Source organism: Lacerta agilis, chromosome 14, assembly GCF_009819535.1.
Source record: "Lacerta agilis isolate rLacAgi1 chromosome 14, rLacAgi1.pri, whole genome shotgun sequence".
Taxonomy (NCBI): domain Eukaryota; kingdom Metazoa; phylum Chordata; class Lepidosauria; order Squamata; family Lacertidae; genus Lacerta; species Lacerta agilis.
The window spans coordinates 32,975,771-33,117,854 of record NC_046325.1 but is presented as its reverse complement, the minus strand read 5'-3'; the positions used below and the strand labels follow the sequence as shown (position 1 = coordinate 33,117,854).

The window sequence follows — 142,084 nt, the reverse complement described above, 5'->3', positions numbered from 1 at the left end:
TTTTTTAAAGAGCTTCCTTCCACACAATCAAAGTCAAAGGCCACGTGTTTAAGGCTATTGCTTGAATTAAAAGCTGTTGCATCCTGGGTTGTACACCACCCTTAAAAGTTACTCGAAGTCCATTGAGGTGTGGGGTGGAATTAAAGGGTGGACATGGTATTTCAAAGAGCCCACACCTCTTGACTTTGAACACCTGTCAGGTGGTTAACAGGTCATGGGGCAGCATCACCCCAAAACAGGGAGATAGCCTGCAGTCCTAGACTCACCTACTTGGGGGGCATAGCTGTCCACCCTCCCTGCTGTTCCCCACTGCTATATACATGCCTGTCAACCCTCCCTGCTGTTTCCCAATGCTGTAATAAGGGAATTTCCCGCAAAAAAGGGAAAGGTTGACAGCTATGTGGGGGCACATCTCATTAAACCCAGCGGGGTTTACGTCTGAGTAGACGTGTATAGGAATGCACACATCGTCTTGTGAATGTGGACTTGCAATTTCAAAAATATGCCTTTTTTAAAAAAAATCGGTTTCACAGTTATCATTTACATTCAAATACAAGTCATAATCTTAAGTGCATAGGATTTCCCTGAATCCTTGTACTTCCCTCCACCCCTCCATGGGTTCCATTATTAATCTGTTTTGCACTGCATCTCATATTATCCTCCATTTTTTTCTTACAATCCTCATTAGACCCTAGTTCTTACTACATTACAAGTGTTATTCCAATCCTGCCAATGTTTTCAATTGTTCGCAGTGTTCTCCTAAGTAACTTATAAATTTTCCCCACTCTATATTGAAAGCTTTTGTCTTCTTGGTTTCTAATTCTCCTGGTCATTTTCGCCATTTTGACATAGTCCATCATCATTTTTATCAGCCAGTCTTCTCTGGTAGGGACTTTGTCTTCCTTCCATCTCTGGCCTAGAAGTATCCGGGAAGCTGTCATCGCATACATAAATAATCTTTTCTGGTCCGTTGGTATTTCTGCACCCAAAATTCCTAGTTTAAAAAAAGCTTCACAATTTCAAAAATATGCTTGACTCCGATACACATTGTTCAGCATTCTTGAGTCATTCCAGATTCATGTCAGCTACACGAATCCACTGAATTGGGGGGGGGAGGGGGCTTTTTGCAAAAGGTAATCTAGGATCCCACAGCTGGAGCATTTCCTGACCAATGGCTGAGCCCCACCGCCTCCTTCACTCAAAAGCCCAAGTCTCCCCAAGTTTACATATTCCCAAACCACCATGGCCTCCTCGCATGCAAGCAGGGTGCTTATTAACTTCTGGAGGATATCACAGCGGCAGCACTAAATTGCAGCTTTCAAGGTGATGGCAGCCTGTCATTTACTTTCCTCGGGTAGAGCAGAGCCTGGGTCAGACGTGACTTCACGAACCTTCCCCAGTGTGGTGTAGTGGTTAAGAGCGGTAGACTCGTAATCTGGGGAACCGGGTTCGTGTCTACACTCCTCCACATGCAGCTGCTGGGTGACCTTGGGCTAGTCACACTTCTCTGAAGTCTCTCAGCCCCACTCACCTCACAGAGTGTTTGTTGTGGGGGAGGAAGGGAAAGGAGAATGTTAGCCGCTTTGAGACTCCTTCGGGTAGTGAAAAGCGGGATATCAAATCCAAACTCTTCTTCTTCTTCTTCCCCCCAGTCCGACAGCTCCTCCTAAGAATATCTGACCAAGCAGAGTTTTAGGTTGGCCCTGAAATGCCAGGCACCCTCTGCACTTCTTAAAAGGTCAATGAGGAGAATGAGCTGGGAATGCTTGCGATCAAGAATGGGGGTTAAAAGGGAAATGGCCGAAATATGGACAGAAAAGCCACCTTGATTTTCATGAAGAAACTGGAGTAAAGTATCTTGCATTGTTCCATCAAAGGTGACCTGCGACGTCGGAAACTGCATAAAGCTGTTTCAAAGAAGTAGAGGCAACTAGCACATCAGTTCCTCATGTTTCGTGGGGCTCCTCCAGACTGGTTGTTGTTGTTGTTGTTGTTTGCGGGTACGTTTTGAAACATGTCGCTGATGCAACAATAGCGCATTCATGGTGGAGCATCTACACATAGTTCTGTTTTATATGTCATTATGGGATGCTTCCCCAATGTTATTGCGCTGTTGCCTTCTGGAAGGACAGCCTTGCACTATAGCACAACGAAAGAAGAGGGGGAAATGTAAACCGGAGGTGGATCTACACATAGGGGAAAAACGCTATAAATAAGTCAGAATCAAATAGTTATAACAAAAGGGGGGGGAACGTTATGGGAAAGCGCTTAGAATTTTTTTTTGCTCTCTGGTGTCAACTGGTGTTGGATGTTTATAAAACATCCAAAACAGGTGTTTCTTGACTAATGTAGCTGAGTGCCAGGTCATTTCTGGTGTGAAAAGTTACAAAATTTCAGCTGGACATTGTGTGAGGCATGCCTTGATTGAGAAAATGAAGCAGGATGTCCACCCTTGAAACTTTTGCAGGCGCAAACAGAACTGAAATCCAGATTGTGTACAACCGCCCCAATACCATCAGGAGCATGAATTCACAATAAAAAGGACATCTGGAGGGACTGTGAATCTCATCTAATGGTGGAATTTGGAGTTGTGTAGTCTCCATTAGGAGATAGAGTTCTGCCTTCCCTGTTTTGGCCAAGCTCTTCAAATCCCTGAAGGGCTGTCACGTAGAAATGAGCAACGCTTTGTGCTCCAGTGCCCCCGGGGGGGCAGGGCTAGATCTAATGGAATTAAGTCATGGGAGGGTAGATTTGGTTGAGCATTTGGAGAAGCATGGTAAGAGCAGTTCAGCAATGGAACCTGTTATTTAGAAGAGCAGTGGAGTCATCCTTGCTAGAGATCATCTGGCAAAGGCTGGATGGGCACCTGTTGAGGATGCCCCAACTCTTTATTGATTGATTTAAGACATTTATTTATATACCACTTAATCTTGGGACATTGTTGGGTTTTCCACTTCAGGCACAGTGAGATGTTCTAGGCTAGTCCTGGACCTCAGATATTACTAAATGTCACCCATACAAATATACCACTTAATTGTTTGACGTTCTGTCAGGCTTCAGGGAATCGCCTTCCTCCTCCCGTGGCAGTAGATAAGCAGAACAAAGGGAAAGGAGTCTTCTTACCAGTTAGAAACTTTTAGTAATCACAGCGAGAAAACAAAGAACCCATCTCCTAGAAATGGCAGTGCTCCCAGTTAAGAATCCCACCCCCTTACGTCCCCATTAATCCACGTCACTTCTATGTCTTGTAATCTGAGCTTGTCCCCTCTGTGCTTTGTGTGCTTTCAGTTCTGCCACTTTCTGAGCTCTTCTTGGCCTTGGGGAGAGCAGAGGAATGCTTTCCAGCGACAGTGAATCTGTTAACCCTATCTCTCCCAGTGTTTCTTCTCCTAGCTGTTCCCCATTCAGTATTTCCCAGCTTCTGCCTTCTGAACGATGCCCCTCTGCAAACCACTGTTCCAAATCTATACTGTCCTCCTGCTCCTGGGAAGTTTCGGGATCTGGAGCAGGAGCAGGGGGAGGGGAAAGCTCCCACCATTCATTCTCAGTGCAGCTTTCCTCAGCACAGTCCCTGACACGTCCTAAGCTGTGTAAATAAAAACAATCTGTAGAAAGTGGGACAAGGCAGCAATAAACGTTTGTCATAAAATCAAACACTACATTAAAATGTCTGCTGGAACAAGAAAGCCATGCATCTCAAGATGATCGAGGAGAGTGCCTATCCAATATTAGTTGGGAGAAAGTTCCACAGGCTTTGGCCCACTACCACAGCTTCCAGTAGTTATGAGCCTGCATCTGAACCGTGCATCTGGTATTTTGATGTTGTGAAGCTTCACGTTTGAGTGCAAAATGCTATTAAATGAAGAATCAGCCAAGAAAATGCCACAAAGAGTTACATCATATACTTCTGAGTCAATACATCAAATCCTTAATAACGCTGTATCAACAACACAACAAAATCTACACTCTGTTTGCCAAGTCAACATGGCATCTCCCAAGTAGGATTGGGAAAAGATATATGTCAAGTTGCTGTCAGTCATTTATGCCCCAAAGGTCTGACTTGGTGGGATGTATATTTTCCCTATACATTGAAATAAGAATGTGGAACTTTGCAGAAATATCTCCAATATTCTTCAGGAACCCTGCAGTGTGATGATCTTACAACTGGCTTACAGCCGTATATTTGAATACATCAGGTTACAAATGCTTCGGGTTACATGTTTTCAGGTTGCAGACTACGGGAAACCCGGAAGTACCGGAAAGGGTTACTTCTGGGTTTCGCCACTCGCGCATGCGCAGAAGCGCTAGATCGATTTTTTGCGCATGCGCAGAAGCACCGAATCACCGTCACGCTCGTGCACAGACATGGCGCTGCAGGTTAAAAACGCTGTGGGTTGCGGGCATGCCTCCGTCACGGATTACGTCTGCAACCCGAGGTTCGACTGTGTTGCACTCTGTATGGGTTTTATTGATCATTTTGTTGCTGTAGAGTTCGACATATCTCTGGCCTTTCCAGCAGATCAGTTTATTGTGATTGCTCCTTATTAAGAGTCTCTATTTTGTCGCGTCGTACACCCTGCAAATGGTAAAATAATGAAAACAAGCACAATCCCACCTTAATTTTCAAGTAAACTGACAAAAGCTTTAAAAGCAACAATGCTATCTCGTAAAAAGTACCGCCAACAAGACAAGCTGGAGATGCTGGCGATTGAACCTGTGTGCAAGGCAGATGCTCCAGCACTGACCTACAACCCTTTCCAGATCTGGACGGCTGTCCATGTGAGCAATTTGCAACATTCCCTTTGCTGGGGACAGCGCCCTCTAAAGGCTAACCCTAGTGCTGGCCTCGTGGCAGCAAAGCCAGAGGCCAAGGCAAAGCTTCTGAGTCATCTTGTTCCACTTCCTGGAGTGCTTGGGTGTTCCTTAGCACTCCTCCCCCTCCCCTCCCCTCCCCACTCAAGTTCAGGCCAGCCCAAGCCTGTCGAGCTGGTTTCGTTGCAGGTCCCATGCATGATGCTGAGGCTTCGAGTCACTGCATTGGGAACACCGACAAAGAAAGGGGGCAGTATTTGCAAGAAGCTGGGAGAATCCACTGAGGGTAGCCATTCCTAACCGCTGCATAAGATTTCTCGGAGTGCTGCTTTTAAACTGTGAAATTCTAAGTAGTATGGCTTCCAAACAAACTTCTCATTTTCCTATTGATTGGTTCATTGCAGGAGTAAATTCTTCATCCTGGCCAGGGCAAAGGGCTTTTATATACCTGCTGGAATTGGCAAGGCATATGACCCTCACCTGAATCTCATAGCTCTCCTGACAGGTGATTTGTTGAAATAAAGAATGAGATTGCCCACCAGATACCAGGCACTCTACTATTCAAATTAGGCCCCAGTGTTTTTCTTACAATCCCCCACTCAATGAATCAATCAATTTTAATCTAGCATGTAAATTCTCAAAACTTTCTTATTTGTTAATTCAAGCAAGTAAACTCCTGCTCTTACTTCATTACAAACAGTATTTCTGCCTGCAACACAACTGAGCAAACCTCCTCTTTCTTTCACAAATATTTTGTTGCCATTTGCAACTGTAGCTGCCTCTGATGAGCTATCATTTAACTCTTTGGAGGGGGGACTAGCATCACACGTCATGTGCATGGAAGTTGCCGAATCAATTAACCAACTAGAAGGGTTACTGTTAAAAGCACCAATTTTCCTATACTGAAACTTGATATTGCTGGATAGTTTTGATGAACTGCAAAAGCATTTGTATTTGCTTTCTGTTGCCACCCTGGAACTTTTCTTTATTAGTGCCACTTTGTTTTGTACGATTCCTTGCAAATGAATTAAAACAACTTTTCTGCTTGTATATGTTGATAATATAATTTTGGTTACAGAGAACAAACAAATTGTACAAAAACAAGATTGGGCGCAGGCCTGGCCAGGACACAGGCGTCCTGACTGTGACAAAGGTGACGTGTGTGTGTATGTGTGTGTGTGTGTGTGTGTGTGTGTGTGTGTTTGCTTGCTTGCTTAACAGCTGTTGGAAACTTCAAGGTCCCTGCTCTCCCTTCTGATGGCCTGTATACTGGACCTGGAGACTCCAATAGAGAGCATTCCATGTCCAGAAGGAGGACAAATGAGCACCCTATCAAATGACAGGGCAGAAGCTAGACAGAGCAGGGCCTTTTCACTGGTGATGCCCATTGTATGGCTCGCTCTTCCCAGACCTGCTCTCTTTTGGCCTGTATTTTGAAGCTTTCTAATTTAGGAAGACTTTGGAAGAACTGGTTGACAAGTCTTATCAGTCGCTGACGTATGAGCGGATTTTATTTGCTGCTATTTCCGCCCCGACACTGCTTCCAAATGCAGTATTCTCAGCATGTCCGGGAAATTACTGGCATATGGCAACCCTAATATATCATGGTGGCCCAAGCATATTTGTCATGCATCTGGTGAGGCAACACACAATACTACTTTCACCTCAGTATTGCCTTCACTAGCAGGACCAGTGCTCAGGGATGATGGGGCTCACTTCTTAGCGGATTTGCATACCCTCCCACATGCATGCAGAAGGTCCTGAGTTCAAATCCTGAAATATCACGGTGGGGCTGGGAACGTCCCTTGCCTGAAAACCTGAACAGCTGCTGCCAGCCAGTGTGGGCAACACTGAGCCGGAGTCGGGCCCAGCAGCAGCTTCTGACGTTCTGAAGTGACTCAGAAGCTTCGTTTCCCTTCCCCTCCTTCTCCTTCTGCTTAGTTCTCTTCTTCATTTCTTCCTTCCATTCCTCCCTCCTCTCTCCCCCCCCCTCTCTCTCTCACACACACACAGAGTTGGACGGCAGCCATCTGGGCCCGTCTGAGGCCTAGCAGGAGACGAGAACAGGGCGAGACGCATCTTGAAGCCGCTTCTGCTCACAGACCTGCAGGCACCTTGTGGAAACCACAAAGCAGTAACCAAATAAACAAGCAGCCAACCAGGGTGCCTCCGGCTCACCCTTGCCCGACACACGTAACAGCCGCCCGCCCCCCCTCGCCTTCGCCAGGCCCTCAGCAACCCGCCGCTGAGAGAGCGCATCGGTGCCAGGATGTGGGATATCTGAGTCCCAGGAGGCCTGCGAGGAAGGGAAGAGGCAGGAGGGCTGTTTGGTCCTGCCCTCCTCGGAGCCGCGATGTTTGGCCCCAGGGCCATGTGCTTCAAAGCTGGAAAGATCAGACGAGACAGGGCTCCCCATCTTGCGCCCCAAAGCTCCTCCGCGAGGTAACCGCGAGGGCACCCGCGGCTTGTAGCACCTACGTGAGGACAGGCAGGAATCCAGGCGGTGCTGCTTCCCCGCTCTGCCTCCCTGTGCCGCGGAAAGCACCCGGCCTGCGGGGTTTCTGCCAGGCTGGTGTTGAGCTGCTGTGGGGTCAGTTACGGCACTGAGCGGCCTAAAAATGGACGGCGTCGACAAGTATAAATAAGGCTAGAAATAAGTCACAAAGCTTCTAAGGCTGCTTACATATATATGTTTAAAGCACACACAGTCAAACACCAAAAGAAACTTGGGAACTGTAGTGTGTGGTGCTGGGAACTGTAGTACTGCGAGAGGTAAATTATATTTCCGGTGTTTGTTTTTTGGCAGGGGTGTTCCTGTTTAAATGTTCTTTACCTGTTTAGGTGTGCTTTAGAGGTTTGGTGTGTTTGCAGCCCAGGTCAGAAGAAAAGAAGATGGCCCTGTTTTCGCCTCCCCAAAGCTCTTCGCACCTGGTGGACCACATCTCTTTCCGTGCCACTAGCCAGGATGCTGTGGGGCAGAAAGGGTAAGCCCCTTTCTCTCATGCGCACACCACATTTGGCAATCCCTGACAAAGCACCGAGAGGAACAATTGATAGAGAACAATGCCCTTGGGGTCTCAGACCATTAATGCTGTTTCTAAAAGGAGAGGCGCCAGGGCTCAAGTTTGCCCTCCTCCTTGGTGGGTCGGTGCCTTAGCTGCAGAAGTGTTCAGGCTAGTTGTAGTGAGGAAAGGCACTCTGCACATGCTCAAGGCCGCCTTCTCGTATGTCACTACTTTATGGGCTGAACCCTTGCCTTGTTTGGACAGAGCTCTGAGGGGCTAAAATACAACGCCTTGCTCCAGGCAAACAAGAGGCGCCATTGCAGTTCCATGACACATTCCTGCCAATCAAAAAACGCTTGAGGAGGCCATAGAACAGGGGTTACAGGCTACATTGGTAAAGGGAAAGTGTTTTATATGCGTCATAACACTGTGACACCAGATGGCGCTGTAGAATTCCGTCTTTCGGCAACGTGATTTCCCACTACAGTATGAGATTTACAACCTAAGGTTCCCTGAAATGTTTTGGGTTTTTTTTAATGTGTCTACATCCAACCCAGGGCTTGTAAGAGCAACACATCATACATACAGCCAGTTCCATGGTGCGGGGGGGGGGTGGGGGTGTACTTACTGTCTTACTGGTGGACTTTGCAATGACTAGGGCTGGATCTAGACGCATCCAGAAAAACGCGTTGAAACTTCACAATGGGAAATCGCGTTGCCAAAAGACGGAACTCTGCAGCGCCACCTGGTGTCGCCGTGTTATAACGCATTAAAAACCGTTTGTTTTGTTTTGTTTTGTTTTGTTTTGTTTTGTTTTGTTTTGTTTTGTTTTGTTTTGCTAATGTAGCATAGTCCTAGCTCAGTTGGGAGAGGGTGAGACTCTTAATCTCAGGGTCGTGGGTTCGAGTCTCATGTTGGGTGAAAGATTCCTGCATTGCAGGGGGCTGGCCTAGATGACCCTTGCGTCCCCTTCCTACCACAACTACAGTTCTATGATTTTATGTAGGTGTTGCTCCCCAATGATACACAGGCACAGAACTGGGCTGAAAGCTGTGTAAACAGGAGTAAGATTTTTTTTTGTGTGGGGGGGTTAATTATTTTTTAATGAAGATTATTTTCTGTGTTGAACAGAATGGGACATACATAAGTAATTTGTATCCCTGTGAAGGACAGGGATACTTTCTGGATGTGGTGTGGGCTTTAAACGTACTTGTTTCAGGTCACATTCATGCCATCATTTATACGAGAAAGGCTAACAAGATACCTGGGAAAATGCACTGATTAGGTTTTCCGGTCCATCTGCAGGGAAAGGATGAACCAGCTAGGATGCTTGCTCTCAATGAAGACTCTCTGGACCCAAATATGCAACATATTAAAAAAAATAAACACTCTTGCTTCAGGGACTCAATACATGGGAATGTGGCGGCTGATCAGCTTTGATGTCGATAGGGCCTAAGCCACATAGAGGTACCTGGAATATTCTCCAGATGGTCTATGGGCTGTGCGGAGGATGTTTAAAGGACCAGCTTGGTTCACCCTGCATCTTTACCTCCTTTCTCCACTCCCACCTTCCCATCATCCGCCCCTCAGGGCAGACTGAACTCTATGGTATGTGTGTGGCTGCTGGCGACAGCGCTGGGTGGTAAGAGAACATCAAAGGGGCTGGAGAGTACCAGGGAGCTGGAAAGGGTGTAATTAAAAAGCCTGGGCTGTGCTGGTTCGTGCAGATGTTTGAAGTTATCTCGGAGCACAGAGGCATCAAAGAGCTGGGGAGGGGGGGGAGGCTGGAGACAGAAATTCAGGAGCATCCTGGTGGAACAAATCGACTCAGGAGTTACACCTGCCGGGGAAAACATTCCACAGGGGACCACAGGTGGTGGGGCTAAAAGCACAGCTCAGCCGGCAGCGCACAGCCTCTTCCCACAGCAACGTGGTCCAGGTCTCGGGCGCCAGAGAAAGAGAGGTACTTGACGGTTAGAGATGGGGGCAAAATGCCCCATTCACAAGTCTGTTCACATTTTCATGCCAGCCTACCCTCATTTGCACTCCCAGGAATTCGCAAGCCAAAACAGAACTATACTTTAAAACTTGCACTTCTCCGAATTATCTTGGATGCAACGCACCATCCAAGAAAAGATGGACACGTTAGAGGAAAGTGTACACAAAAGCACATATATTAGCGAGAATGACTTAAAAAATGTGTCTCATTAGGGGAAATAACTTGCAAAGAATGTATATACTGGGGGGGGGGTTACTGGGGGGGGGGTTTAAACCACCAACTGATGAGGAAATGTGGCTAACTGAGGAATAGAAAATTGACGAACCAAGAGAAACCAAAACTGACTCAGAGAGTGAAATATAGTTTCACTCCAAGTGTACCAGACTTTGAAAGAAAGGCTGGTGACTGAGTACACGGAACGGGGCCTTTTTGGTTGTGGCACCCTCTCTCTGGAAGCTCTTACCTAGGACAGTTTGCCAGGCAATTTACTTGCTTTTTCTTTTTTACTTTTTTGAGAAAATGGCAAAGATCATTTGGTTTCAGATAGCTTTTTGGCAACCCAAACTGTAGTGGCTATGCCTGTTTTTAATTCTGATTCCTCTCTCTTGTTTATATGTTGGTGTGTTGGTAGTTTTTGGATGTTGGTATTTTGATTTGGTGGTTGTTGTTGTTGTACGTTTGTTGTTGTTGTTGCTGCTGCTGCTACTTCTCCTGCTGCTTTTAGCTTTCATGAGAGCCTAACTTGTTTGGAGTGAAGGTCAATGGAGACTGTGGTGTCTTTAGGAGATATGAACGCGCATACACTTATCTACGGGATGCGGGTGGCGCTGTGGGTTAAACCACAGAGCCTAGGGCTTGCCGATCAGAAGGTCGGCAGTTCGAATCCCCGCAACGGGGTGAGCTCCCGTTGCTCGGTCCCTGCTCCTGCCAACCTAGCAGTTCAAAAGCACGTCAAAGTGCAAGTAGATAAATACGTACTGCTCCAGCGGGAAGGTAAACAGCATTTCCATTTTCAGCAGGGGGCCGGTCCACTGTCCCTCAGACCTTGTGGGGGGCCGGACTATATTTTGAAGGGGGGGGAATGAACAAAATCCTATGCCCCACAAATAACCCAGAAATGCATTTTAAATAAAAGGACACATTCTACTCATGTAAAAACACGCTGATTCCTGGACTGCAGGCCAGATTTATAAGGTGATTGGGCCGGATCCGACCCCCCCCCCCCCATCTTAGTTTGCCTACCCATGTGCCTTTGCTTCTAATGCCACTGAGCAACCTTTTAGCATACATATGCTAAACTGTGCCACCTAACTAGGCATACAAAGGAATTACCTTGACAAAGGAACAGGTTTGGCAAGCTTCCTCTTCTACAATATATTCTAACCTCACAGATACAGAATCACAGGTATTGGAAGGGGCAAGGTTGTAGAGCTTTTTTTTTAGTTTTGCATTTTGGAGCTGCTTTTAATTAAATTCGCCAAATCAATGCTTCCAACAAGGGCTGCCGTACGTCCAGATTTTCCCAGACGTTTTGGCGATTATTGTTGCTTTTGTTGTTGTTGCTGCTGCTGCTGCTGCTGTTGTTATTGTTACTATTTATTCAACTTATACTCCTCCCTATACCCGGCGGTCTCAGGGTGGTTCACAACAAGACCACAACTTATAAAATTAAACCGAAAGCAATAACTCAATAACTCCCCCCCCCCAAAGAAAAACTGCATTTTGTCCACAGACAACTTTCCGGGTTATGTGGTCAGCATGACTAAACCATTTCTGGTGCAAAGGAACACAGTGATGGAAACCAGAGCACACGGAAACGCCGTTTACCTTCCCGCCGCAGCGGTACCTATTTATCTACTAGCTCTGGTGTGCTTTCAAACTGCTAGGTTGGCAGGAGCTAGGACAGAGCAGTGCTCACTGGAAGGACTGATCCTGAAGCTGAGGCTCCAATACTTTGGCCACCTCATGAGAAGAGAAGACTCCCTGGAAAAGACCCTGATGCTCGGAAAGATTGAGGGCACAAAGAGAAGAGGACGAGGTGGTTGGACGGTGTTCTCGAAGCTACCAACATGAGTCTGACCAAATTGCGGGAGGCAGTGGAAGACAGGAGTGCCTGGCGTGCTCTGGTCCATGGGGTCATGAAGATTCGGACACGACCGAACAACTGAACAACAACAAGGACAGAGCAATGGGAGCTCACCCTGTCGTGGGGATTTGAACCGCCAACCTTCTGATCAGCAAGCCCAAGAGTCTCAGTGGTTTAGACCACAGCGCCACCTTCATCCACAGACAGAACAAGTGTGCTGAATACCAACCCTGAACAAGGGTGTTAGAAAATTAGCATTCCTCTGGCCTTGTGTTGACAGGCTTTGGTCAAGATAACAGAGACTTGAGCAACTGATCTCCCGATAGATGGTGAAAGAGTACGTGAATCTGGGCAAGGGAGAACATCTTAGGAGCCAGATGGGAGTGGGCAAGAACTCTGCATCCACCTGGAACAAGGTGTGTCTGATGCTACAACCCCACTCCTTCTTCCTCTTTCCTCCTCCTCACTTTGAACTCTTAGACTGGCCAGCTAGCCATCATAGCACCTGTCGCTGGTAACTATTCCCCTGAAGTGTTCAGAAATCTCTTTTTCTTTAGGAAAACAGGTTCCTGTACTCACCATGAAGTTGTTACAGTGAGTGCCACACTTATAACTTTTTTTGGGGGGTGCTGGTATTGCAAACGCTTGAGTACACCCAGAAAAAAAGCACTGCATGTGTACTATTTATTTATTACAGTGGACGCTCAGGTTGCGAACGCGATCCATGCGGGAGGTGCATTCGCAACTCGCAGCATTCGCAACCCACACTGCTGCATTTGCGCACACGAGTGATGCAATTCGGGCTTGTGTGCATGCGCAAAGCGCGATTTAGCACTTCTGCACATGCGCAAGTGCTGAAACCCGGAAGTAAGCCATTCCGTTACTTCCGGGTTCGGCACGCTGCGCAACCCGAAATCATGCAACCTGAAGCAGCCATAACCCGAGGTATGACTGTATTGCATTTCTATCCCTGCCATTTCTCCTAAGAGCTCATGGTGGCATGCATCATTCTCCTCCTCCCCAATTTAATCCTCACAATAACCCTGTGGGGTAAGAGAAGCTGTGAATGGCCCCCAAGGTCACCCAGTGAGCTTTGTGGTCGAGTGAGGATTCGAACCCAGGACAGTGTCTGACACAGTGCATGTGAGAGAGGGAGGGCCTTTCATGTATTTTTGTATGGTATCAATAAGAGTGGCTCATAGACTCATAGAATTATAGAGTTGGGAGGGGTCTAGTCCAACCCCATGCAATGCAGGAATACGCAGCTGTCCCATATGGGGATCAAACCTGCAACCTTTGCGTTATCAGCACCACACTCTAACCAACTGAGCTATCCATTTTTCTCCCCACTAAGAATCTCACTACGGGTGGGCTTTATGTTAGACTACAGTTCCCAACAACCCTGACCAGCGGCCCTGGTGTCAGGAGCTGATGGGAGCTGGAGCCCAGCAGCAGCTGGAGAGCATAACATTGGCCATTCCTGCAGTAGAGTATGGGAAGTCATGGTCACGGATGATGGGAGTTGTAGTCCAGCAACTTCTGGAGGGCCACCAGATCCTCAGCCCAGCTGCATGGAAGAGGATTGGCCCCTTCCTCACAAGGGGAAGATAGAAACCTCCTGGGGTGTCCTGCAACTTTAATCCTGCTACTTCCTCTTAGCGTTCCCAGCAGAATCTAAACAACTTGAAACCGCAGGTGTGCTGGATCAAGGAATGTGGCAGCCGTCCCAGCAAGCTGCCCACAAGGAGGCGTCTGGCATCCACTTCCAGCCACAGCTCCTCCTGTGTTCCATCCCTTTCCATCTAGGTCTTTCCAAGCCTGGCTCTGGGCACACTGATGCCTCACCTCCTCCTTTGGAAAGCCACCTCATCTGGTCCTGACAACGGTGTTGGGAGACTCAGAAGGGCGGGGGATTTCCAAGGTTGCAAACTCTCCTGATTTCCATCTCAGGAACTGAGGAAGTGCCAAGCCATAAGGCCAAACAACAGGCCTCTTGCAATAGAAGGCTGCAACACCAGCACCAACACCCATCATCTGCATTGTGTCAGGCGTTATCCTGCAGCTCTCCATTGGACGACAACTTCTGTCACCCCCAGCCATTGGATGGGGCTGATGGGAGTTGGAGTCCAACAACATCTGAGAGAAGCTGCAGGTTCCCCTCCCTTGTTCTGTACTGATGCCCTTCGCCAACTGTGCCCATTCTCTACCCCGCCCACAGCCACCCAAAAAAGGTCCTGGCATCAGCTATGCCAGGTGTCGTGGACTGGTTGGGTGCAGAGAAATGGTGGGAGGAACCAGCTGGGGAACCACCAAGGGAAGAAGGCTCAGGGTCCAGGGATTGGTGGTGGGACAACGATGAGCCGTCAGAGGGAGAAGATTGGGAGCAGGAGGTGTCAGAAGCTGAAGAGGTAACAGGGCTTAGTGAGCAGGGAGAGTCTGTGACAGAGAGAAGTCCAGAGTCAGAAGGAGAGTGGGATGAGGGAGGCCAAGAGGCAGAGATGAGCCAGGCTGGTGAAGAGGCAAAGGTGTCTCCTCCTGCTGCTACAAACAAGCTCTGTTCCCCCCTTGTCTCCTAGGACCAGAAGAGGCATGAAAAAGGCGGAGGATAACTTAGCTTTGTGCAGGCGCAGTCTCAGATTGCTTGAGAAAAACCTTGGTGAGGAGGAGACTTTGGCAGCTCTGGGAAGACAGGGACTTTCTATCTCAGCAACTGCTTCATGAGGGCAGGACCTGCTGGAGATGAATTGCTGTTTTCATTAGGCCTGATGCTCCTGTGCTGGTCATGTTTTTGCTAATAAAGAGTTAACTCCAAACCTGCACGGTGTGATTTACTGCTGGCCCGCTGCTGACACCAGGCCAAAGGGCAGGAGTCACATTAAGATGGCCACTTATACGTTGCCAAAAAATGTGTGTGCGTGGAATGAGGATGCCGCTTTGCACAAAATTAGCATTGCACGTGCACAGGTGCAAATCTTGAAAGAATTCCCATAGTTTAAATGGCAATGCAATCCATTTCACGATTGTGGGGAAGGCTGAGGGGTTCTTGATCTTGAGACCAGGCTTTGATTGAGGAGGCCTTTAAACAGAGGTGTGTCCTATGCAAAGCAGGATACTTATTCACCCTAAGTCACACCTAGATGTTGTGTTTCGGGCTGACAAACCAAGCCAGCTCAGATTGCTCTGAGTGACGTGTATCAGTCATCTCCCAGAGATGTGTATCCCTCTCGCCTTGCTTCGTGGCTGCCTTCTGAACGGGTGAGTCAGGCTGGTTGCTAAAGTAGGGGGTGCAAATTTCACCCACAAACATGACTCAGTGAAACCCAAAGGTATCACCAATGGGAAGCACCCAGTAGGGCAGGCTGCCAGCGTGAGGAACATCTGCCTTTCAAGTCACTTTGCTCAGTGGTGCGTTCGGGTTTGATGGCATCCCAAGGCTGGACTCAAATGAAGGAGGAATAATGAGTTGATGGACAGGAAAAGAAAGTGAATAAATAGGTATAAAGGGAGAAAGAAGAAACAGATATGCAGAAAGACAGAGAGGTTTAAAAGCACAAATGGATGGGGGACCTGTTGCCCTTGCAGGGGGTTAGAGGACTCCAGGACTCCAACTCCCATCACCCCCTGCCAGCATGGCCAAAGGTCAGGGATGATGGGAATTGTAGTCCAACCTCCCCATTCTTGCAATGAACAAGTGAAAAAATTGAATGGATGGTACACAAGGGATCCTTAGGTGGAGAGATGGTCAGCTGTTGTTAAGGGCAGCTCAAGGCAAGGTTGCAGAACTTTGGGGAGTTGCGAAGGAATGGGATCTCAGTGCGCACACATGTGCAACCCACACATTCTCCATCTGCTGGCCAGCATATCCTGTGTTGTGCACAGCCTCACCTTACCAGATCCACATACTTAGCCTGTTTCCAGCTATCTTCAGAAGTTGCGGCAAAAGCAGATTCCCATTTACAAACAGGGCAGGGCAGGGTGTCTTATTAATGGGTATGCATATGCTTGCTCTAGTAACAATACTAAGAGCTAACTGGCTTATAAAAAGGTAAAGGGATCCCTGACCATTAGGTCCAGTTGTGTCCGACTCTGGGGTTGCGGTGCTCATCTCGTTTTACTGGCCGAGGGAGCTGGCATACAGCTTCCGGGTCATGTGGCCAGCATGACTAAGCCGCTTCTGGTGAACCAGAGCAGCGCATGGAAACGCCGTTTACCTTCCCGCCGGAGTAGTACCTATTTATCTACTTGCACTTTGATGTGCTTTCGAACTGCTAGGTGGGCAGGAGCTGGGACCGACAACAGGAGCTCACCCCGGCGCGGGGATTCGAACCGCCGACCTTCTGATCGGCAAGCCCCAGGCTCTGTGGTTTAACCCACAGCGCCACCCGCATCCTCCAAACTGGCTTATAACTTGACCCTATATTAGACTGTTGTAGGTTTGGGCATTGGGTAGGAGAGGGTTAAGTGGCCAGTACTACAATCAGGAAGAGCTTTCTGATGGTAAAAGTCTTTTTTTTCCCATGAAGGCATGAAGCCTTGCTTTTGTATTTTTTTAATTAAATATTTATTAAATTTTATAAAAACATTACATGATGGTAAAAGTCATGGGTAGGCAAACTAAGGTCCGGGGGCCAGATCCAGCCCAATCGCCTTCTAATTCCAGCCCGCAGACGGTCCGGGAATCAGTGTGTTTTCACATGAGTAGAATGTGTGCTTTTATTTAAAACGCATCTCTGGGTTATTTGTGGAGTATAGGAATTTGTTCATTATTATTTTTTTCAAAATATAGTCCAGCCCCACACAAGGTCTGAGGCACAGTGGACCGGCCCCCTGCTGAAAAGGTTTGCTGACCCCTGGTAAAAGCTGTCTGGCAGTGGAACGGTCTTCCTCGGACGGTGGCAGACTCTTTCCTTGGAGGTGTTTAAGCAGAGATTGGATGGCCACCTGTCATGGATGATTAGCTGAGATTCCTGCATTGCAGGGGGTTGGACTAGATGACCCTTGGGGTCCCTTCCAACTCTATGATTCTATGGAAGGCTGCCTAATGACCCCAGCAGAGTTGACAGGTACCTCTTTCTTGGGGAAACGACAGGTAAATGTCCCACGGTTACTGAGGAAACAGCTGGGGATCACCTTTGGAAGGGGGGGCCCACTTTAGTAAAAGGTTTGTTTTCCCACGCTCTCCCCCGAGGCAAGAGTGGCATCTGCGAAGGAAACATGGTAGTTAGAGACAGGAAAAAAAGTTCACACCCGCACCATATATTTAAAGCACTTTAAAACACATGACATACCCCGCCCCCCAGGAATCCTGGCAACTTGCCCCTCACAGAGCTACAGTTCCCAGCACCCTTAACAAACTACAATTCCCAAGATTCTCCATGACTGCTGAAGTGGTATAAGAGTGCTTTAAATGTGTGGTGTGGATGGGTGCCCAGTAGTGATGTATGGAAGTGAGAGCTGGACCATAAAGAAGGCTGATCGCCGAAGAATTGATGCTTTTGAATTATGGTGCTGGAGGAGACTCTTGAGAGTCCCATGGACTGCAAGAAGATCAAACCTATCCATTCTTAAAGAAATCAGCCCTGAGTGCTCACTAGAAGGACAGATCCTGAAGCTGAGGCTCCAGTACTTTGGCCACCTCATGAGAAGAGAAGACTCCCTAGAAAAGACCCTGATGTTGGGAAAGATGGAGAGCACAAGGAGAAGGGGACGACAGAGGATGAGATGGTTGGACAGTGTTCTCGAAGCTACTAACATGAGTTTGGCCAAACTGCGAGAGGCAGTGAAGGATAGGCGTGCCTGGCGTGCTCTGGTCCATGGGGTCACGAAGAGTCGGACACGACTGAACAACTGAACAACAACAAAAGTGGATGGGTGACCATAGTCTACGTCTAAAAATCTGTCCATGGGGGTGTGTGAAGCTGGCCTGGAGAAAATGTGTTTGTTCCTCGACTCCCTTTCCTTCGTGAGCATTCATCTTCCGACATCATCCGCATTGGTCCGAAGACCTCCCAGGGAAGTAGCCCTGAGGCTCTGGCGACAGACACTGGAGGAAGGGGGTGGAAGTATCTCTTCCCCCTTCCCTCAACCCTCAGTCTCTGAGTCTGCGTCCCCACAAATTGCAGGTTCGAGCCTGTCTTTTGTTGAGGGGAGAAATGATGTCGGGTGTATTACTAGAGAACATTTCCCCTGCGAGACACACACACACACACACATGTATCCTCAAATGTCCACCTCAGCCTCTTCTAAGCACATAACCCTCTGTTATCTCCCGCTGCGAGGTGGTTCGGGGGAGAAGGGGATTTAGCAAGCCCCAAAGAAAAGGCCAGAGTGGTGTCTGTGTGGAGCCAGCGGGTGGGCAGAACGCAACACAGCCGGCTCGCCGCAGTCTCCCTTTCGCCTCCTTCCAGGGTTCTCAGGCCCAGACGTGTCGTGGCGTCTCCAGTACCTGGCAACAGGAAAGTGTGAGGGGAGGCGTCTGAGGAAATGTGGCTGTGAAGCTACCTGAGCAATGTTTCCTTTGCCTTCTTCAACATATGTCATGGCTTTCCTCGTGCATCATGGAAGTCAACATGGGCCTCAAATCACGTTCAGCATTCTAGGCTTGGCCTGGTCTGTTATGGTTGGTCATTACCTTACCAAGAGATTGGTGGTGCACGTCTGAGCAAGGTACCTAGCCAGCTGGTCACCAGTCGTAAGAGCTCACTGCGTCCTCTACCATCTTTGGACCATTGGGCTTGCTGTATTCCCTCCCCTGTCCAGCCACCGAAGAAAGTACACCGATGTCGGGATAACCAGTTGTTGGGAGAACCTGCTCCGGCTGGTTATGAAAGTTGCTGAAGGTCGTGAGGAGTTTTAGGATTTGTAGAAGGGCTGAAGAGGATAGCGATAGGCAGCAAGAAAAGCAAAAGGTGGCTGAAGTAGCAGAAGGAGGCCAAAATAAAGCAGACTGCAGTCAGAGCTTGTAGTACACTCACTGAATGCGAGCGAGCTCTCCGTCACCTCAAACTGAGGCAGGGGCTATTTATTGAGAAATTGTACAGCGTCATCAACTCAGCATCAACCAATTACAACTTAGCATTAACGAGCCCTTCCAGGCGGGAAACCAGCCTTACAGCCGTTAGCAGGAGGCTTCCTGGCGCGCTTTTGGAGGCACGGAGGGATCCCAACTCCAGCTCCGGCCGGATCTTCTTATCCTTCTGCGCAGCGGCTATTGCAAGGGAGAAACGCTAAAACGTATTCCCACACCCCGAGGTTGAGAATGTTGGTTCAAAGTAATAACATCTAGATAGGAAAATTCCTGGATGCCAAGATCCAAGTTTGGGACAAGTATCCCTGAGTGAGAGAATCTCAGCAGAGATTTAAAGTCAAAAAATATGCAGCAAAGTAAAGGATGTTATAAGGTTTTCAGTGGCTGCTCATGAGTATCCAGGCTGACTCCGAGACTTCTAAAACTAGGTTTCTTTATTGTGCAAATATATACAGTGCAGCTACAAAAAAGACGTCCAGCTCATCCCTCGGCAGAGTCCGGGAATGACCCTTTCCGGTTCTTAGCCCAGCATAAAAGGCGCGGGATGCGGAACCCCCGCCTACCCCCTCTGAGTCTTTCCCCCCTGCGCAAGTGGGGAGACGGAAGCGGTGCTTCCCCTCCAGCCTCTGCTTGGCGTGAGGGATCTCTATCCCTGTCAGAGCCCTGACTCCTACTTCCCGCTCCCATCTCTCACTCCCCACTAGAGGGATCACTGCCATCCTCACAGGATGAAGATGAATTGCTCAGCAGTTGAGGTGGGGGCTTGCGATACCGATAAAGCCCTGGCAACTCCTTGCCTCCTGGCGAGGGCAGCCCCCTGACAGATGTAAATATAGGCCGTTAAACCTTTTAAATATGTCCAAGTTCCTTCCCACACATTTGGTAAGTTAAAATTGTGGTTTACTTACAAACACTCCAAAGGTCAGATTCATGTGCTTTTCCGTGCATCAACCAGAAAAGTTGCACAGGCAGTAGAACTTAGCTTAGTGGTGAACGTTCTGAGCTTACCGGGATAGGAACTCAAGAGGGGTTTGGTGAGAGTCATGCAGCTGAGCAGGAGCAAGCAGCTCAAACCTCTTCACACGCTGAGCATCTCAGGTAGACGAGGTACAACAATAGGCCTGAATGCACCCTGCCAGCACAGCACCCCTTGGTGCCGGTCAGTTTCCTAGGGTTGCCACCTATTATTATTATTTTTTTTACAGGCCTTCCTGCTGTGCTTTCAGCAGCAACCCGGCGCCCCAGAATGTTGCAAGTGAAACTTCAACCGTGGCTTATCGCCCTGCCAGGAAAAACGTCCTTGCCAGCCTGGTATTGGTCAGGCTGCTCTTTAAAAGCCAATAAGCTAGGCCCAAGTAAGCAAAAAATGAAACCCGGAAGAAGGTGGCAACCCTATAATTCTCTCTCGGTCGCGTTGTAAGATAACAGAAGTTGCGTCTCCATCATCAGTGCCCACTCGCTGGATGAAAAGAGCCCCGGGCAACTTCCTCCCACCCCCTCCATTTTGGCGGTGGCTCCCCAGCAAAGCCCTGTCGGCCAAACTGTGGCCTGGGGCTCCCTGCCAGCGGTTGCTGTTGCCGCCCACCCCACCGTTTCGGAGATTCGTTTGCTCTGCCTCCCCTGCCCACCGCGGGTTCGGCTCAGCGCTGCTCCCTTCCCTGCCTTGTGCCGAGGAGGCTGCTGGGCTTTAAATAGAATAAGGAAGGGGTGACTAAAAATAAAAAAGCTTTAATTACAGAGGAAGAGGGTGAGTGGAGTTCAAAGAGTGCAGAGATGCGGGGACGGAGGCTCCAGGCAGGTCCTCTTCCTCCCCTTCCCCTGTTGTGGATCCGACTGCCGGAGCCAGATGCGAACGGCCTACACAAGCGAGGGCCGACCAATTTGCCTGCCCTCTTCCTGGTCCAGCTGCTCATAGGCTGAGCTGAAGCGAATGTCGTGGGGGGGGGACGGGACACAGATCCCATAGAATCAGAGAACTGTAGAGATGGAAGTGGCCGCAAGGATCCAGCCCCCCCCCCCTGCAATGCAGGAATCTTTCGCCCAACGTGGGGCTCGAACTCACAGCCCTGGTGGGATAAAGAGTCTCGTGCTCTACTGACGGGGCTGTCCCGTTTCCTCGTTTGCATCTAGCGCGCAGGTGGCTCATTCGTGGATGGTGATGCAAATTTAGAGAGGGCTACTGCAATTTAAGCAGAAGTACACCTCATCTCTTGGTGGGGGAAGGCTGTGGCCAGGTCACCGGGGATGTGAGAAAGCTCTCAGTTTCTCCTTCTTCCAGTCTTAAGTTGGTTCTCATGTTTCCATATCCGTATGTTATTTATTTATTTATTTTAGTCCTCATGAAAATTAATCAGCATTATCTGTAAACCAATTATCTGTGAGTGGGGTGGGTGGGTGTTTTTGAATCAGGTTAGCCATGTGGATTCGTATGCTGTTGGCGGATTCTTGTCATTGTCTTGTTGGGCTGTATATGTGATAAAGGGGAGCCATAACGGGGTGAAGGCGTCTTCTTCTATTTGTTCCAGTGTTAGTTTCAGTTTTTGAGGGACGCAGGTAGCGCTGTGGTCTAAACCACAGAGCCTAGGGCTTGCTGATCAGAAGGTTGGCGGTTCGAATCCCCGCGATGGGGTGAGCTCCCATTGCTCGGTCCCTGCTCCTGCCAACCTAACAATTTGAAAGCACTGTGCAAGTAGATAAATAGGTACCACTCCGGAGGGAAGGTAAATGGCGTTTCTGTGTGCTGCTCTGGTTCGCCAGAAGCGGCTTCATCATGCTGGCCACATGACCCGGAAGCTGTACTCCGGTTCCCTCGGCCAGTAAAGCGAGATGAGCGCCGCAACCCCAGAGTCATCTGCGACTGGACCTAACTTTACCAGTTTCAGTTTATTGGTTAATTTTTCTAGTAAGGCTGTTTCCCATATTATTTGGCATCATTGGCCCGTGCTTACTCCTGACAGGTCTCTCCAGTGTTTGGCTATGATGTTTCTGGCTGCTGAGAGTAGGTGGGTTATGAGTTCTTTGTGATGTGAGTGGGCATGATTTTCTTGGAAGATGTTTAGGACTTCCAAGAGTCCTTGAGTTCTGATCATGCCGGGAGCCTTGCCAGCCTGGATGCAGGACAGAGTGGCGTTTGCAGAGAAACCAGCCTACTGTCCAAAGATTAAAATGTGCATTCGTTGCTCTGCTTCCTTTTCGCTGTCTATAAATGCAGAATCCTGAAACCGTTTTAAACGTACTTCCTCCTTGTTTCTGTACATTTATTACGCAGCCGTGAATAAATTTCCACAGAAATTAACAAACAAGGTGCCGCAAATGAGAGGAGGGTCTCTGCTGTTCCGGCAGCCGCTCTTTAGATCTCAATTCCTAGGAAAAGTTGCCTCGCCTGCTCGCTTTACCCCACAGTATTAAGGCCTCCCTATTTAGAAAGAGCATTGGCTGCTGGGTTGTTGTTTTTTATTGCTTGCCTACCCATAATTATACACAATCCTTCTGGTTTTTGGCTCTGGCGTTGTGTTCTGTTTTATTATGCTCCTTAGCGCAGTGGCTTTTAAGCCTTTTTACTGCTGGCTTTTACGGCTGCTTGTTGTGTTTTGCTATTTTGTGAACCCGCCTTGAACTATGTAAGAAAAGGTGGGGTGTACATATTTTTAAAAAAACAGGTGTGGGGAACCTTTGGCCTTTCTGATATGGCTGAACTACAACTCCCATCATCCCTGGCTATCGGCTGCACTTACTGGCAGTTTGCTTGGCTTGGGGAAAACAGCCTCGCTGGCTAAATGGGGTGGCCTGGTAACCAAAACTAGGCCTGTGAACTTGAGGTTTTCCCACCCACGGTGTAGATAACACTGAGCTACATGGAGCAATGGTTTGACTCTGTGTGAGACAACTCCCTATATTTCTATTAAGTTTTCTCTCCACTGGCAGGCAGGGGAGCAGAATCAGTGGTTATAGCACAGCTGGGGAAACCTGGATCTTCCCAGATGTTTCACTACACATGAACAAGTTGTGTACAAATGCAGACTTAACATAGACAAATTCAACAATACAGTCATACCTCGGAAGTCGAACGGAATCCGTTCCGGAAGTCCGTTCGACTTCCAAAATGTTTGGGAACCAAGGCACGGCTTCCGATTGGCTGCAAGAAGCTCCTGCAGCCAATCGGAACCCGCGGAACCCTCATCGGACACTCAGGTTCCAAAGAACATTTGCAATCCGGAACACTGATTTCTGGGTTTGCAGTGTTCGGGAGCCAAAACGTTCGAGTCACAAGGCTTTTGACTTCCGAGGTACGACAGTCGTACCTCGTGTTACGAACGCTGCGTGTTGCATTCATCACGGGTTACGAAGGCGCCGAATCCGGAAGTACCAGAACGGGTTACTTACGGGTTCGGGGGTTCGTGCATACATAGGCGCGCAAAATGATGTCATGCACAGAAGCGCCGAATCGTGTCGTGCACATGCGCAGACGCGGCGCTTCAGGATGCGGACCTTTCAGGTTACTAACGGGGCTCCGGAATAGATCCCATTTGTAAGAAGAGTTACCACTGTATTTGGAATTGATTTTTATAAATACCATATTAGATTAAGCTCTGGTTATCTACAACAGTGTTTTTCAACCTTTTTTGGGCAAAGGCACACTTGTTTCATGAAAAAAATCACGAGGCACACCACCATTAGAAAATGTTAACTCTGTGCCTATATTGACTATATATAAAGTAATTCTCTTGAATTTTTCAATTTTTCCCACGGCACACCAGGCAACATCTCGCGGCACACTAGTGTGCCACGGAACAGTGGTTGAAAAACACTGATCTACAATAACAAGTTCCCCCTCTTTCTTTTTGTAATGTACACAATATCTTTTTTGTTTTTATTGTCGTCTTATTTTCTAAATTGGTGCTATTTCTTCTTTCTTCATCTTTGTATCTTATCTTACTCTGTGCACTTGTAATTTTGTACTTTTTTATTTTTCAGTAGTTTGTGTGCATTGTTGTTGTTGTTCAGTCGTTCAGTCATGTCCAACTCTTCGTGACCCCATGGACCAGAGCACGCCAGACACGCCTATCTTCCACTGCCTCCCGCAGTTTGGCCAAACTCAAGCCAGTCGCTTCGAGAACACTGTTCAACCATCTCATCCTCTGTCGTCCCCTTCTCCTTGTGCCCTCCATCTTTCCCAACATCAGGGTCTTTTCCAGGGAGTCTTCTCTTCTCATGAGGTGGCCAAAGTATTGGAGCCTCAACTTCAGGATCTGTCCTTCCAGTGAGCACTCAGGGCTGATTTCTTTAAGGATGGATAAGTTTGGTCTTTTTGCAGTCCATGGGACTCTCAAGAGTCTCCTCCAGCACCATAATTCAAAAGCATCAATTCTTCGGCGATCAGCCTTCTTTATGGTCTAGCTCTCACTTCCATACATTACTACTGGGAAAACCATAGCTTTAACTATATGGACCTTTGTCGGCAAGGTGATGTCTCTTCTTTTTAAGATGCTGTCTAGGTTTGTCATTGCTTTCCTCCCAAGAAGCAGGCGTCTTTTAATTTCGTGACTGCTGTCACCATCTGCAGTGATCATGGAGCCCAAGAAAGTAAAATCTCTCACTGCCTCCATTTCTTCCCCTTCTATTTGCCAGGAGGTGATGGGACCAGTGGCCATGATCTTAGTTTTTTTGATGTTGAGCTTCAGACCATATTTTGCGCTCTCCTCTTTCACCCTCATTAAAATGTTCTTTAATTCCTCCTCACTTTCTGCCATCAAGGTTGTGTCATCAGCATATCTGAGGTTGTTGATATTTCTTCCGGCAATCTTAATTCCGGCTTGGGATTCATCCAGTCCAGCCTTTCGCATGATGAATTCTGCATATAAGTTTGTGTACATATGTATATATAAAACATGTGTGTATATAAGTTTTTGTGTGTGTGTGTGTGTGTGTGTGTGTGTGTGTGTGTGTTTCACTCATAGAATCAGTTGGAAGGGACCCTGAGGCCCATCTAGTCCAACCCCCTGCAATGCAGAAATCTTTTGCCCAACATGGGACTCAAACCCACAACCTTGAGCTTAAGAATGGTTAGATTCCAACCTCAGCCAGCACAGCTGACAAACAAGGATATGGGGGGGGGGGAGTTCAGCGACATCTATAGAGCCAAAGCTTCCCCATTCTTGGGTCATGGCTTCCTTGCCTGAGAGATGGGTCCTGACTCACTCACAAGTCTTCCGCCAAGTGTTCGAATCCAGCCTTTTAGACTCACCTCAAATTCACCCACCCGATTTCGGCAACTTCCATGTCCCTACGTGATGTTTGCAGCATTTTTGGATTCAAAGCAGCGGCAGCAGAAAAGGCCGCACTTGCCCCCCGGCAGCTGGTTTCAGTTAGGTCTCGAGACACATGAAAGCCAGCCGTGGTTTATTTTTAGCAGAGCCGATTTGGGAGGAAAGCCTTTTATCCTCCAGCCTGGTCATCCATCATGGCCTTTGAGGGTGGGGCCGCATCTCCAAATAGCTCCCACGGACACACACACACAGCAGCAACAAAAACCACACTTCCTCCCCGGGACGGTTCCTGCAAGACGGGCGCCTGTTGCGGTGAGACCCTCCAAAAGCAGGGTTTCAAATTGAGCCTGGGCTTACCAAAGCTCGGCCCCCCAGCACCCATTTCGAGCGGACAGCCCCAAGATTTGCGAAATGATAAGAAACACACAAGCCTTGGGCTGAATGCAGAGTCGGTGCACCCTTGTCATCTCCCGTCCCAACACACAAACGCAACACACACATTTGGGTTTTAGGATAGTTGTCTTTAAGTCAACCTGGAGCTCCAGCGCTTTTTGATTTGCAAAATAAAATCCTGCTTAGAGCCAGCCGGATCTGTTCATTTCAGCTTTGGTCCGTTTCTCATTTTTCCAACTGTAAATTCAGTTGCGTGGCTTGTTTAAGAAATCTGTACAGGTGTTCATGCGCAGCTCTGATATGCACATTTTGTATGCATCTTTGCCTCACATACTCAGTTTGGGAAATGATTCTCCCTAACATAATGAGCTTTTGTATCTTTTTATATTTTATTTTTACAAATATCTGCAGTTTGGGGTGCAGGAGTGAACTGTAACATTCGGAGGTGTGTCGATTTTGAAAAATTAATGTGATTCAGGACCTGTCGTGGTTCAGGAAGTGTGAATTAAGTAAGTCTGAACTAATTCATCTCTCCTGGAAGCAATCCTGAGAGAGTCACCTCTATCCTTCCTGATCACATTTATTCTTCACTTCATTCTGGGTTCTTTCAGTCAGTGTGTGTGTGTGTGTGAATCACATGCTGGGGACCTGTTCTCTCTCTCCCCCAAATTTTGCCCCCCTCCGAAGACCCCACTGATTTTGGTGGAGGTGGCTCTATTTGAACCAACCTTATAATCGTCAGTTTCATTTGTATATTTGTTTGGATATGCGGACTGCTCATATTAATAAAGGTAAAGGGGCCCCTGACCGTTAAGTCCAGTCGCGGACGACTCTGGGGTTGCGGCGCTCATCTCGTGTTACTGGCCGAGGGAGCCGGCATACAGCTTCTGGGCCATGTGGCCAGCATGACTAAGCCGCTTCTGGTGAACCAGAGCAGCGCACAGAAACGCCGTTTACCTTCCCGCTGGAGCGGTACCTATTTATCTACTTGCACTTTGACGTGCTTTCGAACTGCTAGGTTGGCAGGAACTGGGACGGAGCAACGGGAGCTCACCCCGTTGCAGGGATTTGAACCGCCAACCTTCTGATCGGCAAGCCCTAGGCTCTGTGGTTTAACCCACAGTGCCACCCATGTCCCATGCTCATATTAATATATAGGCTTAATTTAGGATTGTTGATGGATTATTCTGATTGTTAATGTCAGCTGGTGTTGGGTTTCTTTTCCCCTGCTACATTTGCAATAACGTACATAATCCCTTAGACGTTCCAACAATTAACAGAGGCAGGACCCATATAGCTGGCATTTTAAGTTCCCACAATGCCCCACAAAGCAGAAATATTTCTGGGGCAGTTGTGGGGAATTAAAATGGCTGCCAGGCACTTTTTGTGGTGCTGCTTGGAATACTAGGCCTGAAATAAATTAAATTAAATTAAATTAAATTAAAAATGAGGAGGGGGGTTTCAAGGCATGACTAAGGTTGTTTTATTTCTTCTTCTTTCTAGCTGTAGCCTTCAAAGTCACTGCCTTAATACAAGAATCCAGTCTCTCTTTTAAAAATAATAGCACTGTTCTTCCATACAAGCATTTATTTTAGGGAAGAAGAGCAACGTAGCAGAGTGAATCGATACAAATGGTTGGCGATTCAGTTGCCAGGGTGGCAGGTTCTTTGTTTGTTTTTACACTAAATGGTTAAAGGTGGTGGGGCTTCGTTTAAACAAATGGGGATCCAGTGATGGAAGTCTATTGCCACCTGCTGGGCACAACCTCTAAGAAACAATATCAAAGGTCGGGCTGTGAAATTCAACTTGGCTAACCCCAATTTAGTCCAACCACAAATCTCATAAAAAAATGATCTCTTTCGCTTACAGATGAGCAGGGAAGCTGGAACTCACCCCAGGTCAGAATCAGCACAGGGGCTTGGACTCACCCAGCAAACTCAGGCCACACTGCCTTGCAAGTGAAAATGCAATAAAGATTAAGATCATAGAATCACATAATCACAGAATTATAGAGGTGGAAGGGACCCCATGGAAAACGAGCGAGGTCCCAAACCAAAGAAGAATGGCAGCTTAAACCGATGGAATACGTGCAGCTTGCAAATTTAACATCTAGAATAAGAGAACAAAAAGAATGCACGTTTAAGGAAGACTGAAAAATGTTTACTGAATATATGGGTGAGAATTGTGTTTATTTAAAAACGCTGGTAGCATTAAGATAAATTCAATAGTGTAAATAAGTTTTGATGGATGGAACCATGGATTATTGAATGTTTTAGTTCATGTCAAATATGTCAAATATGCAGGGATGTGTAGTATGCAAAATGAGCCACAGAAGGAGAAGAAAGGAAGTTGTGGATTTAAGGTTGTTTAAATGACTATTTTGAAATATAAATTATAAATAAATTTATAATTTATTTATTTATTTATTTATTAAATTTATTTATTTATTTATTTATTATTTACTTTATTACATCTATACAAAAGAAAAAAGAACATTGAATAAAAAAACAAACAAACAATAACCAAAGAATAACAATGTTAAAAAATTACATGTTGAATTCTTCCTAAAAAAAACACAAAATGCATTCAATTAGTGCCTTCCTATATTTCCAAAAATTCAGTTGTAAATAATACAAAGCAAAACATAACATCCAATTCTATATTTCATATAAATCAATTCTATTAACCTTTAGTAATACTTCTTTCTTCCTTACTTCTGTCCATACTTGTCTATTTCTACTATCTGTTACTTCCCCTTCCCTTACAGCTTCCACTTGTCTTCATCCTAGGTTGTCAGTCTGTCTCTTCTAGTTTACTACTTTAGTACTCTTGTGTAATTCTTCTATTTTATTTTCTTGTATTTTCCTTGCTAACTTTAGCTCCCAATACAGAGTACTTATTCATTTATTTATTTATTAAGTAGTAATTTATTAAATAAATAAATTTGAAATATAGAATTATATAATTCTATATTTCAAATTTATTTATTTAATAAATTATGATTATATATATATATATATATATATATATATATATATATATATGGGATCCCTGAGGGTCATCTAGTCCAACCCCCCCTCGCAATGCAGGAATCTCTTGCCCCAATATGGTATTTGAACCCACAACTCTGAGCTTGAGAAGCTAAGGCTCTATTGACTGAGCTATCTGAGCTGCCCTGTATTTCTCATTCCGCTTCACTTTGCAGCCTTCACAGAAGGGGCGAGGAACCTGCGACTCTCCGGATGTGGCTGGACTACAACTCCCATCGTTCCTGACCATGGGCCGTCCTTGCCGGGGCTGATGGGCGTCAAAGAGTCCAACAATGAAACAGGCCTCCACCCCTGCATTTAACAGGGACAGATTGCTTTGGAGCCGAGAGTGCTGGAGATGAACAGACCCCCGAAGAATGCTATATGTGCACCAGCCAGTTCCCGTCTTTCACATGGGTCACCTGAAGGAGGAATGGAAGCAGACTAAATCACAACTAGCAACCTTGAAGCACACACAGGACGCTCCCCGGGGATCCTGGGCTCTCCGAGGTTTGTGCATTAGGTGCTGTCTACCGTGACGGCCGTGACGTGTGTGCAGCCATTTGTGTAATGGGAACAGCCGAAACAATCCGAGACGCTCCAGTGCGTAACTTGGAGCTATTTGTTCCCAGCTGCCTGGAAATCTAGGGTCAGAAAACACAAGGTTGGCACAGCACAAACAAGAAAACACTGGTCTCCTGGGCCTGCTCACTCCGAGGTCCGTGAAAGGAAGATGGAGCAGCCAAACTGCTGCTGGAAAGCAAGGCCGATACAGAGGAAACTGCCTTATCCTGTGTCAGATCCATGGTCCATATAGATCAGTACTGTCTACACTGACTGGCAGCAGCTCTCCAGACAGAGTCCTCCCCCCAGCCCTGCCTGGAGATGCTGGGGACTGAACCTGGGACCTTCTGCATGCAAAGGAGGTGCCCTTCCACTCAGGTGCGGCCCTTCTCCAAACTACTTGCTCTGGGTGTTGACGCCTGAAGCATTCTGGCCTACAAACCAGCCCTACCGTTGGGCAGAGGGAAGTGGCTACCTCAGGCAGCTGGTTTGGGGTGTCGTGTTGTTACGTCATTTCCTGTTTTATTATTTGTGCCACCAGGAAGCAGGGGAGGCCCTTGTGGGATTGTCTGCTTCAGGTGCCCAAACAGTGTGACCAGCATTAGATGCTAATAGTCCTGGTTAGTAATCTACCTGCTGTGGGGTTGTTGTTGTTTTTTACTGGATAGCTCCGTTGGTACAGCATGAGTCTCTTAATCTCAGGGTCGTGGGTTAGAGCCCCACATGGGCCAAAAGAGATTCCTGCATTGCAGGGGACTGGCCTAGATCATGGGTAGGCAACTAAGGCCCGGGGGGGGGGCAGATCCGGCCCAATCACCTTCTAAATCCGGCCCGCAGATGGTCCGGGAATCAGCATATTCTTACATGAATATAATGTGTGCTTTTATTTATGGGTTATTTGTGGTGCATAGGATTTCGTTCCTTTTTCCAAAAAAAATATAGTCTGGCCCCTCACAAGGTCTGAGGGACAGTGGACCAGCCCCCTGCCGAAAAAGTTTGCTGACCCCTGGCCTAGGTGCTAATTTGTCCTGACCACTAGCAGAAGCCAACAGGGCATGGGGTGCTGTGAGGTGGTGTGGCGATGGACTGACTCAGTCAAAGGTAGTCAGGCTAATTCTCAGGTCACACCCACCAAATACACTCATATACCACTTTAACAGTCATGAAGCATGCTGGGAACTGTAGTTTGCTAAGGGTGCAGGAATCTGTAGGTCGGTGAGGTCAGCTCCATATGCAAACTACAGTTCCCAGGATTCTTTGGGGTAAGCCCTGACTGTTATTAGTGATATCAGAGTGCCTTAAAGGCATGCGGTTGACTTGATCACTGTCAATCTGGCAGGCTGGGTCACTCAAAAATTAGCAGGACCTTGGACAGATCCGAACTAGCCATTGGAGTTATGCAGCCCAACTGAGTTTTTCCCTCTTCCAAGATCTGCTCCCTTGCTACGAAAAAGTATTAAAGGAACCATGAATGAATTGGAACCATGTTCTCTGTTGACACTCTTGCTGGGGGTGTGGCCTGTGTGGGCCATTTCCAGACCAAGTGGACTTAGTTGGGGTGCTGGTGGAGGGAGAGATCTGTTGGCATCTGTCCATCTCAGGAGGCAATGGGGGAGTGAGCTCAAGCTGTTGGAAGGTTGCAGCGCCTGATGTAGCTGTAGAGACCAATACGAGAGAGACATGTTTTGTTGCAGCTGGGGCAGGTGAAGGTGTACGGTTGTGCTTCTGCAGATGCACCATGGCGTTTCTTCTCTCTGTGCTCCTCCCAGCGGTCATCCCTCCTCTGGTCACTGCTATGAGCACATGACTTGACTGCCTGTCTCCAGGCACTGCAGTTGTCCATAAGGGATTCCCACACAGCTGGGTTGATGTTGCCAGCCTTCATGTCACATTTGTAGACATCTTTGTAGAGTAGGGTTGGTCTGCCAACAGGCCTGGTGCCTGATGCCAGCTGCCCGTGGAGCACGGCCTTGGAGATGCTGCCATCTTCCATTTCTCTGGACACGACCAAGCCAGTGTGGATGTCTCTGTGACAGGAGTGCGAACGTGCTGGGCGTGCTGGGCGTTGGGAGAGAACATCTTTCTTTGGAATTCCGTCCTGCTTTGTGATACCCAAAATCCTTCTAATGCAGCACATGTAGAAAGTGTTTTTTTAAAAAAAAAATAAAAAAATTATTAAGGATTTTCTTGTTTTACAAAGGTATATGCAATGTCTCTCTCGTATTTTTCCATGTAACGTTTTTACACATCAGTTTCATTTGTTGAGACATTAGGAAGAGAAAGGGGGAGAAAGGTGGGCGGAATGGAAAGGGTTTCCTATTTGTGGTCGTATAGGTGTTTGTTTGGGGTGTTTTGCACCCTTTGGCGATTAGCCAGTTGGTCCTGGGTCTCGGCTGGTGTGGAGGGCCATGTTCAGGGACAGGCCACCCCCCTTGTCGTTTGCGGTCAGGGGTGTCCAGCGAGACGGTGTGAAGCCTCTTTGTGACGTCAATATAAGGTTCAGAAGCAATGTTGCCAGTGTAAATAGCAACATCGCTGGTGTGTTAGGGTGGGGTTGTGTGACATGTAGAAAGTGTTGAGGCGTTACTCCCAACAGTGAGAATTCCCTATAAATCACTATGTAAGCCAGAGTTTATCAACCTTTTTGAGTCCACGGCTCCCTTGACCAACTACATTCTTTCTGCAGCACCCCTGCGGGTTTCAGGAGCCCAGTTATGTCACCCTTGCCTGCAAAGCTGGCAGCCACTCGCCCTTTTTTGAACACTTTCCCTTGTGGAGGGTTCGCTCAGCCTCCTCTCCCCTCTCCTTGGGAGTCCCCCGGGCAGCCGCTGCTGCCACCCCTGGTCTCTGAGCTGCCTTCCCCAAAGAGAGGTGCCTCCTCACACTGCCCCACAGGGACCTGGGACTTGTCTCTCCATTCCCAAGGGCAAGGGCTGGTGGACAGGCTGGCTGGGCTCCCTCGCCCGCTTGCTTGCTTACTCCGAAGCCGCTTCAGCTTGTGGCAAACCAGCACCCCCTGGCCAGCCCCAGAGGCACCATTCGCCTGCGGAGCTTGTAGCCAGGTCTGCAGCAACAAACAGCCATGCAAGCCTTTGGGAGGCAGAGATGGGAGAGGGCACCAGAGGAGGGAGGGAAGGAAAGAGAGACAGAGGTCAGTGTTGCCCATGGCACCCCTGACTATCATTCAAGGCACCTCAGGGTGCCCTGGCACGCTGCTTGAAAACCACTGATGTAAGCAACCAATCAGCCTGACTTCAATCACACAACCCAACAACCCTTTAGAAATCCAATACAGTGGTACCTCTGGTTACGAACGTAATTCGTTCCGGAGGTCCGTTCTTAACCTGAATTCTTTACTTGAGGTACCACTTTAGCTGATGGGGCCTCCCGCTGCCGCCGCGCAATTTCTGTTCTCATCCTGAGGTAAAGTTCTTAACTCGAGGTACTACTTCTGTAACCCGAAGTGTTTGTAATCCGAGGTGTTTGTAATGTGAGGTGTTGTTGTTTAGTCATTTTGTCGTGTCCGACGCTTCCTGACCCCATGGACCAGAGCACACCAGGCACTCCTGTCTTCCACTGCCTCCCGCAGTTTGGCCAAACTCATGCCAGTCGCTTCGAGAACACTGTCCAACCATCTCGTCCTCTGCCGTCCCCTTCTCCTTCTGCCCTCCATCTTTCCCAATGTCAGGGTCTTTTCCAGGGAGTCTTCTCTTCTCATGAGGTGGCCAAAGTACTGGAGCCTCAACTTCAGGATCTGCCCTTCCAGTGAGTACTCAGGGCTGATTTCCTTAAGAATGGATAGGTTTGAACTTCTGCCTTGTCATGGCGAAGGGGCTTGAATAACTCAGAGAAGCTATGAGCTATGCCATGCAGGGCCACCCAAGAAGGACAGGTCATAGTGGAGAGTTTTGACTAAACGTGATCCACCTGGAGCAGGAACTGGCAAGCCACTCCAGTATCCCTGCCAAGAAAACTCCATGGACAAAGACAACCCGAGGTAACACTGTTTATTTCTTAGTCCGGAGCCCAATACACTTCAATGGCCATTGTGTGTCCTTTGTTTAGGCTGTTCCCATCCTGGAGCCCAATACATTTTGCTGCCTGAGGCAAAGGACGAGATGGCACCCCCCTGTGTCTATTCCCAATAAGCCTGCCAGTTGGCTCTTACGTCAACCCTGGAGATGTGGCAGCATCCTGCACGGCACCAGAGGGCTCTCTCTAGTTTAGGGCAGATTGCAAACTAGGCACTCACCCCTCCACATTTGCCGCCCGAAGCAGCTGCATCACTCTGCCTAATGGTAGGGCCAGCCGTGTCTCCAATCCTCCCCCCCCCCCTTCAGAATCTATTCAGTGACTTGGAAGACTGGTGGCAGTGGGTGGGTGGGTGGGTGGGACTTGCTGTGAATTATTTGCGACTAATTACTTCTTGTCTCTATTTTTGTCCTCTCATTCTTCTCCACTCCCACCTCTTCCTCTTCCCCTGAGAAGATGCTGTCATCTCCGACTCTGATAAGGCGTTGTTGTTTTCCCCTCTCCCTGTGACACGTTGATAGGGAAGCAGACTAAAAGCGGATTTAATTATATATAGGGTTTTCCCCCCAAAAAAACAAAGTGGTGATGGCGGCTGTTGCGGCTGCCTCACCCTTCTCAGGTACTTTGCCATTCCTCGTGTTCCATGTTACTGGAAAACAGCACAGGGGAGGGGGAACGTCACACAAACCATCTCCCTTGCGTTCAAGAGAGATCACAACAGATCTCTCAGCAGCAGTGGTGCCTTGGCATTCCCCTGCCTGCTGGGTGATCCCACCCACCCCGTTCCCCAGAATAATCGCCTTCCTAGATCAGAGCAAAAGTCGTATCTCAGCAGCCTGAATGGCCAGCATTAAGAATCCCCTTTGCATTAATGGAAGGGTCATAGCTCAGGAGCTGTCAGAGAAGCGAGCCAGCAGTAAATCACACTGTCAAAGTCAAACTTAACTCTTTATTAGCAGAAACAGGATCTCCACAGACTTGGCTGAGTGTCAGGCCTAATGAGCGCAACAGCTCATCCCCAGTAGGTCGTATCCCATAAAAATCCGTTGCCAAGACTGCTCTGCCCATTTCAGCCCTCTTCTGGTTCTGGAAGGCAGGGGGGGGGGTGAGGAAGAAGGGAGCTTGTTGCAGCAGGAGGGGGAGACAGCTGTGACTCTTCACCAGCCTGACTCATCTCTGCCTCTTGGCCACCCTTTTCCACTCACCCGCTTCAGCTTCTGCCTCTGATTCTAGACTTCTCTCTGCCACAGACTCTCCCAGCTCACTAAACCCTGTTACCTCTTCATCTTCCAACACCTCCTCCGCCCAGTCTTTTCCCTCTGACCACTCATCGTCATCCCACCATCATTCCCCAAGTTCTGAACCTTCTTCCCTTGGGGGTTCCCCAGCTGGTTCCTCCCACCGTTCCTCTGCATCCAACCAGTCCATGACAGTGGCGGGACATCTGCGCTGCATGCAGAAGGTCACAGGTTCTCCAGATAGGACCGATAATGTTTCATTGCCAGAAACCCTGGAGAGCTGTTGCCAAACGGAGTGGACCATGCTGAGGTAGATGGACCAAGCATCCCATCAGAATCCCGGAATCCTGAATTGGCTGCTGTTATGTATTCAGTGGCCTGTGTTTGCCTGAGCTTGATTCTGGACTAAGGATTCTGAGCTCCTGTGTTCTGATTCAATACATGGTGTCCAATCACAGAACATTTCAGGATTTGGGCCTTTGCCATTGGCCCTTGAACTCTGAGTCGCGATTCGCAGCTTGGAAGTTTAGACAGCCAATCACGTTGGGAGTGGGAGCGGCCCAGGCTTTTCAGAAATGTATATGGATTACTGCAATGCGCTCTATGTGGGGCTACCTTTGAAGGTGACCCGGAAACTACAACTAATCCAGAGTGCGGCAGCTAGACTGGTGACTGGGAGTTGCCACCGGGACCACATAACACCGGTCCTGAGAGATCTACATTGGCTCCCAGTACGTTTCCGAACAGAATTAAAAGTGTTGGTGTTGACCTTTAAAGCCCTAAACAGCCTCGGTCCTGTATACCTGAAGGAGCGTCTCCATCCCCATCGTTCAGCCCGGACACTGAGATCCAGTGCTGAGGGCCTTCTGGCGGTTCCCTCATTGCAAGAGGTGAGGTTACAGGGAACCAGACAGAGGGCCTTTTTGGTAGTGGCACCCACCCTGTGGAACACCCTTCCATCAGGTGTCAAGGAAATAAGCAGCTATCCTATTTTAAGAGACATCTGAAGGCAGCCCTGTTTAGGGACTTTTTAATATCTAACGCTGTATTGTTTTAACATTCGTTTGGGAGCCGCCCAGAGTGGCTGGGGAAGCTCAGCCAGATGGGCGGGGTACAAATAATAAATTATTATTATTATTATTATTATTATTATTATTATTATTATTATAGCAGTTGTTTTGCCCCTATTTCCCAGTTATGTAGTTCAATAAAGGTTCTTGCTGTTATCACTGTGTCTTGCCTCGTGGGAACCCACCTACACTTCAGCTTCAGTAAGAATTCCCTTCCTAGTTCAGAGCACCCAGGATGGGGGACTGCGTGTTGAGGTTCCTGCATTGCAGGGGGTTGGACTAGATGACCCCTGGGGTCCCTTCCAATTCTATGACTCTTTGAGAATAGAGGATTGTGCTCCTAAAGCCTTTCAGATAAGAGGACTGTCTTCTGCGAAGTAGGACCCAGGTCACCCTAAAGAAGGCTCCAAAGCGTGAGACGTGCCGCCCTTTCTGACAAGTTAAACTTCAAATAGAGAGGTTCCGAGTCAGAATGGAAAAGCAGCAGGGCCATGCAAGCAATTGAAGGCGATCAAATGCCTGCTTTTCTGCTTGGCTGCAAAGCCTGAAAAGTGATCAGACCCGACATGGACAAAACCAGGCTCCGTCCGCACAGATCATTAGGAGAGACGGGATCTCAGAGACACAAACATCGAGGTAATTACACACAGAGCTGTTCTTCAGGCAAGGGGAGAGTTGGGTTTCCTAGCCCTCCATCCATTAGCGATCTCTATTTCCGACAGCCCCGAGGCATGAAGCCAGGTCCCCTGGGCAGAAGCGGAGTCCAGGGGAAATGCTCACTTGATGCGCAAGAGAGAGATCGGCCTTTGTCGGTCTGATTGTTTGGAAAAGCAGAGAAAGGAAATCGGCATGATTGTATCAGAAGTTCAGAAGGATGGGCGGTTTTGGGTGGAGCAATTTCTTCCATGCACCCTGTTGCCACCCCAGATTTTGCACAGCTGTGGGCCAAAGTAAGGTAAAGGGACCCCTGACCATTAGGTCCACTCGCTGACGACTCTGGGGTTGCGACGCTCATCTCGCTTTATTGGCCGAGGGAGCCGGCATACAGCTTCTGGGTCATGTGGCCAGCATGACTAATCCGCTTCTGGCGAACCAGAGCAGCGCACGGAAACGCCATTTACCTTCCCGCTGGAGCAGTACCTATTTATCTACTTGCACTTTGACGTGCTTTCAAACTGCTAGGTTGGCAGGAGCAGGGAGCTAGGTTGGCAGGAGCTAGGTTGGCAGGAGCAGGGAGCTCACCCCGTCGCGGGGATTCGAACTGCCAACCTTCTGATCGGCAAGTCCTAGGCTCTGTGGTTTAACCCACAGCGCCACCCGCATCCCTTTGTGGGCCAAAGTAGCCCCTTACAATTGGAAGGAGGGCAAACACTGTTTCCCTGTTGCTTTCTATCCCACATACAAACACACACACACACACACACACACACAGCCACAACAAGTTCACAGCTTTTGCTGGGAGGGTCTTTACATACTTTTTTTTAATAACATTTTATTGATTTTCCAAAAATAACCCCAAAAAAATCATAACCAAATTTTTAAACCACAGTTTTTGGGGGGTCAATTTCCCTTCACTCCCCCTCTTGGTTCCATCGTAATATGCTTGTTGATGCACATCCATAAAACCTTATATACTTAACAATCCAATTTTAAAACCTTCTTCATCTTATTACAAGTGACTTTTAAAAGTTATACTAATGTAAAAAATCTATACCCAAAGCTTTAAAAAAAATGCATTACAAATTTACCGTTTCTTGTAATAATTTGTCCAGGATAATTCAATAATTTATTTTGCCAGTCTTCTTCTTCATCTTCTTTGGCTGAGGCTTCTTCCTTCCGGGGGGGGGTGTGTCTTTACCTACAAAAAGTGGTCATATTGTTTCATTGCCCACCAAATTCACAGTAAAACAAAAACCTCTGTTAAGTTCAGCTCAACACCTTCACCAAATAAGTGAGTGAGCTTTTCAAGTCCTACAGAACTCTCCATCAGACAGGGTGTTAAAAATAACAGGATGTGGCCAGGGGGGGGAGAGAGAAAAAAGTTGGGCAATTGTGCAAACTCCCCAGATCTATCTATAGAACCATAGAATTGTATAGAGTCGGAAGGGACCCTGAGGGTCATCTAGCCCAACCCCCTGCAATGCAGGAATCTTTTGCCCATCAAAGAGTCTTATACTTTACCGAATTGGTTTGAGCCCAACCAGGGACAGCCGTGGGCAGGATTCCTGCATTGCAGCGGGTTGGCCTAGATGACCCTTGGGGTCCCTTCCAACTCTATCGATTCTATGATCTTTAATAATGCTTTCTAGCAGTTTTCCCAGAACAGGTATTAAGCTAATTTACCGTATTTTTCGCTCCATAGGGCGCACCGGACCATAGGGCACACCTTGTTTTTAGAGGAGGAAACAAGAAAAAAAATTCTGGTTTTCTTCCTCTAAAAGCCCTGTTTTTGAAGATCAGCTAAAAGTTTTGCAGCTTTTTTTGCAAAGGGAAAAGCCCTGGGTTTTTTGAGGATCAGCTAAAAGTTTTGTAGCTTTTTTTGCAAAGGGAAAAGCCCTGGTTTTTTGAGGATCAGCTAAAGGTTTTGCAGCTTTTTTTGCAAAGGGGGAAAAGCAAAGCTAATTTTGCAAAGAGGGGAAAGCAAAGAGGAAAAGCCCCGTTTTTATGGGGTTCAACTCACATTGAAGGCTGATTCTGTTGGACAAGTTACATATTTTTTTCAAAGAAGACCAGCTCATTTCACATTTGAGTTCTTTAAGAACTCTCAGGTGGGTGCTATCCAGACCTGGTGGTTTGTCCTTGTTTTTATGTTCCCTTCCCTTGGGTTCCCTTCTGGGGGGGGGGGGAGTTAGTCCGCGAACAAAGAATGGCAAGTACAGTATTTCCAAAATGTGCATAACACACTTGAATCCAGATAAATGGATGGATAGATGAAAGAGAGAGAGAGATACAGATAGATTCATAGTACTTGACAGGAGTGGAGCTGGGATTCAGGAGTCCCTAGCTTGCGCTGCCCAAGGCTATTTCACTTCATCCATCACAACAATACACACATTGGAAAAGAATCTTTGATGTTCAGGAGAAACGAAAAGCTTTTCTAACAGGTGGATATTGACATGCCGGTGCCACTAGGGGGCAGAGCACCACGGGGGACAAAGGTGTTGCGTCCTGTCTGCCGACAGAAACACGCAAGTGGGGCTTGCAACAAAATCGTTGCGAGGAGGAACGCTCCTGTTCAGGTTTCCAGACCGTTCATTCCCATCACCGGCCTTCCTCTCTTCCTCCAGCACCCCAACCATCAGGCTCCATCTGCACTCTGCATTTAAAGCAATATCGTACCACTGTACACAGTCGTGGCTTCCCCCCAAAATCTAGGGCAGGGGTATGCAACCTAAGGCCCGTGGGCCAGATGCGGCCCAATTGCCTTCTCAATCCAGCCCACGGACGGTCCAGGAATCAACGTGTTTTTACATAAGCAGAATGTGTCCTTTTATTTAAAATGCATCTCTGGGTTATTTGTTGGGCCTGCCTGGTGCTTTTACATGAGTAGAATGTGTGCTTTTATTTAAAATGCATCTCTGGGTTATTTGTGGGGCATAGGAATTTGTTCATCCCCCCCCCCAAACAAAACACATAGTCCAGCCCACCACATGGTCTGAGGGACAGTGGACCAGCCCACAGCTGGGAAAGGTTGCTAATCTAGGGCAACCCAATCAGATGGGGAGGATACAAATAATAAAATTAATTTTGTTGTTGTTGCTGCTGTTGCTGCTGGGGGTGGTGGTGATGGTGGTGGTGCTGAGAGTTGTGAAGAGACCCCTATATCATTCGCAGAGCTACGGTTCCCTGGGGACTCTGGGAATTGTATCTCTGTGAGGGCCTCCTCGCGGCTCTCAGCCCCCTTAGCAAACTACAGTTCCCAGGATTCTTTGGGAGGAAGCTTTGACTGTTTAAAGTGGTATGATTCTGCTCTGAATGTATAGTGCAGATGGGGCCTCAGTCATGCCTGCTGAGCATACTCTGACTGTCCTCACTGAGTTAGGATGGTTTTTCTTTAAAATATATTTTGTACTTCTGTAAACCTCGCAGTTGCCCCAAGCCGTGCTGTTACCCTTGAGTGTGAGAAAATGAGATCTGCCTCTCTCTCTCTCTCTCTCTCTCTCTCTCTCTCTCTCTCTCTCTCTCTCACACACACACACACACACACATTTCTTAGACAAGAATTCAAGGCCATTTAAAAACCCCGTACTGTAAACAGCAAAGCAGGCCATTTATAACGAAGTAGCAATCAATACATTGCACAAACGCACACACTTTGCCAAGCAGTGAGAAGCTCAAAGGCTACTGATCTGAGTTCCTTTCGGATGGGAGAGCACTGGAGACGGCGGGTGTGCCTTTGAAATATTTGCTTTATTTACCGATTTACAGGCAGAGGGAGAATTGGAGGCATTTCTACAACACAGGCAGAAGATTCCCCACTCCAGGAGCAAGCAAGGCGTTGTAGTCCGTTTTCCAGAGCCTTCTAAATTCCCAGACAAGATCAGAAGCAGAATTGACAGTTCAGATTTTAGGCATTCGTGCCTGTGCAGTAATCATTTTGTGGAGATTAAGGGCTCCTTCAAATGACCTGCTTATGAAGCATTCATCCTGATTTGCTTGCACACCGTTTACAAATAAATTGCACCATGCCTGTTCTTTATTGAGAAAACATGTTTGCAGGGAGGATATGAGATACTGAGCATTCATCCTGATTTGTTTGCGCAGAGGCAATATGTCTTTGCACCCCCCCTCAGTCATTACCCCACACTTTTCAGTGCATCTCCCCACTTTACTAACCGCAAATAGGCTGCTGTGTGTGTGTGTAACTGGATTTGTTGTGCCAGAGCAACAAACACTTACCCCTATATATGCCCACTCAACCACTTCGATCTGTGAAATGGGCACTGATTCAGATGCCACAAAATGCTCATTCCACACTTGTAAGAAATCCATCTTTTAGTGTTGCAGCAGCTAAACTTTGGAACTCCCTGCCTCTTGACACCAGGCAACCATCTTCACCGTAACCTTTTCAGCTCCTGCTTAAAACATTTTTCCTTAGACAAGCCTATGCAAATATGCAGAAGTTACATGTGCTGTGTTTCTTTTTTAGCCACAGTTGGTTTTATGATCTGAGCCTGGAACATTCTGCTTTTCCTTAAAGGTAAAGGTAAAGGGACCCCTGACCATTAGGTCCACTCGCGGACGACTCTGGGGTTGCAGCGCTCATCTCGCTTTATTGGCCGAGGGAGCTGGCGTACAGCTTCTGGGTCATGTGGGCACCATGACTAAGCTGCTTCTGGCGAACCAGAGCAGCGCACGTAAACGCCATTTACCTTCCCGCTGGAGCGGTACCTATTTATCTACTTGCACTTTGACGTGCTTTCAAACTGCTAGGTTGGCAGGAGCAGGGACCAAGCAACGGGAGCTCACCCTGTTGCGGGGATTTGAACCGCCAACCTTCTGATCGGCAAGCCCTAGGTTGTGTGGTTTAACCCACAGCGCCACCCGCATCCCTCTTTTCCTTGTTCAGTCGTTCAGTCATGTCCGACTCTTCGTGACCCCATGGACCAGAGCACGCCAGGCACACCTATCTTTCACTGCCTCCCGCAGTTTGGCCAAACTCATGCTAGTCGCTTCGAGAACACTGTCCAACCATCTCATCCTCTGTCGTCCCCTTCTCCTTGTGCCCTCCATCTTTCCCAACATCAGGGACTTTTCCTTAGGATGTCCCTATTTAACTGTTCTTATCTTACAGTTTTATTTTATATATTTTATACATTTTTTCTAAAGCCTTTTGAGGTTTTTCTTGCAATCAAGCGGTATATGCATTTCACTAAATAGATAAAAGAAATCGCACAGACCTAAATATCTGGTATGCGATTGGAACCCCTCCTGCAAAACAAAGTTTTTGAGGCTATACAACCTGAAAGCACTAGATGGCGCCATTGGCAAATGCTTTCGTTGAACAGTCAGCTTCCTATTTCAGACAGAATGTTACTTTAAAAAAAAAAAAACCAGGTGCATCCTAACAACTGCTTTGAATGTGCCTAATTTAGCTGCCGCAGTGCAAACAGATCGATGCTCTGCTGATTTTGAGCAATGCCATGTCTGGGCTGTGAGCAAGCGACGCCTTTTGAAAATGCACTGATATACGAAAGGTAGCAAAAGAAACATGACCATCCCTTGGGACAGCTGTTTCTATTTCCCCAAAGACTCCCCCCACCACCACCAGTAAGCATAACCTTCAGTAAACATAACCCTCAAAGCAAGGGCTGCTGAGGCCCAGCATACCTGAAGGAGGGTCTCTACCCCCATCATTCAGCCCAGACACTGAGGTCCAGCGCCAAGGGCCTTCTGCCGGTTCCCTCCCTGCGAGAAGTGAGTTTTCAGGCAACCAGGCAGATGGCCTTCTCGGTAGTGGCACCCGCCCTGTGGAATGCCCTCCCATCAGATGTCAAGGAAATAAACAACTATCTGACTTTTAGAAGACATCTGCAGGCAGCCCTGTTTAGGGAAGTTTTTAATGTTTGATGTTTTATCGTGTTTTTGATATTCTGTTGGGAACTGCCCAGAGTGGCTTGGGAAACCCAGCCAGATGGGCGGGGTATAAATATGTTGTTGTTGTTGTTGTTGTTGTTGTTGTTGTTGTTGTTGTTGTTGTTGTTAGACCATGTACAAGCAAACCTCAGTTGTTGCTTTTGCCGTCACAGATTATTCCGAGTTCTTTCCTTTTTACTTATTCGTTCATCTCTGTACCTTGCGACTCTATTCTGTGCCCCCACACAAGAGTGGACTGTGTGTTTCAGATACCTGACTGGCCTCAAAACAAGAATTCAGCCTGAATTTCAGAAGACCAAAACAGCAACAGTGTTAAACGGGGTAAATGCCTTCCTCCAGGAAAACAAGCATCCACAGCACGCTCGAGGACATATCTAAGGGGGGGGGGAATCAAGGAGGTAAGTGACAAGTCAACCAGATGATCATCGCTTTAACCAACATCCCACAGTCTCAAAAAGGCAGCTGAGACGTGCAGCTTCTATTTCTGCATCTCAATGTAGTCCATGAACGGCTTCCAGGTGGCAAAAATAAATAAAATCCATTGATTCTGCTTTGCCTTTGGCCAATTTTTATACTGAACGTCAGTTTTTCCCTGAGAGCAAAATGATTTAATAGTCTATGGAGCCATAACTCAAAAGTCCATTTGTCTGCTGGTTTCCAACGTTTTGCAATTTCCAGGCATGCTGCTAATAACAAAAAAGGGTATTAATGTTTTATGTACCAGGTCTTCATTTCCTCCCTTCTCTTTTCTCACTAGGGAAAAAAAAACAGAACAGGGTGCAGCTGGTTAAGTTTTACTCCGAGTTGACGCATCAAAATCAATGTACCTCCTAGTGGTTCAGCAATAAAGTGGCTGGCACATTTGCAAAGCTAAGCAGGGTCCGGTATGGTTTCAAATTGGATGGGGTACCATGTGTTGAGATTTCCTGCATTGCAGAGGGTTGGACCATATGGCGCTCAGGGTGCCTTCCAACTCTATGATTCTATGACTAGGCGGCCTGTCGGCTTGATCCAGCTGGCTCTTCTTGCATTCTGGAACTGGGCTGTCTCACATTCACGCTACCTGAAGCTGCACATTTGAGCCGCTTCCTTGGCTTCCTTCCTGTCCTCTGAAGCAGAGAACCAGTCTGTTCTGGGCTGAACACACCATACAAGGATCTCTCCATAGCAGCATCCCAAACTGACACATTCCAAAGAAGTGACGCATCGTTTCGACCCAAAAACTGTGACTTCATTTCTAAAAAGAGATGCAAAGTGGTTGAAACCCACCGGCTCCATTAAACCCCAAAAGCTCTGCATAAATAGTAAAAACAAGATCTCTTTCTGCAGCGTGTTGACCACGGAGGCGGGTTTATTAGGGCAAACGAGGCCCTGCCCTACCAATGTCTGTTGGCCCTCATTCTTGCCTCACTTGGTCCTCATTCTTGCCTCACTCCTCCTCCTGGAGTAGCTTGTCCATCTTTGGTCCCCACCCTGCACTCAGCTCTCACCTGTGGCTCCCGGAAGCTACAAGCATGTGACAGCAGCCAAACCCTGGGAAATACAAGAATGCTACAGAAATGTACCTGTGTTGCTGATGCACGTAGTAATCTAGTATAATATATATGCAACACAATATATCCCCAAGTCAATAATATATTCTTTATCATATATTGATCATCAAGATTCTGAAAAGTATATCTAAAGTCTTATACAAAAGCCACAAGGACTTTTAACCCGACAAGTCGGAAAACAGTCTTACAGATGTTAAACACAGTCTTTAGATTTCCTTGAGATACCTGAAGATATCAACAAAGGTTAAGACTCGGATATATAAGCAAACCTAGTTCTCAGCTTAAGCCAAGAAAAAGTTTACTTTATGAATTTGAAAATTTGTGTATATATATATATCCGAGTCTTAAGAACCACTGAAGAAGCCCGGAACTTTTTGTGGGAGTGTGCCACATGCAAGCCCCAAATAAAGGGCCCCATTGGGGGCGAATAACAGCCTCCTAAACTACAGGATTGCCTGGGCGAAACAGGTGAAAAACGCTGGCACCCTGTCTGTCTGGAAAACCTACATCCTTATTAACATTTGTCTGGAAAATCGTCTACTCCTCACGTTATTGGAAATCTCAGTGAACTTACCTTCGTTGATATCTTCAGGTATCTAAAGGAAATCTAAAGACTGTGTTTAACATCTGTAAGACTGTTTTCAGACTTGTCGGGTTAAAAGTCCTTGTGGCTTTTGTATAAGACTTTACAGGTGAAACTCGAAAAATTAGAATATCATGGAAAAGTCCATTTATGTAAGCAATTGTTTTCATTAGCTACTGGAGTTTAATATATGAGATAGACTCATGACATGCAAAGCGAGATATGTCAAGCCTTTATTTGTTATAATTGTGATGATTATGACGTATAGCTGATGAAAACCCCAAAGTTGAAATTGTTAATTTGGGGTTCTCATCAGCTGTACACCATAATCATCACAATTATAACAAAGGTTAAATTACCGACCGGCCTATGGATGTTCGCAATGCAGCATGCAGGCTTTGGCGTTACGCAGAACTCTTCTTTCCGGCCAAAATCTGTGTAACCTGGTCACATCGCAGTCATTGATGGAGACCAACTGTCTAATGCAGGGGGTGGGCAAACTTTTGTCAATCTCTTAGGGGTAAAATGCCCAGGGATTATGTGCTGGTGGTGGGTGGGCTTGAACCCAGCGGTGGGTAAAGCCAGAACTAAAAGAGACGAAGGCCATTCCCTAGCCTCTTTCTGCCACTTCTCTCTCTCTCTCTCTTTCCCTGGCCAGTTCTCTTTTCTTGGTGCCAAGCAAAGTGTGGGGAGAGGAACAGAACACACTTGCCAGGGGTCTGACTGAGAGCATTGAGAGTGCTTTTGAAATCAGTCCACCAGCCACTTGAAACTAGTCCAAGCGCCACAGGCTGCCCACCTCCTGGTCTAATGGCAGGCAGCTGTTGTAGAATCCTAGAACTGCAGCGTTGGGTCTCAAGGGTCATCTAGCCCAACCCCCTGCAGCGCAGGAATTGCAGCTAATCACTTGGCAGTTTCCTGAGTCCTGCCACCTGCCACCACTTCAGATCCTGTTACCAGGCAGCTTCATATGCTCATCTTGGATCAGGATCGCAGAATCACAGAACTGTAGAGTTGCAAAAGACCCCCAAGGCTCATCTAGTCCAACCCCCTGCAAAGCTGGAACCTCAGCTAAAGAATCCCTGACACACAATGATCCAGCCTTTGCTTAAAAATCTCCAATGGAGGAGAGTCCATCACCTTACAAGGGCTTCGAAGAGCTCTTACGTGTCAACCTCCTTCTTAAATTGTGGTGCCCAGAATGGGGCACAGTATTCCAAGTGTGGTCTGGCCAGGGCAGAAGAGAACAGTACTATTACTTCCCTTGATCTGGACCCTACACTTCACTTGATGCAGCCTGGAATCGCATTAGCTTCTTTGCTGTTGCATCACACTGTTGACTCATGTTAAGCTTGTGCTCTACTTAGACCCCTAGATCCTTTTCACGTGCACAACAAGCAAGCCAGGTGTCCCTCATCTTATATTTGTGCATCCAGCAATTCCTGCCTAGGTATACAACCTTACATGCAGCGTCGGAGGAAGCCTCTCGGGCACCTGGGGCGGTGCACCCATAGGGGCAGTGCAAACACACCCATAGGGGTGGGGCACGGGGCGCCCATAGGGACAGGACAGTACGGGGTGTGCAGCGCCTATAGGGAGGGACAGGATCCGTGGCACCCGTAGGCAACTATGAGGTTGCAGCTCTCATCTGGCTTTCAGGCCTAGGGAGCCGGTGTTTGTCCACAGACAGCTTTCCAGGTCATGTGGCCAGCATGACGAAACCGCTTCTGGCGCAACGGGACACCGTGACGGAAACCAGAGCGCACAGAAACGCTGTTTACCTTCCCATCGCAGCAGTACCTATTTATCTACTTGCACTGGTGTGCTTTCGAACTGCTAGGTTAGCAGGAGCTGGGACAGAGCAACGGGAGCTCACTCCATTGCGGGGATTTGAACCACCGACCTTTTAATCAGCAAGCCCAAGAGGCTCAGTGGTTTAGACCACAACAGTCACAAGCAGTGTCTGGCCGGAAATCGCTGAAGTGTCCTGGAAAGTCCAGACGTATGGCAACCCATGTCAGAATTTCTTTAAAAGCAGCTCCAAAGCTTCAAAGGCTCAAGAACTTTTGTGTCTGGATTTTCAGTTCTTGAAATATGGCAAACCTGCCCCTGGATCCAATGGGGGCTCTGCCTTGCTCTTGTTTTGGGGGCTGGCGCTAGGGGAATCCACACCAGAGCTTGAGTTCAGTCCATGTGGGGTGGGGGAATAGAGGTCTGGGAGGTCTGGGAATGGGGGAAGTCTTGGTATGCCACAACAGCAGCTAGAGTTTTGATAGCTAAAAACTGGAAGACTGAAGAATTACCTACGATTGAACAATGGCAGATGAAAATGATGGACTATATGGAGCTTGCAGAAATGACCGGAGAATCCGAGACCAGATAGACGACGCGGTGGAAAAAGAATGGGGGAAATTTAAATTGTATATAAAAAAAATATTGTAAGATTTAAAGTTGATATTTTTGTTTTGAAAATAAGGATAGGCTGTTAATCTAAGGTCGAGTTTAAATGATGTGAATTTAGGAGTAGATAGGATGTAGAGATAGAGTTTAAAATTGTTATGTGGTTATATTTTTAAGTAAGCAATAAGAGAAAGTTAGAAAATTGTTGTTAGTAGAAGTAGATTTGATATGGATTAATTGGGAAGTTACCTAAAACATTTGCAAGGGACACAGTAGGAGGAGACAGGAGGAAGTCCGAGTAAGATGTGAGGAAAATATATTTTTGTTAGGAGAATATGTTTTTTTTGTGGTAGTGTTTTTTGTATTTTTTTGTTGTATTTTTTTGTTTAATGTAGTTTGTTTGAATTTGTGTTTTGAAAAACTTTTTAATAAATATTATTATTTTTTTAAAGGGAATGGGGGAAGTCTTCTGGACAGGGTTAAATAACTAAGCAGAAGATGGAGAAAAAGGGTGGGCTCAGAGCTGGGGACACTGACAAGACTGGGAGGAGCAAAGAAGAGAGCAGAAGACATAAATTGATGCACTTGTGTCTTTTGAGCTCTGCAACGAGAGAGAGAGAGAGAGAGAGAGAGAGAGAGAGAGAGAGAGAGAGAGAAGAAGAAGAAGAAGAAGAAGAAGAAGAAGAAGAAGAAGAAGAAGAAGAAGAAGAAGAAGAAGAAGAAGAAGAAGAAGAAGAAGAAACCTTTCCCCTCTTTTAAAACTCTTTTGCTTTTCTGATTACTGGCAAAAAGACAGTGTCAAAGGAGGGATCATCAGCCAGGCAAGATGGGCACTCTCAAACTCCTTTTGGCTCTGATCTTCCTGTCTTTGCAGATGTTTCGTTTGGAAGGAGAAGCAGGGGTTGTGCCGGCATCGCAAGAAGAGGAGGCCTCTTGGAGAGACCTAGCCCCCAAGGTAACTTTGGGTTACTCCTGGATTCGGGCACGGAAGGAATTTCGTGAGAGCACGGGCTTAACCGTGTCAACCTTCCTTTTTGTTTTTTTGTTTTTTGCCTTCTATCGTTTTGTTCCTTTACGATTGGAATTCTTTCGATAAAACATTAATGCCATCTCAGGGTCAAGCCCTATTGAAATCAGTGGGGCTCCCTTTCTCAAGCGAGTGGGGTTAGGATCGCAGCCTTGGGGTTCATGGTTTTTAAGACTGAGAGACTGAAGGAATGAAAGTAGTGGTGAATTTTTTGATGGATGTATTTTACTGCAAATGTAGGGAACCAGAACATCAGGACTGCTAACATCCTCCCCCCCCCCCAAAAAAAAACCCCCAGGATGATTTTTAAGTATTTAAATAGATTAATACATTAATCGATTTACTGGACAAATCAACACTCTGTGCAATAAGTTCTACACCTGTTAATACGCCAAAAAAAATGAGATACATGGTCAAATAATTATATATTTATGCTCCACTGTCTAGGATAATAGCTGGCAAGGTGGCTTACCAAAATTTCAAATTATTATTTTCAAGCATCCGGAAGTGTGTAAATTATAAATTGGATGCTTTGCACAGTCAGTTATGACAAGATAGACCTTTGTTCATGTACTTTGAACCACTGGTGATGTTTTGTTTTGTTTTGTTTTGTTTTGTTTCTTAATTGTAAGCTGCAGTAAAAGTCCTCTGAGTGTAACTTGGGATACATGACTGTTTGAAAGAAATCAGTCACTGTGTTTCACTCTGGCTGTGGTGTGCAAGGAGCCCTCCTGTTGACAGCCATGTAGGAAATAATCTTACATGCTAGGCAGCCTTGAAACACAAAATAGGTCAACCAAGAGGTTGCCTTCAACCGTTTTCATCCATACAGAAGGTGGTACACTTTCGAGTTACAGAGAACGCCTGATCAGGTGGATGTGTGCTGTGCTGTTCGGAAGGTTACATACATTGAACCAGGGACCGGTGCCTAACCATGCCTAGCACAAAACACAAGGCACAGAGGTACTGCGTACATTCCCTCATTGATAAACACTGCATTTTCCTGCCCCGTGCCCCAGGCTCTTTTGTACGAAATCCTCCTGCGTCAGGGGTTGGAGAACCTGTTATGCGCCATTTGCACAACCCATTAGAAACACTCTCGCCCCACTTGTAACAGCCGTGGATCAGCATCCTGGGAACTACAGTTTCCAGAGATACTGGAGACTACAGCCTCACAGAGATACAACTCCCAGCACCCTTCAAGAGTTCCCAGGATTCGCCTTGCCTTCTAAAGTGGTCCAAAAGTGCAGTGTGTGTGTGTGTGTGTGTGTGTGTGTGTGTTTCTCCCCAAATGTGGCTGTGTGTGTGTGTCCCCAAATGTGGTCTGATATAATAGGAGCTGACGTCCAGCCATATCTAACAGGAAGCACACATTTAGCATCCATGTCTGACAGGGTCCTGTTTCTCAGATATGTACTTGCCCCAGCTTAGAGAGCTAGAACAGGCTGTGAGCACACAATTGTTCAGGCTTCTACTTGGCAGTGGCAACCCTGGGTATCTTGTCTGTGTTACCAGAATGGCTAGATCGATGCCTGTGCTTCCAGCTTTGCTGTGCCTCGAGCAGCAGCTCCACCTACAGATATTAACTTCCTTGCATGGTGCACTTGCTGGATCAGGTATGATGGCCATGAGGACTAGCAACTTGGTTCTCAAAAACATGAACACAGGAGAGCCTGCGTCTGCCGTGCGGATTCCTAGAGCCTTTTCTGAAATAGTCAGGAGGTGTGATCCTGGCCTCATTCCTTGGGGTGCTTCCCTGGAGTGGGTTCTTGCTTGCCTTTCAAGCCATTCCTCAGTCAAAACACCTCTGGCCTTTTCCAGGATGACCGTCTGCAGAGGAGAGCCTTCCAGGACTTTGCTGACTTGGTGAAGAGGGGAAAACTCCAGCAGTTCTACGGCTTGATGGGGAAACGGGCCAGAGGTGAGCAGGAGCCCCTTGCTTTGGGGCATTGTCTGTCACGGGGAGTGCTCGTCTAGGGTGTCTACTTTTTCATTTTAAACAATGGGTGGGGATGCCTCAAGCCCGAAGGGCAACCTTGACCCTCCAAGTCTTGCTATGTGTCCCTCTGGATTCTCTTCAACCCCACTCCTACTTCCCAGGCCATACCCATAATGATACCTGCCCTGAAGCCTCCTTGAGTGAAGACTCTCCAAGTGTCCCTATTTTCCAGGGACAGTCCCAGATTTGCAGAAGCTGTCCCAGTTTCTGATTTGATCCTGGAAGGTGGACGTCCCTGTTTTCATCAGAGAAATGTTGGGAGGGTATTGAGCGTTGTTTTCAGTGGTAACTCGGAAGTTAAATGGAATCCGTTCCGGAAGTGCTTCCGACTTCCAAAATGTTTGGAAACCAAGGCATGGTTTCCGATTGGCTGCAGGAAACTCAGCCACTGTGAGGCTTCCTTCGCCACTGTGAGGCTTCCTCCGCCACTGCATCCTCCCACCCATCACCGTCCCACCACCACTCCCCTGGCTCTAAGCCTTCTTCCCTAGGGGGTTCTCTAGCTGGTTCCTCTCACCATTCTATGTCCAACCAGTCCATGACATGCAGCCCTAACTCGAGATGATCAAATCTGAGAAATTCTGCATGCAAAGCAGATGCTCAACTACTAGGCTAGGACCCATTCTGCATGCCAAGGTGCTCTCCCACTCCACTGTATAGTAAGTTTGTGACATGTAAAGTGGCCCTCCCCACTTTTTCTGGTATCCATAATTTTGAGGAGTCGTCCAACCTTCGCAGGGAACAGTCAAGGTATGGTATATCCAGCAGAAGCACACTCAGAGGGGCGTCCCAAATACATTGCTTATGTTTGTGAGCCGTCTTCCTCCCCAAATGCATCTTAGGGAGCTCAGAAAGTGCCTGATCTCTGTGTCAACCTGTGCCCCTCTCTTTGCCACCCTAGGGCACCAAGGAGAGATGTTTAGAGGGCTGATGGGATGATGATGCTCCTCTTGAGGTGGGTTGAGATTGAGGGTCTCATTTCCCTACGTTTCTTATTGTTTCCACCACACCACACCACACCCCTTAATGCGTGTGTATGTGTGTTTGTGTGTGTGTGTGTGCGTATATATATATATATATATATATATATATATATATATATATATATTCTCTGCCCTTTCCATTGATAATTTCCAGGGAGTTTGCAAAAATCAATAAAAATACAATAGCAACAGAAAATTCTGCTATGCAACAAAGGAATTCGATAATCACAAGTGTCGATCTGCTCAAAGAAATAATTTGTTTGCTTGTATTTGGGTTAGTAGTGGTGTTATTATTACCAGAGGCCGATTTGGGGGAGTGTGACTGATTCTCCTGCACTGGGCGCCGTAACAATGACTTACAACGGAAGGAGAGAGGCGGGGGACGGGAGGTGCCGAAATTTGGTGTTGCACAGGACCCTGCTAAAATTTGAAAGCACAAAGTCTGCTACTGGTTATTATGCTCCCAGTGATAAGGTTGAATTTGTCTAAATAGGTCAAGCATTGTCGTTATTACGGAGTTTTACTGAGAGCAACATCTTTGCCTCAGGCAAGACATTTTTTTTTTACATATTTTGTGTTGTTGTTTTTGCTGATCCCCAATTTCTTCTCTTCTCCCAGAGCCGACACAGGAACGGGCAAGCAGAGAGCTACTTCCACCCTGGGCATCTTAAGCAAGATCTACTCTTTGGTACCATTTCCTCCTCTGCTCTACAGCCCCTGTGGATATTATGTCGCCTGTTTCTCGAGTAGCCAAGAATGGCAAACATTTTGCGTGTTTTGCAGTTCCCATTATATCTCCTTCCGTTGTTAAGCACCGGCCTAGTAGCATAAATGTGTTTGCGAATCTGTGGGCTGTCCTTGCTTTCTCTGCACCACATTCTTGTGAAATAAAGCCAAGATGGAGAGGAGGCAGGTTTAAAAAAGAAATCAAAAAAGTCCATCGTAGAGTTTGTGGGGTTGGCAGTGGCGACTGGCGTTCGTTGGGACTGGTCAGGTGACGGGCAGGTCAAGCCCGAGCCAGTGACAGGTACAGTCAACTAATTCCAAGTTTTGTCTGCCGCCTGTTCCTTGCCGGGTTTTGCAAGGACTTGACACAAAACTAAGAAGTTGGCAGATAATAGCCTTTGTCCCGCAGAACTACCAGGTAGTTGTCAGGTGGCAAATAGGTGGGGACAGATTGAGGTAGGTGCTCAATTGTCTCCATTAGACCAGCCACCACTGGGGTTGTGAGTAGTAATTATTATTATTATTATTATTATTATTATTATTATTATTATTATTATTACTTATACCCCGCCCATCTGGCTAGGCCTCCCCAGCCACTCTGGGCGGCTCCCAACAGAATATAAAAAACATTCTAAAACATCAAACATTTAAAACTTCTTTAAAAAGGGATGTCTTCTAAAAGTCAGATAGTTGTTTATTTCCTTGACATCTGGTGGGAGGGCATTCCACAGTGCGGGTGCCACTACCGAGAAGGCCCTCTGCCTGGTTTTATGTAACCTGACTTCTTGCAGGTATACTGGGCTGAGGCCGTTTAGGGCTTTAATGGTCAGCACCAACACTTTGAATTGTGCTCAGAAATGGGAGCCAATGTAGGTCTTTCAGGACTGGTGTTATGTGGTCTCGGCGGCCGCCCCCAGTCACCAGTCTAGCTGCCGCATTCTGGATTAGTTGCAGTTTCCGGGTCACCTTCAAAGGTAACCCCACATAGAGAGCATTGCAATAGTCCAAGCGGGAGATAACCAGAGCATGCACCACTCTGGCGAGACAGTCCGTGGGCAGGGACGGTCTCAGCCTGCGTACCAAATGGAGCTGGTAGACAGCTGCCCTGGACAAAGAATTGAGCTGCATCTCCATGGACAGCTGTGAGTCCAAAATGACTCCCAGGCTGCGTACCTGGTCCTTCAGGGGCACAGTTAACCCATCCAGGACCAGGGAGTCCTCCACACCACCCAAAAACCTTCCAGATCATGCGCTTAACTGCTTTGATGCCAGCTTGAAAACCAGGGGTGTCGGTATTAAACTGATATGGGGAGATGTTTAAGACCCAATCTCCATCGCCCCTGAGAACTCTCGCGGGAAGGTTTGCAAACTGTTCCATGGTTGATGTTTCAACGGTGCCTCCCATTTAATAAGAAATGAATTGTTTCCCCTAATGGAAGATCCAGAGTTGTGTATCGGCATGGCTCAAGTCACAGGGCACATCACCAAGAAACGTTAGCCCCAAAAGAATTACACGGATGTCTCAATTGACGGTGGGAGTTCACAGTACAAAAAGAAACCAATTTCACCTTCAAGCTTTACTAGAATGAGACTTCCAATAAAAAATGGGGGCCATGGGAAGCTGCACTGCCCAGGGCTCCTTTGTGTTAGGCCAGTGCTTACAACAGGGATAGGGAGCCTGATATTGGATTCCACAACCTGGATAGTTCAGTCAGTAAAGATGAAGACTTTTCATCTTGGGGTCATGGGTTCGAGCCCCATGTTGGGCAAGATTCCTGCATTACAGGAGGTTGGAATAGATTACCCTTATGTTCCCTTCCAACTCTACAGTTCTCTGATTCCAGCTTGCAGCCATTGTGGTCAATGGTCAGAGACAATGAAGTACACTAAGAAAACTATAGGTATCCCAGGCTTAGTACAGTGGTACCTCTGGTTAAGTACTTAATTCATTCCGGAGGTCCGTTCTTAACCTGAAACTGTTCTTAACCTGAAGCACCACTTTAGCTAATGGGGCCTCCCGCTGCCGCTGTGCCGCCAGAGCACGATTTCTGTTCTTATCCTGAACCAAAGTTCTTAACCTGAAGCGTTATTTCTGGGTTAGCGGAGTATGTAACTTGAAGCGTATGTAACCTGAAGCGTATGTAACCTGAGGTACCACTGTATTTAAATTGGCCTTGGCCTCAGTTCTTCATATTACCATACACTGCCAGACCACAGAGAAGAGAACAGATATTTAGCTCAGTACTCTCCTCTCCAAATGGCTTTGACTCCAAGTTATCAGGCGTAAGACTTTTCCAGGTTTGCTTCCCAAGATGCTTTTGACTGGAGACGCCAGGGCCCGAAACTCAAACTTTCTGCATTCAAAATGTACTGTGCCACTGATAAGATTTTATCTTTCCCTTTGGATTCCCGGAATTTGGAAGGATGTGAGCGGAAAGAGGAAAGAAACACGTGCCAGAAGCCAATACAAGCAAATGGCTTCACCTGCCTTGTTTATAGGGGATCAGTTTTGTCTGTTGCAAAATGGGTGGTGGCAGGGAAGTCTCCAAAAGTCCAAAGCTCAGATTGACGCAATGCACGGACATTCTTTCTCCAGGAATGATCATGCTTGGAATACTAGAGCAGAGAACATGCTTTATTGAGAAGTAGATACACTGGTAGCATATTCTAACATATCCGGGAAACAGAGATTCACTTCTGTACAAGAATGGCCAAACTCCCCTCCCCACCTGAGAGGGCGCCACCTCACCATTTGCTAAAAACTAGAAGCTGAGGGTGCTGGATGACACTTGCCAGTAATGTGCACAGAAATATAAACTTTGGCAGATTTCGGATGGCAATGAAAAGACAAAACCAAACACGAGAGCCAACCACAGGAGTGTTTGCGGAAAGATCTGTGCTAGAGGGATCGGCTTTCAACTGGAATCCATTTTGTCCCAAGATGGGAGACAAGGAGAGGTGTTTTGGGGGGGGGAGGGGAGGGAGAAGTTCAGCTAGAAACAAAGAGGTTGTGTTCCACACACACAGCAGACTGGAGGCCAAAACATGGCAAAAGGATGGCTTACTTATGCCCTCAGGGTGTTTTGCTTCGAGTTGGAAGGGTTTTTTGTTTGTTTGTTTTTTTGCAAAACCTTACAATCGAAAACCAGACTTGCTGGAAATGGATCGTAACACATCCATCCGACTGATGGCAGTCTGAAAGACAGGTGAAAACACACTGCGCTCTCTGGCCAGGCATCCCCAAGGTCCAAAGGCTTGCGCCAAGGTAGTTTCTAGGAAGGAAAGAAAATTATGTTCTAGGGATGACAAACAGTACTATAAGATGCAACCCGGAGTGAGGCGGTGCAGGGGGGCAAATATGTGACACACACACACACCAATCTCCTTTGTGGCCTCTTTGGTTGTGCTGAATGTGACACACATACAGCCCAGCTTGGTCTGTGGCTCAAGACATGTGCCCTCAGACCCTGGCCTTGTGCAAAAGCAGCTCAGCGTTCAGGGGAGTGGGCTTTTGCCCCCCACCCCCCCCAAATGCTGGGGTGTCACCAGGTGATTCTGCCCTGCACAAAAGGTAGCCGGAAGCAGCACAGGGCAAATGCCACCCGGCGACTCGCACTTCCAAAAGCACGCGCATGTGTGAGGGGCACAGACCTTCAAAGAGCGAGCCTGTCAAGAGGTTTCTGACTCTGTAAGGGACCTCTCTTGCTGCAGCTTTTCAATGGGTTGTCCTCTCTGTGAATAGCAAGGTTAGGCAAAGTGTGCTCGGTGGAGGTTTCCCTTTGGTCTCTGAACACTTAAGGCGAATTTGTGATCTTAATATCTAGGAGCAGGGATGGCTCATCCCATCATCCCCTAAGCTGGGGTTGATGGGAGCTGCAGTCCCCATCTCTGACTTTATAAGACATTTTAAAAAGGCCAGCACTTAACAGACAGCCCATCGGGTCACTCTACCGCACAAGGTTCCTGCCTTTCCTCTCCCTTCTATCCCTCCCAGTCCTTGGGAATGGATGGCACACAGCTCAGGCAAGGGTTCCCCACTTAAAAGATGGGAGGGCTCCCCTTGAAAATGGGCACACCCATTATTTTTGTCAAATTGATGCTACGCGTGCTTGCAGACACATTTTCCAGGCTCTTGGAACTATTTCCACAAATTTTCTAAGGGCAAATTTATCTTGGGATGAGGACCAGCATGCAACCAGGTACGGCACCCTAGAAGTGTGGGAGAAACCCAGCCTCTCTGGGGGAACTCCTGCTTCTGCGAAACCATCAAGCGAAAACAGTAGAGAAGGTCAGAAATGACTGGGGTAGACTGCCTGGCCGTGGTGGCCTATGGGGCTCTCGCAATCTATGGGTGAAATAAGCACACGTTCTGGAAAATGGAAGCCAATTTCCCCCCTGGCAATCCTTTAAAAAACAATGGCTGTTCGCCTCGGCCAGAATGGAGGTGGGGAAATGTCCAGAGTGGTCCCCGGATGAGCACAGAGGGTTCAAAAGATGTAGGAACGTGGAGTGCAAAAGGAGCCAAAACGTGTCAGGGGAAACTAAACTACCACCGCATGAAGGCCAAGCCAGCTGACTGCAGCTAACTCCTGCCTAGATCTGGCACTATCGGATCACTGCCACAATTCAAAGTAGTGCCAAACCTGGGCAGCAAAAGCTGCGGTGCAGGAACAGGCTGGGAAATGGAGCAGTGTCCGGCTGGCAGTGCTCTCTTGAGCAGCCGCCGCAGTGTGGCTGAATGCATGCTCCTTGGCCTGTTAGGTGCGGGTTTCTTTTGGAGCGGGCAGAAGTTCAAAGGACAAAAAATACTTGGAGCAGCGAGGAGGTACCAGGACAAGGGGGCTGGTCAGGGCTGCTGGTCCTGCCATTTCTCCTCCTGCAAAGGAAGTTATAGCTGGCTCTTCAGAAGGGTTTTGTGGCCAGAGCACTCAAAAGCAGCTGCAAGGAGGAGCAAGGAGCTCAATGTTAGGCGACACTGGGCAAGGGCACAACAACTACTGCAGCAGTGGGGGAAGTGGTGCTTTCCCCCCGTTAAGCCGCTTTCCCCCACCGGGGACTCAGCTGTGCGGCCCACAGAGATAGCAGCCCGGCCTTAACGTTCAAACTTTTCAAGGGAAGGGAGAGCAGCCAAAGGGCGTCCCCACATTCAATCAGAGCCTCCTGGAGATTTCCTGGCCTGCTGGGAAGGAAGAAATAACTGCTGTTTGCACACGCTTGCTGCTGTGAAATATCCAGTCAGCGCTCAGACCTGCAAACGGGTATGAGAAATTGATGGTCTCGAAGGAGCCTACGGGGGTGTCAGATCATTTCCACTTGCAGCATGACATGGGGTGGGGTGGTCCCGCAAACCCACCTTTAGGCTGGATCCAAACGTGCAGCAGAATAAGAGAGGGGGTGGGTGGGAATGTGGGGTAGAATGGACTGGACCAAAATTTCACATGACTGATGGGAGATAATTGATTTTGAATGCTCTCCTTTGTATTTATAAAAAAAAAAAAACACCTGCGAGTAGAAAACTAGGACAGGAGATACAGAGCTGGCTAGAATCTTTATCCCTGTCACTGCTGGTTTTCTACTGAAAGGGAATTCTTTGCATGGGGAATCACGGTGCCCCACACTTGCAATCTGGAACAGTACAGCCCGCTGTATCGTGCAGGACCTTTACCACCTCACAGCAGGTGCCGACCACGCCCTTCAAGGCTGCATGGAAGCAGGAGGCTGAAACAACTAAGAAATTACGAGTTACGACACCATCTTATGGACTAGGGCCTTGTGGTTCACGGAGCGGCAAGTTGCAACGGTGCGCTGGAAGATCTTACTGCCCCTTCCCGGGGCCACATTAACACTGTATCCGTTCTGATCTTCCCGACTTTGCCGTGCGGAAGGAGGACCTGGGTCAAAACGGTCCCGGGGAGAAGAGAAACATCCTGAAGGCATGTGAAAGAGGGGCGGGGAGGGTTGGTACCAACAGCGAGTCACAAATCTGCGATCCCAAAGGCAGTTCCTAATGCTGGAAAAGGAAAGGGGGTTATGGTGGTGGTGGTGGTGGTCGGCGGCAAGGAGGTGTCCACACTTCTCAGAGAGGTTGGTCCAATTAAGTGCCCTTAGGAGGGGTCCATTTCAAACAGCTGGGATCCATGCTTTTATTGCTGTTAGACCGCTTGGCCTCTTTGGCTATCCATTCATCGATAAGATCCTGAAAGAGTGGGGGGAGGGAGGGAGAGAAAGGGAAGGTGCAGGTTAAAAGTCTGGGGGAAGCTGCTAACAAGATGATAGAGCTACGTCGAGCATTGATAAGGATGCCTCTAAATTCAAGGAAACAAACACAGTAGTAGTTTTGTGCTGCAAAATGACCCAGTTTAAACAGCCGGGGCTTCCGTACTAGGAGAACTCTCTTTCTGTGTAACTGCCGAGTAGTAACTTCACTTTCCACCGAGCAAACATGGAACTCCATTTTTGAGAATCTGCTGGACCTTTCCTGCTTGTGTGTTGTGTTTTCTGCAGGTCGAATTTTGTCACTGGGGGGGTTTCAGGCTTGATGTTTTAGAGGGGGACTGCAGGAGGCTGAAATATCTGGGTGTTTTAATGCTATGCTAGAGAGACTAGAGATGGAAGGAGAAGAAGACAGAGAAGACTTAACAAAGGAAGAAGGCTGAATTTGTTGATCTCTCCACATTCTGGTTATTGTCTTAACCTGATGCTTGCCGAGCCCCATCACAAATGTAGCAAGGAGGCTTAGCAGTCAGGGTTTTCTCCATACTAGCTAAGTAGCAATTAAACATTTGAGGATGCAACCGTAACCACAGTTACTGGGGAGTAAGCCTTGCACTGAACAAGTGAGACTTACTTGTGAGCCCAATCTTAACTATGTCTACTCAGCAGTAGGTCCCATTGGAATTCAGTGAACCTCACTCCTAAGTAGATAGGGTTAGGTTTGCAGCCTAAGCCCACAAAACTTGTTAGCTAGCAAAAGAAAATATTAGTAGCCTCCTGGGGTGTGACAAAGGAGTGAAAGGAGCCTGTGTCTTCTCTAGTATCCTGCTTGGTGCAGAAAAAGGCTGTAGTGTTCCACCTCCCATTCTGCAGGTTGATCACTCATCGGCATGCAATTCCTTATCACCTGTGGCTACCAGGTGAGTTGACTCTAGTCTAAAGCACTTCCAACGACACGGTAGACAGAGACTGATGGGTGAAACAACATGAACGTCTCCTGAAAGGTAAGTGAGATACACAGTGCAGAGGGAGCCACAAGAGGGTTGCCTTAATGCAGTGTTTCTCAAATTCGGGTCCCCAGCTGTTGTTGGACTACAACTCCCATCATCCCTGACCACTTGTCCAGCTAGATGGGGGATGATGGGAGTTGTAGTCCAGCAACAGCTGGGGACCCAAACTGGAGAAACACTGGCTCACTGGAACCTCATTCCTGCGGTCTGTCTGTACGGCACACTTTGTTCTTTTCAAACTGTCGTGGCTTTTCTGCTCCATAAAAGCAGCTTTGTTGTGACCAACTGGGCGCATGTCTGACGTTGTCAAGAACCAAAGCAGCTTGAACTGGAGCAGCAGCAGCAACCATCACGAGCAGAAATACAGAGGCAGGGAAAGAAAGAGGGATTATGTGGGTGGGGAGTCAAGGAACAGGGAAGCTACACGCACCCACTTTTCCTGGAAGCCACCCCTAGCCCTCACCACTGGCTGGTCACATGCACAAAACAATCCTGCAATAGGTTTCTGCACTAAGCTGGGCTCTCTGCTTTTCATTCACAGCAAATCTCGGGCGACAGAGTGATGCCTTCCTTAGAAATCTCTCGAGAGAAACACAGTGACCCAAGAGAGGCAGAGCTTGCCCCTCTCTTGCAGTTATTAGCCCCACAACTTACCTGCCTCTTTAAGACTAGGTGTTTGCCCTTCCAATACTTGAGCATCTGAAGCGCTTGCAGAGTGCTAACAATGTCAACAGGGTTGACGGCTGTCTCCTGGCTGATTTCTGAAACAGAGAAGCAAGAGTGTGTTTTACTGAGGCCTGGGGGCGAGGGGGATATATGGGACAGACCACCAGCGAGCTCCCGCTGTCTCCTGCCAACTCCAGCTTTAAATGCATGGAAGCTTCAGGACCAAACGTCTTCCAAGATTCCAGACAAGATGCTTGAGAATGATGGCTGGGAAAGGTAGGTTGGAAACAGATGAGCAAAGCTAGCAAAATCTCAGCATATAGGGGGAAGGTAAATAGGGATTCAGCACCCCACGCTGCTCCTTTGGCATTCGATGGAGGAGCAAAGGTGAGAGAAATTACAATTCACAGTTTCGGGGAAGAAAGACTAGAAGGGTTGTTTTCTTTTTTTAAAAAAGGTACTTTGTGCTACTGATTGAATGGGGAGGAAAATCTAGAACCCACCTTTAATGGATATCTCTTTGCCTTGAAAGTTATGCAGATAGCGGAGAAGAACTTCCTTCCAGTAACTACGGTAGCTAATAAGGCCCAGGTCTGAGAGGGGCCTTTCTGGGGAGCCAACCTTTTCTTCCACTTTGGAGAGTAAATAGCCTGTTGAAAGAGAACAAAACAGACTCTCTGGAACCTGAATGAAGTGGTCAACCATCCCCTAGCTGCTGTCAAAAGCTCGTAGCTTCCTGTCAGGTAGTTTTGTTTTAAAGTCTTTTTTTTTAAGTCATTTTCTTTTAACATCACAAAAGCTTGTGCTACTGCAAAGCTAAAGCACCTCCGAAATATGTAGAAGCGACCTTATTTTGGAGGTGGCCAAAATTTACTTCCAAGCTAACAGGCCCTAGACCAAAAGGGTTTGTTATGGGAAGATGGTGATTGCTAAGAAAGCAGCTACGTTTATTTACCTCTTAACAGCTCTGAGACCCTGGTCATACGGCCACTAGGGTTATAACTTTTTTACAACCTCATGCTCCATTAAGATTAGTTAGATGAACTTTTACCTAAAAACAAAGGAATGGATTTTCATTCCCAAAACTCTTGAAAAAAGCTCCCCCCAAAATCAATAAATTGATTTTTTGTATATGTAACTGTATAATGCATTATGTAATATGCATAGCATATACCATATTTTCCGGCGTATAAGACGACTGGGCGTATAAGACGACCCCCATCTTTTCCAGTTAAAATATAGAGTTTGAGATATACTCGACCGCAGATTCTCCACCTGGCGTATAAGACGACCCCCGACTTTTGAGAAGATTTTCCTGGATTAAAAAGTAGTCTTATACGCCAGAATATACAGTACTATAATGCAGGAAAAATAGAGCTTGCAAATTTTCTAACACTTGTACAGTGGAACCTCGGTTCCAAATGTCTCCGTTGTTGTACATTTCAGTTTCCAAACGCCGAAAACCTAGAAGTAAATGCTACCGTTTTCGAACGTTTTTTGGAACCCGAACGTGCGACGCAGCTTCCGCTGAGTGCAAGAAGCTCTTGCAACCAATGGGAAGCCGCACCTCGGTTTTCGAACGTTCTGGAAGCCGAACGGGCTTCCAGAACGGATTTTGTTCAAGAACCAAGGTACCACTGTATAAGGTTTTGTACATTGTGCATTACTTCTTATTGCTTAGAATAAACCGAGGTTGCAGCCTGTCTTTGTTTCTGCCACAAGCACCATAAAGTTCCCGCATCGCTTTGGTTGCACATTCTGCGCACTGATTACTTCTTTCTTGGTATCTGGAGTACGGATGGCTCCTGCTTCCAGTGAGTCTCCAATATAGTTTCAGGAAGTTCCAGACAGCTGTAAAAGTCCTAAACAGTTCCATAAAGTTTTTTTTTTTTTTAAAGTGCTAATACTTATGAGTAGTAACATTGCATATACAGTGATTCCAACTTTCATTTCAGGGTGAGCTTTTTTTCACAACTGAGAAAAATTAGTCCCTAATTGGTTAGTGTTTCTAAGCAAACGTTCATCCCTATATGATACAGGAAATCATTATTTGGGGGGGGGGGGGGGAGACAAAAAGTTATAACCCTAACAACCATGCTGTGTTAAAAAAACCCTCAACTGCTCTGTGTCACATTTGAGGCTATGAAACCGTCTGATTTGTGGCAGTAGGTAAGCATTGGATTAAGAACAAAAGCACGTGTCCATCCACACTTACTGAAGTCGATGAGCATTTTGCCGTAACCCTGCCTCATGTACTGAGGCATCGTCAGGATACAGGAAACGTTGTAGTTGAGGAATGAGTTCTTCTCCTGGAAGTAAACAGTATAGCCGCGAAGGGTCATGTTTGACAAGAACTGATCACATCGTGGCAAAAGTTCAAATGCATGGCTTTTGCAAGCTGATCAAAACAGAATGGCTGCAATGCAAAGAATCACAAAGCTAGTCCTGGATGCCCAAGGAGCCTTTAGACCAGGGGTGGGGAACCTCAGGCCCAGGAGTTAAATGTGACCTTCAAGGCCTCTCTATGTGGTCTTCAAGACTCTTCCCAGGCCACAATCCTCACTGGTCCTGCTCTGAACGGTTTTGTTTGGCTGGAATGCATCCTTGGCCGGTGACAATGTCTCTTGCTTGCTTAGATGGACAGGTGTGGTCTGGATGCAATCGAAAGCAACATCTTTGGCTCCACCCTCCTTGTCCCACCTGCTAGGGAATGTGGCCCTCGGGCTGAAACAGACTCCCTACCCCGGCTTTGGGCCTGCATTTCTCAAACATCAGCTCCCCTTAGGTCTTGGGAATGCCAGCGAAAGCTCTTTCGAACTTAGCTCACACAGTGACAACTTGAATTGGCCTTGTTTGGCTGTGGTGGCCATTTCCCCAAATGTCTGCCTGGGCGATGAGTAGATTCCAAACTATTTGTGAGGGGAAATGCCAAACTAGAAAAGGAAGTGAGTGATCGTAACATTAAACCTCATCCTTAATACCTGTAACAGGATGCACAGAAGACTACTGAGCTAGGTTCTAGGTGCTTCTACAAAGCCCTGTACAGCTTGGGACCAGGATACCTAAAAGACGGTCTTACCCCTTTTTATACCCAATCAATCCCTGCACACTTTAGGAGAGGGCATCCTGCAGATACCATCTTCTTAGGAGGTCCGTTCCATAGGATATACGAATTGGGACTTTAGTGTGGTGACATCTACTCTTTGGAACTCCCTCCCCTTGAATTTTAGACAAGCATCGTCTATATTGCTCAGGGTGCTGTTTTCAAAACCCGCACAAATTGAGAGATGGGCAAAATAGTCCATTTCTCTTACAGAATTTGCTTGTTTAATTTTCTCACCGAAACGGTGCCAAAACGGTTATTTTACCAGCCTATCATGTAAAAATGCATGAGGCAAAACTTGAAAGTGGTGCACTTCCAGTGGCAAATTATTAAAGTTTTTTGATGCAGCACTCCTAGTGGCCATGCTGCACGTGCCAGAGACCAAACTTAAACAGAATCAATAGTTCTAACGGCCGTTTTGTGAAATGGCCTCTCGCACTCCCAGAGAAAGTGAAATTCAAATCGTTCCTGTGCTCTGTTTTGATCAGCATGACAAAGCACTGTATCTGGGAATTCAGGTCAAATGTAAAGGAACGAACAGAGCCCACATCAGGCCTTCATTTTATCCTCACATCACACTTGGACTTATTCCTCTGTCAACAAAACAGAGACTAAGATTGAGATGGAGAGTTTGGCTGCCTGGGCTAACAAGCCCTTACTGAGGAGCAGGCTAGAAGCCACCCTTCTCTGTTTAAAAGATGAGGGTTCAGTCCACAAACCTGATGTTGAACCAATTCTAAGCCAGCAAACCAAGGAGCAGAACCGCCACCCACCCAACAGTCTCTTCAAGAAAGCGCAGCAGACTTATAGTCGGAACTGATCCCACTGTGGATCTGAGACGGTGTGTGTGTGTTGGGGTGTGGTGCTCCCTGCCACACAATGCAAGAGCGCATTCAAAGCCCTGGTTTCTGATTGATATACCACCGAAACCCAGCTCTTATGAACGTTACTGGAAGCAAGTGTTTGCACATGCAACTATAAGTGGGGTGGGGGAGCCTCTTGAATACCAAGAATAACTGGCTCTGTTTGGCATCAGAAGTTTGCATCTGTAACAAAGCCTGAGTAAGATTCCAGTAAGCAGCCTGGCTTTGATTTGCCTTTGGACTATAAGCTTGCTTTCCGCTGTTAACTATATTTCACGAGCCAACTCTTACAGATTCAGTGCCCAGCCTTTGAACCCCCTCTCCAGAGCAGGCCCATCATTCTGATTTAATGCCTAAGTCGTGGCAAGTGCCCTGGTGTGAAGCAGAGCTCGAGAGGCTGTTACCGACCTTGGAGAAATAGCCTATCAGGTGACAGCCGGTGTTGTCGGCTTCCGTCATGACGTAGAAGAGGAAGGGCTCCACATCGTAATACAGGGTCTTGTGGTCCAAAAAGAGCTTTGCCAGAAGGCAGAGGTTCTGGCAGTATATCTGGAAGAATCAGAAGGCATGTCAAAGTGCTGATGTGTTGGGAGGAGGTGGCCAATTCTAGGCACCGCTCTCACTGCCCCCCAAATCCTGGAAAAATCTCTTTGGCCAAATCTGCTTCTTTGAAGCTGTGACTGGCCCATCTCTGGTTTTCTGGCACTGGTCCCAGTACGCTTCCAAACACAATTCAAAGTGTTGGTGCTGACCTTTGAAGCCCTAAGCAGCCTCTGACCTGCAGACCTGAAGAAGCATCTCCACCCCCATCATTCAGCCCAGACACTGAGATCCAGCTCACAGGGCCTTCTGGCGGTTCCCTCCCTGTGAGAAGTGAAGTTACAGGGAACCAGGCAGAGAGCCTTCTCGGCAGTGGCTCCCTCCCTGTGGAAGGCCCTCCCACCAGATATCAACCTTTAGAAGATATCTGAAGGCTGCCCTGTAAAGGGAAGTTTTTAATGTTTGATTGTGATTTTAATATTCTGTTGGGAGTTGCCCAGAGTGCCTGGGGCAACCTAGTTAATGGGTGGCATATAAATAAAAAATATTATTATTATTATTATTTAAAGAAACTGTGGTAGCGGTCTGAGAGAGAGTCTGCTTCAAGCATGCACAAGCATATACATTTAATAAATAATAATAATAATAATAATAATAATAATAATAATAATAATAATAATGCTGGAGTTCTGTGGACACTAGTAAGCCAGGAAAGACTACCTGTCTAATACCCACAAAGGCAATGGAGTTAGACCAATATAATGACGAGTACCATACCCAGGTTTGGGAAGGTCTTAGGGCAAGACATCCTCTATAGCAGTGTTGCTCAACCTTGGGTTGTAGGCCAAAAACATCTGGGGACCCAAGGTTGAGGAACACTGCTCTATAGGACACCCTCCTGTAGCAGGTCCCAGGGTCTTGTGAATGGGCCCCTGCTAGGGTGTGACCTCTCGCCAGATGCCCAACAATGCCAACCCTTGACACTAGCATTTTTCAGACAGAGCTGGGACAGGTTGGGGTGACAGACTTCAAGGAGAGCCAGCTGGGCCGCCTGCCTATGGCCCACGAAAGACAATGTGTTGCACAAATTCTCTCCTCCGAAGTCAACTCCAGTTAAGTATGTTACCTTGTTCTTTTTCCCATCGACTTCAAACACCGAAATGGAGCCTTTGCGGTAAATTTCGTCACCCGGAGGATGCTTCCAGACACATTTCGCCTACGGAGAGCATTGCACAAGCATTAGCACGGTCGCCAAGTGTGACAACAGGCACCGGGAGCACAAAGAGGCGGAAGAGAGAATCGCGAGGGGAAGAACGAGCTACTTGCTAGGGGGGCACAATAACGTAGGAGCAGAAGCAGCTGCACATTTTCTGCTCAGCCAATAAAAAGGCGGTGTGCCCAAACAATACGGGTGGCTGACCAAAGTCCATAAGCATGGTCAAGTGTAGCTGATCTATGGCGGTAGGTCCAGATTTAGTAGTAGCAGAGAGCAAGTTCAAACAGTTCTTTCATTTACAATAAAACAGTTCTTTCATTTATTTATTTTTTAGCTTTAGATTTATCATCATTTACTTTGTTTGTGCTTGTGTGTGTTTATTAACTTCCCAGAACACATTGCTCTTCGACATAATATAATAATAATAATAATAATAATAATAATAATGTGTTTCTTTGTGGGGAGGGGGCTATTGGGTTGTTGTTTTTATTTTTATTATGTATTTTGTGGTTTTATATCTTTATTTTATTCTGTGAGCCGCCCTGAGACCACTGGGTTTAGGGTGGTATATAAATTCAATTAATAATGATAATGATAATGATGATGATAATAATAATAATAATAATAATAATAATAATAATAATAATAATAATAATAATAAATGATCTGATTTGCATTATACAGTGGTACCTTGGTTTAAGAACAGCTAAGTTTATGAACAACTTGGATTAAAACGCTGCAAACCCGGAAGTAGGTGTTTTGGTTTGTGAACTTTGCCTTGGAATAAGAACATGTTTTGCTTCCTGTTGAGTGTGTTCCATTTGTAAATTGAGTCCCCTGCTGCTATGGGAAAGCACGCCTTGGTTTAAGAATGCTTTGGTTTAAGAACAGACTTCCAGAACAGATTAAGTTCGTAAACCAAGGCACCACTGTACAGGCCTTTCGGGAAAGAGCATTTGATAGTCGCCTGTTGCAGGGAGAAAACAGGAAGCTGCCGGCCCTCAAGCGAAATGTTCAATCATTGGTTGGAAGAGTATCCTTTCCTTGGCTAGAACGTTCTACAGAATGGGCTGGGTGATGGGGCAGAATGCCAACTGTGATCAGCTGCAGTGTGGTTCTAAGTGAGCCAGTCCCAGAGGAATCCAGCCCAGGATTTGCTGTACTTGAAAGACAGCTAATGGCCGGACGGTGCCCCTTTGGGTTCAAGATGTGGTGCCAGGCGCTGGCAACTAGGCTTTTTGTGGAGGAAGTAGCAGCACTGCCCCAAGGTTATGGGGTTCATTACTGTGTGTTCTGCTTCCCTCCCCAGATAGCTCGTTTCTGCCCCAGCCAAGGCTGCAAAAGGCAGAGAACTGTTCTGGAAGTAGAGCTAGAAGCTGCTAGGCAGGTGCCAGGACTGGGCTCCAACAGAGTATTGATGCCAGTGTGGCCATTCCACACCAAGCTAGACCAAATAGTGGCATCAGTTCAACAGATGGTACTTCCAACCTTCCATGAGTGAAGGACCACTTCCCTGCAGGGGTACAGACCCCCTGCTGCTTAACGTAAAATATGTTTATGAATGCAGATTTAGAATTTACGGGCATGGCAATCCTGGCGCCTTGATATTACCAGAGAACAGCTTTTGAGTCTGTGTCTGATGCTATTAGTTAGTTACCTTGCGACCAGGATTTTGTGCAGTTCTCCTAGTCGGAGAAGGGAAGTGCAGTTCCGTGACAAGGCAAGAGGGATGAATACAATGGCGTGAATTCGTCTCGCAAGCTTACCATGTGCCTGCGTAGTATCGTCTGGCTCTTCATGTATTTGAGGCAGAACTCGCACATGTAGAGGCGCCCCAGTCGCGCATACTCCTCTGGGTAGGGAGAATGGTACCAGGTGTCCAGCTCATAGCGGCCAAAAGCAATCGTCTTGATCATGTTGCTTCCTTCTGTGATCTGGCCCTGAAGTCGCAGCTTTTCCTATTGAGAGAGAAGGGGAATAAAAATTAATTTAAAAAAAGAAACAGTCCACCATGCTATTTATTCATACGATCTATGCTAGACGCATGTGAAAACAGCAAACATTCCCACCCACCCCAAAAACTCCTCTACAATCAAAACAAACTCCAGTATCGGGAAGAACTGAGTTTTGTATAAGTGATACACAGATTAAGAAAATTCATGCAGAGTTGCTTATTTTGCAGTTTATTTCACTAATCGCAGGGAGCGGCAGAGCTATAAAAAGCATCAAAGCCCCACTCCGATCTTTGGAAATGCAAGTTGCCCCACCCACATTCAAGTCTCTCTTTATTTAGCCTTAAGGTCTACAAACTTGCCACAAACAGAAAACTGAAACTGTTAGGAAACTGAACTCCGCAGCTTGTGAAATACGGAATTGGCCAACTACGGTCTGGATCCATCCCAAGTTAACTGCGCTTTCAAATCCACGGAACTTAAAAGTCAAGACTAGCTGGATCCAATGATTTCAAAGACATTCAAGTTCACACCCTGGCCATGTCTACTCAGCCCCAATGAATTCAATGGGACTTAACCCCCGTTTAGCGCACATAGGACGGCAACCTAATTTAGGCTGGATCAAGCCCAATGTGTGTAAATTCTAATTTAGGTTGGATCAGCAGCTGCAGCCTCTGTCTCCTCTTCCTCACCATGGTGCCTTTAGAACAGCTGTGGAGGGAATTGTCTTCAGCCTGAGGGCAACATTCATAGAATGCTGGAAGGGACCCAAGGGTCATCTAGTCCAACCCCCCTGCAATGCAGGAATCTCAGCTAAAGCATCCATGGCAGATGGCCATTCCCTTCTGAACAACCTTCTGGGATCACATGATAGTGGGGGGTCAGACCAGAGGCAAATGCAGACAGAGAAAAACATGTCATTTACACCTTTGTTCAGTAGTGGAGGTTTTTTTCACATTCACCCTTTCCTCCATAAAGACTTTTTAATGCTTGGTTTTTTTGTTTTTGTTTTTAAATTAGTCTTTATTGTTTAAAAGCATTTACAAAAATGACAAACACAACAAACAACAACAAAGGGAAAATGTTACAAAAGTAACAAGAAAAAAACAAAAGCAAAAGGATTTTTTTTACATAATTTCCAAAATTTAAAACATTCTCACTGTTAAATAAAAAGGACTCCCAATTAGTCTCTCTGTATTTGATATTCTTTACCTAATCTATTGCAGAGTTATACTTTCTTTTCCCAATGTTATCCATTCTTTTACCCATAGTAGCCCCGCAGCTTAATTCAAGATTAGGTAATGCAAAACCTCCCCTCTCCTTTCTATCGGTCAATAATTGATATTTTATCCGGGGCTTTTCCCCGACTTTTTAATGTTTGATATGTTGTGTTTTAGTTTGTTGGAGGGGCTAGGGTAACCCAGCCTGGTGGGCGGCATATAAATACCATCATCAATGATCATCATCATCATCATCCTACAGCCAGGCAAACAAGTATCATCAGAGTTCCAGGACACACTCCAGCCCATCCAAGGTAAGGATTTAAAATGTTCTCACTGCTTGTATAAAATTTCCCAGTGTGTTTGGGGGTCTTAGAGGAGTCTTTTGGCAAGTTAAAAAAATAACAATTCAAAGAGCTCTATTCAGTGTTCACTCAGTGTCTTCACGCTTCTCTGTATTTGCTGCTTCTGTGTCCCAGGCACAGTGGTACCTTGGTTTTAGAACAGCTTAGTTTATGAACAACTTGGAATAAGAGCACTGCAAACCCGGAAGTAGGTGTTTTGGTCTGTGAACTTTGCCTTGGAAGCAGAACATGTTCCGCTTCCTGTTGCGTGTGTTCCGTTTGTGAATTGAGTCTTTCGCTGCTAATCAGAGGCTTCCTGTTGAGTCCCAAGCACCCACGCAACACATAGGTGATATTTGGAGCTTTTTTTTGCTATAAAAAAATGCATTTTTGTTTGTGTGGCTTTTGCAATTTTTTTACTGTGACTTGTTATTTGTTTTAGGGGACTGACCTGTAAATGTGGCTTGTGACTTCGTTTTTGTGACTGTGTGGAAAACCCAGTTCAGCTACTGGTTGACTGTGTGACTGCAGAAATGGATAAAAGCCCCGCATCCAAACAATGACTATCATCAATGCACGTAAGGAAAAAATAATAATTTTAATTTTTATCATCTACAATACTGTCTTATTTATTTTATAGTACAGTACATTGATTATTGCTTTCATTTTATGGATCAATGGTCTCGTTAGATAGGAAAATTCATGTGAAATGGCTGCTTTAGGGGTTGTTTTTCATCGTCTGGAACGGATTAATCCATTTTCCATTACTTTCTATAGGAAAGCACGCCTTGGTTTAAGAACGGACTTCCGGAACGGATTAAGTTCGTAAACCCAGGTACCACTGTAATGCTTTCAAAGGGCACGCCCGCATTCCCTTGAATGGCATTCACTGGAGGCAGGATTCCTTGAGGATGCAGGAGGGCACAAATGGGTGAAGGCGTGGTTAACAAGCAGCTGTTGGGGCTCTGTGATTTCCCTCTGCCCTGGACCCCATTGGCTCTGTGATTTACATCCTGGGCCTGGTTTTCAGAAGTCCTGAGAAAAATCCGGAGACGCTGCCCGCTTGCCTTTCATTTTCGAAGACTGTGTGTCTTTTCTTCCTCTCTCGTTGTGAACAAGATGGGGGCACAGCAGCGGAGGTGAGCTGGCATGCGTGTAGCTTTTGACACTGCATTTATGCTGAGGCTCGAAGACTGGGGTTGTGGGGAGGAAGCTGGTGGTAAATCATGGCTCCCTGGCATCATGGTGGTTAACCTGACTCGCTGAGCAGCTCTGGTCACAGTTAGCAGTTGGAGACGGGAAATCTGGAAGGCCAGTTAATACGCTCCCCTCCCCAAGACCTGAACAACGCAGAGAACTTGGAGGTGCCTGCAGTCTTTTTCAGATTAACTCCCGACACAAATCTTTAGAAAGTGCTGTTCTCAAAGCCGCCGTGGCCATGTGGAATAGGGGCCTCAGCACTTCCATGTGACTTAACAGAAGTACCAAAACATTATTCGGGAAGTGTTGGTCCACCCTCAGCAGAACCCCAAGATAAGCCACGTTGGATCGCCAACCACAGTGTACTTACCCTTTTAATTTGCTCTGTATGCTTTGATCTACGTCCGCCAAAAGTCTCTCCCTAATCTTTTTTTTTGGGGGGGAGCATGGGCCTGAGGGGGCATATCAGAAGGAAAGCATCAAATGAGCTTCAATCAAACATGAAAAAGGATCCATTCTCTTGCCCCGGGGCTTCTGGCACTCTCCAAGCTGGGAAACCGAAGAGACGCAGACTGCACCTCGGGCAACTGCTTTCGGAAGTCTGGCACCTCCTTACGCAGCGAAAGACAGCGGAGTGGAGGCCTACGCTCAGTGTTAACTGTCACGGCGGAAAGAAAGTGGCACTTCTTCCAAATGAGAACACTTACGAAGCTGTTTCATCTTCTCACACTTTTCAGCGCCAGTCCTCAGGGGCACGTCGACACAGCCATCCACACCCCAACAGCAGGGCCAAGAAATGCTGGCTCAGAAACAGTGGGGCTGGGCATATATGTCTGCGTATCTTGGCTTCCAAAGATTATGGCACATGTAGTTCTGCAATTCTTTCCTCCAGGCTTTTCCCCCTTCTATTTAAACCTTGAGCAGCTCGGTCTGCTTTGAGCAGAAAATGGGCAGGCCTAGAGAGCCTGCTTAACCCATGGCACTCTTGTCGTCTTGCAGCTCAAAATTGCTCTATTCAAGCTGCTTTTTCACTCTGGGGAGGTGGGAAGGAGCCACCCCATCCTCTTCAAGTGGAAAAGAAGCTTGGGGAGGGATGTTTTGAGCTGGGAAAGGACCAGGAGGGAAAGGGTGCATATTCCCACCTGAATGTCTTCTCAGGCACAGTCTCCCACCCCAGCCTGCTTTGAGTTTGAGACAGAAACAGAATGATGCAACTCCGCTTAAGACGTAGCTTATGCCTCAAGCAACCTAAAACCTGCATCTCCAGATAGGCAGTGAGGTTTCAAAAGCATCGTCTTTTCTCTCTAGGCATTTTCTCTCTGGAGGTCCTTTGGCAGGACCAGCGCATCCACAGCGAAACTGCCATTCAGCTGACATAGCCCCAGTACGACTGAATCCATGTTCTGCTGCCATCGGCAGGTTAAAAAACTTGTTCTGCTGCCCGAGTTTTCCCACACAATTGAACGGTCCACTTTTCGCATGCCCCTTCGTTGTCATTTTCAAAAATGTGTCCTTTGTTAGCATTTTCTTAATTATTATTTTTTTAAAAAGAAAAAAGAAAACGGTGTGAGAGGCTGGTCTCATTGGGAAATGTGCTTTGATTATTTCATCACAAATCTAAAAAGGGGCCAATGCAAAACCATTATGTGACATTTGTCGCAGCTCTTAGGGTGCATTAGGCTCCCTCCAACTGCAACTGCAGTGTCTTTAATACCTGCCCTTCGTCCAAGACAGGCTTTCCCAAACTTGGGTGTCCAGCTGTTTTGAGACTACAACTCCCATCATCCCTAGCTAACAGGTCCAGTGGTCAGGGATGATGGGAGTCGTAGTCCCAAAAAAAGCTTGAAACCCTGGTCAAAGACGTAGAATTCACCTGCCCACCCCCCCACCCCCGGCCACAAGGAGGGAAAACTAAATAGATTATTTGATGCTGGTAGAGAGATTGTAAAAACAAAAAAAACAAAACCAGCTGTGTACCAATCACTGTTTATGAGTGATCTAAACTGCAAATACAATGGTACCTGAGTTTACGAACTTAATCCGTTCTGGAAGTCCGTTCTTAAACCAAAGCGTTCTTAACCCAAGGCGTGCTTTCCCATAGCAGCAGGGGACTCAATTTACACTCAACAGGAAGCGGAACATGTTCTGCTTCCAAGGCAAAGTTCGCAAACCAAAAAAACCTACTTCCAGGTTTGCAGCATTCTTAATCCAAGTTGTTCATAAACTAAGCTGTTCTTAAACCAAGGTACCACTGTAAAGAAAGATACGATAAAGAAATTTTGGGGTGGAGAGAGGACACTAAGAAGATAAGAATAGGGGAGTGACCATAGTTTACCTTGATCAAGGCCACAGCAGACAGAAGCGGTCCAGCTTCCAACAAATGGCCTGCTGTATCTCTATACTTTTAAAAACGGTTTTATTTGTAAGCTGTCTTGAAGTGTTTCCTGAAGGGCAATAGATACACTCTAAAAATATAAGCAGATGCACAGCAGATGAGAAGCTGGCAATCTTCTTTCATTCTGCTATGTGAATGGTTCCACGGTGCTCCTTTATCTCCTTCTGCTGTTCTGTCATCAATACACTTAGCCTTCAGTTCACATTAATCTAAAAGCGTCAATGAACGGAGAGGTGGGGCGTATCCCGCACTTGGAAACCGAGATCCGCTCCTCACTTCTTCAAGGTTAAGTCTGGTAACAGTGGGAGAGGCACTTGCTTGCGGTCCCCATCCCCACAAACAAAAGTGGGGTCAAGAGCTCTGATTCCCAGGAAAAACAGCAACTGAAACGGACTAGCGAAAGATTGGGACCGCTGGGCTGAGCCAAGCTCGGAATACTGAGCACATGTGTAGTAACAGTAACTTAGAAGACAAAAAAAATCCACACACAACTCCTCAAATACCTTGTTCTCAGAACCGAGGAGTCAGAAACCCACAACTTGGACCCACTTAAAGATCCACCATTGCTTCTCCAATCCTCCACAGGCTCAGGAACCAAGAGAGACCACCAAGATTCTACACCACACGGCTCTCTCCGTCTGTTCTGCTGATTTTCAGCTTTCTGCCCCCTGCCTAACTGTCTTCCTCTCACAGCCGCCATGATTGGTGAGGGCCTACTACCAAATGCCTCCCGTAACAGTTGCCTCAGATTCTACGTTACCCTGTTTTCTCCCTCCATGCGATGCATATTGTTGGATTTCTGAGCCCTTTTGAGGAAGGAGCCCATTTATTAGTGGTACCTCTGGTTACGTACTTAATTCGTTCCAGAGGTCCGTTCTTAACCTGAAACCGTTCTTAACCTGAGGTACCACTTTAGCTAATGGGGCCTCCCGCTGCCACCACGCCGCCGGCGTGCGATTTCTGTTCTCATCCTGAGGTAAAGTTCTTAACCCGAGGTACTACCTCCGGGTTAGCAGAGCATGTAACCTGAAGTGTTTGTAACCCAAGGTGTTTGTAACCCAAGGTACCACTGTACACAACTGCTGCAGCCCATCTCTAGGCTCTGAGGATACGCCAATATACTTTTCCTTCTTTTTGCTCACTTCTGCCCACCCCTTGCTCAGAAGTCTGATTCTGTCCAAACGGAGTCACAAGCAATTCACACTCAGCTTAGTACAAAAAAAGAGTACAAATGGTTTTACTTCAAGCCTAGAAGGTGGAAGGATGTGTATCTTACCCAGCCCAGTCCTCTTACCAGATCCTCAGAGGCTCTTGCTTGCGCTCGCCGGAATAACTCGAGGTCGTACTCACTGGTCAGATTCTCTAGAAGGGGCTCTCTGGTGTTGCCGTAGGTTTGCCGGTGCTCCTACAGCAAACAACAGAAACGATCTCTTAAAAATAGCTTGCCTGTCCTGGGGAAAGTGGATCCCCTCAGCCTCCACTCTCTGCCCTTTCTTGCTGGACAGCAAAATTAATACTGGCTCCTGCTCTGAGGGAAGTAGAAGGCCGAGGGAGCCTGGAGAGCTTCATGCAGGATTGCTTGTAAGGACAAGAAGTGTTGTGGGCTGTTGTGAGTGCAGAAGCAAGGAGTCAATACAGAGATGAAGCATATACAGTAGTACCTTGGTTGTCAAACTTAATCCGTTCCGGCAGTCCGTTCGACTCCCAAAATGGTTCAAAAACCAAGGTGCGGCTTCTGACTGGCTGCAGGAGCTTCCTGCACTCAAGCGGAAGCTGCGTCGGACATTCGGCTTGCGAAAAACGTTCGCAGACAGGAACACTTTCTTCCGGGTTTGCGGCATTTGGGAGCCGATTTGTTTGGGAGCCAAGCCGTTTGAGAACCAAGGTACCACTGTACTGTATCCAGTTCTAGGTACCACATTTGAAGAAGCCTGTGGATAAGGGGCAGCCCTCCTCTGTATTGTTGGAACTACAGCTTCCATCATCCCTGACTGCTGGCTGTGCTGGCAGAGGCTGATGGGAGCTGTAGTTCCGCGACGTCTGGAGGACTACAGGTTCCCCACTCAGTGGAGACCGACTGGACCGGGAGGCAACAGATACAGTACAAAACACAACTCCTACAAAGGGAGGTTGAAGGAACTGTGCTTAACCCGGAAGAGGAATGGAGGGAAAATCTACAGAAGCACTCTCTCAACTGCTTGAAAGGCTGTCAGACAGAAGAGGGCGGAGGCTTGTTCTCTGCTGTCCAAAAGGGCAGGACTAAGTCCAGTGGATTTAGAGGATAGATTTTGATTGAACATTAAGAGAAATATCTTAATGGTAAGAGTAGTTAAGTAAGGGAACCAATTACCTAGAGAGGCAGTGGGCTCTCCCTTGTTGGAGGCCGTCAATTCAGAGGCTGGGCAGGAACCGGATGGGGTTGCTCCGGCACCTAATTTCCTACATCGCACAGGGGGCTTGTCTGGGTGGCCTACAAGCCCCCCCCCCCAACTACGGCCTCGCGCAGGGCCAAAGGACACAAAGGTCTGCATGCAAGAAGGGATGGGAAGCAGCAAGGCTGGAATTCACAAACCGAATCGAAATAACTGGAGGAGTGTTTAGCTCATGGCTGCCTATTCTTGTTTTGGTTCTTTAGCACTATGACCTAAAATCTTGGGATCAGATGCAGTTAGAAATTAACGCCATGACATTAAGGGTGTCCTGATTCTGCCAAACACACACTCCACACACACACAGAGAGAGAGAGAGAGAGCACTTCTGTACCATGTACTTTTCCTTCTGCTCCTTAGTCAGCCCAACATTCCTCTTCTTCCTCATCTCCGCTACTTTCTCTTTGTACCTTAGCTGTCTTTCAGTTGGTGCCTATACAGGAAATGAGAAACACAGGACATGCATAAGAGGTGGCAACCTGCCCAGGATCCTGAGCCCTCTGACCCCAAAGCAGGCCAACTATTGCTTCATCTGCTGTAACAGAGATGGGAAGCCTGGGTGGCCCCTCCAGGTGTTGCTGGACTACAACTCCCATCATTCCTGACCATCAAGCTGTGCTTGTTGGGGCTGACAGGAGCTGGAGTCCAGCAACAACCTGGAGGGCCACAGGTTCCCCAACTCTGTGCTATAGGCGACACCTTTCTGACATGGAATGTCGCATATGCAATATGGCACAAGCGTATACTTTGCATGGGTCTGGCAGCTGAAGTGTGTCTGTGCTGAAATGGATTCTTGCATTCCATTCCATACATAATGGGATATGTGTTTCTTTCACACACAACACCAGCTCATGTAGCAAAAAAATACTCCGAATCTAACAGCACTAAGCCAGCTACCAAATTCCATGGAGACGGGGTGTTGGCTGTGGTGTTGTGAAGTCCAGCTGAGCATGCCCAGAAACATTCGCCTTGCCAGCAATCTGGCAGGTGCAGAGGACCATGGCACTGTCAGATTTCTAACCTGCTATTATTTCGAGTATGCTTTTGTGGGAGTTCGATGCTTGCCTATTGCACATCCATGTCATACAGTCCAGACCATCCCTTGCAAACCAACATGAGCCTGATCACTGGGCACTATTGCTGGATGGCAGAACAGGACTCTTGCCACACTGCATTGTATTATGTGTGTTTTATCCCGGTATAGCAAGATGGTATCAAACCAAGAGCCTGGTATACTTGGGACCATGCTTGAAAAATATCAGGGATTATTTACATGTCCCTCACTTGGCAACAGAGAGATGACTATGAGAACTGCCGTCAGTGCAGTTTGAAAGGATACAAATCATATTATAATTCATTAAATTGGTATACTGCCCTATACTCATAAATCTTGGTGGGCTTTCACACATACCTATCGCTACTGCTGAAGGATGAACATACACAGAGTGTAAACTCAATCTAAAGAACCACATCCCACAAACAAGGCACAAAGCATGAATTCTTTTCAAGTTATCATGGGGAAAGTTATATTTAATTATTTTTAACTGTCTTCTGAATCTATGATCACTAGAAAAAAGATGGTCCTGTTGGGGTGTCAAAGCCAGTGCATGCTTGATAAAGGTGCAAAAGTAAAAATGTAAGATGGAAGTACCTGATGTCTGGTAGCATGCCTGTTGTTATCATCTTGTCGGTGAGACAGCATTCTGTCCTCGACTTGTTTATCGCGGCTCTGCGCTCTCACCTTGAAATCCAGAGAGAGATCGTATCAATCCTTCCCTCCTCAAGGCATGCAAATTCTTGTTCAGATAATGTAAGAACAGTCCAACCAAAACCACAGTATAAGAGAGTTAAGGTACTGTTGGCCTTGAGCCCAGGCATCTCTGAGGATTGCAGGCAAGAAAGGAACATCCAAGGAGCCATAAGCCCTCAATTCACAATGGACCAAACAGCATTTGATGTTTCAAAAGAGAAGTGGCAAGCTACACAGTTCCATCAGGAATTTCTGCCCCAAATTACAGGTGGGTTTTTAGATTTCATTGCTGTACTGTATTTCTGTATTGTCTTCTGCCCCGGGAACCATGGTGGCTGAAGATGTAGGGTATAATTTTACAAAATAAAGAATAATTTAACTAATTCCTACACACCCATTCAATATGAGAAAATCTGATCACCTCTCCCTGCCCCATCTTACCACCTCAAGTTCATTTCAGCAGTTACTACCAGAGTCCCTAGGAAATAATTTCTTAGTCACATGCAAAAAAAGACTCAGAATATCACGCACAGAGAGACATTTGCTGCAAACGGCTGGTGTTCAGCAGCATACTAATTTTTTAAAAAATCTTAACTTTCTTGGAAAAACAAAACGAAAAGGAAATTTGTAAATTGAAATTTTGAATACCAACATAGACTCACAAAAAGCCTACAAACGAAAGGTTTGATTCAAGTTTCAAATAACCATTTTAAACTTGAATCAAACCTTTCGTTTTTAGGCTTTGGGTGAGTCGAATCATAGGTGTGCTGGATTTTTGGACGGTCATGCACAAGTCTGAGAACAGAAATTCCCACATATGCTTCAAACAGCGTGCTTCCCGTGAGAATTTTGTCCCCATGTTTGCTTCTGTGTCACAAATCACAACGCTCAGAGGAGAGGAACTGCACCAGTCTTTGACAACCTGGTGCTCTCCAGATGGTTTTGACTACAGCTCTCATCAGATCCAGCCAGCACCACTGATAGAAATGGTAATCCAAAACATCTGAAGGTCAGCAAGTTGGCAAAGGCTGTACTGCACATTACATGGCCATGCTGTGTGTCCAAACATTGAGCACCGCTTCTCTCCTGCAAAGCAGCACTGAAAAGAGGAGAGACAGTGGGTGGGATGAACTTGGCTGAGGTTCTCCCCCCCTCCCCATGCCATTCCTCCTGACTGATCTCTTTCCATTGCCACAAGCTCATTTTCCAAGAGAATAAATTACCTTGCATTCGTCAGCTGAAAGGTTATGATACAGTGGGCATCCAGATATGGAGAAATGCCGCTCGTGTTTTCCCGTCAGGTGTCCTGTGGAGAGCCGAAAGAACACGCCTTATGGCTGGTAACAAGAAAGGGCACATGGGGGATTTGGGCAAGAGGAGAATCCGCTGATGAAATCTCAGATCATGGAAGGTTCCACCGTACCTAATGAATTGCAGCCGGGCGTGGGGCATTTCATGTTGAAGTTGTAGCTCTCGTGGAATCGGCGGCGTTTGGGACGATGGGACAGGTCACTCCCCGAATCCTTCATGGACATATCCTTGGCGATACTCTCATCGTGAGACATGTTGGGACTGGAGATGTCAATGTCGGACTCGGAAGACGGGGCGTTCCCAGTCGGCGTGCGGGGTGGGGACTCGTCATGGTCAGCGGCGTTTTTAGTGTCTGTGTAGAGTCACAACGTTACAAAAGTGAGCAGAGCCCAATAAACTGGGGGGGAGGGGGGAGAGCAAGAAAAAAGTCCTCCACAGAATCCCTTGTAGGTCAAAACGCCAGGCCTAAAAAAGCAATAATGTACTAGGAAATGTATTGTCATTCTCCTGACCGAAACTGTCAGGGTGATCTTGAGATGGAGAAAGAAATCAGAGGGGCAGATAAAAAGTGATTTCCACGGGGCATCATCTCAGCTATGCTTTCACTCTCTTTGGGATCAACACAGCAACTAGTACGGTATTTCGAAAGCAGCCTTGGCTAAGATAGTGCCCCTCAACCTAACCTAGAAGTCATCAAAGTTCTAAAGAAATCCAATGAAGAACATGATAGAAATAAATTCAGCATGATCCCAGACTGTGCCAGTTTTAGCCACTCTACATCCTGCCCAGCCATTTACAAACCTCGATCTGAAAAGTCAACCACTTGCTCCGTTTCAGATCCTGACGAGCGGGTCTGTCGAAGGGGATATTTCTTGGGAGTCACGGGTGTGGGCTGCTGCTGGCTACGGGTTACCCTCCGAGTGGAATAAACAGGTTCCTCTGCTCCAAACGATGGTGGGTTGCGAACCGGGCTGGAATCTAGTTTTAAGAGGATGGGGAGGTAAGGAAGTGGGGAAACACACACACACAAGTGTTTCACTGGGAGAAACCATCTGCAACACTCACACTGCAAAAATATCTGCCCCCTGCACGGAATGAGACAGTGCAGACTGCCTTCCCAACATCAGTATCAGTTTTGAAGATTTAAGAATTTTAATATAGCCAGGATTTTCAAAAGGACATAAGGAGCAAAGAACAGCAAGGTCATAAATGAGCTTCTTTCCTATACCACTCCATGCCCATGCCCAAGTTCAGATTTTGAGTTTATGAGAGCCAGTGTAAGTTACGGATGTGAGCGAGCAGATCCTGGGTTCAAATCCCAACTCAGCTCTAGTCTCAGAACCACTCTCTCAGCCTCTCTCTGGAATATAGGAATAATACTGGAATACCCGACATTTGCAATGCCTCTCCTTGCTGCTTCTTTGCATACACCAAACAGAACTCTGGAAATCCTCCAGGGAGGCAGAATCCTAATTATTGACCCATCAATATCCTCAACTTGATGTTGAAGCTCATTTTAAAGGTATTATTTAGAGGTCATTCTCTTGCAGACTGACCTGTTGCATGTCCACAAGGTGGTTAATGCAGAATGTGCAATGGCTTACAGGGCTTCAGGTGTGGGTGGGACTAAAGCTAGCATGTCTCCAATTAAGATTTTGGCTGTGTCCTGCATATAGTGTGGGGAGGGGAGGGCAGACACCAGCTTATTATACAGCTCATGCCATTTGGAATAAGGCTTAAGACCAAACATTCAAACGCTCTACCTTGGGAGCTCTGACTGAGCCTGGCGGAAGAGCGAGTCACACGCGCAGACTGGCGTGGCGTCCCGTCACTTTCTGAACTGTCTGTGTGCTCTGGGTCCGTGGAGAAATCGGAGTCTTCGGTTCCGTCAGAACTGCTGCCTGCATTCCTCTGAAAGGCCAAAGACTCAGCCACATAAGCAACATGCATCATTTATCTGGGGCCTGCTCCTTGAGGAGCAGCACTAACTAAAATGTTTCAGAAAAATGGATATCGTAAACTAGAAAGTATTGCACACTGTGCTTGTAGAAATACCATGCCAAAGCAGAAACCTCTTACAACGGATTGGAACAAAATGCTTAGGCTAAAGCAGTGATGAATCTCCACACATCCACAAGAATATTTCTCTCTGTGCTCTTGCTGTCCAGACCGTGCATACAGCTATATGTGAGTGTTCATTTAGTACAGTATATGAGATTGCAATAAGGACACGGGTGGCGCTGTGGGTTAAACCACTGAGCCTAGGGCTTGCCGATCAGAAGGTCGGCGGTTCGAATCCCCGCGATGGGGTGAGCTCCCATTGCTCGGTCCCAGCTCCTGCCCATCTAGCAGTTCGAAAGCACGTCAAAGTGCAAGTAGATAAATAGGTACCGCTCCGGCGGGAAGGTAAACGGCGTTTCCGTGCGCTGCTCTGGTTGGCCAGAAGCGGCTTAGTCATGCTGGCCACATGATCCGGAAGCTGTACGCCGGCTCCCTCAGCCAGTAAAGCGAGATGAGCGCCACAACCCCAGAGTCGTCAGCGACTGGACCTAACGGTCAGGGGTCCCTTTACCCTTTACCTTTATGAGATTGCAATGGTACACGGTGACGGTACTGATCTCTGATTTCAGTCAAGAGAGATTGCATAGGTTAAACCGAACTCTCCAGAACTTTGTCTAGAAGGCAACAGGAACAATCCCATCAGAAGAAATGAGCTCTGTTTTATGCTGGCCACAACTTCAAAACAAGTCTTTAGCCTGAGAAGCATATTGTGCCTGCAACCCAAGTCTCACGCTCATTCAGTCAACACAATAGGGGAGGATATGGTACAGTGCATTAGCAAGCTGCAAGTGTGCAGGCAATTTTTCCTAGCATAAAGATATGTAGTGGTAAAGAGTCACCTCCTTGATTTCTGTTGTTAAAAAGACACGGGACCAAACAAAAAGTGGCAACTCCACCCAGTCTGTGTATACCACAATCTTCACATCACAGGAATCAACACACTCTGAGCAAAAGTCTGTTTTTGCAATTGCCACCAAACAGGGATGAGCTCTCAAAACCCAGGGAACAAAAGCTATAGCTGAACAATTCATCCAGGGGCACACAGCAATCCACTTAAGACTGAAAGTTATGCAGCAAGGATGGGAAACCTGTTGCTCTTCAGGTGGACTCCATTGCCCATCAGCCCTGGCCAGCACAGCCAACAATCAGGCAGGATGGAATTTATACTCCTACAACATCTGGAGCGCCACAGGTTCCCAAGCCTACTACACAGACTAGCTTTCCTCGAGTCTGAAACAAACACTATCTTTGTAGAAGCAGCTGCCACACCTTTTAAATAGCCAGCCTAAAGCCAATAACTTTTTTCCTTTTTTGCCAGCACAATGCATCCTTTACTACAAGCATGGCAGCCTATTCTCTACTCTGCAGGACAGAGTAGCAGAGTTTGGCTCTTGAAATCACAGTCTGTTACTATTGGCATCAATTTCGAACCTGTCACAAAACAATTCTCTTTTTGTAGGATCATGACATTGCAACATACGAAAGACTGTTCACCCATCAGCCACTTCCCACACATTCAAGAGTTGCTGCAGTAGGGCAGGCAGAAATATAACAGGTGACAGAAATGCAGTGATAGGGAAATCTGTTCAATTACTACCTGTAGGGGGTGGGTGGGAAAGGAAGGAAGCTTGTACACAATCCAGGTACACAAGCAGAAAGCAACCCACCTCACACACAGCTGGTGCAATATAGTCAGTAGTCAGAGCAGGAGCAGACACCTGGTTTGTTGCACAGAGGGGGGCTGCAGACCAGATGGTTCTACAAGACACTCAAGCATGTGAGACAAGCCAACACACTGCAGGGAAAGGCAAACATCTCAATTTGGCTTCCACTGCAGGACTGAACAAGCATAAAGAATAGCCCTCCTCTGACTCACGATTCTTTCAGGACCTTAAGTTTGACCATGAGAGCAAATTCCCCCATCATGATTTCCAATTTCCATTGTAATTCCTCCCACTTAATTTTCTTGTTTTTTTCTCTGACTCTATTTCACCACTTGTAATGATGTGTGTGACCCAAGAGGGATACCAGGGAAGGGAAAGAAAATAAACTACAGAGTTGCAGGGAATAAGGATTTCATTTATATAGCACTCCAAACAGAGATGAAGCTGGATCTTTGAATGCTACAGGTGCCATCCCAAATCATTTCTGATTATGACTGGGGCAGTCTGTTGTTAGACAGTCAACCTTTTTTCTGTTGAGGGCCACATTTACTTGGGTGTAATCTACTGTGAAGCTGCATGAAATGAGGTTATTACTGGTTGCTTTAAGGCAATCTGCACAAGTAACAAAACTGGTCTGCTAAACGTTTTATTTTGTTGCTGTGAACCTTTAGCAAAACAGGCACTTTTTAATAAACAGACTGATAGGATCAATGAACAACCTGGAAGGAACAGATGCTACAGCAATGCTGTTCTAAGCAGGTAGGAATCGGGTCAGTCCCCATGGTGTATATGCAAGTGTGTGTCTCATGAAAGAAATACATTTTAAAAAGCAATATGAAGATTGAAACTTGGAGCCTTTCAGGCTCCTTGTGAGCAACATCTGCATACAGTATTTAACATGTTGTGGGCTAGAAATCTGCTCTCTTAAGTTAGATCTGTGCAGGGTAGCAAAACCTGGTTCTTGCCCAAGTTAAAAGACTTGATGGTTCAAAACCAAGACTGCAGCCCAATTCAAGATACAGCTACTACAAAACATGTCTTATTATTAAACCTCTTGGTGAATTCACATTGCAGCCTCCCTCCCTTTGTTGCAAGAGACTATGCATAGCTGTCAACTTTTCCCTTTTTTTAAGGGAAATTCCCTTATTCTGAATAAGATTCTTCGAAAGAAAAGGGAAAAGTTGACAGCTATGGACTATGGCAAGTCCTCTAAAAAATGTGTACAACTCCTACTCTCCTGAAATAAGACTAATTCTATCTGTACTTAAAACTAGATGCTGTAGTTGCAAAAAAAGCCTTGGGTTTGCAGCCAGAATGATCAATCCTTTTATACGTGCAGACCGATTGTAAGATTTACTTATAAGCAAGCCCTACTGAATTGCATGGGACTTACACTCAAATAGGCACAAAACTATAGCCATAGCTGTTACCCATCCCCACGGCCCAGACCATCTTGCTTGCTGTGTTTTGAACCCTCTGTGCCATTTCCCCTCTTCTCCAATCATAACAGCGAGGAGGAGGACCTTTACGCGACCCTGTCCCCCAATGGGAAACGGAGAAAGGAGAGAGGGGCGGGACCCCGTGGACGCCAATTCAGGCCAGAATGCCCGGCCAATCAGCAGCTACTTCAACACCCGCTCCTAAGGCACATAGCCAAGTATGAAGTCGTTGGGAACAGGAGCGACGGAGGAGGAGGGGAAAGGAAAACCGCGCCAGTAGGAAGTGATAGGGAATGCAGCCAATGGCATTTCAGCCGCGGAGCCAATGAGCAACGAAAGGAGGCGGGACAAAACAATCACCGAAAGGGTGGAGGGAAACAAATAACCGTTGAGGGTGGGGGCTGCGCTTGACTGATGGCGAAGATGGCCATAGAAGTTGCGGCGGGAGGCAGCGGCGACCAATCAAGATGCAAGATGAAGCAGGGGCTTGAAGGCCTACGTTTTTAACTGGTTTTCGAGCCTGGTGGTCTATGCAGCTAAAGGAGAGGAGACGGGAAGGGGGTTTGGCTCGGTTTGCGCTCTCTCACCTTCCTACGCGACATCCTCGGCGGAGGAGGCGGCGGAGGCAGCGAGGGTGGCTGCGCCCCGGCCGCCGCGTTGGCTCCGGCTGTATCCGTGGTGACTGGCGTGTCTCCGGTTCTCCAGCGCTAGGCCGCGCCGCTTTGTTTTCCCTTTCCCTCCAGCTGCGACCTTTCAGCCGACTCCCTTCACTCTTCCGCCGGGACACACGACGGGGATACACACACCCCCGTCCTGCCTGTCACGTGACGCAGACAAACCTCACCTCACGCCGACGGCGCTCCGCCATCTTGGAGTCGGGATTGGCGCCTCCGAGAACCAGTCGCCAGTGAAGTGCCGCGGCCATCTTGGTTGTGGGCAGCTCCTCCACTCGCTATAGCGGGGGCGGCCATTTTTGAGGTGGGCACCATTGGTGGTTTCCTGCACTCGAGGTCGAGCGACCTCAAGTGCAGTGCGGTTCGCACTCTCCCCGATGCTGGATCCGACATCTTTGGTTCGGGGTCCAGCCTGCGTTTTTCGTGGTGGAAGAACCATCTTTACTTTGGGCAACGGAGGCGGTGCTTCCCCTATGTGTAAGGAAAAGGTGCACGATTGTCTCTTTCAGTAACCCTTGTGATGTTGGAGAAGTTACAAATGGCTGAATTACTGAATCTAAGGCTCCATGTCGTTGACTGATTAGGTCGATTAATCAGTTTAAAACTTCTGACTAATTAGACAATGCATTTTTTTAAAAAAAGTTAATACAGTACATGGGGGGGAGTGTCAGGTCGTGCAGTTTTCTGAAAAACCTTGCTTTTTACAGTAAGAGAGAAGTCCTCTAATGGTATAGCAGCATGCATAATCTAAACTAAATGATATTGCTTTATTAATACAGTATGTCAATCAACTAAAACACAAATCATTATTAAATATAGTGCCTTGTATCATTTAAGAAGGACAGGTTTGGCAGGCCCCTACCCGTATGCATGCTTATGCAGAAGGAAGTACCGTTGTGTTCTGTGGGGCTTACATCTAAGAAGCCTGCAAACAAATCTTTTACTGTAATGAATTGTAAGCCTTACTTGAGATTTGCAGCCTGTTCCTAAGCATGTTTGGTTGGAAGTAGCCCTATTAAAGTGGGTTCTCCCACCACCAAGTAGGTTGGTGCTTAATTCCGAGTCTTCATAAAAACATAAGAATTGTGGAGTTAGAAGGGAACCTAGGGATCATCTAGTCCAACCCCCTGCAATGGAGGAATATGAAGCTGTCGCATACAGAGATCGAACCTGCAACCTCAATATTATCAGCACCACACTCTTAACTAGCTGTTTAGGATCAGACTACAGTTGCAAACAAACAAATCTTTAAAGTACATTCTTTCTCTCAGAGAATTCTGGGTACAGAATACCTCAGAATTCTCAGCAACTCTTAACAAACTACAGTGCCCAGAGCAGTACCTATTTATCTACTTGCACTTTCAAACTGCTAGGTTGGCAGGAGCTGGGACCGAGCAACGGGAGCGCACTGCCAACCTTCTGATCGGCAAGCCCTAGGCCGGGGGTCAGCAACCTGCGGCTCCGGAGCCGCATGCGGCTCTTTTACACGGCTGCCGCGGCTCCGGGACTCCGGGGCGGATACGCCCGCCCACTTCTCCAGCTGGCAGTGACCGCCCTCCAGCTGGCCGGCGGCCCGCCCTCCGGAGGCTGAGGGCGCTGCTCAGGGGCGTACCCAGGATCACCTGGCCTTGAACAGCGGGGCAGCGGGGCTCGGAGGCGGTGGGGACGCAGTAGAGGTGGCGCAGCTCAGCCGAGGGCTCTGGCGGGGAGCGCGCCTGAGGTGCGCACGCTCCTTCGGGAAGAGATGGAACTGGGCGAGCGGGAGGGGGAACTTTGAAGACCCCACCTCCGCCTCCGAAGCAGGCGCCCATGGGAGAGGCCGCCCCCCGAGCCTGCCTGGCGGGACCAACCCTGCCCAGCTCCGGGAGTCTTCCTAGCATGGGAGGCGGCCTTGGGGCGGACAGGGGAGCTCCAGGGTCGGCGGGTATGTGGGACCCCGCGGCATCCAGAGGCAGCTGGGAGGCGGGACGGGATGCGGGCAGGAAGGGGGCCTTCAGACGCGTCCCCGCACGGGCACTGGAGGCCAGGACTCCTTGACTGGGTCGTGGGACCGCGGGGAGGGCTGGCCGCGGTTCCTCTCGGAAGGCTGCTGGCTGCTGAGTCGAGGCGACGACGAGGTAGGCAGCTGCGGGCTGGGCCAGGGGTGGCGGGTGGCGGGCGAGGGGGGAAGCCCTCTTTTTAAAAATGGTTGAGGAAGCGGCGCCTGTTTCCCTGCCGCTGCCTCCTTCACTCCTGGTTCCGCTCGCAGCCTCAGACCGCGCTCTCGCGGGCGCGCGTCTCTCTCCGCCCCGGAGCAAGGCCAGGACGTTTTGCAGTTTTTCCTCTGTCCTGAGTGTGTGTTAGGGGAGCCTTGACAAAGCACCTGTTGGCGTGGAAGAGAGGAGTCCTAAATTGGATCTGTGTTCATGTGCAAAATCTATCGCCATTGTCATTAAGGGGGCAGGGAACTCCCCTAAAAAGGTTTGAACACTACGAACTACTACAGCCACCTGTATGCAAGTCAGCACAAACATCACAGGCTTCTCTGGTGCAATTCTGTGCTTTATTTAGCAAGAGAGGAGGTTGGAAGAGGTGAACATAGCCTCTGGTCTGGAATATTAAGGGTAAAAGACACTAAGATTATTGTAAAAGCCAGCAGTCTTCAATAAGACATGGGACAAACATTTAACACAAGTGTGCAGTTGAGGACTCATTTTTTTAAAAAAAACAACAACAAATCAAATATTTGTATGCTGTTGCAACCCACCTTGGATCAGGCTGTGACCTGGTAGTGGTCCCCATGGTGGATAAAAATGAATGATTTTTTTATTTAAATCGGATTTTTTAAAATTTAAATCGGATTTTTTAAAATAAAATGCAGTGTTATATTTGTTTTAAATGTCGCAATGGTTTTGCGGCTCCCAGTTTTTTTTTCCCCTTCGGAAACTGGTCCAAGTGGCTCTTTTGGTCTTAAAGGTTGCAGACCCCTGCCCTAGGCTCAGTGGTTTAACCCACAGTGCCACCTGCGTCCCTTGGAATTTAGTAATAGTGTTGTAATTAAGTATGAGTAGAGTTTTGATATTGAAATCCAAGCTATCAGTAGCCTATCTTGTCTTAGTGCTACTGATAAATAGCTTACTCATACCCACGAGTGAGCTCCCACCTATCTTAACTAAGCATAGTTATCAGCAAAACAAAATAAAAAAATTCTTCCAGTAGCACCTTAGAGACCAACTAAGTTTGGTCTTAGTTGGTCTTATGAGTTCATACCAAGAACAAACTTAGTTGGTCTCTAAGGTGCTACTGGAAGGATTTTTTAATTTTTAATTTTGTTTTTACTATGACAGACCAACACGGCTACCTACCTGTAACTGGAACTTATCAGCAAGTTGAATTTATGCCTCTTAAAACCTGGAAACATGTTAAAGCCAGATGCAGACATAAGCAGTTAAAAATGCAAATGCTAATTTTATGGTGGTTTAACCCCCAAAGGGAGCTAAAGGCTCTGAGCCTGTTTGGTGTGAAAGTGTCGCACAGCTGGGGGGTGGGATGCTAACTTCAGTGTTCTTGCACTTGGACCATCATTGATGCAGTGAGGTAGAATGGCTCAGCTGCACTATAAACCTGAACTGTGCGAGTGGGTGGAGACAGGATTTGGTGCAGAAAGGACATGGGGGTGAGTAGGTCAGCAGTCTAACCATAAAACCAGGATAAGGAATGCATCTTCATCTTTATAATATACTCTGGGGTGCCACAAAAAGCAAAGCAGCGGTTTTGGTCCTTGAGACGTAATCCAAAACGCTGCTGGGGTAATACCTTTCTTAGGCCAACCAAAATGTCACAAGATAGTATGGTAAGCTTTCGAGTTCTCCAGAACCCTTCATCAGGCCGACAAAAATGGAGGGAGCCAGTGGTAAAGGTTGCAACTGGTAAGGATCTTAAGATGGAATGTGAGAGGTGGTAGCAGACTTTCAATTGAGGCTATGATATGGAGGCTGCAGATTGTACCAAGGCCTACTAGGAGAGAGAAAAAGAAAATTGCTAATTCCTCATTTCTGAAAATACAAAAGCCAAGTGCTGCCTTGGTCTATCTCCTTACCTAGGCAAAACCACAACAGTGTACTGACAGGCAGAAGCTATCAATCTTCCTTTTATTTGAATTACAGTGGGGGTTGTTCCAAAGGCATAAGAACCTAACATAAAAATAATTTGCAAGTGGGCAGCTCTGATGCAAGGAAATGCAAGGTGTCCAGATCTAGGACCTACATTTTAAGATGTGTAGCTCCTCTCAAGCACATGCACACTACAGACATACTAGAACAAGGACTGGTGCCCACCATATGTTGGTGGACTACAATTCCAGTCATCCCTGACATTGGCCATCTTGGCTGAGTCTCCTGGGAGTTAGAGTTCAACAACACCTGGAAGGTCAAAGGTTCCATATTCCAGTATTAGAACCTTGAATTGAGCTATAAGATGAAGAGGTCTGTAGCACTGAATTTTTGCCCCTGCACAAAAGTACAATTCCCAGGATGCCTTGCATAGGAGCCTTACCAGCACAAGTCTATGGGGACCGTCTTAAGCAAACCTGCAGGAAGAGGAGGAGGAGGTCGCGCGCTGCGTGCAAGAAGCCCGAAGCCTCCCCATTGGCCCTCCGTTCTGTGCACAGCGAGCGGCTGAGGGGGCAGGCATAGGGGGCGGTCCTGTGGGCGTGGTCTTTTACCGGGGACCCCGCCCAACCCAACTGCCTTGGCCAATGATCGGCATCCGTTGTGCGGGGCCCCGCCCCAAGCGCGTTGAAAAGGGGACCCCGTGCCAGGGGCGTCCCGCGGGCGGCTCAGTCGCGGCGGCGGAGGCGGCGAGGAAGGGGCTGCAGCCGGGCGCTCGGGAAGCTGCTGGCGCGGCCACCTCGCCCGTGGAGCTTTGAAGGTGGCGGGGTTGGTACATGGCGGCGGCAGGCACCTCCTCGTGTTGCCGGGGCGGGCTGCAGCCGCTCAGGGCCACCGTCCCCTTCCAGCTGCAGCACCGTCGAGGCGGAGATGGTGGCCGGGCAGGTAACTCGGGGGGGGGGGGCGTCCGTTAAACGAGACCTGGCTAGGCCTAACTACGTGGTGGTGGGGACAGGGCAAGTAGCCGCCTGAGGGGGGGGGCAGCAGGTTGGGGGTCGTAGGTGGGCAAGCAAACAAACTGTGAGGAAGGGGAACAAAACCGGTAAGTTTGAGGTTGGGGAGGGGTAGAAAGGGGGAAGTGCCACACTACGCGTTTCTGAGGGCTGTTGGGGGGCTGAGCAGCTGGGTGGGGTGCAGTAGAGAGGGGGAAGTTAGTGGGGGAGCCGTGTTGGAGAAAGGGGTGCATGAGGGCAAGTGATGAGTTCGGGGAGGGGGGCTGAGAAAGCAATGGGTGCAAGTTGCTCTTAAAATAATACTCTCCTCCCCCCAGTTTACAGGTGACAATAAGCTTATTAAGCATGATTGAGTTCAGGCAATCTGCAGGGACCCAAGGTGCTGGTTTGAACAGGCAGCAAAAACTCCAGGAGAGATTTTCCCATCAAGTAACTGTAAAGTAATGCATATTGGGATGAACCAACACATATACCCCTCAAAAAAATCCTGCCTACATATTATACTGTTAGTGCATGGGTTGGCTGTGTCCACACCAAAAAGGGATCTTTGGGAGCCTGGTGGAAAGCTCTCCTGAAAAAGGCCTACGCTTTGAGTGTTGGAGAAGGTTAAAACAACAACACAACGTTGGAGATTAATAGGCTGCAAGTATCATTGTTGCCATAATTTTGAAGGAAAAAAAAGGGATGTTGCACAGCTGAAAGAAGGCTCAGAAAAGAGCAGCTTAAAACAAAGTTGGTGTGGAGGAAGAGGATGGGTGGTGCTGTTTTTTTGGGGGGGTGTTCCTTGGAGCTGTTTGCACTGCAGGCTAGAGCTCTGCTTGTGGCCCAAGTTAGGATGCCTATGTGGGAGAAGGTATGAAAATAAGTATATATACGGTGAAGAAATGGGATGGGACAAATGTTGTATGTGGGGGGGAAAGGGTCAGCTTCCAGAGGGGGAGCCATAGTAGCCTGTTGCAACAAAAACAAGAGTTGTGGCATCTTTTTTTTTTTAAAAAAGGACTAATAGATGGAGGTGCTGCAGGTGGAACCAAGCAGGTCCAGGTCTCGGAGGGGATATTGAGTGGCTTTCCTGGGCTGTGAAAATGGAGGCTGCTTGAACAGGTGGGGATTTGTAAAAACATTTGCAAATGGTCTTGTAACAGAGGAAGCTATAGGGCAGGTCAAACAGTGGGTGTGGAAAAGTTAGGCCGAGATCAGTGAAGAGCAGTGGCAGCTGATGGCTTCTGTGTTGTGAAATGGGGGGAGCACCAAGCACCTGGGGAGGGATATGGAAGTAATGGGGGGAGCAGTAGCAGGGTGTTCTGCTATGTATTTGGTGTACTTGGCTATGATAAATGGCTAAGGAACATGGTAGGAGCTTAATGTAGGTGGGACAGGAGAAGGATTTAGTCTGGGGAAATGGGGGGGGGCAGGACAGAACTTTGGCAGAGATGGGGAGTAGAGATGCCCCATTATAGCACTCATTCCCCTCTGCTGTACTTTGATTTCATTACTGTGATATGCTACCATCTCCTTTCTCTGCAGGGTTTTCTTTGTTGGGGGGCGGGGGGAAGCAGCTGTATCTGGGACATCTTGATTTGGCACCAGCCAGTTCGTGGCCAATGTTCCTTTGCAGACAAAATGGTTAGCCTATTCAGGTGATTCTGTACATAACTGCAAAAAGCAGGAGCTAAAGCTCTCAGCGCATTTGCATGATGGATCGATCAGAAGTTGGAAACTGAGATAAGGATGTGCCTGTGGCAACCTCAGTCTCTCGCTGTTCCCCTCCTCTAAATTCTTCTCTAGGGCGTATAGATGCTGTGTGTTTGTGCTTTGGGAAGCTGGGTTTCTCTTACTCTGTGGGGAGCTTGGCTTGGCTTACTGATCTTCCTTTACTGCTCTTGTGGTTTGCTTGACTTAGTGTTTTAAGTAATAGAAAGCCATGCCTGTTTAATCTTAGGGTGAGTACCGAGTGCTAGATCATGTACCTGTTGCAGTTCATATGTACCTAACACCCTTTGCAAGCTCCCCTAAGGAGGGAGACTGAACTGTGAAAATAAAGCATTAACAGTTGTTTGTTCAGATTGTATTCTTGCAGGAATATGTGTGTTCTTCCAGGCCTATCCCAAAGAGTACGCCAGAACACCTCATAGTGCCGTGTTGTTTTTTATATGTTGAGGAAACAGTGCATTTTGAGTGAAGTCTTCTCACGTCTACACATTTTAGTCTTAGAATCTGTTGCTCAGCTTGCTGGCAAAGGAGTGAAGTTCTTTCAGGGAGCTCTGGTTTGATCTAGTAGCTGAGGCTCTGGAAGGCTGTAGTCATATCAGAAACCATTGATCCAGCTTTTGGATGCTTGATATACACACACACACACAATAACTTTGCAGTTATCTCTAGCAATAAGAAATGTCAGTGAAGGTGGGCCTGATCACAACAGGTTGCCTTTTGACCAGTTCAGTGGGTGTGCATCTTATTGGAAACACTTCTAAACTCTTTATTTACCACTTAATTGTTGGGGTTTTGTTTTATGATGTTGGGGGGAACTAATAACACTGGGCTGCTAGCTTATAGAAGCCTGTCTATTCTTGCTCCATGTGCAGCTTATGACAACTTACTAAACTCCCCCAGACAGCACACAGCAAGTCAGGGTGCTCTGAGGTCAGCAGCTGTCCCACCATTAGTTGACAAATGCATTATTTTCAGTTGCCAAAGACAGGACCATAATGAAATCAGTAGAGTGCAATGTTAAGGCCAGACTCCAAAAGAAATTTCTCCATTAAATTCATAATAGGTGTACCTTATATCTTATTTTATTAGTGTATTGATGTCAATGTTTTCCTTTGAAAATATTGAAACCCATCCTAATAAGATGTTTGAATAATAAAAAAAGGATTGCATTCTTCCATTTCCCCTTTTGAAATGAGCGTATCCTTTTTTTTTACTGTGTGAATCACCTAAAGGAGCTAATGGTGAGATCTGAACTGAAGGAATTGAATTCCAGTGTTAAAAAGTAAGGCTGTGTGTGCTGTGGGACAAGACTGAATAACTCCTTAGTGCTTTATTTTGAGCAGCTGACACACATCACAGCCATGACCTGTCTGTCCTAGCAAGGGGCTGTTCCGTAAAAACACCCTCTGTTCCCTAGTAATTCCTTTCAGACCCTGCATTGCACACATAGAGAAACTCTTCCTAGAGGGAAAGTATTTCCCCCTCTGGTGGACAAAGGCATCCTGGGGACCCTCATGTAACAACATTCCTATCAGCAAAATGGCTGGAGTTCAGGGCATGTGTTTGTCAGCTTAAAGGGGAATACAGAAGTGTAGATTCCGCTTGTGTTCTGTGTACATAATACAAGCTAAGTGTGTTTAAATAAGGAACCGAGAGAGCTCAGGGTCAGTTGATGCTTGATGCCAGGAGATTTGAGTGTTTGCACCCAGATCTGCAGAAACCCACAAAGGCAAAGCGGGGGGGGGGGGGGGGGGGGTTACTACTTGAGAAGCAGAAAAGCATATGCAGCGGAGATATTGCATTCCTGCTTTGCTTTTTAAATTGCCCCCCTCCCACGCACATGCACGTTTCTGCAAGATCATGGCAGATCCAAGTTTAAACACACGCCTGCTTCTGTTTCCTATTACCAGCGCAAGAAATGGAAAAACGAAGGATTGCTCCAGAGATCCACACAGGTCCCAGAAGGCATTAGCAGCGTTCCAAGATTTAAATCCCCTCAAGGCTGCTTATCAAAATTAGGAGGCTGGGAAAATGCCATCTGTTTTCAGTGAGACCTGATCCCTTGGATCCCATTTTCTCTTTCATTATCCAGTTCCGACTCCAGTAGTGACGTTAATGCTGTACTAGTTAGGACCGAGGTGTGTTCCCTTTTTAAAAACACTACCTCAGTTACCAGAGGGCCTTGACAAATGACTCTCATTTGCAGAAAGTAGTTATTGCCGTGCCAGGGAAAGTACACGCAGTGCCTTAGAGGCATGCGAATTTATATTTCAGGCTGAGTGGGTAGAAAGAAAGGAATACGAGATGGCAAGGCAGGTAATAGGCTCACATGCAAAGGTGGTTGGGTTCTCCCCCCACCCCCCAAAAAAGCTCTCAGCCTGCTTTGCATAGGATGTGTGCTCATGGCACCTGGGCAGAGGTGGTGGATGGAGAAGAATTAATATCAAAAATCTTCCCTGTGGTGGTGAATACAGTGGGCACAGCCTGTGCTTTTTCTTTCTGTGTGGGGCGAAGGGAAGTGGGCATGAGAAACTCCCTTGGCGTCTGCCGCCACCCTGCCTTCCTCAGCATTAGGGCGCCTGCGGTGGGGGGCTACAGAGAAAGCACATTCACCCTGCACTGCAGCCTCTCGTGCCACAGCTCCTGCAGAAATGATGAGCTAGCTCTGAGCTCTGCATTCTGCCTCCTTGGTTACACACGTGTTGGGTGACACAGTTCAGCCTTGCACACTATGCGAAAATGATGCTTCCGGCTTCTGTTCAAACTCTGGCAGCCAGCCCCCAATCCTGGCACTTGCACAACCCTGGCAACGGGCCCAGAAGCACTAAAATCTTGTAAGGTTGTGGTGGGTAGTGGTTATTCCCCCGGTTAGGTGGTTAGCCATCCTAAAATTGTTGAGGAGCACGAGAATGGAAAGGCGGAAGAGGAAACCACAGTCCTGTTTTCATTTGGAGACGTTTGGCAGTGGAATCGTGGGAGGATTATCACCAGTGATGCAACCAGTGTTAGCTTAATGTGCCAAATGGCTCCTTAAACCAGGGTTACAATCCCCAGAATGGAATGTCTGGTTGCAATTTTTTTGGTCAGACGCCTCGAATGTCATATTTGGCTCCTGGAATTAATTCTGTTTGTGCAGACAAAATATAGCAGAATTCTTCTACAGGATGTGTTGCTAGTGTGTGAAAACGGTCATGATCCAAGGATCCCCCGGCATGCACCTCCAGATGGTGGAGACGTCAGGCACCATCCTGGCATCTGGGGGTCTCCACTTGGCCTCAAGTGGCTGATCGGCAGGTGCAAAATGCACCTGGTAAATTTTGAACGCTGGATGCAACAATCTTGTCTAGGCACGTGAACAGAAAAGTGGCTACCAAGAGAAGGCAGGCAGCAGTGGGAGGACTGTTGCTGGCTGGAGACGGATAGCAACCTTAGATTCCCCAGCCCTGCTCTACTGCACCTGGAAAACAACACTTGGGAGATTCCAGCCAGCCCTGCCCATCAATAGCAGGAACCCGGCCACTCCCACAGCTTGATTTGGAAGCACAGCAGGCTGCTGTCAGTGGGACAACCACAAAGGGTAAGAGACTGTCTCTTTGGGTCACTCCTTCATGGTGTGATTTGTTGTAGACGGACTTACTTAGACATTGGACCAGCTGGGATGGGGATATGAGTTAACCTGGCTTCTAAGTGAGAGGTGGAATGCTCTGTAGCTCTTATCTGTGTGGCTGGTAGGTGCTTTGTGGTTTTGCTGTTCAATATTGTTGCGATTAACCTGTCTTCATAGCATAGTTTGGCAACCCTTGAACCAAAAAAGCAGCACGTAAATAAACCGTACAATAACAAAACAAAAAAGAAAATTCTTTCCAGTAGCACCTTAGAGACCAACTGAGTTTGTTCTTGGTATGAGCTTTTGTGTGCATGCACACTTCTTCAGACCAACACCGCTACCCACCTGTAACGTAGAATAACAAGTTGGCCCCAAGGAAGACGAGATCCACTATGGTTTGATAACAGTTCTTGCCACAGAACTGTATCACCCGGCTTGAGGTTTTTTCATATCACATGTTTTAACAGGCGCTGAAAGGACAAATGTGCATTTGTACCTGGCAATCAAATCCATACACAATAGGTAAGCATTGTCAGTTGTGTCCTATTATTGCAGGGCAAACAACTCAACATTATGTAAGCCCTGCTGAGTCACCTTTTCGTTTCGTTTTCTTACTTACCTCTTGTTAAAACGATCACCCCATCTTCATTAATATCCTGCAAACACAGCCGCAACAGAGGGTAGTTACCATCTGCTAACCCATCAAGACACTGACTGGAATATATTGGAGCAAAAGTAGAAGGAGGCAAGTTATTCTCTCCCCCTCCCTTTTTTTTTTAAATAAAAGGCTTTCAGCCAAAGATTTCATATTTTGTGTGTGTGTTTTACCACCTAGGAAATTCAGCTGTTCGTGCCTCTTTCTACCAACGGCTCATGCCACCTCATTTTATTTAAGACATATGCACTGCTTTCTGCTATAAATAGTACAAAAGGCTGCTTGCAAATACCAAGGATAAAAATGGTGCCTGATGCCTATGTGAAAGATTCCCTCCTTGGTACCTTCTCTTCAGCCGCTCTAGGCCAGGCGGTTCCCCTGTCCCTGTGCTTTCAGGGAGGCTGCTCCAGAGAACCTGAGAGCAGAATGCTCTGCAGTCACCAGATGCCCATCGCCAGATGACAAACGCATCTCTTCAGCTGCCAAAAGCCCTGAACCATCATAAAATCAGTGGAGTGCTACATTAGGGCCAAATTATAGAGGAGCAACTCCGGGGTCTGGCACAATTATGGCCTGGCTGCAGCATCAAATGGATATAATACGCCCATCTCCCCTAATATGCAGAGACGCCCTCCCCCCCCAAACTCCTTCAGTTGATCTTCCACTTCACTTTCAGCAGGAGTGTTGATTTCAGCATTGCATGGTGGTCTCTTTCTCTCTTACTCCACAATTAGGATGTTTATGAACGGTTTTTTTAGCATTGCAGCAAGCTCAGTCAGTGGCTGAGGGCCAGGCAACAAGTTTGATAGTTATATATGAGGTCTGGTGGCTGCCACAGCAGTCTCTCGATCCATGCAGTTGTTGGGACTTGTCCCTTCAAGAGAAGAAGCATAGGTCCAGAGTGTGACCCACTGGCAACTGCGCCGTGCGTCTGGCATCCCGGCTGCAGGATAGGGGGCCAGTCATAGGGTGTGGCCTTTGGCTGATTATAAAATGCATTTTGGGATGGCGTGGGGGAGGGCAGAAGGATCCACCCTTACTGCTTGCCTAGGGCTTCCTTGGGTGCAAAGTAGGCAGCAGTGGTACAAAGTGCTGTAGGTGAGCAGGCCAAGAATGCTAGCACTCATGCAACAGAGCTGCACCCACAGTGCTGCCCTGCATGCAGTGTGTCTGCGCTCCTGGGTGGGGTGGTTTCATTGTCTCCATAAGCAGGCATAGCACACTGTGGTACTGGGATTGGGGGGCCCAATTGCATGTTTCTTGCAAACACCACAAAATGCAGACAGGCAGAGGTTCTCCCTTCATCTCACAGAAGCATGAGGAACAGGAAAAGTTGGGATGAAGCACTGGAGGGCACATGCCCTTAACCTTTCTGTGTACACACCACTGCACTGCTAAGTCCGCCCCCCCCTCCTTTGGACGTCTGTGTTTGAAATTAGCCAGGGGCCAGGGGCATTTTGCACCTGACTATCGGCCACTTGTGAAGATCCCTGGGCACCAGGATGGTGCCTGGCATCTCCACCATCTGGAGGTGCAGGTCTGGGGATAATTAGATCTGGACTGTTTTCACACACTAATACCCCATCCTGTAGAGTTCTATCAGTTATATTTTATCTGCACAATCGGAATGAATTTTGGGAACCAGAATGCTTTTTCTGTGCAGCCTGAGCAGGAGAAGTGCACAACCTTACAGTTCATTGTTGCAGCTTGTCTTCACTTACCCCACCCTACTGCCCTGCTCCGTTGTGAAGAATATTCTTACATTATGAATGGTCTGTGTCACCATTAAGAAAAAAAGAAGGAATAGCTGATATATATGTGGACTGTCCCCGGATAAAGTTCTGAAGGTTCTTAACCTAGCTCAAGGTTGTCATCTGAACCAGTGAGATGTTTGAGAATCACAGCCAGTCCATCGTTTGAAAAATAAGACCTGAGTTGTTGTGCCCAAAAAAATGGCAACTAGACATTCTGTTTTGGCAGCTGCAAGCTCTGTTTAAGGAGCTATTTGGCCCCTAGCTTTTTTTAATTGTATCTGAGTTTTATGGAAGGAAAACTACGTTTCAGGGCAGGGTAATTTAAAGTGGAGAAGTAGCGGGTGGTTATTTCCCCTTAGGGATCTCCACTGGCTCTCATAAGATGCACATGTGTCTAGCATCAGTGGGGGAAGGATCCAGATGTTGCTGAACTGCATCTCTCAGCACCCCAGGCCATGCTGGTGGGAGCTGATGGGAGACCAGCCGCATCTGGAAGGCCAATGACTCCCTACTCCTGGTGTGGCATGTCGTTCTGCTCCTGTTCTCTTCTTCAAGAGCAAAGTTATTCGCTTTCTTTACCCTTTAGATATCTAAACGTGAAACAGGCAGGCAGGGTGTGGCAGTGACAGCTGCCTGTTGCTGGTGCATTTGATTCCGAGAAGGCACTTAATTGTGGAGTGGATGCTAACGAAGGCCATGATTTCAGTCCTGGTCTTGTTCTCTTACCAAGCTGGAAAATGTGAGGCTTGCTTCGGTCTAAGTTAAGTAAAATTGTGCCGTGTGAGCCACCAGCTAATTCCTCTCAGTTCTGTAAACTGGAAAAAAAATATCTGTCAACTTTTCCTGCGTTTGAGGTCCAAGTCGCTCGTTTCTGTGCCTTTAGTACCCTCTCGTGTACCGGGGGGTTGGGGTGGGGAGCCAAGCCGTCTTGCCTGGCATCATCGCTGCACAGATGGCTTAAATCTGGCATTCTGAAAGCCCTTAAATGCAGAGCTGAGATCCTGATGGGGCATTTGTGCCGGAACAGTAGAGATATTAGTCACCGCTTAATGGAAACAGTTCTGTGAAAGCTGACATACAAACTGCTAATATAGGTTGTGCTTCTGAGCAGACAGGATCTTGCTGGTCTTGGTTGCAGGCAGTGTGCGTGAGAGTTATCCTTCTCTGTCCACCCAGCCCCTAAGAACCTCATCCAAGGGGGGGTGCTGTTGGCATGGTTTATTCTTCCCCTCTTTTCTTAAAGGTGCTTACGTCTCGAGCTTCTCTGTCCAGTAGTAACTTCCTCCTGCCTGGATATATGGGGTGTGGGTAGGCTGTGGCTCCTCAAGAAGACCTCTGCACATGTTCAGAAAGTATGCATTCCAAAGTGCATTGCCAACCTTAGTCCTCTTGACCTCCACTCTTAAGTGTAAGCCCTGGCTGGTGAATTTTACTAATCACTTCCTTTAATGTACTGTTCTCTCTCTCTCTCTCTCTCTCTTTTTCTCTTTCTCTCTGTCTTGAAGCACTCGAGGCTTTGAAATAATGGACTGCAAGCTCAGAGGCATGTCACAAGAGGGGCATAAGGAAATCCAGGCACCAGCTTTTCTGTATCATTACCCATGTTTCTTGCTGGAGACTGGCTTCCTAACTCATGCCTGTTAAGCCATGATGGGTATGGGTATTTTTATTTTATTTTTTTTGCTGTGCCTTCACAGCTGGAGGCAGCTGTGCCTTCTGAATACCTGTTGCTGGAAACCTCAGGAAGGGAGAATGCTCTTTTGCTAGAATCCTGCTGGCTGGTTTCCTGCAGGGTTGGCCACTATGAGAATGGGACGCTGGACTAAACGGCTCATTGGCCTGATCCAGCAGGCTCCTCCTGTATTCTTAACAGCCCACAGTGAATGGCAGCTGGTCCCTGCATTGATCTGACACCGGGGGTCCTAGCTATCTCATGCCTTTTGCTGATTTTGCTGGTGCAATTGCAGCTTGATGGAGTCAGTTCTAAGAGGGGAGGATCCAAATGACTGCTGGATCCAGGCAAACGGATGGAGGGTGGTAGAAGAACAAGCACCACTGTTTTCTCTATGCTATTTGCTCCAGGAGAGCTGTTGGGGATGGCTTGGTCACTTAGGGTTTCCCCGTGTGCCCAGTGATCATTCTTGCTTGCTGCGGTTTGGGCCACTCAGTGCCGCTATCTGGAGGAGAGAAGGCTCCTTCTGCCTCCTCCCTACCTGCCCAGTGCAGGAACTCTGGATTCCTGGGAGCAAAATGGAATCGGTGGGAGTAGTTTGGGCCAGAAGACTCAAGGCTTCTGCCCAGAGATTGCCTAGGCAGTTAAAACGGAGCAGCAGAATCTACTGGTCCCCGCTTGTTAATCAGCTGATAGGAAAGTAGGCTATGGAAACTAGCAAAGCAGAGGCTTCGGAACAGACATGAGCGGTAGTTGGCAGTCATCCCCTTCTCAACCAGGGCAAAGGGAGCATTTCTCTCTGGCTTGCAGCACGTTGTGGGGATATTTCACTTTTCAGGAACTTGCTGTTACAAAAAACCGAGGTGACTCATCCATCTGACGCTGGGGGTTTTCATTGGAACCTCTCCGCCAAATAGTTTCCTTGCAGCCTAGGTGCTGTACGCCAGTCCAAGAGCAGAGAGGGAAACCACTGTGAAACTTTTGCCTTCCTTTTTTTTTTTTGGAAACACCAGGCATGTTGGCTAGTTAGAGGGGTGTGTGTGTGTGTGTGTGTGTGTGTGTGTAGGGGTGGGGGTTGCTGGTTGGTCTGTCGGTCGGGATGCTTCTTGCCAAATGGTGCAAACTGGGCGTATTCTTGGCTGGGTGGAAATGTTTGGATGCCGAAGGACAAAAATTCCACTTTGTGTCGTCGGTGTGGGTGGATGGAGCCGATGGAAGAGAGCTTTTTATATTGTGAACAACTGCTGGCTCTTCTCCTGCCTAGCAAAGGATGGAAAATAAGAGTGTCTCTACTATGAGCTGGATGTTTTAGCTACTAGGCCTAGTGGAACTGTAAGCAGCAGGATACGTGCCTGGGTGGAGGGGAGAACCCAGGGCAGGCTTACCCAAACTTGGGTCTCCAGCTGTTTTCCAACTACAATCATCCCCAACCCACTGGTCTTGCCAGGCAGAGGAGTTGTAGTCCAAAAACAGCTGGAGTGACAAGTTTCGGAAACACTGATCTAGAGTATCTTCCTACCCCCACCTCCAGAAAAACGTGGCACTCTCCTATTAGCCTTGACTATTGCCCACGCTGTTGGGAGCCCAAAACGCCTGGAGGGCACCAAGGCTGGCATAGAATTGGCAGTATCAATTTTCCTGAGTTTCAACAGTGTCCAGAGTCTGGGTCTGTTTACTACCACTGCTCACAATAATAATAGGCTCCATCTGTGCTATATACATCGAAAGCAGTAACACTCTGCTTTAAACAGCCATGGTTTGCCCCAAAGAATCCTGGGAATGGTAGTTGGTTAAGGCTGCTGGCGGTTGTAAGAACCCCCCCCCTTCCTCTCTCAGAGCTACAATTCTCAAGAGTGGTAGTTAACAATCAATCCCTCTTCCTAGGGAACTCTGGGAATTGTAGTTCTGCAAGGGGGGGAAGGGGTCGCCTAACTACTCCCAACAACATCCTTAGCAGGCTACGGCTCCCAGGATTCTTGGGGGGAGGCCATGTCTTTTAAAGGGGTGTAGTGGTGCTTATATAAATGTGTAGTGCAGATGGGGGGGGTGTTGTCTAAATGTTTCCTTTGCTGCGGGTGTTGAAGATTTGTGGTGGTTCTGAAAGAACGTCTCTACATGGGAAGTTTCCGTGGAATGTTGATACTGTACTTTCTTTGGGTCATTGCTAGGTTGCTGTTTTTCCTTGTGCTACTCTTGTCAGAAGGTTTTGCACTGCGACTTGGGACTATTGCTCCCTGTGCCTCCCTTCAGAATGCAGTGCAAAATTATTGTTGTTATTATTATTATTATTATTATTATTATTATTAGCAGCCAAAGTTCTTGGGTGCTATCAACAAAAGCTGCATAATTCTTCTGTTGTTTTTATCCTAATAGTTCCCGGCCAGAAGAAACTCAAAAGTGGCTAACAGTTGAAACTTAATAGAAAATTCTTTCCAGTAGCACCTTAGAGACCAACTGAGTTTGTTCTTGGTATGAGCTTTCGTGTGCATGCACACGAAAGCTCATACCAAGAACAAACTCAGTTGGTCTCTAAGGTGCTACTGGAAAGAATTTTCTATTTTGTTTCAACTATGGCAGACCAACACAGCTACCCACCTGTAGTTGAAACTTAACAATGCTTTCGAACTGCTGTAGAAAGATGATCTGGTCATACTTGGCAACTTGTGCTGTACTTGACAGCTTCCCTAAGGCTACTAATAATTGCGGTTGTACCTTGTATCTGTTCTCCTGTTTTAGTCTAGCTAGCGTTCACAACCTATTTTATGACTTGTGGTTGTTGTAGTAATTTGTACCTTTTATTTTGCTATCATGGTTTTGGTTTAAACAATCGCGCTGTGAGAAAAGGGCAACCCGCAGTTGCGTATTGCAATAAATGGAAACCACAGTGGCAGCGCTTGTCAGATCATCCGAAGGTTGTAAGGCCTGCCTAGACAGAAGCATTGAGCAACTTCTCAGCCATTCCAGCTGCTTGAGACTGATGGGTCTTGCAAGGAGAAAGGTCTTCCAGGCTACGAAAATGTTGCTTCTGTTTAAGGTTTCATATGCAACGTGCATTCATACGCTTAGCTGCACGTATAAGTATGATGTCAGAATGCCTGAGCACATGGTAAACTTATGGAACCGGACCGCACATGAGACATTTGTTTTGTTCATCAGCATGAAACACTTCCAGCACTCAGACCACTGTCTGGAGAAGAGTGTGTGCATGCGCACCCACACTCAAATAGAGAACTCGGCTACCCATGCATTAATTCAAAGAGAATATTTTATTGCAGTGTTGTTGGTTGGACTACAACTCCCATCATCCCTAGTTAGCAGGACCCCAGCGGTCAGGGATGATGGGAGTTGTAGTCCAACAGCAGCTGGAGACCCAAGTTTGAGAAACAGTTTTATTATTAAATTTCTACCTCACCCTTCCAGGAAAAATGGGGAGTTCCTCCCAGCATTGGGGTCAAGCTGAGATGAGTAGTAGCAGCAGCAGTTCAGATACAGTACCTGCTGTACCTCTAGCGAAAAATAGTGCAGAAGTTGAGCTGAGAAGGGAATGTGGGACTCCCGTTAGCTCCTGTGGCTCTGGTTGTATTGTACGCAACAGTATTATTCCATTGTGTGCATTGATCGTATGTATTGAGCCCACTGAATTCTATCCAGATGTTTTCTTTCTGGTCCTCTGCATCTTGCAGTCGTATGAGCTAGGAAGGGAATGTTGCCTGCGTTCCTGAAAGCCAATGCAGCTGAGTATTGGGGCGGGGGGTGAGGAAGGAGCAGAAGCCCCCCTTTTGCCTCCTCTCCAAAATGCTGATTCCCTGCCCCCACCTTCGTTCAGTGTCTAACAACACTAGAATTAAAAAGGAGCTCTCCCAGACAGAGGAGCCGAAGATGTGAGGCAGCTGCCAGACTGGTGGTCCGAGATAGTGCCGGTTCCATTTATCTTCGAGCTGCTCTGTTCTGGACGTCCCGTCCCGTCCCCCCCACTCCCCAGATCGGAGATGCTCAGCTAGCGATGGGAGTCTAGAATATGCAGCCAGGTGTGGCTGGGCTGAACCCAGCCTAATGGACTAGGCTGATAATAGAGCTGTGCTGTAAACAGGACATCCCGCCTCTGCTTCTCTCGCATGCCATCTTTGTCTTGCAGCGAGCATTGTTTTGCTGCCTCTGGTGTATTTTTAGGCTGTGCTGCTTTGACAGGAGCTGAGAAGTGCTCCCAGGCCAGCTGTTGGGACTGCAATCTTTCTTGGCTCTGCGCTCTCTCTCTCTGTCTATGCAGCCACTGATTTCACAGGTGCCTTCAGTGTGGCAGGGCCTATCAGGTGCGAGTTATATAGGTGGTGGTGGGGGGGACGGCTTACCAGCTGACCACCCCACCCCAACCCTGGGATCATGAGTTTGTGCAGACTGCCTTTTCACCACTAAGCGGCCACACCTCTAGGGTTAAAGGGCAGAGCTTTTGGGCTGCTGAACCAGCCTTCCAAGCTCTGAAACGAAGTGCACATTGCATGCGCCTCAAATAGAGCCTGCCTGATGCTCAGTCAACAACCGGTGGAGGGGTGCCTTAAATAGCTGCCAAACTGCTGTGAGTCAGGAGCTCTGAATCTGAGCTGCCAGAGATCTCTCCTTGGCAGCGTACCAGGAGGTCCCGGCTTCAGTTATTACGAGTGCATATTAATTTACGTGTAAATGAAAAAGCAAACAATCCCCAGCCTTGGGGGCTTCGGTTGGCATTTCTCTTTTGCTTTAAATGCAGTAGCTGGGAGCGTGATGGCTGAGAGCGAGCTGGGAGCCAGGAAATTGTCACTTCAGAGCTCTCCGGCTCAAACCACAAATTTGCGGGTGGCTCTGTGCCACTTGGTCTGTCTCCACGCCTCCACCCCCCCCCCTCCAAAGTACATCGATAACGCAGGCGTGTGCTGTGGGAGAGGCTGGAGAGTTTGCTACGAGAACGTGTTGTGAAGTGGTTAGATATTCCATAAATCTGAAGTATTACAATGCGGTTCTTGGGGCCTTTGCAGCTCATGATAACAGCGTTTTCATTTCTTCTCCCTAATCAGGCTAGTACCAGTTACTTGCCGATAGATAGCCCAGTATTCTGCTGCTGCTGCTGCTAAAGCAGGGAGGGTGAAAGCGTTGATGCAAGGGGTGGCTGCTGCACCCCTTGTTGCTTTACGAAAGAAACTGGTTGGGTGAGAGAGAAGGAAGCATGCACTCTGTGCTGGCGAGCAGGGGGTGTCCAGCCTTTGAAAAGCTAAATATGACAAAGCAACCCCCCAATAAATGGGGAAGCTGGACAGTGCAGGGCAATAACATACCCTAGGTGCAGTGTTCGAAACTCCCATTGTTCTAGGTGCATTTTGCGACAGGGAATTTCATTGGCGTGAGCAGTTTCTGAGCTCTGGGTGCAGTACTGTGCCTAAGAATTCAGATTAAAACTGCAGAGTGTGGAAGGAAAGGAGGACCATTTTCTGCCTCCCCACTGCCAGCTACTCTCTGAACTGGGAAGAGACCCTCTTAATAATATTACTGGGGGGGGGGCAGAGGAAGGACTAGGCCATGTGAAAAATGAGCATAATATTTTAGCTGCAGTTCATTCATTTTCAGCTTTGTATTCTTGTTACAAAAGTGTGCCTAGACATTCCATTGCTGTGCCCATAACCTAGGTTTAAGGTGCCATTTAGCTCCTAGCTTTCATATCTCAGTTTCTAACGCTGCCTGGATGGTGGGCAACTTCTGCCAGAGTTAGGGAACCTCAGACCCAGGGTCTAAATGTGGCCCTCCATGCCTCTGTGTGGGACCCCAGGGCTCTTCCCCAGGACACACACCCCTCCCACAAGCCACATCTTCCTTGAGTGTGTTTGTTTTGCATGGCTGGAATGTGTCCTTGAACTGCGACCATGAACCTTGCTTGCCTAGAAATTGGGTGTAGAGGTAGGCCTCCGTGTGTGGAAACAATCTGTCTTCTGCCTGGACTGTTGTGACTCACTAATACCCCATCCTGTAGGATTCTGTCAGTTATATTTATCTGCACAATCGGAATGAACGTCTGGAACCAAAATGCATTTTTTGTGCAGCCTGAGCAGGAACATTCGCCATTAACGAAAAGCGATCGGAATAGGCCAATATATGTGTGGACTGTTTCTGGATCAAGTGACTTTTCTTTGAATTTTCAAAGCTCTTAATCAAGCTCAAGTTGTCATCTGAACTAGCCAGATGTTTAACTGCGGATCAATCACAGGCATTTGAAAAATAAAGACTTTAGAAGCATCTTGCCCCCAAATGGCAACTAGACATTCCGTTTTGGCAACTGCAACCTTGGTTTAAGGAGCCATTTGGCCCCTAGCTTAGATTCCTAACACTGGTGGAGAGAGTGCAGTTGCACTCGGGTCCTCCTTGCAGGTTTTCCATAGGCGTCTACTTAGCCCCTGTGATGCTGGACTAGATTGGCCCTATGGCCTGATCCAGCAGGTCTCTTAATGTTTTTAAGGGGCCTGACTGCACAAGGCAGCTTCCTATGTGTCTTGAGTCTCCATTGCGATTAAACTGCATGCAACGCTTTTCAGGGCACAGCTTGCCTTATATCCATCCGTCAAAGTTCTTGAGGTGGCCTTGCAAGGTAGATGATGGAGACACAGACAATGGCGAATGTCACATACGCCGCTCAGGACCCATGTGGTTAACAGCACTTGTGAGCGCTGTGCAGTGTGCTTCCTTTGCCAATGAGTAAGCTGGCCCCCTGTGCATCTGAAATCAAGAGAGCAGAGGCTCTTTAGGTTTCAGTAATAAAACCTGCTATAATTAACACTTAAGATCAGGCACCGTGGCCTGCCTAAGCCTACCTAGTGGCTTTACATAAAGTTGGTTCATTTCTCAGGGTTGTCTGCTTCTGATGACAGTTGCTCTCCAGAGTTTCCAAGAAGGGTGTCTCTCCTGTTCCTACCAGGAGATGCCAGGGATTAAGACGTTTTGCCTTCAAAGTGTGTGCTTTTACAACTGAGTTATGGTCTCGTTCCTCCCCTGCCAACAACCTGTGGCCTGACAAAGCTGAGATCTTGGGTCCCCGAACTGAGGCTTAGCCCATCAACTTCCAGAAATGCTGGTGGTGCTGGCGACCAGGGACTGGGAATGCTGGGAAGCAGGAATGTTCACATCGCACAGCTGTTCCTAAATATGGCTGCAGCCGTTGGCATCGGAAATAAGTGCATAAAATAGACTTGCCCCAGAACAGTCAAGGAAATAGTAATCATCATTTTACTAAGGAAATAGTTGCAGGTCCTTGTAAAAAAAATAATAATTGGGGGGCTGGGCTGGGGAGGCCTACACCAGGTCCAGCCTACATGCGTACAGTCTAAAAATAAGAGGAGGGGATGCATTCCTGTACAGAAGCAATTGGGAAGCACATGTATTAAGATGCAATTAGATGTCTCTCCCGAGGGCTAGGTGTTACACCATCTCCTCTCGTATTTCATCTCTAAGCCTGTGAGGAAGGTTTAGCTGAGAGAATTGCCCAAGGCCACTGAGCGAGCCAGTGGATTTGGGGGGGGCGGCGTGTTTCTCACGCTAAATTGGATGCAGGTGCAGCGTGTTCAGAAGGCGCTTAGATTGCCTCTCTTGCAAAGGAGGTGTGAGTCCGCCTTTCCCTTTGGAAAAACCCAGGGGATGTGCAGCCAGCACTTTTTACACATAGAATCAGAGTTGGAAGGGACCCACGAGGGTCATCTAGTCCAACCCCCTGCAGCGCAGGAATCTTTTTGCCCAACGTGAGACTCGAACCCTAAGACTAAGAGTTTCACATTCTACCGACTGAGCTATCCCAGGTCAGTGCACAGGAAGAGGGTTTAGCAGGACTTAGAGAAACACTTGGAAACTTGATGCTAGCTCCTGCACCTAGAAGGCTGATCTGTTGCATTGGCCCTTCAAGGTAGGAAAGTGAACTCTTCCTGACTTTGTCCCAGTTTGCCTGTCACAGTAAACCGTAGCTAGGAATATGCTGTGAACACAGAGAGAGGTCCTGTTTTGTTTCTCTCCTAACATGGGCGCAGGAGTTGCAAGCCACACTTCTAGGCTTAGCTTTAATGGTGTTTTGCTCCAAACAAACCACAGCACAGAGCCGAGGTTTATCCTCATGGCTTGTTCGAGCTAAACAAACGGTCCGTCGTAAAGCTAAAGCTAGATATCCTTGTACTTGTCGCTGTACATGGTAAGGAGAGTTGCATTCACAGTAAACCATTAACCATGCGTGGCAGCCTCTGCGTCCTGGAATTCCCAAGGCCAGCAATAATGAAATACAGTAGAACAAATTTTAAATTGGTTACAGTAAATAAGGAATGAAAGCAATAAATCAACCAATAAAACGGCGCAACAAGTAACAGGAGGTCGGTAGCAATAAAAGGAAAAAGAATTGAGTTGCTGACGAGCAAAAGCAAGAGTTTTGACTGAGCACCTTATAAGCAAATTAAGAGGGGATCAGAGGAGTAAAAAGAGCCACTCAGATTTGCATGAAATTTGTGCATGCTGGTGTGTGTGTGTGCGCTGTGTATAGAAATACATTTCACTCTAATACAACTCTCTATAGTGGGGAAGCTTGGCCAGCTGACCAGGGTGCCTATTCGGTCTGCTGACGGTTGTTTGGCAACATCAGGACCCCTCCTGCTCTCCCTTCTTAGGGTTCTTGAAACTGGGCTTGGACCAGATAGCCTTTTGAGCCTGTAAACCTGTCTTCCATTAAAAAAAAAAAAAAGTTGGGTGCATTGACCATCTTTCAAATGAGCTTTCCTTGGGGGAAGAGTTCCCAAACCCGAGGACTGCTGCAGAGAAGGCCTTAATCCCACGTGCCCACCCGCCACATCTTGAATGGCGAGGGTTTCACAGAGAAGGGCGTCAAATGCCATCCGAGTGGGAGGAGGCAGCAGCCTTAAGGAGAGCCTGGGCCCCGAAGTGTGGGCTTTTTAAAGGTCGAAATTAGCACTTTGGATTGTGCTTGGAAACCGGGAGCCAACGGAGACGGCACAACATCGGAGAGCCCCGTAGTCCAAAAAAAACAAAATCCAAGCTTTTGGTAAATGCTCCCCGTCCGTGGAATGCTCTCCCCAGGGAAGTTGGCCTGGAGCCTTCATTGTACACCTTTAGGCGCCAGGCAAAAACATTCCTCTTTAACCCAGGCATTTGGTTGATCTGATTTACATCCTATGCCCTTTTAAAATTGGGGGGGGGGGTTGGGTTGCTGTTTTTATTTGTATTAGGTATTTTGTGGTTTTATATCTTGATTTTATTCTGTGAACCGCCCTGAGACCCCTGGGTATAGGGTGGTATACTAATAATAATAATAATAATAATAATAATAATAATAATAATAATTAATACTGTAGGTGCTGCATTTTGAACAAATTGGAGTATCCAAATGGGGAACCTGAGGCCCCTCTGGCAATGAACAGATAAGCTCCTGCTGCAGGTAGAAGAGATTTAGGAGCGATGCTGCGAATTCTTAACTTGTTTCTCTTCCTTCCTCTCCAGCTAGTGTCCCATGTGCTGCGGCTGGTCCGGTCGAGAAGGCCTGCCGGAACAGGCCCCCCCGGGTGAGGCGCACTTCCTCCCTAGACACCGTCCTTGGATCGTACCTCTTGGGCCAGTGGCCTCGGGATGCGGAAGGAGCTGCCGTAGCGCATATGAGTGACAAATCCACCCAGGTAACTAGAGATAGCCTTTTTGCAGAGACAGTGGGGGGGGGCAGGGATCATGGAGGGGTGATGGGGCAGATCATGAAGGTGGCAAGAGATGTTGCCTGGTTAGGCTTGTGTCCCCAGAGGTCAGGCTGGGATCAGCAGTGATGTGTTTACACGAGCGCTCTCAACTTAAGTGCTTTGTAAGAAAAGCTTTGCCAGATCAGGCCAGAGGTTCACCTTGTCCTGAGTAGAGCTGGGTGATGTATTAAGAAATTGTATGGCGTTCAGATCATGATACCGGTTTCAGACAATTTGAGCCAGTTCAAATGACCTGCAGACAGCAAAAAGAGCCGAGATACATTCCAGAGTCGGACATCATGGTATTCAGCTGCTGGAATATCACAACATTGAAAACCAGATATCTCTCAGTCCTACTCACCCCAGCCCTGCCCCTTGCCTTATTGCAAACTTCCCATTTGTTGCCAGGTCCCGTACAGTTCTGTCTCCACTATAGCAGTCTTGGTGCCCAGCCCCAGTAAACACCGTGCAAAGTCTTGGGGGAACTTCCCCCCTCCATCTCCCAGGACTGGCCCTTAGCTATAGGCAAGAGATGCCTGGAGTAGGGCTGGGTGATACCAGCTTTTCAGCATCGTGGTATATCACCAGCCAAACATCGTGGCCGGGCGATATACCGCAATGTTGAAAAAACAAGCTGCATTGGCCTCAGCCTGCGAGGCACCGGTTGAAATTGCCGCAGCTCTCACCGTGGGAACTGAGGCAGCTTCACCCCTTGCCTAGCTGACTGGGACAAGTCAGTTTGTTTGTATGGCTCAGCTGGGGCGTGGGAGGGCTGCCAAGCCCCCACTGAGCCATCCCTGGTGCTCTCCCTGTTTGCGCGAGAGCCGGCACTGGGCTGGCGGATCCTTTAAATGCTCAGCTGAGGGAGCTCACTCCTCAGCTGAGCAGTTAAAAGATGCCGATGGAGGAACAAGCTGTATCGGCGCCTCACCAGTGCAGATATTTTTTCCTCCCTCTGCACAGTATGATATATCGCTGGTGAAACCGCCACTGCTTGAGTCCCTCTGCTAGCAGCGCTCCCAGGAGGAAGTCGCTAGCAGAGGGACTCTGGAGCGGTGGCAGTTTCACCAGCGATATACCGCTGAGCGAAGTCGACATCGTGGTCTGCTCCTCATATTGATGTATCACCCAGGCCTAGCCTGGAGGGGCTGTTTTGCAGTTGTGTTGCACAACCATGGGATTTGGCTTCTGTGGCGATGCAGGTGCCCTGAAGAACCTCTGCTTTCATCTTACTTGCAGCCCACACAGTTGTCAAGCAGACAGTGCTTGATGGGAAGCGAGAGGCGGTTGCTAAGGAGGCATCAGTTGTTGGATGACGGGCAACGAGCATTGCAGTCCAGCTACATCTGGAGTGCCACAGGTTCCCCATCCTTGCTGCACTCCACAAAAGCATTTAACATGTCTGTTAGTCCTTAAAGGGTGCTACCAGACTGTTTGGTTGGAGAAGCAGGCAAAAGGCAGGTGTGCCCTTCCCAGGCATTCAACCCAGTAACTGAACTTACCGGTAACCTCTTTGTGCTAATTATGAGGTTCAATCCCCGTATGGGACAGCTGCCTATTCCTGTATTTGCAGGGGGTTGGACTAGATGATCCTCAGGGTCTCTTCCAACGCTACAGTCCTATGATTCTGTCTCCACATTTGGTGGCTGTACATGGTAAGGAAGAGTAGTAAGCATTAAGGAACTTTGAAGTTGGGCCTGAAGTCAGAAACAAAAGTACTTTAAAATGAAACTGTGTGTGTGTGGTTTGTGTCTTTTGCGCCAAACAGCATTACCCCAAACCTGCAGAAAGCAACCCATGAGCAGAAATGGACTTGCTGGGCTTGGAGTGAGGGCTGCCTCCAACAACCTGCGACTGCACTGAGAACCCTTAGTGCCGCCGCCCCACGCGGGACCGTCTTTTGTTCAGCAACAGCATTGCCCAGCCTCCTTTCCCTTTGGCTGAAGCTAAAGCAAGGCTTTGCACACAGGGAGAGGAATATCCCGGTCACTGTTTTGCAACCCTCTTGTAAAACCAGATGTGCAAGGGTTTAAGCTGGACTTTTAAAATTTAACATTGTGCAAAAAAAAAAAATCTGCTGGATAACCTTGAGCATGGGTAAACTTCTAGTCTAAATGCCTTTCCCTGCAAAATGCATGCATGCCTGGGCTGGGTGAGAGTGCTGTCCTAAGTCTCAAGCCCTCCTCTTTGTGTCTGGCTTTCTAGGGAAGGCCTTCCCTGTTGTGCTTCAGCTGGTTTTAGAGGCAACGCTTGACTTTTCCTTGGCTTTTGTTGCAGAGGCAGCTGTCCTCCTGGAAAGGGGCTCAGTGCTCAGAGGCTCTTTCAGCTCGGCTCGCCGCCCTGGGCCAAAACCCTTATATAACGTTTCTCAGGGCTGTGTGCCATGCGCTGCTTTTGAGAGCGAGGGCTCTTGCGATGGAAGAGAGGCTTGCTCAGTGCGAGGCGTGTGCGCTCCCGGGTGGAGTGGGGAGCCTCCAGCCATCAAGGAAGCCTTGGCAACCCATAAATATTTCTGCAGAGCAACAAATGGTCCTTCTGAGACAAAAGGACAGCCTCAGCCCCTTTCAGCTGGAGATGAATCTAGCCTTTTTAATTGGAGTGCCTAGATAGAGAACGTGTTACAAAACCAGCCTCGCAAGCAGGGACCAAATAGGTACATTAGTTTGAGTGGCTCCCTGCAGGGTTCAATGTTTCATCCATTAAGAGGTGCTCAGAGTAGCAACAGCTTGGAAAGGAGGCAGATCCATTAAAAACAACAACCCACCATTAGGCAAAGTTAACAGCATGGCAGGAGCTGGAAAAGCAGCCCAGCGAAGCTATAAAAATACAAGAAGACTGGGCCCCGAGGTATTAAATCCTGGAAAAACAAACCTGTTGATTGGGAGCCTGAAGCTGCAAAGCAGTGGCCGGGCAGGTTTCCCTGGGGATAGAATTCAAGAATGGCAGTGCCATCACCAAGTGTGCTGTCCCTCCTGGCCAGACTTTGGGCTGTTTTTTGGTGCAGCCGTAAATGTGTACCTGCGCCATACCTCTTCAAACCATGCGCAAAGTCTCATGTTGCTGAATAGGCTTTTTATAAAAATGAAACTCCTTCGCATGGAGAACTTGAAAACCCTTTCTTCCTGACATGCTAGACTTCCAAGTGCAGGGAGTTGGGAGTGCCTGCAGGAGTACTAATGTATACATGAAGCAGTAGAGTTCCCGCAGTTTGACCGCTTGTGCAAGAACCAGGCCTTGGGTCTCCTGCGATGTTGGAACCCACAGCCCTATGGCATCTGCTGATCCCGGTGATCAAATAAGTACATGGGAAGCTTCCTTACATTGAGTCGGACCTGTAGTCCATCTAGTATTGCCAACACTGACTGGCAGCAGCCTGCAAAGCTTTTCTGACAAGGGTCTTTCCCAAGCCTAGGTAGAGATGCCGGGGATTGAACCTGGGACCTTCTGCATGAAAAGTAGCTGCTCTATCCCTGACCTATGACCCTTACAGAAGAGGCTGGATCAGAGCTATGCAAGTCCACCTGTGCAAGGCAGGTCTAGGGTAGCCCCTGCACAGTGACTGTAATGTTGGTTTAGCCAAGTCACGCAGCCAGCTTTGACCAACCACAAAGTCTTCCTTATTGAACCTGCCCCAGACCAAGGAACTTGGGGGTTGGCCCATTTTCATCCTCGCAACAACCCTTTTAGATAAGCCCAGTTGAGAGCCTTTTTTAAAAGTTGGCTGGGCAAGCCGAGCACTTGAACCCGAGTCCCCCTAGCCCAAGGCCGGCACGTTCTTTGTGCAGCCTGCCGTTCTGGTGCTGCGCCCACTTCTTCACCCCTCTCCCGTGGGGAAAGCTTGGGTATCTCGGGGTAGACTGCGCAAGCTCAGGTCGCAGGTGAAGCGAGTGCTTGAAATCCTTTTTCCCCTCTTGTGTGCAAGAGCTGGTTTAACGTTGCAACAGATCCTCCCAAACCTCCTGGCTTTCTGTGGGTGCTGCGGCTCGCTTTCTGCTGTGAAGACAAAGGATTTATTTATATTTGTAGCCTTGGGGATGAGACTCGAGAGGCACGCCCTTCCCTGCAAATTATCTGACCTTGTGGTTGTCTTCTCAAAGCACTTTCCTCCCCTTCTCTCCTGCTCGGCGGAAGCTGTTTGGCCACCACTAGAATAACGTGTTTGGAAACTTCCTACCTCATGGCAGAAGGCTGGGCCTGCAGGGGCAGGGTGCTCAAAGTCAGGCCTCCCCCGTGGCAGCAGCACCAAGAGCTGCAGCTTTTGGGGTGGGGGGTCTCTGTGTGCACAAGATCTGGCTAGGGGGTGGAGAGGGAATGTGGGGCAGGAGAGACCCCCCCCCACACACACACATTCCATCTCCACCCCTAGCCAGATCTTGTGCACACTTTATTTTTTTATTTAATTTTTATTTATTTCTTAATAAATGTTACAGAAAATTAAACAAATACTAATACAAAATCAAACTAAAGAAAATACATACCCTACCCCCGTGACTTCCCTCCACCACGACTCGACTTCCTTTAGCTCAAATTTAAATACCGTCATTGCATTCTTTGGATAAGACACCTCTTACAGCCACTTCTGATTATTGTTCTCGCTCATACTTTACATACTTAATCCATGCATATCAACATACTTTTTTCAGAGCAATTTTTTTCCCCCCATATACTCCTCAAAGCTCTTGTGCACGCTTTAGGAATGGAGGCAGCCTACAGCGTTCCCTGAGCTCAGGGCAGGGCATGAAATCTGCCGGCCGATCTGCGTTTCAACAACGAAGCACAATAAAGTGAAACTGCAAGTCTTTCTGGGCTCTCCGCTGCAACCCAATGTGGGGTTTCCAGGCAGGGCAGCTCAGCCATTCTGGCAGCCAGGCCAGGAAGCTTGCACCACGGTGCCGCAGTTATCAGCGCTCTGCACTGCGGGCAGTGGTTTCACCTGCAAATAGTTTTTTGAGACGTCGCTGCCGCATGGGGAGTGAGTCTCTCCCACGCCGGCATGGGTGGAATTTCCCTCTCATGACCAGCACTTTGTAACTTGAAAGATAAGGGTTTATCTCGAGGTTTTAAAAATACCTCGAGTGTGGTTGCTATTGGCTCCTGCTCCCGAAAAGCTTTGCTGAAGGGTTGGGTGGCAACCCTTGGCTCCGCATTAACACTTGTGGGCACATTTTATTTCTGGCGTGAAGGGTCATTGGCATTCTACAGTTCCACAAAATGTCTGGGTCCTGCCCCTTGCAACTCCCCTACCACAACTCGCAAGGCCTGTACCAGTAGGGATTTGCAGCGGTTCGAGCTAACTTTCCAGCCTAGGGCATCTGAAATAAGGATGGTGCCATGTAGAAGCGTTGGTTGCCTTTGCGGTTTTTCTCACGTCGTGATTTTTGCCGGCAGCAGAGTCAACAGGTGTTGCAGGAATCGAGAGGTGCCTTTGTGGGCTTCAGTTTTTCCCGCTTGGTGATTTTTGCATAGCGCACACTCCTCAAGATTTGCAATATATTGCCAGGTCGAAAATTATGAAGCTTATAATCACAATATGGACTCCAAGCTGGTTTTTGATGATATATCACCCAGCCCTAGTGGAAGGCATATTCCCCCTCAAAAAGAAGTGGTATGGAGCTCCACTTGGACTTCACTGGCTGAAATGTGGATGAACATTCTTCTTGAGTTAAGGTTTTCCTCCTCTGGGAACCCTTCTGGGATAATTTTCCTGAAAGCAACTTGTGTGGAACACAAACTCTTATGTGAATTTTGGCTATCGTACTCTGCAAGGAAGATGTGAAGGCACAGAAAGTAGTTCACAAATCTTTCTTGAACGTTTTAGTTGGGCTTTTTCCGTCCAGGCCTGTGTAATCCATGACATTTTATGCCAACGTCGTTGTGTAGGAAAATGCCGGCCAAGCATTTTGCCCTGGATTCCAAATGCACTGAGAGCAGCAGCCAGAGTTTCCTAGGTATCATGGCAATGTGCTTGTACACTTAGTTCCTGTAGGAAAGTGATTTTTTATTTTTTTCATTTTCCAAAGTCGCACAAATTAGCCCTTCGGCATGAAGCTCCCTCCCTCCAATGGCATGTTTTCGGAATGACTCTTGCAAAGTAGACTGCCGTGTTGGAACTCGCTTGGACTGGCCGTGCTCTTCTGATCACCTTGCTCCCTTCTTTGCAGACTCCTGTGTCCTGGCACGAAGCCGAGGTGGGGAAAGCCACTGCCCACAAGCGTTCGGCCTCGTGGAGTAGCGTGGATCACCGCAGAGAGGTGAGAGAGCTGCTTAGCAAGCCAAGCGGAAAGGATTCTCCCCCCCCCCCCCACTGCACAGTGCGCAAAGGAAACTCAGCCACTGGTCTGCGTTGAGCATCCCAGAAACCTAGAATTAGCATCCTTCACAGATAATACCGATTGGCAGGTTGTTTCATCAAATAAGGAACCTTTCCACCATGCAGGCTTTCCCAAACATGGGTCTCTCCAGCCTTTTGGACTACAACCCCCATCATCCCTAGCTAGCAGGACCCAGCAGTCAGGGATGATGGGAATTGTAGTCCAAAAGCAGCTGGAGACCCAAGTTTGGGAAACCATGGTTTACAGTAATAAACCCAAGTTTGGGAAACCATGGTTTACAGTAATAATCCGGGTGCTGAGTGCTGCTTGCGATCACTGCAAGCAGTAATTCGCCAAAAGCAGTAGCGGCTGCTGCGCATTGGTAGGGCTGAAGGCAGGAAGCCCAACAGTAGGGGGAGCCAGAGCCAGCTGATTCTGCCTTTATCACCATCCTCCCTGTTGAGTTCTTATGGAGGTGTAAGCTGACACCCTCTGTAATGATTGTAAGTAAGAAGACGGGGAGTAGGGGCTGGCTGAGGACAGGCTGGGATGGGTGGGGCAGCGCCCCATTTGCCCTAAGAGGCAAGACTCCACTGACAACAAGTCAGGATGTTGGTGCATTAAGTCAGCATTGCTTGCAGTGCCTAGCAGAAGCCTTGGAACTAGTGGTTCCCCCCCCCCATTGAACCTATTACAGTATTTTTTTAACAAGGTTTGATGCACCCAATGGATTTCCCATAAGTATCTTTGAGGGCAAAATATAATAAACCTGGCAGTGTCTCTTCTCCAGTGAGAGAAATTAGAGAAGGCCACCTAGAGAAAAATCCATCTGTAAGGTAAAGGTAAAGGGACCCCTGACTGTTAGGTCCAGTCGGAGACGACTCTGGGGTTGCGGCGCTCATCTTGCTCTATAGGCTGAGGGAGCCAGCATTTGTCCCCAGACAGCTTCCGGGTCATGTGGCCAGCATGACTAAGCCGCTTCTGGCGAACCAGAGCAGCACACAGAAACGCCGTATACCTTCCCGCCGGAGCATTCCCTATTTATCTACTTGCACTTTGGCGTGCTTTCGAACTGCTAGGTGGGCAGGAGCAGGGACTGAGCAACGGGAGCTCACCCCATTGCGGGGATTCGAACCGCCGACCTTATGATAGGTGAGCCCTAGGCTCTGTGGTTTAACCCACAGCGCCACCCGCGTCCCTATAAATCCATCTGTAGGTTCTCTCAAACGGTTCAAAGTGTTAGGTTATTCCCTTACAAAAGCTATATGGTAAAAAGCATTCGATGCATCAAGTTTCATGGTTGCATTTTTTAAAATCTGTTTCATGAATAACGGTTATTAGGTGCTGCCTCTTCCTTTTGAAAGGATCCTGTGTGTGTGTGTGTGTGTGTGTTTAAAAAACTCACAGCAGAAAGGTCCCCACAGATTCCAGAAGGAGCCCCCTGCAGAGTGAACGAGAGGCCTCCCCGATTGCCCACAGGAAGCAGAGCAGCTGCTGCCGCTGCTTCCCTGCCTGTGTTTCCAAAAAATCAGGCCTAGCTGTGTTACTCCCAGTTGCTAAAAAGGTGACACCTTCTTCGAGGAAAGGCTGGTCCTATCAGAACGGTCTGATTATCGGGCAGCAAGTTATCCCAGATGGCCGAGTTCATTAGAGCGTGGTGCTCATAATGCCAAGGTTGCAGGTTCGTTCCCTGCATGGTGGGACAACTGCTTATTCCTGCATTGCAGGGGTTTGGACAAAAGGACCCTCGGGGTCCCTTCCAACTCTACGAATCTATGACTGTCAGCCGGCACTGGAAGGGCGCCTTGCAGAATTTGCCCCCTGTGCTTGTAGTGCGTTGCGCGTTTGCCTCTTCTAAATGCCGGTTGCCTTCTCATTCCCCAGATTGCCAAACTGAAGCAGCAGCTCCAGAGAACGAAACTCGGTGCCCGGAATAGCAAAGAGAAAGACCAGAGCTGCCCCGTCCAGGGGGATCATAGTGTCCTCTCGCCAGCCAAGGTATGCACCACATCCCTCTCCTTTGTTTGCCCCCATCCGGCCAGAGGGAAACAGGGTCCAGCTGTCGATGGGCTGTTGGCAAGAGACGAGCTTGAGGCTATTTTTGGGAAAGAGTTTAAAGTATTCAGTTCTGCTGCTGCATTTGCAGGTTGGGGGAGGGCAAAACCATTCTCTTCAGCACCACCCAGGACAATGCGAGGAATCTGGGGTGCGCATACACTTCCTACTGGCCTGTGCTGGCTGTTGCGTTTGCGGAGATCAAGAGCCTTGCTCCAAGCTCATGTGATTGTGCTTGAGCTGCCCTTTGAACTAGGCATTCAAGGTTCATTTCTCAGCATCCGGGTCTCTCTGCATCCCTTGGACCAAAAGGAGGAGAGGGTTCAGGGTCTGAGAGGCATGTGATCAGAAGGGAATCGGGAATCGAGACCTTTATCTGAGAGTGTATTGCCAGATGGGTCAGGGACAGGTTGCATGGACCAGTGGTCTGAGTCCGCATCATACCAGACCAGAGTGGTGGAACCTGGCCCATTAAGTATGCACCTACTTGACCGGTGCCCTTCCAGATGTTGTTGCCCCTGCCCACATGGCCCAATGGGCAGGCATGAAGGGAGTTGCATTCCTGAAACATCTGGAAGGCCACATGTTCCCCAACCCCTGGCCTCTCAATATCCCTTGGGCAAACAGAGGAGAGCATTCGAAGCTCAGTATTAGACAAGGATATGATCGGCTGTAGAGCAGTGGTTCTCAAACTTTCAGAATAAAAATTTGCTCATGCCACACCCAGTCTTTTTTACACTGACAAGAAATACATTATTGTTTATAAGGATTTGATGAGAAAGAAGATTTTACAATGTTATAAAGTTACTAAAGAAGATTAGAAATGAACGCAGAGGAAACATTAGAAAAAGAAACATTAGAAACTTAAAAGAAAAAACTAGCTTAGCTTGATTTTGGAACAATACCTATCCATATTCTGCAAATTAAAAAAAAAAATTATACTGTACTATACTGAAATGTTTTAAATGTTTCTTTGATTTTCCTTGAATCTTCCCATCATGCTCGCCGCACCCTTAAAGAACCACTGCTGTAGAGAATACTATTCTTGCAAAAAAGGTGTCGGTGGCTTGTTTTACCACATTGCTGCATGTCCTTGTTGTAGGTTTCCCCGCCTGCACCCTTTCCAGCCCTGACTGCTGTGCCGATCAGCCCCTGTTTGCACAACAGCCTCGACGGTCTCAATCAAGAACTGGAAGAAGCGTTTGTAAAAGAGCAAGGAGATGAGGAGCTCCTCAGGGTGAGTTACGGCTGGTTCTCAACACTGCTGGGGCAAGACAGAAGGGACTTATTATGCAGAGCACACCTTTGTGACCTCTTTTGCCGTCTTTTGCACCACTAGCTGAATACAAAGCCCCCACCCCTGACACACACTCATACGCTGAGCTGTACACTGAAATTCTCTGCACTGAAATTTCCAAAGACTCATATAGAAACTGTTACGGCTGTTTTAAAGTACAGATAGGGTGAACCTACAGCACCAGCAGCTAGCCACAGCCAGCCCCTTCTTCTCAATGAGGGCCGCTGGCTTTCTATGGTGATTCAATTTTTATTTTTAAATCTCCAAATGCTTGAGGAATCCTACAGTAGTAACCTCATCTCCCATGACTTCGAAAAAGACCACACCTGAAGGTTCATAACACACTTCTAAGTACATGTTTGATTTGGTTCTCTTGAACTCTGGGGCTGTATTGCATCCTTCCCTCGCTCCATAGCTGGCCTTTGAGGCACCAAACACACAAAGATCGTAACCGGCTGCTAAAGTAATCTCAATTTTCATCAGTTGTACATATAAACAGATACAATATAGAACTCAAACATAATAATAGATGGGTACAACTATTCAACTGTAAATATATGACATCAACATGTGTCCATATGTATCATGAGATCCACATAATACAGATCAAGGTCCCAAGGCAGACAAAAGTCAAGCATAGATGTAATAATTATAGTCTTGCCAGTCTGCAACATGAACGTTGCCACAGAGGGGTGTGATAGATATTGTGGAGCATGATGCAGGTTGTAGAGGCTGGAGATGACTCTGTAGTTTCGCCACTCCAAGAGATACAGGTGAAGTTGCCACGAAGAAAACGTCAAAGAAGGACAAGGTTACCTGGATTACAGTCCTTGTTTCGCCATAATTAGGCTTCATCAGCAACAAATATGCACTTGAAGTGAATGTGCAAACACAGAACAAAAGGAGTATAGAGGGTAGAACTTGGAGGCACAGCAGATGTGCAGTGTCTCCTCTGGAGGGCAAACTACAGCTGTTTACAGTGAAATACCTGGCACGCCTTTTAAACAGCACTGCTGCAGGACAGGGTCTTGGGTTTTTTCCCTCCCAATAAATGCATTGATCTTGCAGTAGCTGCCTTGAAATAAGAGCTGAAGTAAAAAGGCCCCTAAGTGAACCAGTATTAATTTAAGAAGGGTCTCCCTTCTAGATCCTGGATGTCCCCGATGGCCACAGAGCCCCAGCCCCGCTGCCGAGAAGCACCAGAGAAGCCTTACTACTGCGGGTGGAGCACAGCAGTAGCAGCTGCAGCAGCCTCTCTCTCTCTCCGTCCCCTTCAGCTGCCTTTGGGCGGTCCCTGCACACGCCTGCTCAAGCAGCGACTGAGGAACTTTCCCCCGGTGTGCTGGAAAAGCCGCCAGTGGAGGCTAAGGGAAAAGGTAAGCTAGAAGGGGCTAGTAAGAACTTGCTCCGGGCACGTGGGACCCTTGGAAAGTTGCGCGTTTTTAAAGAGGGTTTTTCAGGTCTTGTTTGCCCCAAATTCCTCTTGACCCCCCCACCCTCCACAGTACACAAACACGGCCTGGAAGTTGGAGGACAGCATAGGGTGCTCCCAGGCATCCCTATTTATCGAGCAGTCATCCTGATTTGTTTGCAGGGAGGTCAGGCGGCATTGGTTATTGAATGAGCCTTCGCTCTGATGGGTTTGTGTATATGACGTTGCATCAAAGCAAAGTCTCCCCACAATTTTCCAGACGCTTACTGCAAAAAAGTCCGATCTTTCGGGGAGGTGGGTTTTTGTTGTTGTTTTTGGCACAAGACCCAATCCTGAAGGAGTATCTCCACCCCCCATTTTTCAGCCCGGACACGGAGGTCCAGCTCAGAGGGCCTTCTGGCGGTTCCCTCACTGTGAGGTGACAGGGAACTAGGCAGAGGGCCTTCTCAGTGGTGGCGCCCACCCTGTGGAACGCCCTCCCCTCAGATGTCAAGGAAATAAACAACTACTGTATCTGGCTTTTAGAAGACTTCTGAAGGCAGCCCTGTTTAGGGAAGTTTTTAATGTTTGAAGTTTTAGTGTTTTCAGTGTTTTGTTGAAAGCTGCCCAGAGTGGCTGGGGAAACCTAGCCAGATGGGTGGGGTATAAATAATACGTCATCGTCGTCATCCTCATTAATTTGCTTCAGTTGCACAACCTGCATTTACTGGTATGTGATTGAATCCTGCCAGAAAACAGCAACAGCACATCGACGCCCATAGACTTGCCTTGGAATTGGGGGGGGGGGTAACCAAAGGCAAGCAATGGAGCATGAACCTCATTTTACTGACTTGCGCTGCATTGCTAACTCAGAGCAGTTAAACCCTAAAATAAAGAGATCCAACCTGCTCTTCCCTTTCCATGGATCATTGGTGCCCACCAAGCAGTTGAAGAGAAGAGTACGGACATTAGGGATAGCACAGAGTGTGATGTGCCTATACAGCTCGAACTTCATTCCAAATCTGACCCTGCTCATTCAGGATATCATGTCTTTTATCCCTAAATAATTGCCGTTCTAATTATTTGGGCATTTAGAATCCTCCTGACTGTAAGTGTATCAAACCAAATTTCTCAAGTCTTATATGAAGACTAGCTGGCCCGGCCACGTGTTGCTGTCGGTTTTTTCTTTTCCTTTTTTCTTTTTAAAATTCTCCTGACCTCTAGAGTATTCTAGAAGCTCCTGTTTTCATTCTTCCCTGTCCCTTTAGAGCAGGGGTCAGCAACCTTTTTCAGCCGTGGGCTGGTCCACTTTTCCTCAGACCATGTGGTGTGCTGGACTATATTTTTGGGGGGGAAATGAACTAATTCCTATGCCCCACAAATAACCCAGAGATGCATTTTACATGTGAAGCTGCGGTGGGCATTTTAGGTGAGGGCACTGGCGACCTTAAAGGGCATTCTCCCCCACCCCAGTCCCAAAATCACGCACCCCAGCGACACAATCCCCTCAGAGCTGGTCTTACTCAGTGCGACCTCCCAGGCATGCCTCCTGCTCCGTGTTCTTTTTTTCTCGGCGCATGCAAAGCTGTGGCGGCCATTTTAGGTGAGGTCACAGGCATAGTTGCTCTGGCAAGGTCTGATGATGTCGACGGGCGATCCACCTTTCTATTGGATGCTGTTGGACTCTTCATTCCTTTTGCTGGTGAGGTATAATAGGCACGCCACTTCCCCCCCCCCCCTTTATCCTTTATTTTAGGCATGACAGGTGTGGTTTTTTTTAATTTTTATTACGCCAGATCCTTCCTTGATGGTCAAGTTACGCTTTGTCCTAATTTGATGGGATTTGGTCCAGTGGTTATGGAGCAAGGTGGTGTCACACGCACACGCAATGGGAACATATATATATATATATATATATATAGATAGATAGATAGATAGATAGATAGATAGATAAATGGTGAAAAATCCCACCCTCTGCATCCGCTGCATGATCTCTCCTTCTTTACATATGGACCTGGCTGCTAGTTTTGTAACCTTTTTTATGGCAGCAAGGGCAGGGAAAAGTCCACGGTATTCCGTGATACCCCAGTGAAGGGGGAAAGGATGGAGGGAGGACTTGTAAATGTTGAGGCATTTCTGAGTGTGCCCCCTAAATGTGTAAGAAGGGGGAGAAGTTGGAAACGGGAAGCAGAGACCAAGAGCAAGGGAGGTAGCAGGCCAGACTTCCAAAGCTGATCAAACCCAAAGCTTTCCTTCTGTTTACAGGATACACAGACAGGCCTGAATCTGCACTTGAACCTTTATTGAGAAGAACCTTTATCAACCACCATTTTGTTTAAAAATGGGTGTCACAGTAGTTGGCAACAAAAGTATAAAAGCGGTGCAGTCTAAACACTGACAACTCTTGCTGTTTGTTTCCATAGGGACTCTGCCTATACATATAAAAAACACTTGATTTTTAGTAAGGCTGAATGTACAGAAGACGCAACAAGAATAGCTTTAAAATCAATTACCTGGATGGGACATAATGCAAACGATTCTTCCAGATCTAGATGCATTAAAGCATTACTGGTTCTGCATTTGTCTGTGTCACATTTAAGCCTTTCTCTTTTTCTTCCCCACTTCTGCCAGAAAACGGCAGCACTTCTCCAGTCCTTGCTTTTGCCCTGTCTCCTCGTCCCAACCACACCTATGTGTTCAAGCGGGAACCTCCGGAGGGTTGTGAGAAAATCCGGGCTTTTGAGGAAGCTGCGTAAGTAAGAAGGGCACTTGCCTCTAGGGAGATACTGCAGCCTTATACAATGCAGTCCACCTCCTACAGGATCAGCCCTGGGAAACCTCTGGCCTGTGGTCCAAATTAGGGGGTCCTAATTTAGCCCCTGAGGCTGCTTTCCCCAAAGTACACACCCACCCACCTCGTGTCATATGTGTGGGACAAATGAAGAACTTGGAGCCTTAAAGTGTACCCCTGGTTGGCACTGACGGCAAGCCCTACCTGGCAAGAGCAATCAGCTGACTGGCCGTGACAGCAAACCCTGCCCAAAGTGGGGCTTTCTATATGAGCCTGTTGGCTGAAAGGTTAAACCGCGAATGGTTCAGGGAGGAACGCTTTTCCTAATGTCGTGGTGATGTCAAGTGATTGACATGTGAGTGGCCCACAGGGGTTGGGGAGAACATCACGATCCAACCAGCCCTCAACATTCCTAACCATCAGTCACGATGGCTGGGCCTGATGGGAGTTGGACCCTGCAGGTGTTGTTGGACCGCAGATTCCCCGCCAATGTCCCAAAGTGCAAAACCGAGGAACGTCAAAGATTCTCTTCCTTCACACACTCCTCCTTGCTGTTCCCACTGTAAAAGATCTTTACGATGACCAGTCGAAACTCAGCCAGTTGATGGCATCAATCTTTGCATTCCTCACCTTTTTCTCCTTGTGGTTTCTCCGTCTCCAGGCCTCCAAGCCCTGATCAGACTTTCCTGCCCTCCTGTCCCGATAAGAACAAAGTTCACTTCAACCCAACTGGCTCTGCCTTTTGCCGATTCAGCCTGGTGAAGCCTTTTATTCCCAGTGTGGACTTCCTGTTCAGAGACTTCTCTTCCTCTCCCAGCCCCATGCCACCGGGCACGTTCTCCTGCCAGCCCACTCACACGGTCCCAATCCTCAGTTTGCGGAAAGACTCGAGGGGAGACGACTTCGGCGAGAACCCGAAATCGCCTCCGCTGAGCTTGGAGACTTGGAAGCGGCACCAGGCTGAAGACACCGTCCTCTTCCACAGCTCCCTGGTTGTCTGAAGCTCAGGGAGAGGGGCAGACCCAAAATGAATCTGTGGTCCCTCCATGGCCTGTGGAGAAGAGTGCCTTGGAATGGAGAGAACAGAGCACTTCTAGGACACAAGTCCTCCAGCAACTGCCTTAAAAAAATGCAGACTGCCACTGGACTTTTCTGCAGCCGCAGTAGTTTTTTTTCCCTTTTGACTCCTGGTACTTAAAAGCACTTCATTTCCCTACAGGTTCATGTCACTGTCCTGCTATTGCGATGTCCAAAGAGCACCTCATCCTCTCTGATGGAATATACACACTATAAGCTACCGGGTTTTTCCTCCTCTTGTTTGCTTGCTGGGTGAGGCAAGAGCTCGTGTATGTTTTGTTTTGTTTTTAATTATCCTAAGGATGTGTCTCAGGCTTTCCACAGACTAGGGAGGATGAAAGGATTTACATGTATCCAGAGGAACTGGTGTACGCTGCTCTAGCAGATGGCTGCTGGGCAAGAGTTGTGCTGGGCAATCTGTTTCCAGGGAATGAGACATCTAGAGATTATTTTGCATCCTGCCCTGCACTCTATGGGACTAGCATTACTGGAACACAGCTAAATGCTTGAAAGACGCATTTTCTCGTCCAATAATGCTGTAACAGTTAGAAGTTGAATTGACAGAAATTCAACTTGTGTGCCTTTTTTGAGGTCTTACTCCCTTCCCTTATGGAGTAAGAATAAGGGAATGTTCTCTTTCCCCCCCCTCCCCCCTCACACACTCCCCAGACATCTTTTCCAGTGGACCTCTTGAGGAGATTTCTTGCAACAGTTCTGGCAAAGGAAACTGATGCTGAAGCCAGAACAATGTCTAAAGTTCCCTGGTGGAATGCAGCTCTTAGTATATCAAATCCACTTCCTTCCTTTTTTTAATTGTAATGATTTGGCCAGTCCAGTTAGGTCTGACACTACTACAATTCTGGCTGTTAGGTCAGGGGGATCTGCTCAGCTTTAACCCTACTTTTTAATGCACAGAACACTCCAAAGATCCCATGGTTCACTTAAACTTACATTTTAGGTAGGCCACCCACATCCCCCCCCCACAGCACAACTGTGAAAGGCCTTAAACCTGGTGATGCCTTGATTGCAAAGTATTAGAAATGAAAGTGACTCGTCTTTTTGCTAAGCCTCTGGATTGCATTGAAAAGGTTTTCTTGAACCTGAGATGGAAACTATATTTTCTATTTGAAAACAGTATTTTTGCAGCTACTTTTGAAGTTTTGTAAATTTTAATGTATGTATCACAAAAGCTTAAGGAAGAATGTTAGCCTTGGAGGATCACTGCCTTGTCTTTGAGAGGCTTTTGCAGATTTTGGTGTTTAAACCAATTAAAAAAATAAAATTGTTGGGTATCTGAAGTATCTGTACTGCGCCTTGTCTGAGAAGTAGAGATTGGTCAGTGGGATTGGATGAAGTGTTGGACACACTTGCAGCTCTGTAAAAAGAATAAGAAATCTACAGATGGGTGGCATATTCTTGGGTTGGTATCTGTTATCAGTCGAACCTATTAATTAATCTCTAGTGAAAGAGTTTGGCTTAAACTGGGAATAATATACTTTAGGAGGCTATGGATTTCAGTTAATACAGGCTTTAAGTATACACTTTTCCTGATGATGTGAAGACCATCCTAATGAGCTCAAGAGACTGGTAACAATGCATGTTAAACTTAGAGAAGAGCCAAAACATTTTTTCTGGAGCCTGTGGACTTTGGCTGATGGGAGGTTTGTGACTGCCACATCATTCTTCCCATGTCACGCCAAGGCCATCCTAATGAGTTCAGAGACGGGCAACAGTAGTAGATGGCAACAATGGCTGCATAGCATGCTGAACTTGGAGAAGCAGAGGAGAGACATTTGGGAGCCAGGTAACATCTATAAAGACCAGGTGTTCAACTGTGAGACAGCATATAAGCTTCAAAGGGAGTCACCACGACTACTGAAGTTTTTGTTCAGCTTTTTTTATTATCAAGGGGCATATCAGTTTTCTTAATTAAGCAAAACAGGCCACTTTGGGTTGTGAAAGGCAGGACTTAATCAGAGCAACTTCCCTAAAAGGGATTTAATTTGCTAGGTTTCTTGAGCCATTTACCATTAGAAAATCAGAAGGATGGGTTAAGAAGGCGCATGTCAGCTCCCAGCTGAACCAAAAGGCCACGAGGACGGGGTAATTTTAGGTTAAGCTGGAAGGCTAGCAAGTAAGAAAAACCATCTTGTGTTTGTCTTTTTTGTGCATAAAATTGAAGGCACGTTCATACCAGAGGGGACTGGAAGTGGCATCCCGCCAGGACTCAGCACTTGATATCTGTGCAGGCGCTGCTTCGTTTATTCCTCCTTAATTATAATTATTTGGGGGGGGGGGGAAGGAAGGCGGTAAATAAGCGCAATAAGTAATTTACTGCAGCAGCAAACACGTGTCCTTTAGGAAGCCCTGACACGTGTATCCCGAATCCTCACGTTGCCGTGTCGCCTAGCCGCTGCCACCCGCGGCTCCGCCCTCTCCCGGAACCAGCAATAAGGCTCCGACACGAGGCGAAAGCCCTTCCCGGCGGGCCCCGCCTCCCGAACCATCGCGACGAGCCACATTTGCCGACGTCTAAACCTGCCGCCCGCTTCCTTCTAGGCCCCGCCGAAGTACTACCTCCCGCGGCGCCTGAAGAGGCGCGTAACAAGCGCGGGCAAAAACAACGCGGGCGCTCTGGAACAGCAGGAGAGAAGACCTCCCCAAGCGGACCCGCGCGCGCGGCTCGGCCGACCTTCGTTCAAACGGCGGCGCCCTCCTGGTCGTCAGGCGCCGAGGAGGACAGCCCCCGGCCGGGAATCGGCGGGGGTCCTTCCGGGCCGCCGTCGCAGCCGCCTCTATGAGGCCCTCTTTCCCCCCGCCGGCGGCGCCGCTGAGGGATGTTTGCGTGGAGCTGCCGGCGCTGAGGCTGCCGGCGCCGGGAACGGTTCCAGGGCCTGTCATGGGGGTGAGCGGCGGGCCCGGAGGCAGCGGCGGCGGCGCCCTGTTTCCTGAGCGGTTTCGTCTGCCGCTCTGCTGCCTGGGCGTCTTCGTCTGCTACTTCTGGTACGGCGTCCTGCAGGAGACAATGTAAGTTGCCACGCACGACACGCGTCTGTGGCTTTGAGGGGTTGTTTGGTGGCGACCTCAAAGCCTCCTCCTCCTCCAGTATGCACACTCTTCTTCCTACCTTCGCAACGTAGCCCCCAGTCTCTCTCCACTGACTTGGGGGGGGGGGAGCCTTCCTCCCTCTCCCTCTCCCAACCCCCACCCCGACTTTCCCCTTACGATTGCTGCCATTGCTCCTTGCAGAACTTCTGTGCAGGGCCGGATTTAGGTATGATGAGGCCCTAAGCTACTGAAGGTAATGGGGATTCCCCAGTATTTTAATTGTTATGAGCTCTCTGGGGGTATGTGTTTCCTCTCCCTATGCCTCCCTGCCTCATTATCTGACTTTGATCTTAATTTCTCCCGGTGGCGCTGTGGTCTAAACCACAGAGCCTAGGGCTTGCCGATCAGAAGGTCGGTGGTTCGAATCCCTGTGACGGGGTGAGCTCCCGTTGCTCGGTCCCTGCTCCTGCCAACCTAGCAGTTCGAAAGCATGTCAAAGTGCAAGTAGATAAATAGGTACTGCTCCAGCGGGAACGTAAACTGTTTCCGTGTGTTGCTCTGGTTCGCCAGAAGCGGCTTAGTCATGCTGGCCACATGACCTGGAAACTGCGGAAAAACGCTGGCTCCCTCGGCCTAGAGAGCGAGATGAGCACCGCAACCCCAGAGTCGTCCGCAACTGGACCTAACTGTCAGGGGTTCCTTTACCTTTACCTTTACCTCCTCCACAGTTAAAGCACTTTAAAGAGTTGGACTGCCCTCCCTTCCTATTCCTTGTTGTCTGTTTCCAAAGCAGCTGCTGTCTCGTGGCCCTGCAAGAAACCACGCAAATCTGAAAATAGCTACAGTTTGTGCGTTCTCCTGACGGGGAGACAAGTGCAATCCAGCAATTGCATTCCTGTGCTTTGTTCCCCTCAGTTACCCATGACTGCACGGGGGGGGGGGGGGGGTGTTGGCTCACTGAAAAAAGAAGTAGATGTACCTTGACCTTTCTCTGATGTTCAATCCACCGTAAAACTAGCACATGCCTACCATTTGCTACTGACACGTGCAAATACGGTAAGTTGAGTCATTTGATGTCTTTTCCTTTGTAACTGACACTCTTCTCTCAATTTGGTTTTCCTGCAGTACGAGAGGCAAATATGGGGAAGGAGCAAAGCAGGAAAAGTTCAGATATGCTCTGTCTTTGGTCTTCATCCAATGTGTGATCAATGCCATTTTCGCCAAACTGTGTACGTACTTATTTATATATTACTACCTTTTTATTCCACCTTTCCTCCAAGGAGCTCAAGATGGTATGTGTGGCTTTCCCCCTATCCATTTTAACTTCACAAGAACTCTGAGGTATGCTAGGTTCAAAGGCTGTGACTGGCCTCATTTCTCCCATTGAGGTTCTATGACAGAGTGGGGATTTGAACCCTAGCTTCTTGGGTCCTAACCCAATATGCTAACCACCACTGTATTTCCAAAGAAATTAGTGATGTGGCTGCTCTGAGCCTTTTGCCTATCCCTTGCTTCTGAAAGTTTTTTGTAAAACCCACCGGGGTTTGAAGCACACCTTTTGCAGGAAGGAGTTGCTTTGGCCTGATTCTGATTAACACCTGCAGCCAGAGATTTGGTTGGCTGTTTTAAATCCAGATAGGAAATTCAGTTCCCTTTTCATACCTCTGCACCACCCTCATCAGGTTTTTCTGAGGAAGGGAGGAGCAGGTGAATGAGAATTCCTATTGCTTGTGTGCTTTTCTTTCTCTCCCGCCACATGCCTTTTGGTTTTGAAAACTCAAAATAGGGTAGGGGCCAAAAGTCATCTCTGTTCTTTTTTTCTTTTTCTCCCCATTCAAAAAATGGCTTCAGAAAAGGTAGCAGAAGGTTGTACACTCTTTCAAGTGTACCCGTTTCCTCAGCACCACTACCATTGCGCATGGAAGGGAGAGTTAGTCTTACCACCAAGCAACTGAACTTAGCCCCCTTTATCTTCCTCCCTCCCCTCCTTAAAAATTATTGGCCTGCTGGATACTCCACAGAGATTTCATGGCTGGGGGGGGGGGAACAGGGTGTGGGGTGATTTGATCAGAAAAAAATGGCTGAGGGGGAAAGGATTATGTGCCCTCTGTTGCCTACCATCCCAGCTGCTGGTGCAATCAATTTTACAGGGTTCTGATGCTGCTCTCTCTTTTTTAAGAGTATTGTGAGAAAATTGCATGTGTAATGTCTTGTTTGGCTGTAAGAAACAATACAAAAGACTTATAAGGTTCTGGGTCCTGTCCCCCCCTTGAAACAAGTGTTAGAATGCTGCTGATTTGCACCAAAATATGCCTGTGTGGTCCTCCCAGATAAAGCTATGCCTCTATTCCATGTTCAGGTTTTAGAGCAGGCATAGGCAAACTCGGCCCTCCAGATGTTTTGGGACTACAACTCCCATCATCCCTAGCTAACAGGACCAGGGATGGTGGGAGCTGTAGTCCCAAAAACATCTGGAGGGCTGAGTTTGCCTATGCCTGTTTTATAGATAAGAGGCCTGAGCACCTTAACCATTTCCCCTTTTGCATATGAAACCATGCAGCTCTGCTGTTGGTTGGCCTGCTCGTGCTTCGTTGCCAACATGCCTGTTTCTTTCACCTTTTCTCCCCTAATCAGTGATCCAGTTTTTTGACAGCGTCAAGGTGGATCGGACACAGAACTGGCTATACGCAGCTTGCTCTCTCTCCTACCTGGGTGCCATGGTCTCCAGCAACTCCGCCCTGCAATTTGTCAACTACCCAACTCAGGTGAAGAAGGGGAGGTTGCTGGTGGGAGCAAGGGGGTTGGCAGAAGATGGAGAGGGTCTGGGAAATGGGATGTCTCCTGCTTTCTGGTGCACAGCTTGGCAACCTTTTCACCGCAGCGTGTGCGACTCCTTAAGCCCAGGGAACAACAAAGAGAATCTATTGAAAGCAGGATACCAGCTGCATAAATGTGTCGGACGTGATGTTCTTCCATGATGGTTCTGAAATAGTGGTGCTTAAATGAGACGGGAGTAACAAGAGGCTCTCAACAGTGTGCGACCCTCCCGGGGGGGGGGGGATATCAACAGTAGAGCAAACCATTTTGCCTGCCTTTTTGGTAACTACCTTAGAAGAGTTTGGTGCTTAGAATCTGACAAACAAGGCTTGCTCCAGGATTTGGGGGTACCCATATTAAAAGGAAAGCAGCCAGACCAGCATACACCCCACTTCAGCATTCACCCAGATCTCCCTCGTCTCTGCTACACACACAGGCCCCTGCGCACTTTTTCTTGCAGAGGTTTATGGGGTCTTTCATTGTCTGCTCCTCTTCCAGTAAAGTTGGAAGTAGCATAAGCTCCTTATGCTGCTTAAAGCTTTTCTGCAACCCAGAGCAAAGTGACAATATCCTCTGTTCCCTGAGTCTCCTGCAATGTGTTAACAAGAGACAGAAGACTGTGAGAGAGGTGCCTGGACACATGGCACAAAGGCGAGAGTGATGGCCCAGTTGTTTCGGCAAGCCGTCGCTGGCCTTGCGAATCTAGGCATTTTGCTTAACCCAGACAGCCTTTTGCACCGGCCATGATTCCATAGCAGGGGCCATGGCCTTTCTGGGATTGCTGAAAGGGATGAGCAAGATTGGAGATGTGTGCAGGAGACAAAACACTGCAGGTGGGGGAGGAGCTGGAATTCCGAGAAAGCCGTGGCTTCAGGAATTTAGAAGCCAAGCAGGAATGGCCAGTAACACCACCAGGAAGATTTGGCAGGCGATGTAAAAGAGGGAGGGGTGTGATTTTGTAATAGTGAGTTAGCGAAGAAGGAAAGGAGGGAGAGAGTATTAACTAGAGATAGAGCACAGAGTGTGAGAGCTTTTAAAATTAAGGACTAGAAGCTTAAAAAGGGTGCCGGATGAGATGAGCTTGCAAAAGGAAAGAACAGAGATTCTTCGTTTCTGTTCAATGAGTATCTTCTGCACATCAAGCGCCAGTTTTTCTCCCGGGTAGAGTTGACTGAAGTACTGGCTGACGCTGCTAAAGGTGAGGCTATGGAATGTTAGGTCTAAATAAATCTCTCCCTTTTCTCCCACGTAGGTGCTGGGGAAGTCCTGTAAACCTATTCCAGGTAAGTAGCCCCTGTGCCGGTAACCAGAACCATGTTTCGTTCTTTGCAGAGCAACTACGCGGATGAGTTGAGCCTATCGACAAAATCTGCATGCCTGCTGCTTGGTTTTGCTACATTTGCTTCACAGATTCAGGCTTCACCCCAAAAGTCAGGGTTAAGGACTGGAATGGCAAGGAGGGAAGGGGAGGCTCTTGAGACTTTGCTGCCTGCCGTCTCTTTAATGAGCCTAGAATGGCATGTTTATCCTCAAACAGTCCTGAGTGGTAGGCTAGGCAGAAAGGTAAATGGCTTGCCCAAGCACAGCCAGTGACTATCCGACCTGAGTGGAAATCTGAACCTAAATTTCTCCCATGTCAAAGGCAACCCCTCCAGTGCTTCACTTCAGGTGTTGATGCATTCTGTCGCATCCATCAGAAGGATTGGGTAGGTAGCAAAACTTTTCAAACAATGCCGCTGAATGAAAATGGAAAGTGTGCTAAATATTAAATAACCACAAGTCAAATTAAAAGTGACCCTTAATGCCACTCACCAAAAGCCAAACCTGAGCAGCAAAGTGGGTTAGAGGACGGTGTAAAGGCACCAGATATACCTCTGGAAGTAAAGGGTGGGCTGGAAGCCTCATATAATACAGGCTGTTCTAAGCTGCTTGGAGGGAGAGGTGGCTCAAGATGATAACTAATGAAACGCAGCACCTAATACAGTGCAGGTTCTTTTCTTTTTTTAAAAAAAATAATTTTTATTAAAGATTTTCATGAACTACAAAGAACGTGCAACGTCTCACTTTTTTTTTTTTTTTTTTTGCTTTACGAAAACATTGCATACAGTCAAACCTCGGTTGTCGAACGTAATCCATTTCGGAAGGCCGTTCGGCTTCTTAAACGTTCAACAACCGAATCACAGCTTCCGATTGGTTTGCAGGAGCTTCCTGCACTCAAGCAGAAGCTGTGTCAGGCGTTTGGCTTCTGAAAAACATTCGAAAACTGGAGCATTTACTTCTGGGTTTTCTGGAGCCGAGGTTTGACTGTACTAATAGAGGTTCTGCTACTGCAGACACCCATGGAGCCCTTAAGTAGGAACTGGCAATCTGCATACCTTTTGGAAAGGGTTCTGCTAATGCTGTGGTTCTTACATGGAGTGGTGCACCACAGTGGTGTAGCGGAGAGGATGGCAAGTATGGTTGGAAAATTCAAGGACAATCAAAGAAACATTTAATTACCGGTAGACCTAATATAAATGAGATTACCAGGCATAGGCAGGCTCACGCCAGAGGGTCATTTATCATTATATTTTGGGGGTGATTCGTGTTTTTACGCAGCTGCATTGTTTTATACTTTCTGGATGCCCCAGGATCATATTATAAAGTAGTTGTGTAATATGTTATAAATCAGGCACCGCTAGGAATTCCTTTTTGTTTTCCAATGTATAACTTGGTGTGGCACAAGCAATTTTTATTCTGGAAGTGTGGCCCAGGGGGAAAAGTTTGAGAACCATTGTGCTAACAGGGTTGGAGAATTCATTTTGGGTCCTCCCCACAGATAGATTCCTGGGAGGGAAGGGTGCCTGTAAAAGCCAAGCTGGGCAATGCTAACCCACATTTTGTAGTCCCGTGGGATCCCTCCAGATGCAGATCTGCAAGCCTCTTTTGTTCATTTGACCGGGGCCTTTCCCAAGGCTATATTCTTGCAGTACCAGGCAGAGACTCAGCAGGTTTGGAGGGTCACTTGGACTCAGTGTGACAGTTCCTGTTCTTGAGACTGGCCTGGGTCTCCTGCTCTTTGGGAAGCAACATTGCCGCAGCACGGAAGCTGGTGTCGCAGAGTCTGCAAAGGTCAAAAGTTGGTTTTATTTCTGAACAGGCCCACCCAGGGAGTCACCTTGTCCACAGTTCCTTCCTTTCTCTCTTTCTAGTCATGCTCCTGGGGGTGACGGTGCTAAGGAAGAAGTACCCCTTGTCCAAATACCTGTGTGTCTTGCTGATCGTCACCGGCGTGGCCCTGTTCATGTACAAACCAAAAAAGGGAGGAGACGTCGGGGACGACCACCTCTTTGGGTATGGAGAACTCCTGCTGGTAAGCCCCTGAGCATTAATAAGTCTGTGGCAACAGTGGCAGGGAGTTCAATTGTTGCTGAACGCAGCAGGAGGGGTACCCATACCTGGGAACATTAAACCAAGCTTGTAGAGTAAGTCTGCACAAGTTACTGGCTTGCCACTTCCTTCTTTATTAGCCTACTGTGGGGCTGGCAGAGGAAAGATGGAGAACTCCATCCATTTTGCAGGAGCCTGCTAAGTTTCTGTGCTGGGTGCCCATGCGGGGGGGGGTGGGGGGTGGGGGGGCTTCTGTCCTCTGGCAACCCACTCAGTTTCTCTGCTGGGCACAGAGGAGGTAAGGAGTTCTCAGTCCCTCTGTGGCCAGTCCGCTCACTCACTTGCATGCAATGCCTTGCTCCCCGAGGCTCCCAGGCACATGCTTAAATACAAGGCTGGCATAGTCAGCCATGCTGAACTGGGTGACGGTTAATTTATTAGCACACTTGGAGGGCTGACTGCAACAGGGAGTTTTCTCTGCCACGGGGTGGGGAACCTGTGGCCCTCCAGATGTTGGACTGAAGCTGTTGGTTCAGTTCCCACCTCACTATCCAGGAGCCTGAATAGCTCTGTTGGTTAGAGTGTGGTGCTGATAATGCCAAGGTTGCAGGTTCGATCCCTGCATGGGACAGCTGCATGGTCCTGCATTGCAGGGACTTGGACTAGATGATCCTCAGGGTCCCTTTCAACTCTACAGTTCCATCATTCTATGACTCTTGAGAGGCTTCTGTGTGTTAAGGCCTTCAATACCTTAACACTGAATGGAATGCTCTGGTTGATCGCTTCTTGTGTGAGTCATTTTCTATGGGTTCTGATCGTGCTCACATTTCACCTATAATACAGCCCTTTCTCCTCTATTGGAGGAAGGGGGAATCCTGTTTGGGTTGGCTCCACCTACCTCTCCACTGGCAGGAAGTAAGAAACTTTGAAGAAGAGTTTGGATTTGATATCCCGCTTTTTACTACCCGAAGGAGTCTCAAAGTGGCTAACATTCTCCTTTCCCTTCCTCCCCCACAACAAACACTCTGTGAGGTGAGTGAGGCTGAGAGACTTCAAAGAAGTGTGACTAGCCCAAGGTCACCCAGCAGCTGCATGTGGAGGAGTGGAGACTCGAACCCGGTTCCCCAGATTACGAGTCTGCTGCTCTTAACCACTACACCAAACTGGCTCTCTTGAGAGATTACAACACTGGGGCTGGGACAACCCCTCTCTCTGGTTCAGCTTCCTGCCAGCTCCACTGCAGGTTGTGCTAGCCAGCTACTCTAGGCACGGCAAAATAGAAAAGATGGGAACGCCATCTTGGAAGGGATTTTTCCTTTGTTCTTCCTTTGTCTGTTCTTGGTTCCTTTTTCTGCTCCCTTCCGCTGCTACTCCTGGATAGAGTGACCGGTGCTCTTTGGGCCCTCCTCTTTTGTCACAGCCTTTCCAGTCTGCGTCTGTCACTGTCTACAGTCAATGGGAAATCGCATGGGGAGCATGGGGAGCATGCTTGGGCGGTGCTGAAGAGTCCTCCCTTTGGGCCTATAGCAACATGTGGATGGTGGCAGGGGCTGGGGTTGGCAGGGGTGAGGCAAACAAGGCACATTTCCACTATCCCGGTGCATAGTATCGTGATGAAGCTGCAACAACAACTGAAGGAAGCTGCTGAGATGCAAGGGGTTTACCTTGGAGAAGGGGCACATTCTTAAAGTACATTCAGATTTTAAAGCAGACTGACTAACCTTTCTCATCTGGAGGACCAGGCTGCTCCTTGCCACCCCTCCAGGAGCTGCATGGTACAGGGTGGGTGTGGCCAACCATATAGGCCACACTCATGTGTACGTGTGTATACTCATCAAATAACGGGTGCAAAAAAAATGGCTCCTCCATCTTTTGTTCATTTACTTTGTTTGGCAGTTAGGTAGGCCCATAGAGTGAAAATTGGCATGGGGGGAGATTTTAATTCATAACCTGACTTTGTGTTGGGCTTCCCTCCCTGTGAACGTAAATGTATTTTTTGTTACTTTACCTTCACCTTTTAAGTTTTTGTTAGAGGCTTTTAGGGAGATCAGAGGGAGATGCAGATAAGGCAGGTATGGAAGGCAAGGAGGCAGGAATAAGTGTCTGGGAAGCTGTGCGTGTGAGTTGGAGATTCTTAAATCTTCATTAGTAACTGCCAGGATGTGTTAGCTTTCAAACTCTAAAGGCTGGATATTGGCCCTTCCTTAAAGCTGCAGTTCACAGGTCTTGGAAAACACCACCCATTTCTGCGCTGCAGAACCAGATTTGGCATATCCGTGTTTGAGTGTTGTGTTTGTGGGGAAATGTGTGCGTTGCTAATCCCCTTGCTAAGCAGGTTTTGTTCAGCCCAGCATGCCGTACTCAGCAGGCGTACATGTGTGTCTGATTTCTCTATCACCCACTCTAGTTGCTGTCCTTGACCTTGGATGGACTGACCGGAGTGTCTCAGGACCACATGAGAGCTCATTACCAGACTGGTTCTAATCACATGATGCTGAACGTCAATCTGTGGTCTACTTTGTTCCTCGGAGCCGGTAAGCACTTTCTTGGGGCACAGGGAGTGGGGGTGGGAGAGCAGGACGGCCTAGTTTGACCTCGGTAGCCCTGATCTGCACCGTCATGGAAGCAGCCGAAGGCTAAGTGCATGTGGCTGTACCTGCAAAAAGGGGCGAAGGTCTAAGCCTGATAAGTACACCAGCCTTGGATACATCAGAATCTTTGTGGCATGTAAGGCACGGGGATGTGCATTTTCTTATCCCATTGATGGATATGGCCTGTCCCACTTCCTGCTCATACACAATATGCCTGGGTCCAGTAAATTCACCTGCAGGAACCTGTTTCCACGCCCAAATTGCTATTTGTTGAATTAGGGCGAACCTTTCCTCGGTTGGCAGCTAGACTGCCTAGCAAGCCAGTTTAAATAAACTGGATAGCTTATTTGGTAGAGCATGAGGCTGTTAATCTCAGGGTTGTGGGTTCGAGCCCTGCGTTGAGTGAAAGATTCCTGCATTGCAGGGGGTTGGACGAGATGACCCTCGTGGTCCCTTGCAATTCTGAATACGTTGATGGCTGCCTCCCATGAGTTGGGACTGCTGTGCAGTTCTCCACATGGCCATGGAGTGGTGCTGATGTCACCTGTAGGACTCCCCTTCCCAAAATACCATTCCTGTGCACAACTCAGTTTTGCCTGGGGTCCCACTGCAGCTTGGCAGCAACAGCCTGTTTCCGCCGTTTGGCGTCTCCCTCGTTCCAGCAACCTGGGTGGTTTCCACATTCTGCTAGGCTTCCAAGAGTTAAACCTTTGCAGTTTGCCTCTCCCCCCCCCCCCCGCATGCAATTGTTAGACCTCTCCGCTGAGGCTGCCTTAGGAGAAACAGCTGATAATTAATGAAAAGGAGCAGTCCCTTGCAGCCAAAGTAATTTGGAGGATGATTGTTCCCCTGTATATTATTTTAAAACAAGGCAGTGTGTTAAAATGAATTCCGTAGAAGCTGCAAAGGAAGCCGGTTGGCCTGTCGTCTTCAAACTTCATATTAAACTGCACGGCTTCCTTCTCCAGGTGAGTCAAGCCGTGGTCCACAGTGACAGGCAAAAAAACCCCGAAATACAGAAAACACCAGCCTTGCAGGGTTTGTTAAACAGTAAAACCTGTGAGAAGGCATCTTCCTGACTGGAAGAGGAAGGGTGATCAGCCTGAATGTGAGGTTCAGCCAGCAATTTATTTTCGATTTATTCATTCATTCATTCTCAAATGTCAATCTTTTGACAGCACACCAGACCATTCCTCCTGGCGGCACATCCTTAACTGCACCATCTCTTGGTGGCCTAGAGCAGAAGTGGGGAAGCTGTCACCCTCCTGGTGCTCCTGGACTACAGCCTCCATCATCCCTGACCATTGGCCATGCTGGCTGAGGCTGATGGGAGTTGTAGTCCTATATAATGGGGAGGGCCACAAAGCTTCCCACTCCTGGCCTAGAAGCTGGTCCCAGGAGGATGGTGACGCTACCCTGTGATTGGGACCTTTCCCGTCCCTTGCCTCCGAGATTTTAGGAGGGGGAGGCTCCAGCTGATGGGCAGTGTTTGCAAACTGCCTTTTGACCCTGCTACAGCTTTACCTGCCCTACACTTGATGTCACGCATATGACCCACTGGTGTAGGTGTGCTTGGCTGTCAGGGACTGGCAGGATGCTGGTTAGTGTGCCACGGGGGAAGTGGGGCTGGAGTCTGACTTGGGAGAGGGGGCAGTGGCTTGTAGGAATCTGTACCAGCCAGGAGGCAAGAGGCAGGGAAAGCTTCAGAGCTGGAGGGTGGAGCCACAGGATAAGTTAGAAGAAGAGGCAGGTTGGGAAAGTGAAGGGGCAAGGGCTTCCCTACCCTCTTCTGCAACACTGTCTCCCAGAACCAAGAGGGGGTTGAAAAGGAAGGAGCAGAGGAAGTTTCTACGCAGGCATAGTCTCTGGCTGTGCGCATGCAGTCCATCAGAAGAAGGTACATAAACCAGTGTTGTTGCAACTGCTCCTTAGTCCTGGGAATAGCTGCCTAGACGCTAGATTGGTGTGCGTAGGTATCCAGAGTGACTGTAGGTGTTATCTTTGACAATAAAGAAGTTAACTATCTGCTATGTAGAACCATTGAATTGTAGAGTTGGAAGGGACCCCGTGGATCATCTAGTCCAACCCCCTGCAATGCAGCTGTCCCTTAGGAGGATTGAACCAGCAACCTTGGCGTTATCGGCACCATGCTCTAACCAACTGTGCTGTCCAGCTTTCCTTTGGCTGGGAAGCGCCCGTGACATTGGCCAAAACGGGCAGGCATGCTCCCTTCCTAAATGACAAAAAACTCCTTTATTTTGTAGTCTGGTCACCATACCAAATAAAAAAGAGGAGGGCAGTTTTTTCAGGGGGAGATTCCACCACAATGTGCTTCCAGGTGTTATGAACAGGAGCAGCACCTCTGCTGCACACAGGATCATTGTTAGGTAACTGGTGATACTGAGTCATTTTCCTTTTGTTTTCGGAAGTGGAGCAGGGGCTTTTCCTCTGCTAATGTCCATATCACCAAAGAGGTCGGGAACAGCGGGATATGTTTGTTCAAGAAGAGCCTGCACCCCTGTTCTTCCACAGCACACTTCTCTCATTTTCATGAGGAGCTGTAGGTATTAGGCTTTATGAAGTGTAAGTAACTGTTCCGGTTAGACGAAGCCTTATCCTACAAGCTCTTTCAGGACCCACCTGCCTGTTTTTACCCCCTGCCTGAGTGAAGGGAAGTTTGAGCTGTAAGCATAAATAAATGTTTTGCCTAGGAAAGTTTAAAGGCACTTAGTGGCTGAAGTGGGGGGGGGGGAGGAGAGAGCTGAATTCTGAACCAACGTGAGAAAACACCCAAGCCACCAATAGAACCAGAATGCTTTTATATGGTTTATATTTCATCTTTTATGATCACACAAACACACACAAATTATTTTGATTCATTCTGATAAACTGCTGCTATTGGCGACTTAGATTTTTCTCTGTATCGCTTGTCTGGTTCCGGTCTGTGCCGGGATGGAAGACTATCTGCGAACCCTGCATACACTGCCTCAAGTTTAATGACGGAAGAAAAAGATGGGAAGAAATATTTAGGAAAAAAATACGCACAGATGCGTGTGAACACAGCTGCAGTTACCATTGTGGCATATTCCTAATGCACGCCTAAACACACACAAAGACAGCAGTTTCTTCCAGGTCCAGATTTCTCCCCAGCCAGTATTTTATGGTTTTGAACCACCCAAATTCGATGGTTGAATATTGTCAACTGGCCAGTCCCAGTCAAGTGAGACCGTTGAGCCCAGTAGATTGCCGGCCTGATGCATCACAGCAGTTGAAACCAGTTAACTTTGAACATCTGCTGATTAAAGCAGACAGAGGAGAGTACATTCTATTTTTCTAAACACCCGCCTCCCTTTGCAGGTATCTTGTTTACAGGAGAGCTTTGGGAATTCTTGAGTTTCACTGAGCGTTACCCCAGCATCATCTACAACATCCTCCTCTTTGGCCTGACAAGCGCCCTGGGCCAGGTGAGTGGCGTGTGTTTGTTATTCTGTGCCGTGCATTTCTTCACTTTAACCAGCCCAGGATGTGTGTGTTAGCCCTTGCTCTGTTCTCAAGGTGTTTGGTGAAAGGTAGGATAAAGTCTGCTGCTTGAAGTACATGGATTTCCGGTTAGGTTGTTCATGAGACTATTTCCAGAGTGAGAGGCCCTTCCCAAGATGCACTTCACCACCATAGAGCAAACTCTTAGTTCTCTTAATTTGGGCCTGAATGGAAGCAGTGGTTTCTTTGTCACTATGGATGTTAAGGTGTTATCGTATATCGCTGCTTTTAGTAAAGGATCACCGTTCATTTTGCATGCTAATGAACCTGTCCTCCTTGCATTCCATGGCCATTTAATGCCAGCTTCTAAATACGCCCATGTCTACCTGCCAGCTGAAGAGTACATTTCCTGCATTTGTCTGTCTATTTGTTTGTTTGTTTGTTTGTTTTTATTTGCATTTTTAATAGAGACAGAAAAGGGGGGGGGGAAACCCACGTCCCCTTCCATCAACCCCCAGTTGCACAACTTTCATACAACTAAATACCTGGTGACTTCCCTTCCACCCTTTTCCCGGTTTCTTTATTTTTCTATTAAATTGCATATTCCAAATTTTTCATCTTCAAATTTCTTCCTCCCTCTGTTGAATTCTATTAACTTCTATTCTGCTGGATTTACTCAAGACCTGCTAGGTTATTTGCTTGTTTATACTGGTTCTTAAAATATTCAATAAACGCTTTCCAATCCTCCTTATATTCTTTATCACCCTTTTCTCCAACCCTATTCGTTATACCTGCCAATTCAGCATATTCAAGCATTTTAAACTGCCACTCTTCCTTGGTGGGTACCTTACTCGCTCTCCACCTTTGTGCCAATAAGATTCTAGCCGCAGTGGCGGCATACAATAATAAATTCTTTTGTATTTTAGGGACTTCCGTTGTTAACATTTGTCAGGGTGGTGTCTGGTCCATGGAAGCCATAATAAATTTGTTGGTCTTTAAGGTGCCCCAAACACCGAGGCAAGCCCTGCAGGAATACGCGAGGGTCTTTGCCTTCATCGTGTGAATCAGGAGGGGACGATCTCTGCGTATCTTCTCCCGTTGGTCCTGTGCACTACAGATGCCTTTTAACTCCTGCAGATGATTCCCAGAGACTGCAGCTCAGGCCATTTTATGGGGTGTTCTTAAGGCTCTGCCTCTTTATCCTGTCCCTGCAGTCTGGCTTTTGACACTCTGCTGGCAAGGAAAAGACATTCTGCGTGTGCTCGGAGGGACCATTTCCTTGCATGTTCTGCAGCTGGGCTTTCTGTCATCTTCGCACCTTCCACCTAGATCCCTTTTGCTCTGGTGTACAAATCAACAAGAGAGTGCCTTTTGCCTTTCTGCTCCCATGCCAGGTTCAGAAGCCACCCATTTGGCTCCTTGCAGCGTGTGAGAATCGAGCCCCTGTTTTCCTCTTTGCTTGGACCTGTGCTTCAGCAGCAAGGCTGCTGCCACATTCCCTTCCACTCCTAAGAGGGAGCGGAGAACACAGCCCCTGAAAAAGGAGACTTTGCCCAAATCTTTTTTGGCCCAGGTGGGTGAAAAGTAGCACTACCTCTTCCCAGTACTCCAAGGTGAAAGGGCCGTGTAACCCACTGTTGCGTCCAGCCACGTGCAAACTCGACAGCGCAGGGGCACGTCCTGCAGCAAAACCGCCTGGGAGGATGCAAAATCCGTGTTGCTGTTGTTTGTTCCCACATTTCCAGCCTGACTGCGCATCTCCCCCTGTCTCGTTGCAGAGTTTCATCTTCATGACTGTAGTATACTTCGGGCCCCTGACCTGCTCCATCGTCACCACCACCCGCAAATTCTTCACCATCTTGGCTTCGGTCATCCTGTTTGCCAATCCGATCACCGGGCTGCAGTGGGTGGGCACCATTCTAGTATTCCTCGGTAAGTTTCAGCTCCTTTTTGTTTCTGGGGGAGTTTTGACTCCGTTTCCAGCGGCTCAGTCGGTAGAGCACACGACTCCTGATCTCAGGGTCGTGGGTTCGAGACCCACCTTGGAGAAGTGATTCCTGTATTGCATGCAGGGGGGTTGGAATAATAGATGACCTTTGTGGTCCCTTCCAACTCAACGATTCCTAGCAAAACTGCCAAAGCGTTCCTGCAAAGGTAGAAAAGTCTGGTGCTTAAGTGGCATTTCCTGTTGGGAGGGGCAGCCTGGCTAGTCCCTCCCCGTGAGGGTCTGTAGGCAGGACGGTGCTATCCTTCTCTCCTCCCCATCCATTGGGGAGGTGGGGGGGAATGGTTTTATTATTAATTTAAAAAAAAATTATTTACAGATTCCCAGGGTGGCATCCAATTTAGAAATAACAAAAGGCAATAAAAAATTTCCATATAGAGCATTAAATACACGGGAGCAGTAGCCATAAAATCAATAAAATCCATGCAGAGCTGTAAAGACAATAGTAAAACCCATTATAAAATACACTGGAAGGCCTGGGCAAATTAAGAGGCGGGTGGGAATATTTGCCTGGTGCTGTGTAATGTCAAGCTTCTCCAGGAATTGCATTCTTCTAAGTACAAAGCGCCACAACCAGCACCCTCCCTGGGTACCAGAGGTAGGGGAGATCATCCGATGATCAAATGATCTTAGCCGATTACCCGGGGGGAAGGTTTTCGGGTTTTAGTTTTTGGCTATGGCGCCTGGAAAGCAGAAAAGCTTTTAGGTGAGTTGGGGGGGGGTATTTATTTACTTACCCCCACCTCACCCCTTTGCACAGACACATTCAAAAGACTAGAATACTAATCAGCCAAAGGCCTGGTTCAAGAGGAGCTTATTCTCCCGGTGCCTAATATATCTATATATAATACTTAAATTTATACTATGGATTGCAGATGGCCCCACCCACAAAGAGGGGAAGGTGTATGCATGCTTGGACAGGGGCGGGGACCCAGAGATATACGGACTTGCATTCAATTTCTTAAAAACTGCAGAGGAAACAACAAAAACCCCAAATGGAAATGAAATGACTGCATGTGTGAACTTGTGCAGGGGAAAATGAGAGGAGGAAGGAGCTTATCAGTTACAGGGTCGGTCAGCTCAGGCAGCCTGCACACAACACGAGTCATGTTTTCACCATCCCTACAAAAGCAGGGAGCTTTCTTGTTTGAGGCAGCCTCCTAGCCTGAGAAGGGGAAGCGTCGAAGTTGCCAGTTTTGCCTTCTGAGAGCCAGCATGGCTCTTGGGGAGTAATTGGCCGGTGGGGCAGTAGGCATAAGCACTTCTCTCTCCCATTCATTGTAAATAAAATCGCGCACACCCACATGAACGACCTGTCTGCTGTGAGGATGGCCTCTTAAAGCCGCGTTCCCCTCTTGTTTCTCTGCAGGACTTGGACTGGATGCCAGATACGGGAAAGCGTCCAAGAAAACCTCACATTAAGACAGCAGTGGGTCCTTCTCTTGGAAACCTCAACCTGAACAAACTGTTAACTTATTGTCTTACTCCCCGGCACCTATTATCGGATATGGACTTGTGCTTGGGGGAAGAGGGGGTTTTATGGGAGTGGGGGCAGGGCATTTGGTGCAGCTCCAAGAAACTTGGAATATATTTTTAAAAGAAAAATCAAAGGTTTTGTTTTAATTGAAATCAACAATGTGAAGGTTTCCACGTGTACTGCCTCCTCCCCTCTGCGCCAGGAATTGAAGCTGGAGTTGGCAGGCAGCAAAAAAGAGAAGCAGTTGACGAAAGGAGAGGAGCCTTTCATAATAAATAAAAGGAGAGATTGAGAGAGATTTGTGTTCTTGCTTTTTTTCTTCACCTTGTGGTCCTTCACTCTTCGAGGATTTGGGCGGGAGTCACATGGACTTCCTCCAATTCATATGTGGGGAACCTTGGGCCCTCTAGATGTTGTTGAATGTCATGGGCTGGTTGGATGCAGAGGAATGGTGGGAGGAACTAGCTTGGGAAACCTCCACGGGAAGAAGGCTCATAGCCTGAGGAGTGGTGGTGGGATGACCATGAGGGAGAAGACTGGGGAGAGGAGCTGTCGGAAGCTTGGAGAGGTAACAGGGTTTGGTGAGCAGGGAGCATCTGTGGCAGAGCGAAGTCAGGATTCAGAGCTGAAGCAGCAGAGGATGGAGGCCAAGAGAGAGAGATGAATCAGGTTGGTGAAGAGTC

At 47.7% G+C, this 142,084-nt stretch overlaps 3 protein-coding genes across 6 annotated transcripts; 2 read left to right on the top strand and 1 right to left on the bottom strand.

Moving 5' to 3' along the window:
• Positions 1-56,417: 56,417 nt before the first annotated feature.
• On the bottom strand, positions 56,418-83,764 carry KAT7 (lysine acetyltransferase 7). Of its 3 annotated transcripts, none has more exons than XM_033169019.1 (15): positions 83,353-83,749; positions 79,365-79,512; positions 78,403-78,579; positions 77,714-77,953; positions 77,514-77,596; positions 76,192-76,281; positions 74,875-74,973; positions 73,388-73,516; positions 66,767-66,958; positions 64,911-65,000; positions 63,653-63,793; positions 61,494-61,587; positions 59,782-59,928; positions 59,267-59,373; positions 56,418-57,585 (listed from the first exon to the last, which is right to left on the bottom strand). In XM_033169019.1, the coding sequence occupies exons 1-15, from the start codon at positions 83,365-83,367 to the stop codon at positions 57,484-57,486; spliced, it is 1,854 nt and encodes a 617-aa protein (XP_033024910.1). In that variant the 5' UTR covers positions 83,368-83,749; the 3' UTR covers positions 56,418-57,483. The 3 variants fall into 3 exon arrangements, with proteins under 3 accessions (XP_033024910.1, XP_033024911.1, XP_033024912.1); XM_033169020.1 differs by having other exon boundaries at positions 73,406-73,516; positions 83,353-83,744; XM_033169021.1 differs by lacking the exons at positions 56,418-57,585; positions 59,267-59,373; positions 59,782-59,928 and having other exon boundaries at positions 61,586-61,694; positions 83,353-83,764.
• Positions 83,765-88,237: 4,473 nt separating this feature from the next.
• FAM117A (family with sequence similarity 117 member A) lies at positions 88,238-123,912 on the top strand. 2 transcript variants are annotated; one of them, XM_033169349.1, is made up of 8 exons: positions 88,240-88,472; positions 107,446-107,618; positions 113,834-113,923; positions 115,868-115,981; positions 117,141-117,275; positions 118,483-118,711; positions 121,378-121,498; positions 122,199-123,912. In XM_033169349.1, the coding sequence occupies exons 1-8, from the start codon at positions 88,364-88,366 to the stop codon at positions 122,536-122,538; spliced, it is 1,311 nt and encodes a 436-aa protein (XP_033025240.1). In that variant the 5' UTR covers positions 88,240-88,363; the 3' UTR covers positions 122,539-123,912. The 2 variants fall into 2 exon arrangements, with proteins under 2 accessions (XP_033025241.1, XP_033025240.1); XM_033169350.1 differs by lacking the exon at positions 113,834-113,923 and having other exon boundaries at positions 88,238-88,472.
• A 1,479-nt stretch (positions 123,913-125,391) lies between these two features.
• On the top strand, positions 125,392-141,410 carry SLC35B1 (solute carrier family 35 member B1). Its single transcript, XM_033169492.1, has 9 exons — positions 125,392-125,641; positions 126,788-126,891; positions 128,297-128,427; positions 129,732-129,762; positions 131,671-131,831; positions 134,256-134,382; positions 137,797-137,903; positions 139,698-139,851; positions 141,294-141,410. Exons 1-9 carry the CDS (start codon positions 125,412-125,414, stop codon positions 141,344-141,346), a joined length of 1,098 nt encoding a protein of 365 aa, XP_033025383.1. The 5' UTR covers positions 125,392-125,411; the 3' UTR covers positions 141,347-141,410.
• Positions 141,411-142,084: the final 674 nt, after the last annotated feature.

Coding starts and splice junctions, on each gene's coding strand:
- KAT7 (XM_033169019.1), bottom strand. Junction 74,974..76,191: donor GGCATGCTACCAGACATCAG/GTACTTCCATCT, acceptor TTTCCTGTATAG/GCACCAACTGAAAGACAGCT. Junction 73,517..74,874: donor AGCAGAAGGAAAAGTACATG/GTACAGAAGTGC, acceptor TGTTTGCTGTAG/GAGCACCGGCAAACCTACGG.
- SLC35B1 (XM_033169492.1), top strand. CDS start 125,412: ATGAGGCCCTCTTTCCCCCCGCCGGCGGCGCCGCTGAGGGATGTTTGC. Junction 128,428..129,731: donor TTGTCAACTACCCAACTCAG/GTGAAGAAGGGG, acceptor TCTCCCACGTAG/GTGCTGGGGAAGTCCTGTAA. Junction 139,852..141,293: donor CACCATTCTAGTATTCCTCG/GTAAGTTTCAGC, acceptor GTTTCTCTGCAG/GACTTGGACTGGATGCCAGA.
- FAM117A (XM_033169349.1), top strand. CDS start 88,364: ATGGCGGCGGCAGGCACCTCCTCGTGTTGCCGGGGCGGGCTGCAGCCG. Junction 107,619..113,833: donor TGAGTGACAAATCCACCCAG/GTAACTAGAGAT, acceptor CCTTCTTTGCAG/ACTCCTGTGTCCTGGCACGA. Junction 115,982..117,140: donor GTGTCCTCTCGCCAGCCAAG/GTATGCACCACA, acceptor TCCTTGTTGTAG/GTTTCCCCGCCTGCACCCTT.